This window comes from Elephas maximus, chromosome 11 (assembly GCF_024166365.1).
Source record: "Elephas maximus indicus isolate mEleMax1 chromosome 11, mEleMax1 primary haplotype, whole genome shotgun sequence".
Classification (NCBI taxonomy): domain Eukaryota; kingdom Metazoa; phylum Chordata; class Mammalia; order Proboscidea; family Elephantidae; genus Elephas; species Elephas maximus.
The window spans coordinates 17,069,926-17,214,104 of NC_064829.1; the positions used below are offsets into that span (position 1 = coordinate 17,069,926).

At 40.9% G+C, this 144,179-nt stretch overlaps 1 long non-coding RNA gene across 3 annotated transcripts; it reads left to right on the forward strand.

Moving 5' to 3' along the window:
• Positions 1-665: 665 nt before the first annotated feature.
• On the forward strand, positions 666-79,743 carry LOC126085845 (uncharacterized). 3 transcript variants are annotated; one of them, XR_007519356.1, is made up of 7 exons: positions 666-765; positions 5,197-5,329; positions 11,204-11,314; positions 60,028-60,126; positions 75,489-75,637; positions 78,653-78,769; positions 79,401-79,743. It is a non-coding gene; the product is annotated as an uncharacterized LOC126085845 (long non-coding RNA). The 3 variants fall into 3 exon arrangements; XR_007519355.1 differs by lacking the exon at positions 60,028-60,126 and having other exon boundaries at positions 666-898; XR_007519354.1 differs by lacking the exon at positions 60,028-60,126.
• The last annotated feature ends 64,436 nt before the right edge of the window (positions 79,744-144,179 follow it).

Genomic DNA, 144,179 nt, shown 5'->3' on the forward strand with positions numbered 1-144,179 from the left:
AGGAGCAGGCGGATTCCGCGGATAACCGCGGCTTTCCCGACGGGTGAACGGCGGTCCTCACGCGAAGCCTGCGCATGCCCAGGGCCCAGGGCCGGGGGCGGGGCCGGGCTGCGGTGGGCGTGTCTGGATGGGCGGATGTCCGGCTGTGGTTTGGGTCGGCCGCCGGCGGAGTGACGGGTCTCCCTCTGGCTCGGGGCAGGGAAGCACGTGTAGGGGGCGGGATCAACAGTGCAGGAGCGGGGAGGGGAGGAGGGGCAGGGGCTGGAGGGGGCGTGGCCGGCCTGCGGTGGGCATGTCTGGATGGGCGGGTGTCCGGCTGTGGTTTGGGTCGGCCGCCGGCGGAGTGACCGGTCTCCCTCTGGCTCGGGGCAGGGAAGCACGTGTAGGGGGCGGGATCAACAGTGCAGGAGCGGGGAGGGGAGGAGGGGCAGGGGCTGGAGGGGGCGTGGCCGGCCTGCGGTGGGCGTGTCTGGATGGGCGGGTGTCCGGCTGTGGTTTGGGTCGGCCTCCAGCGGAGGGACGGGTCTCCCTCTGGCTCGGGGCAGGGAAGCACGTGCAGGGGGCGGGATCAGCAGCCCAGGGGCGGGGCGGGGAGGAGGGGCAGGGGGCTGGTGGGGGCGGGGCCGGGCTGGCCTTAGGTGACACGGCGGCGGTTGGCGGCGGCGGTTGCGGTTGTTGGCGGCGGTCTAGCACGTGGGGCGAGTCGTTGGGTTAAGACTGTGTGCCGCGCGGTGCCAGCAGAAAGCCGCGGCCGCTCCGTGCCAGGTGAGCGTTATCCCGTAACGGAAGGGCCAGGTCAGTGCGGCGAAGGATGCTGTGGGTCACCTGGAGTGCTTGCTCGGCGCCGCGGGGAGGTATCCTGTGGCGATCTGTCTGAGCGAACGGGGACGTGGAGAAGGTAATCCTCCTTCTCCGGAGAGGGGTTTGGCGGCCGCGAAGGAGGAGGGAGGGACCAGGAGCGGGCCGCCCGGGAGTGGGCCGCACGTGGGCCGGGGCGCCGAGGAGCGGTGGGCGGCGAGGCCCCGGCGGGCGGCGAGGCCCCGGCGGGCCGGGAGCTGCGGGGCGACGGGGCTTTGCAGATGTCGCCTGCCGCTTCTGCTCTCTCGCCTCAGGGCGCATGGCTGGGCCCAGGGGACTGCACGTGAGGACTGAAGCTGGTAAAGTCCCCGTCACTGGGCCTGGGCGACCGTTTACCCAGGAGGCTGGGCCTTACAGGGAAAGGGATGGCTTTGGAAGAGACAGTGCTCTGGCCTAAGGTTTTGGGTTGGTTATTTAAATTCTCTAAACTGAAATGTCCTCATTTCCAAAATGTTGGTAAGCATATTACTGCCCCAGCTACCTCAGCAACAGTGGTGATAGTTTTCTGTGAAAATGCTTTGCACAGTGCCAATGACAGCCTGTTAAGGGGCTTCGCATATGCAGTCTCAATTCTCACACCAACAACTTGTGGTAGGTATTACTGTTCTCATTGTACAAAGGAAGAGACCGTGGCCCAGGGAAACTCATTCGCCCAAAGACCCACAGCTAGGTAGTTGCAGAGTGAAGACTTGAATGCAGGCAGGGGACTCCGGAGCACATTCACCGCACCATAGAACCTGAATCCAATGTTTCTTTTGTTATCCTCTGCGTTATAGAATCAACTCCTAATGTGGGTGAGATATTGAACTATATTTCTTCTAAGTTCAACAGTGAGATTTGCTGATCTAATTATCAACTCCACCAGCAGGCCTTTCATTATTATGGATTAAATTTTTGAGCCTTAAATAAGCATTCTAACTATAGGAGAATCCTGTCAACATGTAAAAACTCCTAGAGGTAGCCACAAAGGAACAAGAAGGTGCCTGGTAACAAAAATGCAGGTAAAAACTTGACCGGAATAAAAACACTGTGGAGGAGAGTTGCTTCTTGACTGGTACCATGTAAACTATCTGTGGTCAAGGACCAGTTTTTGTTTTATTTTTTTAATTTCCTATCCAAGTGGACTGATATTTTTATAAAGTACAATAAAAATGATTATTACTAGAAAAATGAGAAACACATGATGCAAATTCAGATTTTTATTATTAAAGACAATACAATGAAACTACATTTGAATAACTCATTAGAATAAATATTACATAGGGAAGAAAAGAAAATTTTAAAATCAGTACACATTCACTGGAAGTATATATAAATATGTGATGTAGAGAATCCCTATTATACTTGAAACATTTGTCATTTCACAAATGAGCTCACTTCTTGTTAATAAATTATATAATTTGGATTAATGACACTATTTGCATAGGATAATATAAATGGCTTCTATATTTTTGTTTTTAAAAACTCAGAGAAATTAGTCTCAGAGGTATGTTGGTGGAGATGTAAGAGGAGAGCAGCAAGTTAAAATTTTTTTTTCTTTGGCGGTTTTTAATGTATTCACTGTTGTGCTGCCATCGCCACAATCAATTTTAGAACATTTTTATCACCCCAGAAAGAAACCCTGCATCCCTTGACGATCACTCCTCATTTCATTCCAATCCCTGGAGCCCTAACCAACCACTGATGTACTTTCTGCCTCCATAGACTTGCCAATTCTGGACGTTGCCTACAAATGGAATCATATAATACGTCGCCTTTTGATCTGGCGTCTTTCACTTAGCATAAGGTTGGAAATTTGGGTTGTTTCCACATGTTGGGTATTATGAATAATAAATACTGCTGTGAATATTTGTGTACCGGTTTTTATGTGGACATACGCTTTCTTTTCTCTTGGGTGTATACCTAGGAGAAGAATTTAAATTATTTTTAACTTTGACCCAGATTGAAACCAATGATGTTGTAATTTCAAAGTTCATTTTCAATCAATAGCCAGTTCCAATAATTTATCCTGTAAAGTTGTAGTTTTATTTAAATTACCTTCTATCAAAATTACCTTTTGATGACAGACATGGCTTTCCTTCTATTAATGGAAAATAAAATTCAAAGCATTCTGTGAAATTCATGAGATGCGTATGACTTTCCACAGATTGGCAACGTGAAGACCATTACCTGCTTCACTGGTAGTCACTGTTGAATAATGGAACATGTCAAAAACCTGTCACAAAAATGTTCTAACTCTGGTTTTTGCCTTTTGAGCATATCTCTTCTGTAAACTATGTTGCCATGCTTCCTTGCATGGAAGTAGAAAAATCATTTAAAATATTAAGATTGTTCACTTTACACTTTACAAAGTTGGGACCAACTAGTTTTTTATTTTGTAGAAAGACTGAGAATTTGTAGTTCAGAATTCTTGACACAACTTTTCCATTCCATGAAAATCCAGACTCCACATGCAGTAGCAGTTGTTGATGATTCACTTCCGTATTATTGCATTATAAAAGGAATAATGTTAAACTTACACATTAGGCTTTTCTTTGTCACTAAGTATACTTTTTAGTTCAGCTGACATACTTTGTAGCAAGCCCCTTCTCGGTGAGGGAAATGGTGCACTAATTACATCCACTGTAATCTGAGTGTGAATCGGAAGCCTCTCAATCTAGGTAACGCTTCCAAAATGTTTTTCCCTCATTCCAGCTGTATCGTCAGTATATACATTTATTCAAAACATGCTTGTTGACAGTATAATCCTTCATGGTTTTATTCAGTTCAGTGCTAGTTGTGTTTGTTAGCAGTAAAGCTCGAAAAAAATTCTATCACGTCATCGTGTTCAAATTACATAAAACTAAATTGTCATTTTAGCAGTATCTGAGCATTTGTCAAGTTGAAATAAAAAACACTTAGCTGGCTTTATTTGTTCAGTTAGCTGGTTTTGTATCTCATTAGCTAGTTCCTGAACATATCAGATTGGAAAGTAGTACTTAAGGCCTGTTTTTCCTGTCAGTTAGCCCAGTGTTTCTAAGCATGTATCTCTGATGCAATCTTTTGCTAATCTCTCAACAATTAAGATCTTTTTTTTTTAAGTTTTAGTAGCCTGAAGAACAATTCTATACAAAGTCTCAAGAAGCTTTAGAATATTTACATTTTCTGAAACGTATATTCTTGAACTCTATATTAAAGAATTCAGTGCTCTTAAAGAATTATTTTTGTTTTGAATTTGGTGAGTAAATATCACTTAAACGTAGATGGCTTAATGGTGTCATTAGTCAGTACTTTTCTGTAAATAATAGCACTTTGCTATACAGATTAACTTGCCTAACATAGCTGACCATTTAGGAGCCCCAGTGGCGCAGTGTTTAAGCACTCGGCTGCTAACCAAAAGGTCAGCAGTTCGAATCCACCAGCTGCTCCGCTCTGGGAGAAAGATGTGGTAGTCTGCTCCTGCAAAGATTACAGCATTGGAAACCCTATGGGGCAGTTCTACTCTGTCCTGTAGTGTCACTATGAGTCAGAATCGACTTGATGGCAGTAGGTTTAGTTTTTTATTGGGAGGGATTAATATAGCTATAAAATATATGTATATAAATATATATATAACATATATAATTTAAAATCTGAAATTATATATGTAATATATGATTGTAAAAACGATCAAAAATGATTGCAAAAGCTAAATGAATCATAAAGGCATACAGATAATACAATATTGACAAAACTTAAAATACCACACATTGTAAAAAGGTCCTCTCAGGCTATACAGCTTAGGCTACCTGGCACTCACTCTGCCAATTTGACCACATCCAAACTACTCTATACCCTGTTTAATGAGACAAGTGTATAGATCGTGGGCTTGGACTTCAGGGAAATGTTAGATTGTTACATACATTTCTAAGTACTTCCCCCCTTGTTTCTGCTTATCTTGTCTTAGACTAGCAACAGTTTGCCAACTTGCATCAGCCCACAGATCACACTTTGAGTAACATTGTCATAGAACTCAAGATTGGCACAGCCTAAAATGCAGACCTGTGCAGGGTGCCACATGCCCGCCTGGCTATAAATGGAAGGATGCACCTGCTTCTCTCTATTCTGGCTTATCCTGTCGGATTGCATGTGGCAGGCAGTTTTTTAAAAGCATCACTTCATATTAACAGATGTGGAAGCTGAGACTCAGAGGATGGAAGCAACTTGCTTGTGGTAATGGATCTAGATCCAGAGGAATAGTTAGAGCCAGGTCTCCTGAGCCTCAGTCAGGAGCAGAAATGTGCAGACAACCGTCCAGCTCACAGCCTCCCTGCGAGTCTGAGCTCACCTCTTGCTCTGTGCTGTGTTTTTGTTTTTCAGTCAAAGAAGGCTACGAAGTCCAGTCAGAGTTAAATGTCACCTGGAGTTCTGTACCTCCTCAGTGAACAGCATCCTCCTGGGGATCAGCAACACCAAAGTGGATGACATTGGATTGGAGATTGTCAGTGGCAAGGTAGGTGCTTAATATCCAGGAATTTTTTTTTTCTTCCCCGGGGTCAGTAACAGAGTAGTTAAGAAATGCAAGAAGCCCCTAATAACTGACTCCCAGTTACCCACTCTAGTGAAGTGGGGGCAGAAGACTATCATCAGCAATGAAGACTGATACTTCCACTTCTGATAGTTGCTTTGACATGTATGGCAGTGCCCTTCCCCTACTCCTGTCTTGGCAATCCACACCCTGCCAGGGTCAAGGTAATCTCAGGTTACCCCCTTAGCAGAGCAGGCTGTCCAGAGTTAATATAGGTGAATAGCCTTTCAATGCATAAACTAATATTCAGCAAGGGAGAAAAGGGGGAAGTAGAAAGATGAGATGAGCCTGACCTCAGCCCATGTTAAAGACTCCAAACTCCTGGAAGGAAAAGAAACATTTCTCTGACTTGCTTTATAGCTTTGTATACAGTACCCTGCAAGATAAGTTATTCAGTCTATGAGGTCTCCAGTCAAAGACGTGATCTTCCCCTCCCCCCCGCCCCCCCCAAAACAGAAATTGTGTCTTTTTGAGTTTCAGAGGATTGACCTGTAAGGCCTGCCCTCCATCCGATATCATCTGGGGCTTTCCTTTCATCGCCCTCACAAGGTCTCCTGTGAAAAATCCTTTACAAATGAAAATTCCTTTCTCTGTCCTTTAACCTTTCACAAAACACAGGATAATTTTGTTTTTCAAAGATTATAAGCCTTTCCACTTTTTAAAAAATAAAACATCCATACAAAATAATAACAGATAGGAAAGTAATTTATCTGACTATTCCCTTTCTGGAAATAGAAAAATATGAATGGAACATTGTAACACTAAACAGATAAAACATTCACGGAAGAGATGATATAGCTAGTTCAGTGGTCCTCAGTCAAGAGCAGTTTTGTTCCCCAGGGGATATTTTGTAATGTCTAGAGATGTTTTTGATTGTCACAGTTGGAGGGAGAAGGATGTTGAGGTGCTACTGGCATAGCTAAGCATCCTATAATACACAGAACATCCCCCACAACAAATAATTATCTGGCTCAAAATGCCAATAGGGTCAAGATTGAGAAATCACTATTTAGTTACATCTTTAAGTTCTCTTCTTAGGTAAAATTTTTGTAGATTTGTATATAGAAATTGTCAGTCCCTGATGTTTTACCCTTTGGCATTGTCATGGATTGAATTGTGTCCCCCCAAAATATGTGTCAACTTGGTTAGGCTGTGATTCCCAGTATTGTGTGGTTGTCCTCCATTTTGTGATTGTAATTTTATGTTGAGAGGTTTAGGGTGGGATTGTAACACCACCCTTACGCAGGTCACCTCCCTGATCCAGTGTAAAGGGAGTTTCCCTGGGGTGTGGCTTGCACCACCTTTTATCTCTCAAGAGATGAAAGGGAAGACCCAGAGAGTTGGGGACCTCATACCACCAAGAGCAGCACAGGGAGCAGAGCGCATCCTTCGGACACAGGGTCCCTGCGCCTGAGAAGCTCCTCAGCTAGGGGAAGATTGAAGACAAAGACCTTTCTCCAGAGCTGACAGAAAAAGCCTTCCCCTGGAGCCAACACCCTGAATTTGGAGTTGTAACCTACTAGACTGTAAGAAGATAAATTGGTCTTTGTTAATACCATCCACTTGTGGTATTTCTGTTATAGCAGTACTAGATGACTAAGACAGGCATTTAGTTACTTTGTTCTATAAAGATTTACCCAAATCCTCATGAAGTATATTCCCATTTCCTGTATAAAGTATATTTGTAAACTGTACATTAAAAAAAAAATACTGCCAATTCAAGTATTTTAATACTCACACCTTAAGTAGTTTTTAAAGAAGTAGATTGTAATGCTATTCCTGCAGTTTTCGGGGGAACCTTCTGATGAAGGAAGGTTGTTTAGGGCCACAAGACACTTAAGAAGCAAGTGCAATCTGAACTTACATAACAGTTCTCAGCGATCGACAAGTCCTCTAACTGATGAACTAGCTTTAATACCGGCCTCCACTCCAGTCTCATCTCATTCTGATATCACTCGAGTCACAGCAGAACCTTCTATCAACTGCATGTCTCCTGAAGAGCTTTTCCAGTGGGACTGAAGTCCGAGCGTCTGCCTCTTTCACAGATTGTGTTACTTCATCAACAGACCAGAGTGGAAGTACTTGGTAGAACCTTGTGTTTAGTGCCTTGGAACCAAAGGCGTGAAAAACATTTGTTGCACTTGGAATTTCAATTTTGCTCTGCATTTGGACTTCAATGACTTCGAATAACTGTCCTTGGTGGAGATCAATGACGGTTTATTCAGAACTACTGATGAGCTTAATGTAGCTGACCTATAGTTGAGGTAAGAAGTTTATGGAATTTCTATAGGCAGGGTTTGGGTCAGTTTGCCGCGTGTAGTGTGGAGTCCTTGGGTTTTTAAGAAAGTCTGTGCTCTTCAGGCTTGTCATTTTCTCAAAAGATAATACTTCTGTGTCTGGTGCCTATGCCTATATTCTGGGTTGCTTAGAAGGGAAAGGAGTAGCATAAGGTGGAGGGTCCTGAGAACATTATTTGGCACTTCTCTTTCCTGATATGTCATACCAGCAAGAAAGCAGCCCCGGGAGTAGAGCGCGTCCTTTGGATCCAGGGCCCCTGCACCTAAGAAGCTTCTCGATCAGGGGAAGATTGAGGACAAGGACCTTCCTCCAGAGCCGACAAAGAGAGAAAGCCTTCCCCTGGAGCTGACACCCTGAATTTGGAGTTGTAACCTACTAGACTGTGAGAGAATAAATTTCTCTTTGTTAAAGCCATGTTTGGTATTTCTGTTATAGCAGTACTAGATGACTAAGACAGTGGGGTTAGCTGTTTTAGATTAATGGTCAGTAAAGGCTTATGGGAATAGGACACTTGAGATAATTGAGCTGTATCAAATAAGAGAATGGGGCTGCGTGAAGTTCTGGAGGAAGAATATTGCCAATAAAGGAAAGAGTTGTTTCTGAGGGCCTTAAATAACCCAGGTGTTTTGGCATGTTTGAGGAACCTCAGGAAATAAGTGAACTAGGGGAGACTGTTAGGAAACGAAGTTAGTGTGATGGGCAAGGCCCCCATCGTGAAGGACCATGGGAAGGATTTCCACATTTTTGCTAAGTGCTCTGAGAAGCCACTGAAGTGGTGCTGTTATGTAGACTGTAAGAGGGATGATCAGTGGCATGGAGTCTAATTTTAACTAAGAGATGGTGGTGGCTGTAAGGTGCAGGTAGTGAGAAGTGGGTAGGTTCAGGATTTATTTTAAGGTAGAGCCAAGAGTCCAGAATATGTGTTAATGGATTAGTTGCAAGATGTGTAGAAAGGAGAGAAATCAAGGATGCTTCCTAGGTTTTTGTCCTGAACGACCTAGAGGATAGTGAGAACATTTGCTGAGATAAGGAAGACTGGGAAGTGAGTAAGAAACTTGGATCAAGAGTTTTATTTGGACCACAGTAAGTTTGAGATGTCACGTAGACATTCAAGAGGAGATGTGAAGTCAGCCATTGGCGGAGGAACAGCAGGGCGGAATATGTAAATAAGGGTATGCTAGAGAGCACGGGTGGAATTGACTGCCCTGAATTGGCTGAGATAACCTAGGCAGTGAGAAGAGAAGAGGGATGTTTCTTAAACGTGGCATGGAAATCAATGAAAAAGCATGGGAGTGGCAGGGAGGTTAAGGTAGAGAAGCTTCTCTCTTCCTAAACATAATGGGCTGGATTTGAAGATATAAGTTCCCTTCAACTATATGAGAAAAATCCAACAAAGTACCAATTGATTTAATAAATTGATCCCAAAGTCCACCTTTCAGCCAAAGATTTTAAAAAAAAAACAAAAAACCAAACCCATTGCCATCCGGTGGATTCCGACTCATCCCTATAGAACAGAGTAGAACTGCCCCATGGGATTTCTAAAGGAGCGGCTGGTGAATTCGAGTAGCGGACCTTTTAGTTAGCTCTTAACTACTATGCCACCAGGGCTCAAAACTCACATGAGGAATGTGCTCCTTAGTTCAAGTATGAGACCAAATGGGCAATACCTGCTCAAAAGCAAAGAGGAAAAGGTAGGAAAGGACAGGAAACCTGGATGAATGGACACAGGGAACCTAGGATGGAAAGGGAAAGGGGGAGAGTGCTGACACAATGCAGGGATTGCAACCCATGTCACAAAACAATTTGTGTATAAATTTTTTGAATAAGAAACTGATTTGTGCTGTAAACTTCACCTAAAACACAATAAAATTAAAAAGAAAAACAATCGAACTCATTATTAAAAAAAATAGGCAAAGATAATTTTAATGGGAAAACAAACAAAAAAAGCCAAACCTGTTGTCCTCAAGTGATTCTGACTCATAGCTACCCTATAAAAAGTAGATTATAAAATAATGTGTATGACTAATATGTATTTGCATTGAAAGCAGATTAGGGTATGAGACATGGTTACCTCAGGTGCTGGGATTTAGCGTGGTTTTTTTTAATTCTTCTATTATTGGTAGTTTAAAACTTGTCTTCAGTTATCAAAATATCAAAAATAACCAAAAGAATACTTGTGTAGTCTGTTTTTTATATAAAGAAAATCCATTGAAATCGCTTCCAACTGGGCAGTTTCCCAGCTGAGTCATCAGCCAGGTGAGGAGCCTCAAGGTGAGCAGGGTGAGGATGGTCCAGACCAAAGGGAGAGGGACGAAGCCCTGCCCAAGAGTTAGGGCCGGGGTGGCCCAGAGGGTACCGCCCCTAATCACCAATGGCTGCCTCTGAGCCCACCTTAGGGATAGGGCGGGGTGCCTGGCTGGTGTCACCAGGTCAGTGGGCGTCGCCGGTGCCACATGACTCGGGCCTGTGGATGCACTCAGGGCTCTAAGGCTGTGGTGAGTCTGGAGCCCAGGCCGCCTGACCGTCTTGCCCTTCTCCGCCAGGGCAGGTCCTGGTGCTGCCCCCCTCAGGGCCTGGTAGGCGGTGCCAGGGTCCCCGGGAGCAGGGGAGCGGCCTGTGGAGCTTCGGGAGAGGGCTGGCGGCGCCTAGGGGCACCTGGAGCGTCCACCTGCCCTGGGGCAACAGCAACACAGGAGTCTATGCTGTTGGATGTCTGAGTCACAGCCGGGGGCCCACACCCAGTGGGCACCCTGATGGCGTGAAGCTGACCATTTGGCCCTGGCCAGCCTGAGAAGCCACCCAGGGAGGGTGTGGTTTAAAAAATAAATACATATATGACTATATTTGAATATATGCATTCATGTTTACACTCTGTGCCAGTCTGTATGCTTCTAGTCTTTTTTCTATGCAATCGTGAAGGTCATATAATACATAATATGCATTTCTTTAAAATTCATCAGACAGGCTTTTTAGCCTGTAGAAATTCAAAAGTGTCATTTTGGAGATTTCCACCTCTTTATGAAAATGGGCAGCATTAAGCTGGAGGATTTTCCCCAGTGCCCCATCCTCACTAAGGGATTTAATTAACCCATAGTTAAGACATTGTAAACATCTTAAGAAATTAAAAACCTTTAAGAAACTTGAGGGTGAGTAGGTATATCACCTGACGTGTATTAAACTCATTTTAAAAACCTGACTTGAAGACTCACCTGCCTTTTTGAATAGGTGCCAGCTTGAGTAGACAGGGTTTAGGGAATTGCCAATCAAAGGTATGGTTTCTCCAGAGGCCTCCAAAGAGTGTAAAAGAAGAGTGGAGCCAGACCCCTGCCTGGGGCACACCCTTGGTATGGAGTATTTGAGGGTGTGTGTGGGGGGGAGCAGCGGGGGTGGGGAGAAAGGGGTGGGTGGGTAATAGGGAAATGCCTGGTTTTAAGAAACAGTTTTACAATGAGTAATTTTTTTAAATGAGTCATTCAGTGGAGACATGTTCCTCATCTGCAGGGGTCAGTAGAAGTGCTGGTAGCTGAGAATGTGGAGTGCTCCCAAGTGCCAGCTGGCCTTTTGGAGAGAAAACTTGATGTTCGGAGCACTGGCTGGCCCTGCCTTTTCTAAGTAAGTAAGGGTGCTGGGGTGTTGGTAAGAGAAAGCAGATGGTCTGTGAACACTGACCCTGGAAAATTAACTCCCAAGTGTGTGGGTTGTGGGTAGTAAGAAAAGAACATCACTTGCAAATGACAGCAGTGCCTTTATTAATTTATTTTTTGTATGCTTTTTAATTCTGAGTTGTTTTTAAGGGACAAATTAATGCGGCCACCAAGAGTTTTCAGATTTTACAAAAATCTTAGTGTTTTAAATATTGCAGTGATTTACTTACACATGCTGTATATGAGAAAAGTCCTTAAAATTATAGTGAGGAGGTAGAAAGACTATGAGTTAAATTTTCACGGTTCTCTGAATTCTTCTGTTGTCCATTTTCCTTTTATTCTCTTTCATCCACCCCTTCCATGTTGACCCACCAAACCAAACCCGTTGCCGTCTCGTCGATTCAAACTCATAGTGACCCTTTAGGACAGAGTAGAACTACCCCATAGGGTTTCCAAGGAGTGGTTGGTGGATTCGAACTGCTGACCTTTTGGTTAGCGGCTGAGCTCTTAACCACTGTGCCACCAGGGCTCCTCTTGAATCCTCCCTAATTCACCATTATGTTAGAAATAGGTTTTGCTATTCTGAAATAAGAACATTTTACTGTACTTTTGTGCTAGTGGTTGCTTTTGGTGTGTCTTTAAGGGCTAAACAGTTAACTCAGGGAAGTATTTTACTTGATAAGATGATGCCTAGGCTCCAAGGGAGATATGGTAGATGGTATAGGAGAAGGGCACGCAGAGGCCACATGTATACCCCCCAGAACTCTATTGGAGATCATAACATAACCTCAGTGATCGCTTGAATCTAAACATACAACTTTAACAGTTGATGCAGATAACTTTGCACGTGAATTTTGGAACTCTACTTAACTATTTCTCAATGGAAATTTCTTCAATTAAGCCATTTGTTTGTATTGCCTTTATAATAGTGAAAGCTAGCGTTTATTGTGTACATTCTATGTGTAAGGCCTTTTTCTAAGTGTCTTGTGTGTTTTATTAAATCTGCAGAGCAACCTTATAATTAAGATCCATTTTAGAGATGAGGAAACTGAGGGTCAGAGATGTAAAGTAACTTACTCCGATCACCCAGCTGATAAATTGAGCTAGGATTTAAACCCAGGCAGTTTGTTTCAGAATTTATGTAATCACTGTGCATGACAGTAGGGAGCCCTGGTGGCTCAGTGGTTAAAGCACTGGGCTGCTAACTGAAAGGCTGGCGCTTCGAGCCCCCGAGCCTGTGGGCAGGAGGCAGATGTGGCGGTCTGCTTCAGTGAATATTTACAGCCTTGGCTGAAGGGCTGGCGCTTCGAGCCCCCGAGCCTGTGGGCAGGAGGCAGATGTGGCGGTCTGCCTCAGTGAATATTTACAGCCTTGGCTGAAGGGCTGGCGCTTCGAGCCCCCGAGCCTGTGGGCAGGAGGCAGATGTGGCGGTCTGCCTCAGTGAATATTTACAGCCTTGGCTGAAGGGCTGGCGCTTCGAGCCCCGGAGCCTGTGGGCAGGAGGCAGATGTGGCGGTCTGCTTCAGTGAATATTTACAGCCTTGGCTGAAGGGATGGCGCTTCGAGCCCCCGAGCCTGTGGGCAGGAGGCAGATGTGGCGGTCTGCTTCAGTGAATATTTACAGCCTTGGAAACCCTATAGGGCAGTTCTGCTCTGTCCTGTGGGGTCCCTATGAGTTGGGATCAACTGGACAGCAGTAGGTTTGGGTACATAACAGTAATGTACACTGTATTCTATATGTCATATATATGTTCAGAAACTAATTTTTCCAACATATACGCTATATATGCATTACCAATCCAGCTGCCATTGAGTAGATGTCCACTCTTGACGACCCCATGAGTTTTCAGAGTAGGACTGCCCTCCATAGGGTTTTCAATAGCTGTGACCATGTGGAGGTAGATTGCCAGGGCTTTCTTCCAAGGCACCTCTGGGTGGATTTAACCTGCCAACCTTTCAGTTAGTAGCTGAGCACCTAACTCATTGTGCCACCCAGAGGCTCTGAGTGTGTATGTGTGTGTGTGTATATATATATGGAAATTAGTTTTCCTCCTTATTTGGACTTTAATGTTTTTGGGGCTCTTATGAATATGTGTATTTTGTTGTTCCTGGGACTGAGCTAGATGCTACAGAACAGAGTAGGCATGCCTAGCCCTCTCTCGCCTTCTCCCGCCCCTCTTTTGCAGAGATGAAATGAAAAGGAATTAATGAAGACAGATTATTAGATCAGGGCTCATACTCGGGGTATAATAGCATTGGGAGTTTCTCCTGTCACTTCAGTTGTGTTCAGGAATTGACACCTGCTTTTTGTGAACCACAAAGACCAGTGCTTTATATCAAGCCATTTAGATTTGGGGTATGAAGCAGTGATTTAAAAAATAAAATTTTATTTTCAGAGATTTTTTTCTAATAATTGTTTACATTTATTTTAGTTGTATATTCTAAAACTGCTACAAAAAGGCATCAAATAATTGTTTAAATTTTAATTCATATGGGTCACAATGTATGTTAAACTACATATTACTTGTCATCAAGTTTTTAGTAGTGTATAATACTTTTTTTTTATATAATACTTTAGTTTGTAAGTCAGATATGTATATTTAAATATAAAGTAACATCATAGCATACAGTTTTCCCACATTAATTCATTGGAACTTTCCTCCTGTTTTGCTCTTTTCTCTGTTTTTGTCTATGGTTGGGACTTCTCAGAGGTATTGGGAAGAACAAGATGTGGGAAAACTTTACAATAAAATATTTAATTGTGGTTTTTCAGATTAAGATGATTTTCTTCACCTAAGGTTTATGCACAGTTTGGGTCTTTTCGCATCACATGGTGTAATTAAGAAGACTTAGATGATGAGACCTGTATTACTAGATCATTAAAAAAAAGAAGTTTCTTTGTATATTAGTTTTCCCACTCTTGAAAATATTGAAGTTCCTTTTGTCTGTACTGGGGTGGTAGTGGTAATTTTTGATAAGGGTAACAATAGCTCTCTTTCGTAGAGCCCTCTTCCTGGCCCATTTCTGTACTTACCTCTTCACGTTTATTTAATCCCTCCAAAATTGGCATGTGACTGGTATTATTATACCCGTTTAACAGACCCAGTTTAATTACACCAATTTCCCAAGATCACGTAGTTTCAGGGAAGCCTTCCTTATTTGATGACAAATTCCCGATTATTGTGGTGTCTGGTGACGTCCTACTGGATTTACTTGGCTCTCTTTCAGTGCAGACAACCAAAGCTGAGACGTGGATATGGCCGTGCTTTCACAGCTGCCTTCCCTGCCCCTGCACTCTCACTTTGTGCCCTACTCTACCCTGTGGAGTGTCTGCTTCAGCCACTGCCACTTCCAGCACTGGATGGAATGCTGGAAAGGCTAGGAAAGAGATGGGGCTGGAACAGGGAGGTCTAGGGAGGAAGAATGGGGACATCATTGGGAAAGTTGTTGTGGAGTCAGAATCAGGGCTCAAACCCAGGTTTTCCAGTTGTCAGTACTGCCCAATAATTGCGTGTTTCCATTGATTTGTCTGTTCTTTGATATTCTACCCAACAAATGTTTATTGCATGCTACTATGTACCAGGCACTGTTCTAGGCAATGGGTATCCAGCAGTGAATGAAACAGGCAAGCCTCTGCCCTAATGGGACATACATTCTGTTGTCAGGAAGACAGATAATAGACTAGTAAGACGGTAAAACGTGCTTTGGAGAATAAAAAATAAAGCTGAGTAAGAGGGAAAGGGAACTTGAGGACAGGGTGAGAAAGGAGATGAGGGAAGGAAAGATTGTTTTTAATGTAGGGTGGAAGGGAATGTGTCTCTGATAAGGTGACATTTGAGTAGAGCACAAGCCATGAGAATGCCTGAAGGAAAACCATTTCAGGAGACGGCACAAGTACAAAGGTCCTGACATAAGAACATGCCTGATGTGTTGGAGAAACAGTAAGGAAACCAGTGTGGCTGGAATGGAGCAAGGGGGGAACACGGTGGGAGGTATCACCAGAGTTGTAATGGAAGCCAGATCATGTAGGAATTGTAAGCCACTTAAAGGACTTTGACTTTTCCTTTGAGGGAAAAGGCAGGGTTTAAGTAGTAGAGTGGCATACTATGACTTCTATTTCATACAAGGATTCCCTCCCCCAACACCGTACCTCCACATGAACTTTTAACGGAACTTTACATCTGAAAGAATACCAGTTCCTTTTACCTGATACATCATCCTGGCTTTCAACAGAAAATCTCAAGGCATACTAAAGAGCAAAAAGCACAATCTGAAGAGAAAGGGCAGATACCACAACTAGACTCAGATAATGGCAGAGATGATAGAATTACCAGACTGATGATTTAAAATAAATATGATCAATGTGGAAATCCTGGTGGCATAGTGGTCAAGAACTACGGCCGCTAACGAAAAGATCAGCTGTTTGAATCCTCCAAGTGCTCCTTGGAAACTCTATAGGGCGGGTCTGCTTTGTCCTGTAGAGTGGCTATGAGTCAGAATTGACCTGATGGCAGCGGGTCTGGTTTTTGGTTTATGATTAATATGTTAAGGGGTCTAATAGAAAAAGTAGACAACATGCAAAACAGATGAGTAGCCTAAGCAAATAAATTGGGAACTGTAAGGAAATGTGGGAAATCTAAAACATCTCAACAGAAATGAATAATGCATTTGATGGGATTATTAGTAGATTAATCATAGCTGAGAGAAAAATTGTTGAATTTGAAGGTATTTCGGTAGAAACTTCTCAGACTGAAAAGCAGAGAGAGAAAAAAAATTGGAGAAAAAAAAGCAGAATATCCAAGAACTGTGGGGTAATTACAAAACCTGTAACATATGCATAATGCGAATACTAGGAGGAGAAGAAAGAGAAAGGAACAGAAGAAATATTTGAAGCAATAATGGCTGAAAATTTTCCAAAATTGTTGACACACCAAATTACAGATCCAGGAAGCCCAGAGAACACCTAGTAAGATATGTACTAAAAAATCTACACCCAGGCATATCATATTCAAATTGCAGAAAGCCAAAGAAAAAGAGACAGTAGCACCTCTTTCTTATTAATTGATAGAACGTGTAGACAAATCAGTATATAAAAGACTTGAACAGCATTATCCACCAACTTAACCTAATTGCCATTTATGGAAATAATACAGTTAACCATTGCAGAATCACATTCTTTACAAGTATACCTGCAGCATTCATCAAACTATGATCCGTTATCGTTGAGTCAATTCTGACTCATGGTGATCCCGTGTATTACGGTAGAACTGTTCTATAGGGTTTTCTTGGATGTAATCTTTTTGGAAGCAGATTGCCAGGCCTTTCTTCTGTGGTGCTACTGTGTGGGTTTGAACCACCAACTTTTAAGTTAGTAGTAGGAACAAACCATTTGCGCCACCTAAGGACTTTAGGTACCCATTGCAATTGAGTCAATTTCAACTCATAGCAACCCTAGGACGAGGTATAACTTATAACTGCCTCATAGGGATTTCAAGGCTGTAATCTTATGGAAGCAGACTGTCACCTCTTTCTCCTACAGAGTGGCTGGTGGGTTCGAACCTCTGACCTTTCAGATATCAGCCAAGTGCTTAACCACTGTGCCACCAGGGCTCCTTAGGTACCTTATACCATTGCTACAAAGTCGATTCCAATTCAGAGTGACCCTATAGGACAGAGGAGAACTGCTCTACAGAGTTTCCAAGGAGCAGCTGGTGGATTCAAACTGCTGATCTTTTGGTTAGCAACCGTAGCCCTTAAACACTATGCCACTACCCTAAAACAAGTTTCAATACATTTAAGAGGATCGGAATCATACAGTATGTTATCTGACCACCATGCTGTTAAATTAGAAACCCATGATATCTAGAAAATCTCCAAATGGTAGAAAATTAAGCAGTGTACTTCTAAATAATTCTTGTTTCAAAGAAGAAATCACAAGGGAAATTAGGAAATACTTTTTTTTTTAATGTAATATTTTGTTTTTGCTGAAGGCTTTACACAGCAGTTTAGGTTCTGATTCAAAAATTTCTACACATATTGTTCAATGACATTGGCTATGTTCTTCACAATTCATGAACATTTTCAATATTTCAGTTGTGGTTTTTCCACTTCCATTAATCTAGTTTCCCTGCCCCCTTGCATTCTTATCTTTGTTTTAAAGTAATTGTTGACCATTTGGTCTCATAAAGATGATTTTTTTTTTTTTTTAAACAGCACATTACTCATGGCTGATATTCTTTATTTTATGAGCCTGTTTATTATTCAGCTAAAACGTATCCTTCAGTTTAAGGTTTAAAGAGTATCTCAAAACAGTAGTCCTCTAGTCTCGACCAGTCCTGAAAGTCTGGTTTTTGTTTTGTTTTTTAGGAATTTGAGGTTCTGTTCCACCTTTTTCTTCCATTCTATTAGGTCCCATCTATTGTGGCCCTGATCAGAATGGTCGGTAATGTTAGCCAGGCACTATCTAGTTCTTTTAGTTTCAGGGTAGATGAGGCCGTGGTTCGTGTAGACTGTTAGTTCTGTAGACTAGTTTCTTCTTTGAACCTTTGGTTTCCTTCTTTCTTTTGTTCTGGATGAGTAGAGACCATTCGTTTTATCATAGATGGCAGTTTGCAAGCTTTTAAGACCCCAGACGCTACTCACCAAGCTAGGATGTACAACATAAAGTTTACAAAATATATTATGCCTTGACTGAGATGTCCCATGAGACTATGGTCCTAATAATTCAAACCCAAGAAACCAATCCTGTGAGGTGTTTGGTTATGTCTAAGAAGTATCTGCAACTATTCCCTCTATGTGTTTTATTATAGATATGCATATATGTGCATTCAGTCACATACATGCATACCTGTGGAGCCCTGGTGGCACAGTGATTAAGAGCTCTGCTGCTGCTAACCAAAAGGCTGCAGTTCAAATCCACCAGCTGTTCCTTGGAAACCCTATGGAGCAGTTCCTCTCTGTCCTGTAGGTTCACTATGACTCAATCTATTCAACACCAATGGATTATATGTACGCACATATATTCTCACATACACATCCCTATATAAATATGTGTGTACATACATACTTGCATGTATATTTTTGATTGTTGTTGCTGTTGTTTCAAAATTATATATGTCTTAGGAATTACCAAAAGGTCCTTTTTTCTTGTGTACCTTTTAGTAACATCATTTACCTTCGTCAGGCTGTGCATGCTTCACACTTGTTCAGTGTTACCTTTCACGTCACCAAAAATAACAAGTGCCTACTATCTTTTTTACTATCTAGGGAGTGAATCCTCCTCTGCCCCTCCTCATCCCTGGTCACCACGAATGAACATTAGTTTCTGTACATTTGCCTGTTCATGTCATTTCATAAAAGTGAGAACATACAGTATTTGTCTTTTTGCGATTGTGTCATTTCACTCAACACAATGTCCTCCGGGTTCATCCATGTTCCAAGATGTATTGGGAACTTATTCTTCTTTAATGCTGAGTAGTACTCCCTTGTATGTTGTTGTTAGGTGCCATCGAGTTGGTTCCAACTCATAGCAACAGTATGTACAACAGAACAAAACGCTGCCCGGTCCTGCGCCATCCTCGTTTCATTGTTATGCTTGAGCCCGTTGTTGTAGCCACTGTGTCAATTCATCTCATTGAGGGTCTTCCTCTTTCTCGCTGACCCTCCATTTTACCAGGCATGATGTCCTTCTCCAGAGACTGTCCCTCCTGATAACATGTCCAAAGTGTATGAGATGAAGTCTCACCATCCTCACTTCTAATGAGCATTCTGGCTGTACTTACTCCAAGACAGATTTGTTTATTCTTCTGGCAGTCTGTGGTGTATATCCAGTATTTTTTGCCGACGGAGTAATTCAAAGGCATCAATTCTTCTTCAGTCTTCCTTATTCATTGTTCAGCTTTCATATGCATATGAGGTGACTGAAGACACCATGACTTGGGTCAGGTGCACCATAAGTCCTTAAAGTGAAAGCTTTGCTTTTTAACGCTTTAAAAAGATCTTTTGGAGCAGATTTGCCCATTGCAGTGTGTCATTTGATTTCTTGACTGCCGCTTCCATGGGTGTTGATTGTGGATCCAGGTAAAATAAAATCCTTGACAACTTCAATCTTTTCTCCATTTATCGTGATGTTGCTTATTGGTTCAGTTGTGAGATTTTTTGTTTTCTTTAAGTTGAGGTGTAATTCATACTGAAGGCTGTGGTTTTTGCTCTTCATCAGTAAGCAAGGTTGTATCATCTGCATATCGCAGGTTGTTAATGAGTCTCCAATCCTGATGTCGTGTTCTTCATTTTGTCCATTGCACATATGTACCACATTTTACTTATCCATTCATCCATTGATGGGCGCTTAAGCTGTTTCCATCTTTTTTCTGTTGTGAGTAGTGCCGTGATGAACATAGGTGTGCATATGTCTGTTCATGTCACTTCTGTTAGATCCCTAGGGTATATACCTACCAGTGGAATTGCTGGGTCATATGGCAGCTCTATGTCTAGTTTTTTGAGGAGCCACCAGACTGCTTACCACAACAGCTGTATCATTTTGCATTCCTGCCAGCAGTGGATGAGGGTTCCAATTTCTCCACATCTCTTCCAATACTTGTTATTTCTGTTTTTTTTGTTTGTTTGTTTGTTATCTTAGCCATCCTAGTGGGAGTGAAATGGTATCTCATTGTGGTTTCGATTTGTGTTTCTCTGGTGACTAATGACATTGAACATCTTTTCATGTGTCTGGCCACACGTAGTGGATGGTTATGGAAGTACAACATATCAAAATTTGTGCAATGCTACCAAAGTATTGCTAGAGGAAAATTTATAGCTTTAAATGATATATTAGAAAAGAAGAAAGATGTAAAAACAGTCACCTAAGTTTCCATCTTAAAAATATAGAAAAAGTAGAACAAAGTAAACCTGAAGCAAATAGAAAAAAAAAAGTAATACAGGCAGGAAACAATGAAATAGCCAACAGACAGCCCATAGAGAAAATCAACAAATTCAAAAGCTGATTATTTGAAAAGATTAATAAAATAGATCAAGAAAAAAAGATAGAAAACATAAATAACCAACATCGGTAACGACAGGGACATCACCATAGATCAATGGAATAAAGGGATGTTATGAGCAACGTTAAAACCGTATGAGAGCTTAGATGAAATTGGTAAATTCCTTGAAAAATAATAATTTAAACAAAACTGACAGAACAAAAAATGGAAAATCTGAATATCCTGAATGAATATTCCATTATCTATTAAGTAGATTGAATTTGTATTTAAAAATCTTCCCATAAAGAAAATTCCAGATTAAGATGGCATCACTGGTGAATTCTATGAAACTTTTAAGGAAGAAATAATACTGGTTTTATACAAACTGCCAGAAAGTAGATGCATAGGGAATACTTTCCAGTTTGGTTTTGGAGTCCACTGTAACTTTCATACTGAACCTGACAAAATAAAATTAAAGACCAATATCCCTTATGAAAACAAAACAAAACCTTTGCCGTCCAGTTGATTCCGACTCATAGCGACCCTACAGAACAGAGTAGAACTGCCCCATAGGGTTTCCAAGGAATGGCTGGTGGATTCAAACCGCCCAGCTTTGGATTAGCAGCCAAGCACTTAACCACTGTGCCACTAGGGCTCCCTTATAAAAACAGATGTAAAAAATCTATAATAATAAAACATTAGCAAATCAAATCTGGCAACCTATAAAAAGGATAACATATCCTGACCACACGGGCTTTGCCTCAAAGATGCAAGTTTGATGTAATGTTTGAAAATCAGTCAGTGTAACTTACTGCATTAACATAATAAAGGAAAAAAATCAATGTTTTCCGGTGTCCTCAAGTCAGCTCCACCGCATAGCGTTCTTAGGTACAATAAAACGAAGCACTGCCTGGTCCTGAGCCATCGTCACACTCGTTGCTATGTCTGATCCCATTGCTGCAGCTGTTGTGGCAGCCCATCTCGTTGAGGATCACCCTCTTTTGTTTTGCTAACCTTCTACTTTACCAAAAAATTAATAGGTGCTGAAAAATCATTTGACAATATTCAACATCGATTCCTGATGAAACCTCTTGGCAAACTAGGAACAGAAGGGAATTTTCTCAGTAAAGGGCATCCATGAAAAACCAATAGCATCATACTGGTATACGCTGAATGTTTATCCCCTAAGATCAGGTGGAAGGTAAGAATGTTTTCTGTCTAGAATTGCATTGGACGTTATCCTCAGTGCAATAAAGCAAAAATAAGAAATAAAAGCATGAAGACTGGAAAGGAAGAAGTGAAACTGTTATCCTCCTCAGATGACATAATTGTGCACATAGAAATTCTGTGGGGAAAAAAACTAGAACTAGTAAGTGTATTAAGCAGAGTTATAGAATAAAAAGTCAATACTAAAAAGTCTATTGATTTTCTATTTACTAACAATGAATAATTTGAAAAATGAGATTAAAAATACCTTTTACAAAAAGCATAAAAAAGAACAATAAGAGTTTCAGGTGAGACAATGTGTGTGAAAGCACCCAGTGCTGTACTGTGTATAGGTATCATGATAGATGTTTATGATATAAGCAACAAAAGGAAGTACTCCGGAGGGATATTTTTTGACTGGACTTGTGAGCTTGATCATGTAGTCTGTGGAGAACCATTTTAGTTTCCTGAACTTGGGGATAATAATATTATAAGGTCGCTTTAGGAGAGCAGTACAGGAAGAAAGTTCTCCTCAGGAGTCTAGGTGATGGGGACCAGGCAGCACAGAATGTCAGCAGAGGGAATGGGGAAGAAGGGGAGATTCTAAACGTCAACCAAAAAGAAGTCTCAACATTACTCAGAGGTTCTCTCCCGACTGTTTAAAAATGTTGTCACTGTAGCTTTGCTTATGGTGATTCATCCACTTGGAATGAGGAGCTCGCTTGGCTTATATGAGTGGATCCGGCCTATCCTTTGAGACCTTTTTGTTGTTTTTATGAAAAGTTTCAGATACACAGAAAAGTAGAATGCTATAATGAACATTCATCATTTTACCCACCCCTTAGGTTGAATGGTTGAATACTTTTAAACATTTGTCATATTTGCCCCTGTCATGAATTGAATTGTGCCCCCCCTCCAATATGTGTCAACTTGGTTAGGCTATGATTCCCAGTATTGTGTGGTGGTCCTCCATCTTGTGATTGTAATTTTATGTTAAAGATGATTAGGGTAGGATGTAACACCCTTGCTCAAGTCACACCCCTGATACAGTGTAAAGGGAGTTTCCCTGGAGTGTTGCCTGCACCGCCTTTTATCTTACAAGCCATAAAAGGAAAGGGAAGCAAGCAGAGAGTGGGGACTACATACCACCAAGAAAGCAGTGCCGGGAGCACAGCACGTCCTTTGGACCTGGGGTTCCTACATGGAGAAGTTCCTAATCCAGGGGAAGATTGATGACAAGGGCCTTCCTCTAGAGCCCACACAGGAAGCCTTCCTGTGGAGCTGATGTCCTGAATTTGGACTTCTAGCCAACTAGACTGTGTGAGAATAAATTTCTCTTTGTTGAAGCTATCCACGTGTGGTATTTCTGTTATAGCAGCACTAGATAACTAAGACAGACCCTTTTTTTTCCCCTGAAGTTTTAAATCAATTACAGACATTAAGGCATTTTACCCCTAAATAGTTCAGTATTAGGTATTATGCATCTAGTAAAAATAGCAACTTTTTCCTGTATAACCACGAAACTACTGCTTTTTACAAAATTGATAGTTCCCTAATATCATCTAATACCCAGTTTGTATTCACATATTTCCAGTTGTCCTGAGGATACTTTCATAGCTGGTTTATTCCCCAGTATCCAGTCAGGGGCCATGTATGACATCTGATCGTTATGATTTGGTAAAGCCAGACTTAATTTCCACCTTCTTTGTGAAATTTTTCCTGTTCATTACACTAACCAACTCTTACGGTTTCTTTGAATTCATTGAATTTTTTTTTCTTACCACTTATTTGGCTTTTTGTCGTAAACCTACTTGTGAATTCTCTTGAATTGCTAAATCCTTTTATTTAATATTTGTAAGTCTTTTATTGAAAATAAGTGTAGTTTGGAAACTCTGGTGGCATAGTGGTTACGTGCTACAGCTGCTAACCAAGAGGTTGGCAGGACAAATCCACCATGCGTTCCTTCGAAACTCTGTGGGACAGTTCTACTCTGTCCTATAGGGTCGCTATGAGTCGGAATTAACTCAACGGGAGTGGGTTTTTTTTTTTTTTTTATTAACTTTTATTGAGCTTCAAGTGAATGTTTACAAATCCAGTCAAACTGTCACGTATAAGTTTATATACACCTTACTCCGTACTCCCACTTGCTTTCCCCCTAATGAGTCAGCCCTTCCAGTCTCTCCTTTCGTGACAATTTTGCCAGCTTCCAACTCTCTCTATCCTCCCATCCCCCCTCCAGACAGGAGATGCCAACACAGTCTCAAGTGTCCACCTGGTACAAATAGCTCACTCTTCATCAGCATCTCTCTCCTACCCACTGTCCAGTCCCTTCCATGTACGATGAGTTGTCTTTGGGAATGGTTCCTGTCCTGGGCCAACAGAAGGTTTGGGGACCATGACCGCCGGGATTCCTCTAGTCTCAGTCAGACCATTAAGTATGGTCTTTTTATGAGAATTTGGGGTCTGCATCCCACTGATCTCCTGCTCCCTCAGGGGTTCTCTGTTGTGCTCCCTGTCAGGGCAGTCATTGATTGTGGCCGGCCACCAACTAGTTCTTCTGGTCTCAGGATGATGTAGGTCTCTGGTTCATGTGGCCCTTTCTGTCTCTTGGGCTCTTAGTTATCCTATGACCTTGGTGTTCTTCATTCTCCTTTGATCCAGGTGGGTTGAGACCAATTCATGCATCTTAGATGGCCGCTTGTTAGCATTTAAGACCCCAGACGCCACACTTCAAAGTGGGATGCACAATGTTTTTATAACAGAATTATTTTCCCAATTGACTTAGAAGTCCCCTTAAACCATGGTCCCCAAACCCCCGCCCTTGCTCCGCTGACCTTTGAAGCATTCAGTTTATCCCGGAAACTTCTTTGCTTTTGGTCCAGTCCAGTTGAGCTGACCCCCCCCCTGTATTGAGTATTGTCCTTCCCTTCACCTAAAGCAGTTCTTATCTACTAAATAATCAGTAAAAAGCCTCTCCCACCCTCCCTCCCTCCCTCCCCCGCTCCTAACCACAAAAGTATGTGTTCTTCTCAGTTTATACTATTTCTCAAGATCTTATAATAGTGGTCTTATACAATATTTGTCCTTTTGCCTCTGACTAATTTCACTCAGCATAATGCCTTCCAGATTCCTCCATGTTATGAAATGTTTCACAGATTCGTCACTGTTCTTTATCGATGCGTAGTATTCCATTCTGTGAATATAACATAATTTATTTAACCATTCATCCGTTGATGGACACCTTGGTTGCTTCCAGCTTTTTGCTATTGTAAACAGAGCTGCAATAAACATGGGTATGCATATATCTGTTTGTGTGAAGGCTGTTATTTCTCTAGGGTATATTCCGAGGAGTGGGATTTCTGGGTTGTATGGTAGTTCTATTTCTAACTTTTTAAGAAAACGCCAGATAGATTTCCAAAGTTGTTGTACCATTTTACATTCCCACCAGCAGTGTATAAGAGTTCCAATCTCTCCGCAGCCTCTCCAACATTTATTATTTTGTGTTTTTTGGATTAATGCCAGCCTTGTTGGAGTGAGATGGAATCTCATTGTAGTTTTAATGTGCATTTCTCTAATGGCTAATGATCGAGAGCATTTTCTCATGTATCTGTTAGCTGCCGGAATATCTTCTTTAGTGAAGTGCGTCTTCATATCCTTTGCCCACTTCTTGATTGCGTTGTTTGTCTTTTTGTGGTTGAGTTTTAACAGAATCATATAGATTTTAGAGATCATGCGCTGGTCGGAGATGTCATAGCTGAAAATTCTTTCCCAATCTGTAGGTGGTCTTTTTACTCTTTTGGAGAAGTCTTTAGATGAGCATAGGTGTTTGATTTTTAGGAGCTCCCAGTTATCTGGTTTCTCTTCGTCATTTTTGGTAATGTTTTGTATTCTGTTTATGCCTTGTATTAGGGCTCCTAACGTTATCCCTATTTTTTCTTCCATGATCTTTATCGTTTTAGTATTTATGTTTAGGTCTTTGATCCACTTGGAGTTAGTTTTTGTGCATGGTGTGAGGTATGGGTCCTGTTTCATTTTTTTGCAAATGGATATCCAGTTATGCCAGCACCATTTGTTAAAAAGACTATCTTTTCCCCAATTAACTGACACTGGGCCTTTGTGAAATATCAGCTGCTCATATGTGGATGGTTTTATATCTGGATTCTCAATTCTGTGCCATTGGTCTGTGTGTCTGTTGTTGTACCAATACCAGGCTGTTTTGACTACTGTGGCTGTATAATAGGTTCTAAAATCAGGTAGAGTGAGGCCTCCCACTTTCTTCTTCTTTTTCAGTAATGCTTTGCTTATCTGAGGCTTCTTTCCCTTCCATATGAAGTTGGTGATTTGTTTCTCCATCACATTAAAAAATGTCATTGGAATTTGGATTGGAAGTGCATTGTATGTATAGATGGCTTTTGGTAGAATAGACATTTTTACTATGTTAAGTCTTCCTATCCATGAGTAAGGTATGTTTTTCCACTTAAGTAGGTCCTTTTTAGTTTCTTGGAGTAGTACTTTGTAGTTTTCTTTATATAGGTCTTTTACATCTTTGGTAAGATTTATTCCTAAGTATTTTATCTTCTTGGGGGCTACTGGGAATGGTATTGATTTGGTGATTTCCTCTTCAATGTTCTTTTTGTTGATGTAGAGGAATCCAAGTGATTTTTGTATGTTTATCTTATAACCTGAGACTCTGCCAAACTCTTCTATTAGTTTCAGTAGTTTTCTGTAGGATTCCTTAGGGTTTTCTGCAAATAGAGATAATTTTACTTCCTCCTTGCTAATCCGGATGCCCTTTATTTCTTTGTCTAGCCTAATTGCTCTGGCTAGGACCTCTAGCACAATGTTGAATAAGAGCAGTGATAAAGGGCATCCTCGTCTGGTTCCCGTTCTCAAGAGAAATGCTTTCAGGCTCTCTGCATTTAGAGTGGTGTTGGCTATTGGCTTTGTATAGATGCCCTTTATTATGTTGAGGAATTTTCCTTCAATTCCTATTTTGCTGAGAGTTTTTATCATAAATGGTTGTTGGACTTTGTCAAATGCCTCTTCTGCATCAATTGATAAGATCCTGTGGTTTTTGTCTTTTGTTTTATTTATATGGTGGATTAGATTAATGGTTTTTCTAATAATAAACCATCCTTGCATACCTGGTATAAATCCCACTTGGTCATGGTGGATTAATTTTTTGATATGTTGTTGAATTCCATTGCTTAGAAATTTGTTGAGGATATTTGCATCTATGTTCATGAGGGATATAGGTCTGTAATTTTCTTTTTTTGCGATGTCTTTACCTGGTTTTGGTATCAGGAATATGGTGCCTTCATAGAATGAGTTAGGTAGTATTCCGTCATTTTCTATGCTTTGAAATACCTTTAGTAATAGTGGTGTTAACTCTTCTCTGAAAGTTTGGTAGAACTCTGCAGTGAAGCCATCCGGGCCAGGGCTTTTTTTTGTTGGGAGTTTTTTGAGTACCGTTTCAATCTCTTTTTTTGTTATGGGTCTATTTAGTTGTTCTACTTCTGATTGTGTTAGTTTAGGTAGATAGTGTTTTTCCAGGAATTCATCCATTTCTTCTAGGTTTGCAAATTTGTTAGAGTACAATTTTTCATAATAATCTGATATGATTCTTTTAATTTCAGTTGGGTCTGCTGTGATGTGGCCCATCTCGTTTCTTATTCGAGTTATTTGTTTCCTTTCCTGTATTTCTTGAGTCAGTCTGGCCAATGGTTTATTAATTTTGTTAATTTTTTCAAAGAACCATCTTTTGACTTGTTAATTCTTTCAATTGTTTTTCTGTTCTCTAATTCATTTAATTCAGCTCTAATTTTTATTATTTGTTTTCTTCTGGTGCCTGATGGATTCTTTTGTTGCTCACTTTCTATTTGTTCAAGTTGTAGGGACAGTTCTCTGATTTTGGCTCTTTCTTTTTTTGTATGCGTGCATTTATGGATATAAATTGTCCTCTGAGCACTGCTTTTGCTGTGTCCCAGAGGTTTTGATAGGAAGTATTTTCATTCTTGTTGCATTCTATGAATTTCCTTATTCCCTCCTTAATGTCTTCTATAACCCAGTCTTTTTTCAGGAGGGTATTGTTCAGTTTCCAAGTATTTGATTTCTTTTCCCTAATTTTTCTGTTATTGATTTCCACTTTTATGGCCTTGTGGTCTGAGAAGATGCTTTGTAATAGTTCGATGTTTTGGATTCTGCAAAGGTTTGTTTTATGACCTAATCTGTGGTCTATTCTAGCGAATGTTTCATGTGCGCTAGAAAAAAAAGTATTCTTTGCAGCATTTGGGTGGAGTGTTCTGTATAAGTCAATGAGGTCAAGTTGGTTGATCGTTGTAATTAGGTCTTCCGTGTCTCTATTGAGCTTCTTACTGGATGTCCTGTCCTTCTCCGAAAGTGGTGTGTTGAAGTCTCCTACTATAATTGTGGAGGTGTCTATCTCACTTTTCAGTTCTGTTAAAATTTGATTTATGTATCTTGCAGCCCTGTCATTGGTTGCATAAATATTTAATATGGTTATATCTTCCTGGTCAATTGTCCCTTTTATCATTATGTAGTGTCCTTCTTTATCTTTTGTGGTGGATTTAAGTTTAAAGTCTATTTTGTCAGAAATTAATATTGCTACTCCTCTTCTTTTTTGCTTATTGTTTCCTTGATATGTTTTTTTCCATCCTTTGAGTTTTAGTTTGTTTGTGTCTCTAAGTCTAAGGTGTGTCTCTTGTAGGCAGCATATAGATGGATCATGTTTCTTTATCCAGTCCGAGACTCTCTGTCTCCTTATTGGTGCATTTAGTCCATTTACATTCAGCGTAATTATAGATAAGTATGTGTTTAGTGTTGTCATTTAGTTGCCTTTTTATGTGTGTTGTTGACAATTTCAATTTTCCACTTTTTTGTGTTGAGACGTTTTTCTTTGTAAATTGTGTGTTCTTCATTTTCATAGTATTTGACTTTATGTTTGCTGAGTCGTTACGTTTTTCTTGGTTTTTATTTTGACTTATGGAGTTGTTATACCTCTTTGTGGTTACCTTAATATTTACCCCTATTTTTCTAAGTAAAAACCTAACTTGTATTGTCCTATATCGCCTTGTATCCCTCTCCATATGGCAGTTCTATGCCACCTGTATTTAGTCCCTCTTTTTGATTGTTGTGATCTTTTACATATTGCCTTCAATGATTCCCTGTTTTGAGCATTTTTTTTTTTAATTAATCCTAATTTGTTTTTGTGATTTCCCTATTTGAGTTGATATCAGGATGTTCTGTTCTGTGACCTTGTGTTGTGCTGGTATCTGGTATTATTGGTATTTTGACCGAACAATTTCCTTTAGTATTTCTTGTAGCTTTGATTTGGTTTTTGCAAATTCTCTAAGCTTGTGTTTATCTGTAAATATCTTAATTTCGCCTTCATATTTCAGAGAGAGTTTTGCTGGATATATGATCCTTGGCTGGCAGTTTTTCTCCTTCAGTGCTCTGTATGTGTCATCCCATTGCCTTCTTGCCTGCATGGTTTCTGATGAGTAGTCTGAACTTATTGATTCTCCCTTGTAGGAGACCTTTCTTTTATTCCTGGCTGCTTTTAAAATTTTCTCTTTATCTTTGGTTTTGGCAAGTTTGATGATAATATGTCTTGGTGTTTTTCTTTTTGGATCAATCTTAAATGGGGTTCAATGAGCATCTTGGATAGATATCCGTTCATCTTTCATGATGTCAGGGAAGTTTTCTGTCAGCAGATCTTCAACTATTCTCTCTGTGTTTTCTGTCTTCCCTTCCTGTTCTGGGACTCCAATCACATGCAAGTTATCCTTCTTGATAGAGTCCCACATGATTCTTAGGGTTTCTTCCTTTTTTTAAATTCTTTTATCTGATTTTTTTTCAGCTATGTTGGTGTTAATTCCCTGGTCCTCCAGATTTCCCAGTCTGCATTCTAATTGCTCGAGTCTGCTCCTCTGACTTCCTATTGCATTTGTAATTCTGTAATTTTATTGTTAATCTTTTGTATTTCTGAATGCTGTCTCTCTATGGATTCTTGCAACTTATTAATTTTTCCACTATGTTCTTGAATAATCTTTTTGAGTTCTTCCACTGCTTTATCAGTGTGTTCCTTGGCTTTTTCTGTAGATTGTCTTATTTCATTTCTGAGGTCATCCCTGTTGTCCTGAAGCATTCTGTAAATTAGTTTTTTATATTCTGTATCTGATAATTCCAGGATTGTATCTTCATTTGGGAAAGATTTTGATTCTTTTGTTTGGGGGGTTGTGGAAGCAGTCATGGTCTGCTTCTTTATGTGGTTTGATATCGACTGCTGTCTCCGAGCCATCACTAAGATATTGTAGTGATTTACTCTATATTTGTTCACTGAGTCTTGTCTTGTTTTGTTTTCTTTCAATATACGTGGATGGGCTACTAGATTGTGCTGTCTTGATTGTTGTAGCCTTTGACTTAGTTATGACCTGTTACCAGCTGGTTTGGGCTGTTACCAGATATATATGCCTGAGTCCCTTCACTATTCTTGAGTAGAATCTGACTTTGGGTCATCAAGTGTGTGATGCACCCTATCACCTATCCACCTTGAGAAGTAATGGTGATAGTGGTGTGCACCAGATTCTAGTAGCAGCAGGGGTTCACACTCCGGGGGTGGCAGGATGCTGACAGGCTTCCCCCAAGTGTCAGTGAGGTAGGTGTGTCTCTATTCCTAAAGCACCTTGGTGGGTGGGCTCTGCAGCTGTACCTTAGGCCCCCAATGCAAGTACCTCTACAGATTGGTAGGTGTCACTGTCCTTAGACCTCTAAGGCAGGAGGCTAGGTGGTCTGGGGGGAGCTTCAGCCCTCAGTTCCCTGTTGTGGCTCAGTGAGGGCTCTGTTGAATATGCAGAGATATCAGACCTGGGAAACTTGTCTTTGCAGTAAGTCCGCTAAAAAAAATGCAGTCAGATCCCTATCAGGAATGCCTTTGCATTATAATAGCCACCTTGTTCCCTGTAGGGTTGAAAGCAGGAGACTGTGCATCACATATGCTTGGCTGGAGCTGGTTCTGTGTTTTTAGTCCAATTAGGGAAGGATTTTTGGTCCCTTGGTTTTTTGTTGTTGCTTCTCTCAGGCCGGAAGCATGGGTTAGGAAAAGACCAAAAAAAAAAAAAGAGAAAAGAAAAACCGTGGAGCAGTTCTACCTCTGGCTCAGGAAATTCCAATGTTAATGAAGCCGCCTGGGAAGGGGAGGGGAGGGTTCAGAAAAACAGGAGAGAGTGGAACTCCAGAATATAGACAAAGTTACTTATCTTGCTTGGGATGACTATTTTATATGAGATTGCCAAGGGGCGTGTCGCCTATGTGAGCTGGCTGGGTAGAGATTGCCCCCGAGGGTCAGGCCCGCAAAAGCCGCGGTCAGTTCCTCAGCTGCCAGTCCAAAGCTCAGCGTCAAGGTTCCCCTGCTGGGACGCTGCACTCCCGGCTCCAAAAACAGTTGCTGCCTCCCGGGGACTTCTCCCACCAGCCGCGTCGCCGCGCCGCCCTTGCGAACCAGTTGGGCCCCCTACCGGGGTCAGTTCAGGGGGGTATGGCTGCTCCCCTTGTTTGCACCTTCACAGGATGTCCTGCTCAGCTCCCCTGCACCCAGTCCAACACCCCGCGCTAAGGTTCCCCGGCTGGGACGCTGCACTCCTGGCTCCAAAACCAGTCGCTGCCTCCTGGGGACTTCTTGTCCTGCCAGCCGCGTCCCCGCGCCGCCCGCGCTACCAGCTGGGCCCCCTCCCGAGGTCAGTTCAGGGGGGTAGGGCTGCGCCCCGGGTTTGTGCCTTCACAGGATGTTGTGTTCAGCTCCCCTGCGCCCAGTCCTAAGCCTGGCGCCAAGGTTACGTGACTGGGACACTGGCTCCAGGCTCCGAAAACAATCTCTGCTTCCCCGTAGTTGTTCGTTCTCTGTCTCTGTCACTCAGGTCAACTCTTTAAATCTGTGTATGTTGGTCAGGGTTTGTAGATTGTCATGTATGTGATTGATTCACTTGTTTTTCTGAGTCTTTGTTGCAAGAGGGATCCGAGGTAGCGTCTACCTAGTCCGCCATCTTGGCCCTCCCCCGCCCCTTTTTTTTTTTTGAAGTGCAGTTTATTCTTCTCTTTAGAAATTTTCCTTTATTTTTTTTCTACAGAGTGCCAGAGTTTCCAAAAGAAAAAAAAAACCTGTTGCCATCTAGTCGTATCCTACTCATAGGATGGATGGATGGAAAGTAATTCTTAGAAGCATAAATTTAAGAGAGAAATTTTAGATTAAATACCAACATTTCTGACGTGGATAACTATGAAGTATGCAGGGCTATTGATGACTATGAGGCTTGGGAAGGAGCAACTGACTGAGGTAGAAAATAAGTCCTACGTTAGTAATGACGAATTTGAGAGGAATAAGGAGAGTTGTCTGGAGGTCAGCTAGGGTAGTGGAGCTGGATTGTGAGCTAAGGCATCTGTTTCCAGGCCTGCCCCTTCAGGGCTCAGTATTTACTATTGGGGAAAGGGCTGTAATAGAGAGATGTGTACAGAATGCCAGGGCAGAGAGAAAAGTAGGTATTTTGACTTGGGGGAAGAAGGGAAGGCTTCATAGAGAATGTGACCTTTGAACTTGGTACTTCCTATGAATACCCCTTTGCCTCTCTTAAGAAGCCCTGGTGGTGCAGTGGTTAAGCTTTCAGCTGCTCACCAAAAGGTCTGCAGCTCTAAGCCATCAACCACTCCTTGGAAACCCTATGGGGCAGTACTACTCTATCCTGTAGGGTCGCTATGAGTCAGAATCAGCTCCACAGCAATGGGTTTGGTTTTGGTTTTGGGGCTTTTAAGGAAGCCAGCACTTGGTGTAGGGGGAAGGCTATTCTGTGCAAAGGAACATCTCTGTATTTTGGGCACAGCTCTTGCTCAAGATTGCACAATGTGTGCTAGTTAAATGGTTACTGAGTGAGAGCAGTAAAAGGAGGACTAGAATAGTGTAGGATCACAGGAGGCCAGTTTAAAAAGAGTTGTCAAAGAGGAGAAGAAAAGTTGTCATGAGAGTCAAGTGCTGAAAACACATCAGAAGATCGAGGGCTGAAAATAGCTTCTGGACAAAATTCAAATAAGGTCTATAAACCTATTGCCATCGAGTCAATTCCAACTCATAACAACCCTATAGGACAGAGTAGAACTGCCCCATAGGGTTTCCAAGGAGCATCTGGTGCTAACTGCCGACCTTTGGGTTAGCAGCCGTAGCTCTTAACCACTACACCATGAGGGTTAAATCCTACTCATAGCGACCATAAAGGCCTATGGGATAGTTAATGGTATTGTATCAGTGTTGATTTCCTGTTTTCAATAATTGTATTACGGCTAAGTAAGATATTAACATTAGGGACAGTTGGGAGAAGGGTATACCAGGACTCCATACTGTTTCTGCACCTTTTCTGTAAGTCTAAAATGATTTTAAAATACAATTTTTTTTTTAAAATGGCCTTTGGCTTTGACATCAATTCCACAGAAACGACTCGGGGGCTTTATTTGACTGGTTAGGTGGTGAAGTATAAATGTTCAGATCAAGGTAGTTTATGATCTTGCCATACTTGTCTTTAAGTGATAACATTAAAATGGATTTTGACAACGCAGAGTAACTTTCTGAGGCTAGCCAAAATGGTGGGTGGGGCCTTTGGAAACTTGGTCATGGGACAAATGGTGTCAGGAAATGAGAATACTTCGTTTAGAGGAGAGAACTAGAGAAAGGTAAGAGGTGTTGTTGGGAGTGGTGGTGAATGACACTATGACAATCTTCACATACTTCAACAGTTGTTGGAAGGATGGGCTTATTATAATTAAAAAAAATTGTGTTTTAGATGAAAGTTTACAGTGCAAATCAGTTTCTCATTCAAAAATTTATACACAAATTGTTTTGTGACATTGCTTGCAATCCCTGCAATGTGTCAGCACTGTCCTTTCCCTTTCTACTCTGGGTTCCCGTGTCAGTTTATCCCATTTTCCTGTCCCTTCCTGCCTTCTGGTCTTTGCTTTTGGGCAAGTGTTGCCCATTTGGTCTTAAATATTTGAACTGAGAAACACGCTCCTCACATGTTGTTTTATACGCCTGTCTAATCTTTGGCTGAGAGGTGGACTTCGGGAGGGACTTCATTTCTGAGTTAGCAGGGTATCCGGGGGCCATATTCCTGGGGGTTCCTCCAGTCTCTGTCAGACCAGTAAATCTGTTCTTTTTTGGTGAAGTTGAATTTTGTTTTACATTTTTCCTCCTGCTTTGTCAGGGGCCTTTACTGTGATCCCTGTCAGAGAGGTTGGTGGTGGTAGCTGGGCGCCATCTAGTTTTTCTGGGCCCAGGCCGATGGAGGCTGTGCTTCATGTGGTCCATTAGTCCTTTGGACTAATGTTTTCCTTGCGTCTGTTTTTTTTCATTCTACTTTGCTCTGGACAGGATGAGACCCTAGATGCTACTCACCGAAGTGGGATGTAGAACATCTTTATAAACTATGTTAAGCCAGTTGACCTAAATGTCCCCCGAGACCATGGTCCTCAGCCCCAATAACTCAGTCCCTCAAAGTATTTGCATGTGTAGGAAACTTCTGTAACTTTGCCTTGGTCAAGTTGTGCTGACTTTCCAGATATTGTGTGTTGTCTTTCCCTTCACCAAAGTTAACACTTGTCTGCTCTGTAGTTAGTGATTTCCCCTCCCCTCCCCTCCCTCGTAACCATCCAAGATTGTTTTTTTCTGTGTGTAAATCTTTTCTTGGATTTTTGTAATTGTGGTCTCATACAGTTGTTTTTGTTAGGTGCTGTCAAATCGTTCATAGCCACCCTATGCACAACAGAACGAAACACTGCCAGGTTCTGTGCTGTCCTCACAATTGTTGCTATGCATGAGCTCATTGTTGCAGCCACTGTGTCAATCCATCTCATTGAGGGTTTTCCCCTTTTTCACTGACCCTCCACTTTACCAAGGATGATGTCCTTCTCCAGGCACTGATCCCTCCGATAACATGTCCAAAGTATGTGAGACGCAGTCTTGCCATCCTTGCTTCTAAGGAGCATTCTGGTTGTACTTCTTCCAAGACTGATTTGTTTGTTCTTTTGGCAGCCCGTGGTATATTCAATATTCTTCACCAACACCAAAATTCAAAAGCATCAGTTCTTCTTCGGTCTTCTGTATTCATTGTCCAGCTTTCACATGCATATGAGGCGATTGAAAATACCCTGGCTTGGGCCAGGTGCACCTTAGTCTTCAAGGTGACCTCTTTGCTCTTCAACACTTTAAAGAGACCTCTTGTAGCCGATTTTCCCAATGTAATGCGTCTTTTGATTTCTTGACTGCTGCTTCCATGGGTGGTGATTGTGGAACCACGTAAAATGAAGTCCTTGACAACTTCAGTCTTTTCTCCCTTTATCATGATGTTGCTTATTGGTCCAGTTGTGAGGATTTTTGTTTTCTTTATGTTGAGCTGTAATCCACACTGAAGGCTGTGGCCTTTGATCTTCATCAGTGCTTCAAGTCCTCTTCACTTTGAGCAAGCAAGGTTGTATCATCTGCATAACACAGGTTGTTAATGAGTCTTCCTGAAATCCTGATGCCCCATTCTTCTTCATGTAGTCCAGTTTCTTGGATTATTTGCTCAGCATACAAATTGAATAGGTACGGTGAGAGCATACAACCCTGATGCACACCTTTCCTGACTTTAAACCGTGCAGTATCCCCTTGTTCTGTTTGGATGACTGCCTCTTGATCCATGTACAGATTCCTTATGTTCTGGAATTTCCATTCTTCTCAATATTATCCATAATTTGTTATGATCCACAATTCAAATGACTTGTGCATAGTCAATGCATATTCACTAAAACACAGGTAAACATCTTTCTGGTATTCTCTGCTTTCAGGCAGGGTCCATCTGACATCAGCAGTGATATCCCTGGTTCCAGGTTCTCCTCTAAATCCATCTTGAATTTCTGGCAGTTCTCTGTTGATACACTGCTGCAGCCGCTTTTGAATGATACTCAGCAAAATTTTGCTTGCCTGTAATGTTAAGGGTATTGTTCAGTAATTTCTGCGTCCTTAGAAACGGGCATAAATATGGATCTCTTCCAGTCAGTTGGCCGGGTAGCCGTCTTCTAAATTTCTTGATATAGATGAGTGAGCACTTTTAGCGCTGCATCCTTTAGTTGAAACATCTCAATTGGTATTCATCAATTCCTGGAGCCTTGTTTTTGGCCAGTGCCTTCAGTGCAGCTCGGACTTCTTCCTTCATTACCATCAGCTCCTGATCATCTGTCATCTTCTGAAATGACTAAATGTCGACCAATTGTTTTTGGTATAGTCACTCTGTGTCTTTCTTCCATCTTCTTTTGATGCTTCTTGGGTCAGTTAGTATTTTCCCCATAGAATCCTTCAGTATTGTAGCTAGTGGCTTGAATTTTTTCTTTAGTTCTTTCAGCTTGAGAAATGCTGAGTGTGTTCTTCCCTTTTGGCTTTCTATCTCCTGGTCTTTGCATATATCATCATAATACTTTGTCTTCTCAAGCCACTGCTTAAAATCTTCTGTTCAGCTGTTTTACTTCATAATTTTTTTCCTTTTGCTTTAGCTACTTGACGGTCAAGAGCAAGTTTCAGAGTCTCTTCTAAATCCATTTAGGTCTTTTCTCTCTTGTGTTTTTAATGACCTCTTGCTTTCTTCCTTGATGTCCTCGCACAACTGGTCTTGTCTTCAGTGATTAGTGTTCAACACATCAAATCTATCCTTGAGATGGTCTCTAAATTCAAGTGGGATAAGTTCAAGCTCGTACTTTGGCTCTCGTCGACTTGTTCTAATTTTCTTCAGTTTCAGCTTAAACTTGCATATGAGTAATTGATGGTCTGATCCGCGGCCAGCCCCTGGCCTTTTTCTGACTGATGATATTGAGTTTTTCCATCATCTCTTTCCACAAATGTAGTCGATTTGATTCCTGTGTATTCCATCATGGTGATGTGCATGTGTATAGTCACCATTTATGTTGGTGACAAAAGGTATTTGCAATGAAGAAGTCATTGGTCTTGCAAAATTCAACCATAATCTCTGGCATCATTTCTGTCACCAAGGCCATGTTTTGCAACTACTGATCCTTCTTCTTTTTTTCCAACTTTTGCATTCCATTCACCAGTAAATTATCAGTGCATCCTGATTGCGTGTTCTGTCAATTTCAGACTGCAGAAGTTGGTAAAAATCTTCAGTTTCTTCATCTTTGGCCTAAGTGGTTGGTGTGTAAATTTGAATAACAGTAATATTAACTGGTCTTCCCTGTAGGCATATGGATATTATTCTGTCACTGACAGTGTTGCACTTGAGGATAGATCTTGAAATGTTCTTTTTGACGATGAATGCAATGCCATTCCTCTTCAAGTTTTCATTTTCAGCATAGTAGACCATATGATTGTCTGATTCAAAACGACCAATACCATTTCAGCTCACTAATGCCTAGGATATCGATGTTTATGTGTTCCATTTCATTTTTGACAATTTCCAATTTTCGTAGATTCGTTCTTCATACATTCCATGCTCTGATTATTAATGGATATTTGTAGCAGTTTCTTCTCATTTTGAGTTGTGCCACATCAGCAAATGAAGGTCCTGAAAGCTTGGCTCCATCCACGTCATTAAGGTCGAATCTACTTTGAGGAGGCTGCTCTTCCCCAGTCGTATTTTGAGTGCCTTCTAACCTGAGGGGTTCATCTTCTGGCAGTATATCAGACAGTGTTCCTCTGCTATTCATAAGGCTTTCACTGGCTAATTCTTATCAGAAGTAAACTGCCAGGTCCTTCTTCCTGGTCTCCCTTAGTCTGGAAGCTCAGCTGAAACCTGTCGGCCAAGGGTGACCCTGCTAGTATTTGACTACTGGTGTTATAGCGTCCAGCATCACAGCAATACATGAGGCCCTACACTATGACAAACTGACAGACGCATTTGTCATAGTGTAGGGCCTCATGTATTTGTCCTTTTATTTCACTCAGCATAAAGTCTTCCAGATTCATCCATGTTGTGAGATATTTCACAGATTCATAATTGTTCTTTATTGTTTTATAGTATTTCATTGTATGTATATACCGTAATTTGTTTATCCACTCATTTGGTGATGGGCACTTAGGTTGTTTCCATCTTTTTGCTAATGTGAATAATGCTGCAATGAACCTGGGTGTGCATTATGTTTATTTGTGTGATGGCTCTTATTTCTCTAGAATATATTCTAGGAGTGGGACTGCTGGATCATATGGTATTTCTAACTTTTTTAGGAGTCACCAGTCATTTTCCATAATGGTTGTATCATTTTACAATCCCACCAGCAGTTCATAAGAGTTCCAGCCTCCCTTCAACCCCTCCAGCACTTGTTATTTTCTTTTTTTTTTTAATGCTGGGGTGAGATGGTATGTTATTTAGTTTTGATTCGCATTTCTATAATGGCTAATGATGGCAAGCATTTCCTCATGTGTCTGTTAGCTGCCTGAATATCTTCTTTGATGAGGTGTGTCTGTTCATATTATTTCCCTGTTTTTTAATTGTGTTATTTGTCTTTTTGTTATTGAGGTGTTGAAGTATTCTATAGATTTTTAGAGATTAACCACTTGTTGGGTGGATTTACATCTAGGTTCCTGATTCTCTTCCCTTGTTCTATGTGTCTAGTGTACAGTACCGGCCTATTTAGACTACCTTGGCTATATAGTAGGTTCTGAGATTAGGTAGTGCGAGGCCTCCTACTTTGTTCTTTTTTTTCAATAATCCTTTGCTTATCCCAGGCGTCTTTCCTTATAAAGTTGGTATCATTAAATGATGCTGTTGGTATTTGAATTATATCTGTAGATTGCTTTGGGTGAAAATTGACATTTTCACAGTTTTGAGTCTTCCTATCCGTGAGCATAGTTTGTTTTTCCATTTATGTAGGTCTCTTTTGGTTTCTTGCAGTAGTGTCTTATAGTTTTCTTTGTATAGGTCTTTTACATCTCTGGTTAGATTTATTCCTAAATATTTTGTCTTCTTGGGGGCTATTGTAAGTGGGATTGATTTGGTGATTTCCTTTTTGAAGTTCTCTTTGTGCAGAGGAATCCAGCTGATTTTTGTGTGTTTACGTTGTATCCTGATACTTTGCTGAAATCTTCTGTTAGTTTCAGTAGTTTTCCTGTGGATTCTCTGTGGTTTTCTGTGTGTATGGGATATGGGATATTTGTACTTCTTCCTTACCAATTTGGATGCCTTTTATTTCTCCTTGGCTCCTTGTTCTGGTTAGGACCTCCAGCCCAGTGTTGAATAAGAGTGTTGATAAAGGGTATCCTTGTAGGGTTTCCATTCTCAAGGGGAATGTTTTCAAATTCTCCCTGTTTAGAATGACATAGGCTGTTGGCTTTGTATAAAAAGATGTCCTTTATTGTGTGGAGGAATTTCTCTTCTGTTCCTATTTTGCTGAGAGTTTTTATCAGGAATGAATGTCGAACTTTGTCAAATGCCTTTTTTGCATCAACTGATAAGATCCTGTAGTTCTTATCTTTTGTATTATTTATGTGCTGGATTACATTGATTGTTTTTCTAATGTCGAACCATCCCTGCATACCTGGTATGAATCCCACTTGGTAATGATGAATTATTTTTTTGATTTGCTGTTGAGTTCTTTTGGCTAGAATTTTGTTGAGGATGTTTACATCTATGTTCATGAGGGATATTGGTCTGTAATTTTCTATTTTTGAAAAAAAAAATAAGTTTTTTTCTTTACCTGGCTTTGGTATCACGGTTATGCAGTCTTCATAGAATGACTTTGGAAGTATTCCTTCCTTTTCTATGCTCTAAAATACCTTTAATATTAGTGGTGTTAACTCTTCTCTGAAAGTTTGGTAGGATTCTCCAGCAAAGCCATCGGGTGAGGGCTGTTTTTTTTTTGGTCAGGAGTTTTTTATTACTTCTTCGGTCTCTTGTTTGGGGTTTATTTAGTTTTTCTACCTCAGTTTGTGTTAGGTTAGGGTAGGTAGTGTGTTTCTAAAAGTTTGTCCATTTCCTCTAGGTTTTCAAATGTGTTAGAGTACAATTTTTCATAGTATTTTGTTATGGTTCCTTTTATTTCAGTTGGGTCTATTGTGCTATCGCCCATCTTATTTTTGATTCAGGTTATTTGCTTCCTCTACTCTTTTTCTTCTGTCAGTTTGGCCAGTTGTTTATCAGTTTTGTTGATCTTTTCCAAGAACCAACTTTTGGTCTTGTTGACTCTTTCCATTGTTTTTCTGTTCTCTTTTTCTGCTCTATTTCCTTTCTTCTGGTGCCTGGGGGCTTCTTTTGCTGCTCTCTTTCTAATTTATTCAAGTTGTAGGATTAATATTTTGATTTTGGCCCTTCTTTTTGGATGTGTCCATTTATTGCTATAAATTGGCAGCTAAGCACTGCTTTTGCTGTGTCCCAAAGGTTCTGGTTAGATGTGTTTTCATTATATGAATTTCTTTATTCCATCCTTGATTTTTTCTATAACCCAGTCATTTTTCAGCAAGATGTTGTTCAGTTTCCATATATTTGGTTTTTTTTCCTTGCTCTTTCTGTTAATTGATTTCTACTTTTATGGCTTTATGGTCAGAAGAGATGCTTTGAAATATTTTGGTGTTTTGGATTCTGTTAAGCCTTACTTTGTGGCCTAAAATGTGGTCTATTCTGGAGAATGTTCCGTGTGCCCTGGAAATGAATGTATACTTGGCTGATTTTGGGTGGAGTGTTATGTGTATGTCTATGAGGTCAAGTTGATTGATTGTGGCATTTAGATCTTCTGTATCTTGAGCTTCTTTCTAGATGTTCTGTCCTTCACTGAAAGTGGTGTGTTGAAGTCTCCTACTATTATTGTGGAGCTGCCTATTTCTCTTTCAATGCTATTAGTTTGTTTTATGTATTTTGAAGCACTGCCTTTGGGTGCATAAATATTTATTACGACTATGTTTTCCTGGTATAATGACCCTTCAATCATATATAATGCCGTTCCTTATCCTTTGTGGTGGATTTTGCTTTAAAGTTTATTTTGTCAGAGATTAATATTGCCATTCCTGCTCTTTTTGGGTTGTTGTTTGCTTGATATATATATTTTTTCCAACCTTTGAATTTTAGTTTGTTTCTGTCTTTGAGTATAAGGTGTGTCTCTTGTAGGCAGCATATAGACAGATCTTTTTTTTTTTTTAATCCATTCTGCCATTCTCTTTCTCTTTATTGGTGCATTTAGTCCATTGCATATAGTCTAATTATTGATAGGTATGAGTTTATGAGTTTAGTGCTGTCATTTTGATGTAATTTTTTTGTGGTGTTGACAGAGTCTTTTTCCACTAATACTCGGTGCTGAGTCTTCTTCCTTATGTATTTTCTTTTAATCTTTTTCATTATTGTTGATTTTGTGTTTGCTGAGTCTATGTGTTATTCTTATTCTTTATTTTGTCAGGTAGATTTGTTAGCTTCACTTGTGGTTGATTAAAATTTACCTTTATTTTCCTAAGGTTAAACCAATCTTTAATTTCTTGATATTGCCTTTATTTCCTCTCCGTATGGAAGTGCTCTGATAACATTATTTATTCCCTCTTTGTTGTTTTAATGTCATCATCATTTATATATTGACGTCTCTGTTTCCCTATTTCAGTCTTTTAGCTTTGACTTATTTTTGCGACTTCCCTATCTAGGTTAATATCTGGTTGTTCTGTACTGTGGTCTAGTCTTGGGTTGTTGTCTGATATTGTTGGTTTTCTAAATGATGGACTATCTTTAATATTTCTTGTAATTTTGGCTTGCTTTTTACAAATTCCTTTAATTTCTGGTTATCTGAGAATGTCGTAATTTTGCCATCATATTGAGAGACAGTTTTGCTGGATATATAATTCTTGGTGGGCCATTTTTTTCCTACAAGGCTTTATATATGTGATCCCATTGCCTTCTTGCCTGCATGGTTTCTGCTGAGTAGTCAGAGCTTTGTCTTATTGTTTCTCCTTTGTAGGTGACTTTCATGTATCCCTGGCCACTCTCAAGATTCTCTCTTTTTTTTTTTGGGTTAGGCAAGTTTGATTATAATATGATTATAATATGTGTGGTGTTCCTTGAGCTTCTTGGATAGATATCTTCTCATCTGTCAGGGTATCGGGGAAGTTTTCTGCCAGCAAATCTTCAACAATTCTCTCTGCATTTTCTGTTGCACTCCTCCCCCTTGTTCTGGTACCCCAATCACTCGTACGTTTTTCCTCTTGATAATGTCCCACATAATTCTTAGACTTTCTTCATTTTTTTCCTCAAATAAATTGGTGTCAAAGGATTTATCTTCAGTTTCACTAATTCTGACTTCCATTGCCTCAATTCTGCTCCTCTGACCTTCTATTGAGTTGTCTAATTCTGAAATTTTATTGTCAGTCTTACAGATTTCTAGTTGCTGTCTCTGTATGGTTTCTAGCAGTCTGTTAAATTTGTCATTCTCTTCTTGGATTGTTTTCCTGAATTTTCTTTATCGCTTTGTCTGTGTGTTCCTTGGCTTAATCTGAGTTTTGTCTGACCTCAGTTTTGTCTGACCTCCTTCCTGATCTCTCGAAGAGCTCTGTGTATTAATCTTTTGAATTCTAACTCCAGTAATACCAAGACCTTATCTTCCTCTGGACAGTTTCCTGGTTATTTTGGTCGCTTACTGGAGCCATTTTGACCTGTTTCTTTATGTGATTTCATATTGACTGTTGTCCCTGAGCCATCAATAAATTATTACATTATTGTATATTTGTTTACTGTGTCCTAGCTTTTTGTTTTGTTTTGATATGCCCAAGTAGGCTGGGCGTTTGAGCTACTTTGGTTATTGGTATCTTTGAAGCTGTCATATCCTGTCTCCAGGTGGTTAGAATAGCTACTAGGCATTAGAGCCCAGGAATCTGTCTACTTTTCTTGTGTGGATGCAGCTCAGGTGTCCAAGTCATCAGTCGCTGAGTGCATGGTGCAGACTCTAACCTACAGTCATAGATGGGCAGGGCTGCGTTAGGGGTGTTTGGAGCAAGCACAGGTATCTGGCTGCAGTAAGGTGTTATGTGCTGAGCAAGGGAGGGGCTGACGGCTGCCCCCCGAGTGCCTGGGTTGAGGGCATGACCCTTTCCCCTAGAGCACACAGGGGAGTTGGTTTTGTAGCTGGTCCTTGGGCACCCAATGCTGTTGGCTGTAGGGACTGGGAGGTTCCACATATTCTCAGACCTCTATCCTGGGTGGCTAGATGGAGTGGGTGATACCGCCAACCCTCAGGCCCCTGATGGGGGTGGGTGAGGTCCCTGCTTAATGGGGAGGGCAGTGTCAAATGTCATGAATCTATAACTCCCCCTTGGCTGCTGCAGTTGAAAATAGGCTTCAGGTGTATGCCTTGTTGTTTTATGCTAATAAGGGCATGCAGTGTTGAATTGGCCCACACAGGTCCCAGGCAGGGGTAAAGGGTGCTACACGTCCACGGACCCCATATGCCAGTGCCCAGGCAAAGGGGAAGTGCCAGGCCTGATTTCCTAACTTATGGGGCATGGCAATTTTTTAAAACTGTGAGACTAAATTGGGCATGGATAGCCCTGAGTTCCAGCTTAGTGGGTGTGGCAGTCGTTGAATACTACTGGACTAGTGTCAGAGTGGAGTGGGAAGGGGGTGTGCATGAGGGGAAAGAGGCACTGCTCCGCTGTGAAAGTCCCAGAGAGGAAGGGGTTATTTTGACCACCCTTACAGTAGGTTAGACACTTGCACTTAACTTTCACAGGTCCAGTACCATTTCCACCCCGCTCCAGAGGCTTGTGCAAACTCTCTGTCACCCAGCTTTTCCTGACATGGTGAAATGTGTCCTGAATGCTACCGCTCGCCTCGGCCTGCATGTGCCAGCTGACCCAGCCAGCAGGGTGCCAGCAACCTCACAACTGGCTCTTCTTTGCTACTTCTGAACCGTCTCTCCTTCACCCTGCTGCTCAATCCAACTCCTTTTCTTTGTCTCTGATGATGACGGCTCCTGTTGTTGTTGTTAGGTGCCATCGAGTCATTTCTGACTCACAGCAGCCCAGTGCACAACAGAACGAAACACTGCCCAGGCCTGCACCATCCTTACAATCGTTGTTATGCTTTAGCCTATTGTTGCAGCCACCGTGTCATTCCATCTTGTTGAGGGTCTTCCTCTTTCCACTGGCCCTGTACTTTACGAAGCATGGTGTTCTTCTCCAGGGACGATCCTTCCTGACAACATGTCCGAAGTATGTAAGACATAGTCTCACCATCCTTGCTTCTAAGGAGCATTCTGGCTGTACTTCTTCCCAGACAGATTTGTTTGTCCTTTTGGCAGTCCGTGGTATATTCAACATTCTTCACCAACACTGCAATTCAAAGGCATCAATTCTTCTTTGGTCTTCCTTACTCATTGTCCAGCTTTCCCATGCATATGATGCAATGAGAAATACCATGGCTAGGGTAAAGTGCACCTTAGTCTTCAAGGTGACATATTTGCTTTTCAACACTTTAAAGAGGCCCTTTGCAGCAGATTCTGCCCTATAGGCTTGCTATGAGCTGGAATCGACTGGACGGCACTGGGTTACTGGGTTGGCAGCAGATTTACCCAATGCAACGCGTCTTTTGATTTCCTGTCGCTTCCGTGGGTGTTAATTGTGCATCCAAGTAAAATGAAATCCTTGACAACTTCAGTATTTTCCCCATTTATCATGATGTGGCTTATTGGTCCAGTTATGAGGATTTTTGTTTTCTTTATATTAAAAAAAAAAAAAAAAAAAAATTTTTTTTTTTTTTTTTTTTTTATCTTAGATGTAATCCATACTGAAGGCTCTGGTCTTTGATCTTCATTAGTAAGTGCTTCAAGTCCTCTTCACTTTCAGCAAACAAGGTTGTGATCAGGGCTCCTAGATTGTCATTATATAATCGATTCACTTGTTTTTTCAGGTCTTTGTTTTAAGACAGGAAGCTTATGACTATTCTACCACTTTGGCCCTGCCTCCTCCTTTTTTCTGTTTAATACAATTAAGATGTGTTCTGATATATATATTTTTCATTAAAATAATTTTTCCCCTGGGGATCAAAGATCCTATTAGTATTTCTTCAGTCTAGATTCTACAATAACTTTAACATTCTCTTAAACTCAAATGTTACGCCAGGTTTAGCAAATAAAAAGCAGGACTCCAAGGATTCACCAAGTAATAATGGGGACATATTTACAATAATATTAGTCCTTGTTTTTCAGAAAATTAAAGTTAACAAGTGGCTTTTATTTTGTCTGGCAAAACTACCAAGAGGTATAAAACATTAAGCTGTTATGACTTACCCTCATAAAAACAGAACTGAATTTGCAGTCGGAAGGCCAGAGTTTGAATCTTAGTCTGTTGACATAAAACACAGCTCCCAAGCCAAACCAGCACACCAGTTTTATAAAATTGTTGCAGGTCATTTTGATTATCAGGGATATTGAATAGTCATCAAACACTCAAGCACCTCAGCTTAGTGGGCATGGGAGCAGATGTAAGAATGAAGGAGGAAGAAAATCTTTTTCTCTGAAGGAAAGGGGCTTACTATGCTACAGCCCTAGCCTCTTCAGGTGTTAGGTAGAGTCCCATGGCCCTGAAACGGATGAGTTTCTTGAGACCAAGGTAAAATTCTATTAATCAAAGTTAAATCCCTGTCCACACCCATTTGCTCCCATTTAAATCCTAGCTGACCAGTCTTAGCCATGAAGCCCTAGTTCTCAGCTTGGGCATCACCTGTCTCCATCACACACCCTTGCTCACTGAAATCCAGGCTTATCAAGGTATATGCTCATATCTTTGTGAGAATCATGGTAGTATCCTCTTTAAAGAAAGTATGTTTGACTTCTTTTTCATCATGAACATAGTTTTCAGTCTATTAAAGTCAAAATGAGTTGAAAGAGCATTAGTTTTGTTGTTGTTTCAAGAGAAGAGGCTTGGTAGAAAAATTTGTCATGGGAGATGAAGGTGCTGACACCAAGTGGTTGCAATAAGAAAAGAAATGTGAGACCAACTTTAATCCTGCTCTCACAGCAACAGTGATAGAAGGGTATAACGGAGGGAAACAGGTTGTAGGAGGAGGAAACAGAGGTTGAGGAGTTGCCAGCTTTAGTGGCATAGTAGTTAAGAGCTGTGGCTGTGGGGGGCCAAGATGGCTGACTAGGTAGAAGCTACCTCGGATCCCTCTTGCAACAAAGACTCAGAAAAACAAGTGAACAGATCATATACATGACAATCTACAAACCCTGACCATCAAACACAGATCTAAAGAGTTGGCCTGAGTGACAGAGACTGAGAACGAACAACCACGGGGAAGAAGCAACTGTTTTCAGAGCCTGGAGCCAGCGTCCCAGTCAGGAAACCTTGGCACCGGGCTTTGGACTGGACACAGGAGAGCTGAGCACAGCATCTTGAAATGGCGCAAACACGGGACACAGACCTAGGCCCCAGAAGTGACCTCGGGGGAAGCGCAGCCAGTGTACGCAGGCAGCGCAGCGAGGTGGCTGACAGGAGAAGTCACCGGGAGGCAGCAACTGGTTTTGGAGCCTGGACTGCGGCTTCCCAGCCAGGGAAACTTGGCCCTGGGCTTTGGACTGGGAGCGGAGGAACTGACCACAGCTTCTGAGACAGCACAAGCATGGGACACGGGCCTGACCCTCGGGGGCAATCTCTACCCAGCCAGCGCACACAGTGGATGCGCCCCTCGGGAATCTCAGATAAAACAGTCATCCCAAGCAAGATAAGAAACTTTGTCTATATTCTGGGGTGCTACTCTCTCCTATTTATCTGATCCCTCCCCTCCCCTTCCCAGGCGGCTTCGTTAACATTGGAATTTCCTGAGCCAGAGAGTGAAGTGCTCTGCAGTTTTTCTTTTCTTTTTCTTTTTGTCTTTTCCTAACCCATTCTCCTGGCCTGAGAGAAGCAGCTACAAAAAACCCAGGGACCAAAAATCCTTCACTAATTGGACTAAAAACACAGAACCAGCTCCAGCCAAACATATGTGATCCACAGTCTTGGGCTTTCATCCCTAAAGGGAACAAGGTGGATATTATAATGCAAAGGCATTTCTGATAGGGATCTGACTGTAATTGTTTTAGGGGATTACTGGAAAGACAAGTTTCCCAGGTCTCACATCTCTGCGTATTCAACAGAGCCCTCACTGACCCACAACAGGGAACTGAGGGCTGAAGCTCCCCCCAGACCACCTAGTCTCCTGCCTTAGGGGTCTAAGGATGGTGACACCTACCAATCTGTAGAGGTACTTGCATTGGGGGCCTAAGGTACAGCTGCAGAGCCCACCCACCAAGGTGCTTTAGGAATAGAGACACACCTACCTCACTGACACTTGGGGGGAAAGCCTGTCAGCATCCTGCCCCCCCGGAGTGTGAACCCCTGCTGCTACTAGAATCTGGTGCACACAACTATCACCACTACTCTAGGTGGATAGGTAACAGTCTGCACCACACACTTGATGACCCAAAATCAGATTCTACTCAAGAATAGTGAATGGACTTTTAGGCTTATATATCTGGTAACAGCCCAAACCAGCTGGTAATAGGACATAAGTGAGTCAAGGGCTACAACAATCAAGACAGCACAATCTAGTAGCCCATCTACGTATATTGAAAGAAAACAAAACAAGATAAGACTCAGTGAGCAAAATAGAATAAATCCCTACAATATCTTAGAGATGGCTCGGAGACAGCAGTCGATGTCAAACCACATAAAGAAGCAGACCACGATTGCTTCTACAACTCACCAAACTAAAGAATCAAAATCTTTCCCAAATGAAGATACAATCCTAGAATTGCCAGAAGCAGAATATAAAAAATTAATTTACAGAATGCTTCAAGACATCAGGGATGACCTCAGAAATGAAATAAGGCAATCTACAGAAAAAGCCAAGGAACACACTGATAAAGCAGTGGAAGAACTCAAAAAGATTATTCAAGAACATAGTGGAAAAATTAATAAGTTGCAAGAATCCATAGAGAGGCAGCATTCAGAAATCCAAAAGATTAATAATAACATTACAGAATTAGATAACGTAATAGGAAGTCAGAGGAGCAGACTCGAGCAATTGGAATGCAGGGTGGGGGATCTGGGGGACAAAGGGAATTGACACCAATATAGCTGAAAAAAAATCAGATAAAAGAATTAAAAAAAAGGAAGAAACCCTAAGAATCATGTGGGACTCTATCAAGAAGAATAACTTGCATGTGATTGGAGTCCCAGAACAGGAAGGGAGGACAGAAAACACAGAGAGAATAGTTGAAGATCTGCTGACAGAAAACTTCCCTGACATCATGAAAGACGAAAGGGTATCTATCCAAGATGCTCATTGAACCCCATTTAAGATTGATCCAAAAAGAAAATCACCAAGAGATATTATCATCAAACTTGCCAAAACCAAAGATAAAGAGAAAATTTTAAAAGCAGCCAGGGATAAAAGAAGGGTCTCCTACAAAGGAGAATCAATAAGAATAAGTTCAGACTACTCATCAGAAACCATGCAGGCAAGAATGCAATGGGATGACATATATAGAGCACTGAAGGAGAAAAACTGCCAGCTGAGGATCATATATCCAGCAAAACTCTCTCTTAAATATGAAGGTGAAATTAAAACATTTACAGATAAACACAAGCTTAGAGAATTTGCAAAAACCAAACCAAAGCTACAAGAAATACTAAAGGTAATTGTTTGGTCAGAAAACCAATAATGTTAGATACCAACACAACACAAGGTCACAGAACAGAACATCCTGATATCAACTCAAATAGGGAAATCAAAAAAAACGAATTAAGATTAATTTTAAAAAGAAAAAAACGCTCAAAACAGGGAATCATTGAAGTCAGTATTTAAAAGATCACAATAATAAAAAATTGGGACTAAATACAGGTGGCATAGAACTGCCATATGGAGAGGGATACAAGGCGATATAGGACAATACAAGTTAGGTTTTTACTTAGAAAAAATAGGGGTAAATATTAAGGTAACTACAAAGAGGTATAACAACTCCATAAAAAACTCCATAAGTCAAAATAAAAACCAAGAAAAACATAACAACTCAGCAAACATAAAGTCAAATACTATGAAAATGAGGAACACACAATTTACAAAGAAAAACATCTCAGCACAAAAAAGTAAGTGGAAAAATGAAATTGTCAACAACACACATAAAAAGGCATCAGAATGACAACACTAAACACATACTTATCTATCATTACACTGAATGTAAATGGACTGAATGCACCAATAAAGAGACAGAGAGTCACAGACTGCATAAAGAACCACGATCCGTCTATATGCTGCCTACAAGAGACACACCTTAGACTTAGAGAGACAAACTAAAACCAAAAGGATGGAAAAAAATATATCAAGGAAACAATAAGCAAAAAAGAAGAGGAGTAGCAATATTAATTTCTGACAAAGTAGACTTTAAATCCACCACAAAAGATAAAGAAGATCACTACATAATGATTAAAGGGACAATTGTCCAGGAAGATATAACCATATTAAATATATATGCACCCAATGACAGGGCTGCAAGATAGATAAAACAAAGTTTAACAGAACTGAAAAGTGAGATAGACACCTCCACAATTATAGTAGGAGACTTCAACACACCACTTTCGGAGAAGGACAGGACTGCCAGTAAGAAGCTCAATAGAGATACGGAAGACCTAATTGCTACAATCAAACAGCTTAACCTCATTGACTTATACAGAACACTCCACCCAACTGCTGCAAAGAATACTTTTTTTTCTAGTGCACATGGAACATTCTCTAGAATAGACCACATATTAGGTCATAAAACAAACCTTTGCAGAATCCAAAACATCGAAATATTACAAAGCATCTTCTCACACCATAAGGCCATAAAAGTGGAAATCAATAACAGAAAAATTAGGGGAAAGAAATCAAATACTTGGAAACTGAACACTACCCTGCTCAAAAAAGACTGGGTTATAGAAGACATTAAGGAGGGAATAAAGAAATTCATAGAATGCAACGAGAATGAAAACACTTCCTATCAAAACCTCTGGGACACAGCAAAAGCATTGCTCAGAGGACAATTTATATCCATAAATGCATGCATACAAAAAAAAGAAAGAGCCAAAATCAGAGAACTGTCCCTACAACTTGAACAAATAGAAAGTGAGCAACAAAAGAATCCATCAGGCACCAGAAGAAAACAAATGATAAAAATTAGAGCTGAACTAAATGAATTAGAGAACAGAAAAACAATTGAAAGAATGAACAAAGCCAAAAGCTGGTTCTTTGAAAAAATTAACAAAATTGATAAACCGCTGGCCAGACTGACTCAAGAAATACAGGAAAGGAAACAAATAACCCGAGTAAGAAACAAGATGGGCCACATCACAACAGACCCAACTGAAATTAAAAGAATCATATCAGATTATTACGAAAAATTGTACTCCAATAAATTTGCAAACCTAGAAGAAATGGATGAATTCCTGGAAAAACACTACCTACCTAAACTAACACAAACAGAAGTAGAACAACTAAATAGACCCATAACAAAAAAAGAGATTGAAACGGTACTCAAAAAACTCCCAACAAAAAAAAGCCCTGGCCCGGACCGCTTTACTGCAGAGTTCTACCAAACTTTCAGAGAAGAGTTAACACCACTACTACTGAAGGTATTTCAAAGCATAGAAAATGACAGAATACTACCTAACTCATTCTATGAAGCCACCATATCCCTGATACCAAAACCAGGTAAAGACATCACAAAAAAAGAAAATTACAGACCTGTATCCCTCATGAACATAGATGCAACAATCCTCAACAAAATTCTAGCCAATAGAATTCAACAGTGTATCAAAAAAATAATCCACCACGACCAAGTGGGATTTATACCAGGTATGCAAAAAAAAGTTTTTTTTTTATGCAAGGCTGGTTTAATATTAGAAAAACCATTAATGTAATCCACCATATAAATAAAACACAAGACAAAAACCACAGGATCTTATCAATTGATGCAGAAAAGGCATTTGACAAAGTCCAACACCCATTCATGATAAAAACTCTCAGCAAAATAGGAATTGAAGGAAAATTCCTCAACATAATAAAGGGCATCTATTTTTTTTATACAGCCAACATCACCCTAAATGGAGAGAGCCTGAAAGCATTCCCCTTGAGAACGGGAGCCAGACAAGGATGCCCTTTATCACCGCTCTCATTCCACATTGTGCTAGAGGTCCTAGCCAGAGCAATTAGGCTAGACAAAGAAATAAAGGGCATCCGGATTGGCAGGGAGGAAGTAAAATTATCTCTATTTGCAGATGACATGATCTTATACACAGAAAACCCTAAGGAATCCTCCAGAAAACTACTGAAACTAATAGAAGAGTTTGGCAGAGTCTCAGGTTATAAGATAAACATACAAAAATCACTTGGATTCCTCTACATCAACAAAAAGAACATCAAAGAGGAAATCACCAAATCAATACCATTCACAGTAGCCCCCAAGAAGATAAAATACTTAGGAATAAATCTTACCAAAGATGTAAAAGACCTATATAAAGAAAACTACAAAGTACTAGTGCAAGAAACTAAAAAGGACCTACTTAAGTGGAAAAACATACCTTACTCATGGATAGGAAGACTTAACATAGTAAAAATGTCTATTCTACCAAAAGCCATCTATACATACAATGCACTTCCAATCCAAATTCCAATGACATTTTTTAATGTGATGGAGAAACAAATCACCAACTTCATATGGAAGGGAAAGAAGCCTCGGATAAGTAAAGCATTCCTGAAAAAGAAGAAGAAAGTGGGAGGCCTCACTCTACCTGATTTTAGAACCTATTATACAGCCACAGTAGTCAAAACAGCCTGGTACTGGTACAACAACAGGCACATGGACCAAAGGAACAGAATTGAGAACCCAGATATAAATCCATCCACATATGAGCAGCTGATATTTGACAAAGGCCCAGTGTCAGTTAATTGGGGAAAAGATAGTCTTTTTAACAAATGGTGCTGGCATAACTGGATATCCATTTGCAAAAAAATGAAACAAGACCCATAGTTCACACCATGCACAAAAACTAACTCCAAGTGGATCAAAGACCTAAAACGATAAAGATCATGGAAGAAAAAATAGGGGTAACGTTAGGAGCCCTAATACAAGGCATAAACAGAATACAAAACATTATCAAAAATGACGAAGAGAAACCAGATAACTGGGAGCTCCTAAAAATCAAACGCCTATGCTCATCTAAAGACTTCACCAAAAGAGTAAAAAGACCACCTACAGATTGGGAAAGAATTTTCAGCTGTGACATCTCCGACCAGCGCCTGATCTCTAAAATCTATATGATTATGTTAAAACTCAGCCACAAAAAGACAAACAACCCAATCAAAAAGTGGGCAAAGGATATGAAGACGCACTTCACTGAAGAAGATATTCAGGCAGCTAACAGATACATGAGAAAATGCTCTCGATCCTTAGCCATTAGAGAAATGCAAATTAAAACTACGATGAGATTCCATCTCACTCCAACAAGGCTGGCATTAATCCAAAAAACACAAAAGAATAAATGTTGGAGAGGCTGCGGAGAGACTGGAACTCTTATACACTGCTGGTGGGAATGTAAAATGGTACAACCACTTTGGAAATGTATCTGGCATTTTCTTAAAAAGTTAGAACGACCATATAACCTAGAAATCCCACTCCTCGGAATATACATATTCCCTAGAGAAATAAGAGCCTTCACACAGAAAGATATATGCACACCCATGTTTATTGCAGCTCTGTTTACCATACCGAAAAGCTGGAAGCAACCAAGGTGTCCATAAATGGATGAATGGTTAAATAAATTGTGGTATATTCACACAATGGAATACTACGCATCAATAAAGAGCCGTGACGAATCTGTGAAACATTTCATAACGTGGAGGAAGCTGGAAGGCATTATGCTGAGTGAAATTAGTCAGAGGTAAAAGGACAAATATTGTATAAGACCACTATTATAAGATCTTGAGAAATAGTATAAACTGAGAAGAACACATACATTTGTGGTTCCGAGAGGGGAGAGGGAGGGAGGGTGGGAGACGGTTATTTACTGATTAATTAGTAGATAAGAACTACTTTAGGGGAAGCGAAGGACAATACTCAGTACATGGAAGGTTAGCTCAACTGGACTGGACCAAAAGCAAAGAAGTTTCCGGGATAAACTGAATGCTTCAAAAGTCAGCAGAGCAAGGGCGGGGGTTTGGGGACTATGGCTTAAGGGGACTTCTAGGTCAATTGGCAAAAAAATTCTGTTATGAAAACATTCTGCATCCCACTTTGAAATGTGGCGTCTGGGGTCTTAAATGCTAACAAGCGGCCATCTAAGATGCATCAATTGGTCTCAACCCACCTGGATCAAAGGAGAATGAAGAATACCAAGGTCACATGATAACTATGTGCTCAAGAGACAGAAAGGGCCCCATGAACCAGAGACTTACATCACCCCGAGACCAGAAGAACTAGATGGTGCCCAGCCACAGCCGATGACTGCTCTGACAGGGAGCACAACAGAGAACCCCTGAGGGAGGAGGAGAACAGTGGGATACAGACCCCAAATTCTCATAAGAAGACCAGACTTAATGGTCTGACCGAGACTAGAGGAATCCTGGCGGTCATGGTCCCCAAACCTTCTGTTGGCCCAGGACAGGAACCGTTCCCGAAGACAACTCATCAGACATGGAAGGGACTGGACAATGGGTAGGAGAGAGATGCTGATGAAGAGTGAGCTACTTGTATCAGGTGGGCACTTGAGACTGTGTTGGCATCTCCCGTCCGGAGGGGAGCTAGGAGGGTAGAGAGGGTTAGAAACTGGGAAAATTGTCATGAAAGGAGAGACTGGAAGGAGGGAGCAGACTGACTCATTAGGCGGGAGAGTAAGTGGGAGTATGGAGTAAGGTGTATATTAGCTTATATGTGACAGACTGACTTGATTTGTAAACGTTCACTTAAAGCTCAATAAAAATTATTGAAAAAAAAAAAGATGCTTATGGCATCACAAAAAAAAAAAAAAAGTGCTGTGGCTGCTAACCAAAAGATTGGCAGTTTGAATCCATCAGGTGCTCCTTGGAAACCCTTTGGGTCAATGGGTTTTGGCACTAACATAGTTTCTTGCCCCTGCAGGAAGATTTTTTTAAATTGTGCTTTAAATGAACGTTTACAAATCAAGTCGATCTCTGATACAAAAATTTATTAACACCTTGCTGTATACTCCTAATTGCTCTCCTTCTAATGAGACAGCACGCTCCTTCCCTCCAGTCTCCCTTTTCATGTGCATTCCGCCAGCTTCTAACCCCCTCTACCCTCTCATCTCCCCTCTAAATGGGAGATACGAACATAGTCTCGAGTGTCTACTTGATCCAAGAAGCTCATTCTTCACCAGCATCTTTTTCTATCCCATGGTCCAACCAATCCCTGTCTGAAGAGTTGGCTTTGGGAATGGTTCCTGTCCTGGGCTGACAGGAGGCCTGGGGGCCGTGACCACCAGGGTCCTTCTAGTCTCAGTCAGACCATTAAAAAAAAAAAAAATAGACCATTAAGTCCGGTCTTTTATGAGAATTTGGGGTCTGCATCCCACTGCTTTCCTGCTCAGTCAGGGGCTCTCTGTTGTGTTCCCTGTCAGGGTAGTCATCGGTTATAGCCGGGCACCATCTAGTTCTGGTCTGAGGCTGATGTAGTCTCTGGTTTATGTGCCCTTTTCTGTCTCTTGGGTTCATAATTACCTTGTGTCCTTGATGTTCAACAGGAAGATATTTTGACTCCAGAGGGAAATGTAGAAAAATGCAACAGCAGTCATATTGTAGTGGAAAAGCAGAGATTTCGTTCAGAGGAGACGAAGGTTCTTCTCCCCTCTTTGCTACAAATGTGTGAGAAAGTCATTTCTTAATGCAGTCCTCATGAACTGCCTCATGATTTCTGAGTTTTATCTGAGCTGTAAACCTGATAGGACCCGATGAATATTTCTATCTACAGCATCCACAGTGCTTGTCCATCCACTGTGAAAAGAATGCCTCCATGCAGCCTCTACTTCTCTGGAGATTGCCCACACCTTAATTCCCTGCAACCAGAAAGTAGCTTCTTGCATGCGCCTTTCTTTGTATTCTGTCTGACAGCTACAGTGTACAACTCTACTCACAGCTTAGCTTAGATGATGAAGTTAGAGGGTTTCAAGAAAATCACCCTAGTGTTTTTTTTTTTAAGCTACTCAATGTGATTGATAAAAGCAAAATCTTATTGACTTTTCTTAAAATTTGAATCATGGAGCAACCATAAATGATTTTCAATCCAGACCCTCCTATTATGGAAATGGTGAGGCAAATCACTGTATCCAGGCATTTAAGAAAAACAGGCTTGCTCCTTGATTCTTCTGCTCGTCAGTTAGTCCATCAGTTTTTTCCCCTGATGCACCCTATTGGATTTGAATGAGGAAGCTCAGGGCAAATGATTTAAACATTGCATTTTGGAGAAACAATTGTGTCCAAATTCTATAATTTCTTTTTCCACTTCATGAAAAACTTTGACCTTGGAAGTAATATGTGACTAAGTTAGCCCATATGAAATTTATTAAGATTGACCATGAAAGGGCGAGGCCAAAATCCTTTGGGCTGGGCTCCCTGACCATCCCTGTGGAAAAGTCTAAGGCAGGCATTGACCACTGATAAAAATTATCTCTGTTCTTGGGTCACAGGATGAAGAAGACAGATGATCTTCCACCCAATCTCAGAGCAGCAGAGGAAATGACAAGATGTGATGACTGAGTCTTATTCAGCTACCCTGTTTTCACTCTCAGCCTGTTCACTTGGAGGCTCCTTGTATTGGCTCTGCAGGGTCTTAAAAGTCACCCAAGGGAGTGAGAAATAATGCAATTCTTGCAATTTCCAGAAAAAAAACCTATCTGATTATTGAAATTTGTCAAAAAGAAAAAACCCTTAAGAACCAATACAGTGTCACAATTCTGATACTGATTATTTAAGGGACAACTGAAATTATGAATTTCTATTGCAAAATAAAAATAATTTTGTTCCCACATTACCTGCTATGTAGACAGGAAGGAAGTAACACTGGCTGAGATGTGTTCCTAATCGTAACACATGAGAAAAAGTAAACTGAAGTACACATATTGAGGGCCTTTTCCTTAGGAGATCTCTTAACATGCATTCCTAGAAGATTTGTAGAGCCAGGGGACAGTAAGAGTATTATGTAATATATGTAAAAACGCAAATACAATGTAGGAGGAAGTGCAAAGTCAGGTGATGTGAAAATCAAGCCTTTCTTATTGAAAGGCAGCCTGGGAGGTTTGTATGAACAGCAGGGCTGCCTGAGGCAAAAAATGACCCTTGGGTGATAGATTTCTTGCTTTCCAAGAGCAGCACCCCTGTGTGCCTTGTCTGGTAGGAAAGCTGGGAGGTTGAATCTGGAATCCAGCTTTACAAACAGCAAGCTTGAGAAGGTTCACGTTTCAGCTCTGTTCATCTCTCATTTTAACTGACTCTTCTTAAGCAGCAACCTCTGGATTTGGACTAAGTGTGCATTTCTTAAAAGGGAATGTATTTGCTTAGGTCTTATATATCAGAAAGTATAACGAATCCTGGAGTTTTATTCAATTCCATAAATATTTTTTTATTATTATTTTTATTGTGCTTTAAGTGAAAGTTTACAAATCAAGTCAGTCTCTCATACAAAAACCCATATACACCTTGCTACACACTCCCAATTACTCTCCCCCTAATGAGACAGCCCACTCTCTCCCTCCACTCTCTCTTTTCGTGTCCATTTCACCTGCTTCTAACACCCTCCACCCTCTCATCTCCCCTCCAGGCAGGAGATGCCAACATAGTCTCAAGTGTCCACTTGATCCAAGAAGCTCACTCCTCACTAGCATCCCTCTCCAACCCATTGTCCAGTCCAATCCATGTCTGAAGAGTTGGCTTCAGGAATGGTTCCTGTCCTGGGCAAACAGAAGGTCTGGGGGCCATAACCCACCAGGATCCTTCTAGTCTCAGTCAGGCCATTAAGTCTGGTCTTATGAGAATTTGGGGTCTGCATCCCACTGCTTCCGTGCTCCCTCAGGGGTTCTCTGTTGTGTTCCCCGTCGGGGCAGTCATGGGTTGTAGCTGGGCACCATCTAGTTCTTCTGGTCTCAGGATGATGTAGTCTCTGGTTCATGTGGCCCTTTCTGTTTCTTGGGCTCGTAACCACCTTGTGTCCTTGGTGTTCTTCATTCTCCTTTGATCCAGGTGGGTTGAGACCAATTGATGCATCTTAGATGCCCGCTTGCTAGCGTTTAAGACCCCAGACGCCACTCTTCAAAGTGAGATGCAGGATGTCTTCTTAATAGATTTTATTATGCCAGTTGACTTAGATGTCCCCTGAAACCGTGGTCCCCAGACCCCTGCCCCTGCTACGCTGGCCTTCGAAGCATTTAGTTTATTCAGGAAACTTCTTTGCTTTTGGTTTAGTCCAACTGTGCTGACCTCCCCTGTATTGAGTGCTGTCTTTCCCTTCACCTAAAGTAGTTCTTGTCTACTATCTAATTAGTGAATGCCCCTCTCCCACCCTCCCTCCCTCCCCCATCTCGTAACCACGAAAGAATGTTTTCTTCTCAGTTTAAACTATTTCTCAAGTTCTTATAATGGTGATCTTATACAATATTTGTCCTTTTGCAACTGACTAATTTCACTCAGCATAATGCCTTCCAGGTTCCTCCATGTTATGAAATGTTTCACAGATTCCTCACTGTTCTTTATCAATGTGTAGTATTCCATTGTGTGAATATACCATAATTTATTTTTCCGTTCATCCGTTGATGGGCACCTTGGTTCCTTCCATCTTTTTGCTATTGTAAACAGTGCTGCAAATAAACATGGGTGTGCATATATCTGTTCGTGTAAAGGCTCTTATTTCTCTAGGATATATTCCAAGGAGTGGGATTGCTGGATCGTTTGGTAGTTCTATTTCTAGCTTTTTAAGGAAGCGCCAAATTGATTTCCAAAGTGGTTGTATCATTTTACATTTCTACCAGCAGTGTATAAATGTTCCAATCTCTCCACAGCCTCTCCAACATTTATTCTTTTGTGTTTTTTGGATTAATGCCAGCCTTCTTGGCATGAGATGAAATCTCATTGTAGTTTTGATCTGCATTTCTCTAATGGCTAATGATCGTGAACATTTCCTCATATATCTGTTAGCTACCTGAATGTCTCCTTAGTGAAGTGTCTATTCATATCTTTTGCCCATTTTTTAATTGGGTTATTTGTCTTTTTGCAGTTGAGGTTTTGCAGTATCATGTAGATTTTAGAGATTAGGGGCTGATCAGAAATGTCGTAGCTAAAAACTTTTTCCCAGTCTGTAAGTAATCTTTTTACTCTTTTGGTGAAGTCTTTGGATGAGCATAGGTGTTTGATTTTTAGGAGCTCCCAGTTCTCTAGTTTTTCTTCTGCATTCTTTATAATGTTTTGTATACTGTTTATGCCATATATTAGGGCTCCTAATGTTGTCCCTATTTTTTCTTCCATAATCTTTATCACTTTAGATTTTATATTTAGGTCTTTGATCCATTTTGAGTTAGTTTTGTGCATGGAGTGAGGTGTGGGTCTTGTTTCATTTTTTTGCAGATGGATATCCAGGTATGCCAGCACCGTTTGTTAAAAAGATTGTCTTTTCCCCATTTAACTGTTTTGGGCCTTTGTCAAATATCAGCTGCTCATATGTGGATGGATTTATGTCTGGATTCTCAGTTCTGTTCCATTGGTCCACGTATCTGTTGTTGTACCAGTACCAGGCTGTTTTGACTACTATGGCGGTGTAATAGGCTCTAAAGTCAGGTAAAGTAAGGCCTCCCACTTTGTTCTTCTTTTTCAGTAATGCCTTATTTATCTGGGGCCTCTTTCCCTTCCATATGAAGTTGGTGATTTGTTTCTCCATCTCATTAAAGAATGTCATTGGGATTTGGATCGGAATTGCATTCAATGTATAGATCACTTTTGGTAGAATAGACATTTTTACAATGTTAAGTCTTCCTGTCCATGAATAAGGTATGTTTTTCCATTTATATAAGTCTCTTTTGGTTTCTTGCAGTAGTGTTTTGTAGTTTTCCTTGTATAAGTCTTTTACATATCTGGTAAGATTCATTCCTAAGTATTTTATCTTCTTGGGGGCTACTGTAAATGGCATTGATTTGGTGATTTCCTCTTCGATGTTCTTTTTGTTAGTGTAGAGGAATCCAACTGATTTTTGTATGTTTATCTTGTATCCTGATACTCTGCTGAACTCTTCTATTAGTTTCAGTAGTTTTCTGGAGGATTCCTTAGGGTTTTCTGTGTATAAGATCATGTCATCTGCAAATAGAGGTACTTTGATTTCTTCCTTGCCAATCTGGATGCCCTTTAGTTCTTTATCTAGCCTAATTGCTCTGGCTAGGACCTCCAGCACAATGTTGACTAAGAGTGGTGGTAAAGGGCATCCTTCCATAAATATTTTAAATTTTCTTTTTATTGTGGTAAATGTATGTGTTAACAACACACTTCTCATTCCCACCTTCTTCACACGCACAGTTCAGTGACATTGTATTCATCCTGTTGTGCAAGCGCCACCACTGTCTGTTTCTAAGCATATTGCTTTCTTAAAAATAATCTATTATTGTGTTTATGTTCCCATTCAACAGCTTCTACACAAATTGTTCAGTGACATTGGTTACATTCTTCACAATGTGTGAACATTCTCATTATTTCTGTTCTGGTTGTTCTGTTTCCAAAAATCTAATCTCCCTAACTCTTACTTTCTCATCTTTGTTTTAAAGTAATTGTTTACCATTTGGTCTCAACTAGATGATTTTTTACAGGAGCACAGTAGCTTTGAGTGATATTCATTATTTGTGAGCCAATCTGTTATTTACCTACAAGGTGACCCAAGGGGTTAGTTTCAGTTCAGAATTTGAAGAGTATTTCAGGGCAGTGCTTTCAGGGAGTCCTCAATTCTGAACCAGTCCAGTAAGCCTGCTTTTTTTAAATTAATTCGAGATTCTGTTCCATATTTTACTCCCATTCTATCAGAATCCATCTCTTGTGGCCCTGATCAGAACAGATAGTAGTGGCATTTGGGCCCCATGTAGTTCTTCTGGTCTCAGGACAGATGAGGCCATGGTTTCTGCAGACTATTTGTCTTGTAGACAAGTTTCTTCTTTGAGTCTTTGGTTTCCTACATTCTCTTTTGGTGCAGATGAGTAGGGACCAATGCTTGTATCTTAGAAGGCCACTCACTTTTAAAACCACAAGCATTACCCAACAAACTAGGACGTGAGACCTAACTTTATGAACGATATCATGCCAGTTGACCAAGATGTTCCATGAGACTATGGTCCTAATACTTAAAATCCAGAAGACTAATCCTGTGAGCCTCATCTCAGCATCCTGTTTTTCTGATAGGGTAACCTGACCTTTTTTATTTTCCCTCATGGCATGTGCAGCTTCAAACACACCAGAAGGTGTCAGGTGACCATGATGGACCCCAGTTGACTCCACACAGGCCTCCTACCTCGCTTGGACTCACCCAAGGACTTCTTATGGTGAGTCTCCTTCCTCATGGTGGATTCTACTGCCCCAAAGCGTACTGACACCTCTTTCTGGAATGATCCGGTAACTGCTTCTCTGTATTCCTTGTAGCCTGGCCAGCCTGCTGTATATGTTATTCCCAACATGATGATTGCACTTTGTAGTAATTATATACTCTTCCATTGGCAGAATGGTGGTTGGCCTGCTTTTACATTATAAAATATCACATATTTTAGGTACAATATTTAATAAGAAATGGCAGGATTTCATAGGTTTCTTTTCATGTGGTTTCGAACATTCTTTTGTTTGTTGTTGCTTTGTTTTTAGCCATCACTCCCCATGCTTTCTGCCTCCAGCCCTCCTAGCCATTAGTCTGTTCTACATCTTTGCATATTGTAGATTTTCATGTAAGTGGGATCATGCAATAATTGCTCTTGGAATTTCAGTTATTTCACTCAGAAGAATGTTTTGAGGGTTCATCCATTTATTGCAAGTAACGGAACTTCACTGCTCTTTATGGCTTTTTAAAATTGCATTTATCTCTTTGTCACATTTTGCTTATCCAATCATCTTTTGATGGACACTTGTATTGTTTCCACCTTTTTGATTCAGTGAATAATGCTACAATGAACATCAGTGTCCAAGTTGTGTTTTCTTCCTTTCATTCTTTTGTGTACATGCCTAGGAGTGGAATTTACAGGGTCATATGGTAATTTTATGTTAAATTATTGGAGGAGCCACCAGACTGTATTGTACATTGGCTACAGCACTTCATATTCCCAGTAGCAATATACAGAGCTTCCAGTTTGTCCACACCCTCACCAACTCTGTTTTGTTTGCTTGTTTTCGTTTTTTTCTGGCAATAGCCATCAGTGTGGGAAGGCATGATACCTCTCTGTAATTTTGATTTGCTTTTCCCTAATGACTGATAATGTTGAGCATCTTTTCATGTGCTTACTGATCAACTGTATATTTTCTTTGGAATAATGTCTATTGCCCATTTTTTAAGTTGGGTTGTTTGTATTTTTGTGTTTAGTTCTAGGCACTCTTTATTTCTCTGGATATGAAACCCTTAAGGAGAGTAGAGATTCCAAGTATGTTCTCACAATCTGTAGTTGTCTTCACTTTCTTGATAGTGCTCATTGATGCACGAAAGATTTAAATTTTCACCAAGAGAAATTTATCCGTTTGTTTCTGTGTCATATCTATGAAGATACAGGGGAAAAAAATCCTAAAAAATAACCCTGATGTTTACTTCTAAGGGTTTTATGGTTTTAGCTCTCATATTTAGGTCATCGATCCATTTAGAGTTAATTTTTGTATGTGATATAGAATATGTGTCCAACTTCATGCTTTCCATGTGGAGATCCAGTTGTCCCAGCATCTTTTGTTGAAGAGACTGTTCTTTGCCTGTTGAATGGACTTGGCATCATTGTTGAAACAAATTGGGCAAAGCTGTATGAATTCATTTCTGGACATTCAATTCTATTCCTTAGGTCTCTATGTCTATCCTTATGCCAGAACCAGACTGTTTTGTTTTCTGTATGTTTGTAGTGATATTTTAAATCTTGAAGTGTGAGCCCCATACTTTGTTCTTCTTTTCCAAGATTGTTTTGTGTATTCAGAGCGCTTTGTGTTTGCAATATATAAATGATAAGTACGTGGTAGATTTTCTCGGTTCTTGTGTGTTTGATTTTCTCTGCTTTATTTAATTTGTAAGTGGTAAGGCATGGATATTGAGATTTAGGAGCAAGGAATAGGAGAGTCTCAGCATCTTGACCCAGGAATGAAAATCCTACACCAAGATTGCATGAAGGAAATTGTTGGAAGGGCTGATGATATACAGAGCTGGGAGATATGAGGCCAGTTGTTTTTGAGGGGTATGTCATGGGATGGAGAGAGAACTTACTCTGAAGAATCAAGTCCTCCTGTGATAAAGAAAAGTGAAGTTTGCTGGGCTGTGCCCTGGCTACCATCAAGGGCACAAGGAGATTCAAGGAGGCAGAGTCCTGAGCATCATAGTTTTGGGAGACAGGCAGGGCAGGTGTGTTCTCTGGATGAAGCTACTTCTCCCAACATCACAGTATGTAGATACATACTATCATCAGTAGTGTATAGATTTGTTTTTATAATGAGAACTTCCCACATACCCGTTTAATGAGACCATGGTTAAAGAGGCCTCACCACAGAGGCAGGTGCCAGTCTCCTCCCTGTTCACAAATGAAAGAAGTCCTCAGGGGCTTCTCACCAGCTGCCATACCCTATGGCCTCCAGTGACTGCTGAAATGAGCAGAGTCTGCACCTATTCCTGGCTAAGTACCTGAAAGACAACAGTGGGGCGATGCAGAATCTGAATCCATGGTCTAGATGTTGATTGAGATAATGATTACATCACAATATTCAAAATTGCCAAAGCTCACTAAACTATAAATTGAAATGGGTGAGTTTCATTGCATGGAAATTGTACTTAAGAGAAACTGAGCTGTAATGGAAAGAATTCTTCCTTTTTTTTTTTTTTAACTGTATCAGTGCCTGATTTATAATAGTAGAAGACTATACGATTTCAGGCCCTGGCTCAAAGGATTAAGGATTTGGCTGGTGATGGAAAGGTTGGTAGTTTGAGTCCACGCAGAGGCTCCTAGGAACAAATGCCTGGTGATCTCCTTTGGAAGCTCAACCACGGAATACCCTCTGGAACACAGTTCTGTTGTGAAATGCATGGGATCACCATGAGTCAGAATTGACCCAACAGCACTGGTTTGGTTTTTCTTTTGGAACCAACCTGGCTTCCTCTTACTGACCCTGTGACCTTGTATGAATTGTGCCCCACAAGTACAATGGGAATGGCCTCTAAATATGAGATAGTTTTGACTTTTAACTGTATCTTTAACAATCACTGAGAAAAACTTCACATGAAGTATATTCAGCAAATGATAGCAGATACAGATATTACTTTTGTTTTATGTTAATGTCCTAGTTCAAGTGAAGACAAGGATACTCTTCCTGCCTTTAGAAAAGCACAGTCAACAGGATAAGAACACTGGAACAGTGATGTGCAGTAGACGGCAAGGGGTCTGTGAGAGGGTGAAGTGAGAGATGGTGACAGGGCTGTGAGAGGGTGAAGTGAGAGTAAAGCTGGGCACATTCTCTGGAATAGAAAGGCATAACCCCAGGAACTTCCTGGACCTCTCTCCTTGTCCAGACCTGAGCCTACTCCAATATCCTTACAGAACCTTCTCTCCTTGTCCAGACCTGAGCCTACTCCAATATCCTTACAGAACCTTCTCTCCTTGTCCAGACCTGAGCCTACTCCAATATCCTTACAGAACCTTCTCTCCTTGTCCAGACCTGAGCCTACTCCAATATCCTTACAGAACCTTCTTTTTTTTTTTTTAAGCATATTTATTTTTTTATTGAACTTTAGATGAAAGTTTACAGAACAAATTAGTTTCTCATCACACAATACATACATTGTTGTATGACATTGGTTAACAACCCCATGGCATGTCAACACACTTCTCAACTTTAGGTTCCCTATTACCAACTTTCCTCTTCCCTCCTATCTTCCAGTCCCTGCCCCAGGCCTGGTGTGCCTCTTTAGTCTTGTTTTGTTCCATGGGCCTGTTCAATCTTTGGCTGAAGGGTGAACCTCAGGAGTGACCTCATTACTGAGTTGAAATGGTGTCTGGGGGCCATACTCTCAGAGTTTCTCCAGTCTCTATCAGGTCTCCAAGTCTGGTCTTTCTTTTGGAATTACAGTTTTGTTCTACGTTTTTCTCCAGCTCTGTCCAGGACCCTCTATCGTGATCACTGTCAGAACAGTCAATGGTGGTAGCTGGACACCATCTAGTTGTACCGGTCTCAGTCTGGTGGAGGCCGTGGTAGATGTGGTCCTTAGTCCTTTGAACTAATCTTTCCTTTGTGTCTTTAGTTTTCTTCATTCTTCCTTGTTCCCGAAGGGGTGAGAACAGTGGAGTATGCTAGGTGGCCACTCACAGGCTTTTAAGACCCTAGACGCTACTCAGCAAAGTAGAATGTAGAACATTTTCTTTATAAACTATGTTATGCCAGTTGAGCTAGATGTTCCCTGAGACCATGGTTCCCACAGCCCTCAGCCCAGCAGTTCAGTCCCTCAGGGAGTTTGGATATGTTTATGGAGCTTCCATGACCTTGCTTTGTACAAGTTGTGCTGGCTTCCCCAGTATTGTGTACTGTCTTACCCTTCACCAAAGTTACCACTTCCTAGGCTGAAATCTTTATGGGAGCAGATTGCCAGATCTTTTCTCCCACAGAGCAGCTGGTAGGTTCAAATCACCGGCTTTTCAGGTAGCAGCCAAGGGTTTAACTACTAAGGGCTTCTTAATTCAGCCTTTAGAAGGCCCAAAACCAAACCAGATGCCATCGAGTTGACTCCAGCTCTTGGTGACTCCATGTATTTCAGAGTAAAACTGTACTCCACAGGTTTTCGATAGCTGTGATCATTTGGAAGCAGGTTGCCAGGCCTTTCTTGCCAGCTGCCTCTGGGTGGATTTAAATAGCCAAAGTTTCAGTTAGTAGCCAAGCACTTAACTGTTTATGCTACCCAGGGGCTCACAGCCCTTAAAAGTATTCAACAAAATAAATAGTTTAATGAAGTGTAAAGCTGATTACATTGTAAGAACAAAATTCAGTGTGATCCAAGCCATGGTCTTTTCAGTTGCCTTACATACTTGAGAAAGTTGAATAATTTAAAAGGAAGACAGAAGAAGAATCCATATGTTCAATCTGTGGTGTTGGCAAAGAACATTTAATATACTAGACTGCCGGAAGAACAAACAAATCGGTCTTAGAAGAAACACAACCAGAATGCTCCTTAGAAGCAAGGATGGTGAGACTTCAGCTTGCTTACTTTGGACACATCATCAGGAAAGACCAATAGCTAGAAAAGGACATCATGTCTGGTCAAGTGGAGGGTCAGCAAAGATGAGGGAGACCCTCAATGTGATGGATTCACACAATGGCCAATACAATGGGCTCAGACATACAATAATCATCAGTGGTGTTACTAGGGTTGGTGTCACGCAGTGTGGCAACTCATAATGTACCACACCCCCACCTGAGGTGGGCAGGGCCAGCCGGCAAACCCCCCACTGGAGGACGCAAACCCCACACAGCTCCCCACGACACCTCCCCTCTCCCATTGGCCAAGGCAAGACCCTCCTCCCTGCCCAACGGCAGGCCTCCCACATCCTAACTGGTGGGTCATGGTGTGGTGAGGGTGGCGACAAGTTACCTCACTGGGTGACAGGTGACCCCCAACCGTAGTGATGTCACTGCCTTGGTGGACCTTCCCCTGGTGGTGCTGGCCATCCAGCTGCCACCACCGCTGCAGAGTATCCTGGGGCCGTTTCGGTGTAACCCTCTCTGACAGCCTCAGGGCTTCACCCCCTAGTGATGCCATTGCAGGATGACCCAGGACTGGGCAACGTAAGGTCAGAGCCAACACCACAGCAGCTAACAACCAAATGTGACTGCCCTGGGCTGTGGGAGCTGCAGTACCCAAGGCTGTCCTCTGGGTGGGGCTGCTAGGAAAGCTGGGCGTGTATATCCTGCTTTCTGTGGACCCGCAAAAGATCAGTCTTTGGGTTGAGCATATTTGAGGGAATGACTCTAACTCTGCAAGTATATGAAAACTGCTTCCCAATATGTATGCATTGTTTGACAGATTGATGTCATGTTGCCATTTCACCTATAAAGGAATCAGAGTTATTTTCAGATAAATTATTTCACTTAAGGACCTTTCCCATGTAGAAAAGACTTATGTTTAATGGAAAAACAAAAACACAGGGATGTAGGCTTTATGATGGAGTTCCTGGGTGATACAAATGGATAATGCACTCAGTCACTACCTGAAAGTTCGGAGGTTCGAGTCCACCCAGAGGCACCTTGGAAGAAAAGACTGACAGTCCACTTCTGAAAAATTAGCCACTGAGAATGCTACGGAGTATAGTTTTACTCTGACGCACGTGGGGTCATCACCAGTCAGAATCAACTCAAAGGCAACTTTCTTTTTTTTTTTAAGCCTGATAGGCAGTCTGCTTCAAACTTGGTGAACAATGTTTCCTATGTGACTACTTCTGGACTTGCTAGGTTAGGAGGAGGAGTAGCTTAGGGATAAGAAACACTGTGCAGAAAATTCCATGCAAGTGGTTAGGCAAAGCAGTCTCCTTTTAGCCCCACACAGGATACGCTTTAAGCATTCTGACTTTGCTCGACATTGCACGGTCCTTTTTAAAAAACAATTAATGGCCAGGTGCAAAATCCCTTGTTCTTGAGATGGGAATGCTGATTTAAGGAGGCTGTTGGAATCTCCATTCCCTAACACCCCTACCTTAACTGTGTACACAGAAGATGTTTTTGAATTGCTTTAGAGGTTCCAAAAAACTGAAGAGAACAGGCCTTTGTCACTGGGAAACTGATAATTTGGCAGTGGTTGGAAAAGGCTAATATCTTCCAGTATTAGCATGATTAATATTTTGAGCTATTTAATTTATGACCCAGATACTTACTGTTGTTGTAAAACACATAACCCAGTCTCACAAAGCCCTGTCCATCTGCACTTCTTTCTATCTGAGCACTAACTACCCACCCTGAGCTACCCAGAGAAGGAAGGACTTCTAAATAACCCTCTCTGAAAGTGGGGTGATCTTGTTTCTGCCTGGAGAGAGGCACACTGAAATGGAAGTCCTGTGGCCTCAACGAGCAGAGGTTGGGTAAGTGTTGGAGGCAAACGGCCAGGCTGTCTATGTACCTCTGTATACATACAGCCCTTAGTGGAGACAGCTGGACAGCTAAAAAAGGGCTGATACATCATTTTCATTTTGTTCCAGTGCATGGAAAGGTATGTAGAAGTTGCATTAAAAAATTTAACTTGGAATATTAATCATCCCTCCTAGATATTTTTTTACTTCACCATGTAATTTATTGGGCAGTGTCTTAGTTATCTAGTGCTGCTAAAAAAAAAAAAAAAAAAAAACCCAGTGCCATCGAATCAATTCCGACTCATAGCGACCCCATAGGACAGGGTGGAACTGCCCCACAGAGTTTCCAAGGAGCGCCTGGCGGATTCGAACTGCCGACCCTTTGGTTAGCAGCCATAGCACTTAACCACTATGCCACCAGGTTGCTACAGCAGAAATATCGTAAGTGAATGGCTTTAACAAACAGAAATTTATTTTCTCATGGTTTAGGGGGAGGCTCAAAGTCCAAATTCAGGGTGCTGGCTCTAGGGGAAGGCTTTTTCTCTCTGTTGAATCTGGAGGAAAGTTCTTTCTCTTCTGAGCTTCTGCTCCTGGGCAGTCTTTGTGGCTTGGCATTATCTCTTGCCCCATCTCTGCTTCTAAAAAAAAAAAAAAGCCTTCATTTAATCTCTTTTGTATTTCAAGATACACCATACAATCCTGTCTCATTAACATAACAAAGACACTCATTCCAAAATGGGATTATAGCCACAGGCATAGAGGTTAGGATTTACAACATATATTTTTGGGAGTCTTAGAATCGACTTGATGGCAGTGGGTTTTTAATTCAGTCCGTAACAGGAAGTTATCAAGTTCTATCTTTATCTCGTATTTTTAATGAGACACTTATATTCAGCACTGCTGAGAATACAAAAAGTCACATTTAGCAAAGCTTATCCAGTACTTTGGATTCCCTGAAGCAGTGGAACAAAGAATCAGCGCAGGGGGGCCCTTGTGGGATCTGTGAATCATTGGGAGCAAGATGGTAAGACAAGGACCGAGACGTTTGGGCAGAAATAGAAGGGAACGTGCAGAAACATTCATTATATTTTCCTTCCTCTGTGCCTCCAGTATGCATTCGTCACGTCCCCCTTTCCCTATACCAGTACACATGTCTGCTGCTCCCACTTGATTTTAATTGAATCACAGGGAATAAATGACCCCCGGTTAATCTTTTCATCTGTATTTAATTCTGGATTTAGAGTAGAGGGTTCTTTGATCTCAAGCTTATCCACCAACCAGTTGCCATCTAGTTGACTGGGACTCATGGTGAACCCTTGTGTGTCCGAGTAGAACTGTGCTCCACAGCGTTTTCAATGACTGGTGTTTTAGATGAAGATCATCAGGCCTCTCTTCCTAGGTGCCTTTGAATGAACTGGAGCCGCCAAACTTTTGGTTAGCAGCTGAATGCTTAACAGTTTGTGCCTCCCAGGTACTTCATTCCCAGCTGTTGTTGTTAAAAAGTGCCATCAAGTCAGTTTGTTCCAACTCTTAGTGACCCCTGTGTACAACAGAACGAAACGCTGCCAGGTCCTGCACCGTCCTCGTGATCATTGTTATTCTTGAGCCCATTGTTGCAGCCACTGCGTCAGTCTATCTCATTGAGAGTCTTGCCCTTTTTTGCTGACCCTCTACCAAGCATGATGTCCTTCTCAGAGACTGGTACCTCCTGATAACATGTTCAAAGTATATGAGATGAAGTCTCACTATCCTCGCTTCTAATGAGCATTCTGGCTGAGCTTTTTCCAAGACACATTTGTTCGTTCTTTTGGCAGTCTGTGTTGTATCCAATATTCTTCACCAACAGCCAAATTCAAAGGCATTGATTCTTCTTCAGTCTTTCTTATTCATTGTCCAGCTTTCACATGCGTATGAGGAGATTGAAAACACCATGGTTTGGGTCAGGTACACCTTAGTCCTTAAAGTGACGTCTTTGCTTTTTAAAACTTTAAAGAGGACTTTTGCAGCAAATTTGCCCAGTTCAATGCATCTTTTGACCTTGATGCTGCATCCACGGACATTGATTTTGGATCTAAGAAAAATGAAATCCTTGACAACTTCAGTCATGTCAGTGCCCATGATGTTGCTTATTGGTCCAGTTGTGAGGATTTTTGTTTTCTTTATGTTGAGGTGTAATCTATACTGAAGGATGCGGTCTTCGATCTTTATCAATGAATGCTTCGATTCCTTTTCATCTAAAGCTAGTAACCGGTTATTTGCCAATTTACGTATTTAAAAATGAATTTATAGGAGTTCATCTCCTATTTAAGAAGGCAGAGAGGAAGGAATTCTGCTTTTTGAAATTAGAGCATTTCACTATGTGAAAATTTCATGTGTATATATTTATGTGTGTGTGTGTATATATATATATACACATATACATATATATAATTATTTCTTACCTAACCACATTAGGTGTTTCCCATTTTATTGATTCATTGGCCATACATCAGTAGCATTTAAGAATCTTAAAAAAATAAATAAGACTAGTCATGTATTTTAACTCTTCTGCTCTGAGCTCTGTGGATCGTGGGAAATGACACAGACACTGCACACGTATTCAAGTGCATCTCTGTCTCTCCTCTCCTCCCCTCCCTGAGCTCTCTTGGTTTCCTCCACTCAGTAGAAGAGAATCATAGGAGGTCAGGATGGTCTTTGTGTAGATCGAGATAGGATGCCAGGGAAGTCCTGTTTCCTTTTACAGAGTCCTCTCCCTTGTAGAGAAACTGACTGAAGTTGTCAAAAATGTCTTCCTAGTGGGATGTAGACCTCAAATTCCCGTAAAAAGACCAGACGTAATGATCTGACTGAGACTAGAAGGACCCCAGGGGTCGTGGTCCCCGGACCTTCTGTTAGCCCAAGACTGCAACCATTCCCAAAGCCAACTCTTCAGACAGGGATTGGACTGGACTATAAGATAGAAAATGATACTGGTGAGGAGTGAGCTTCTTAGTTCAAGTAGACACATGAGACTATGTGGGCAGCTCCTGTCTGGAGGAGAGATGCGAAGGCTAAGGGGGACAGAAGCTGGCTGAATGGACACAGAAACAGGGTGGAGAGAAGGAATATGCTGTCTCATTAGGGGGAGAGCAACTAGGAGTATATAGCAAGGTGTTTATAAATTATTGTATGGGAGACTGGATTTGTAAACTTTCACTTAGAGCAAGCACAATTAAAAAAAAAAAAGAACCTTAGAGACCATATTCACTGTATCCTTTACTGTACAGAATAGAAAACCAAGCTCTAGGCAAGGGAAGAGACTAATCCGAAGTCAAAGCAAACTGAACGAGAGGTCTCCATCTCCTGCCTCTGCTTTAGAGTCCATCCTCCTCCATCTGTGGCTTTTTCCCACTGCTTTGTGCTCTTTTGCCAACCTCTCCCCTCCTTTCACCAGGCATTTAGGAGAGCACTAGAGCCTGGGAAGAATGTTAGGAGTCAAATGACAGCAGCGTTAGAAAGTCTTGTCTTTAGTATACATAACTTAAGAAAGAGAAGGCTTTGGATTATTCTGAGCAACTCCTTCCTGCATAGGTGCCTTCCATGTGAACATTTGCACTTACCAGCTCTTAGAATTGTGATGAAGGATGTCATGGATTGAATTATGTCCCCCCAAAAATGTGTGTATCAGTTTGACTGGGCCATGATTCCCAGTATTGTGTGGTTGTCCTCCTTTTTTTTATTGTAATTTTATGTTAAAGAGGATTGGGGTGGGATTGTAACACCCTTACTAAAGTCACATCCCTGAGCCAATGTAAAGGGATTTTCCCTGGGGCATGGCCTGTACCACCTTTTATCTTACAAGAGATAAAAGGAAAGGGAAGCAAGCAGAGAGTGGGAACCTCATACCACCAACAAAGCAGTGCCAGGAGTAAAGCGTGTCCTTTTTACCTGGGGTCCCTGCGTGGAGAAGGGCCTAGTCCGAGGGAAGATTGATGAGAAGGCTGGCAGAGAGAGAAAGCCTTCCCCTGGAGCTGATGCCCTGAATTTGGACTTTTAGCCTACTTTACTGTGAAGAAATAAATTTCTCTTTGTTAAGCCAAAAAAAAAAAAGTCTTCCTAGTGGTTCTTGAGCTTATGTCTAACTGCAGTATCTGTTCATTTCCTAGCATGAATTAATACACAGCAGTTCATGTGAATGTTGCTACAGTGAAGATGTAGAATATTCTTTATTTCTCCCTATGCTTGGGAGGACATTAACTACAGTGGAATGCTAGGATTTATTGAGCCATTTTATTCCTGCTTATAGGCTAGCAATTGGAATAAGCCTGTAAAATGCTGGTTACTTTCAGCTTTAAACTTCTGCTTTCAAGTCGGAGCTGAAGCAGACATGAGGGGAGAGGAAGAGAGAATTGGGCAGAGAGAGAAAAGGAAAGGAGGCTTTAGTGAGAAGGAACAGCTTTACAAAGGAGACTTTTTTGAGGTTTATATTGTAATTTACATTTGTGCTCACAGTTTATAACAATCACAGCATTTTCCTTTTGATGTCGTTGTGTGTTGTTGACAGTTTCTTTTTCCCACTTAGTTTTTTGTGCTCAGTAGTTTATCCTTATATATTGTCTTTTCTTCTTTTTCGTTGTTGTTGATTTTGTTTTTACAGAGTCTTTATGTTTTTCTTGTATTTTATTTTGATGTGTAGGATTGTTAGTCTCCTTTGTGGTTACCTTAATATTTACCCCTATTTTTCTAAGTTTAAGCTGAACTTTTATTTCTTTATGTTGCCTTGACTTCCTCTCCATATGAAAGATCTATGACTACATTTTTTAGTCCCTCTTTATTGTTTTAATGTTGTCATCTTTTACATAATGACATTGCTGTTTTCCTATTTTGAGCATTTTTTTATCTTGATTTATTTTTGTGATTTCCCCATCTGGGCTGATATCTGGTTGCTCCATCCTATGTTCTAGTTTTGGGTTGATATCTGATATTATTGATTTCCTAACCAGAGAACTCCCTTCAGTATTTCTTATAGTTTTGGTTTGGTTTTTAAAAATTCCATAAACTTCTGTCTATCTAGAAATGTCCTAATTTCACCTTCATATTTGAGAGACAGTTTTGCTGGATATATGATTCTTGGCTGGCAATATTTCCTTCAGTGCTTTATATAAGTCATTCTATTGCCTTCTTGCCTGCATGGTTTCTGCAGAGTAGTCTGAGTTTATTCTTATTGACTCTCCTTTGCAGGTGACTTCGTTTATCCCCAGCAGCTCTAAAAATTCTCTCTTTATCTTTAGTTTTGGCAAGTTTGATTATAATATGTTTTGGTGACTTTCTTTTGAGATCTACCTTATGTGGAGTTTGATAAGCATTTTGGATAGCTATCTTTCATGATATCATCTTTCATAATATCAGGGAAGTTTTCTGCCAACAAATCTTCAACAATTCTCTCTGTATTTTCTGTTCTCTCTCCCTATTTTCTTACTGCAATCACTCATAGGTTTTTTTCTCTTGATAGAGTCCAACATGATTCTTAGGATTTCTTCATTTTTTTAAATTCTTTAAGCTGATTTTTGTTCAAATATATTGGTGCCAAGTGTTTTATCTGCAGTCTCACTAATTCTGCCTTCCATTTCCTCAATTCTGCTCCTCTGACTTTCTATTGAGTTGTCTGATTCTGTAATTTGATTTTTAATCTTCTGAATTTCTGATTTCTGCCTCTCTCTGGATTCTTGCAGCTTATTAAATTTTTCATTATGTTCTTGAATAACCTTTTTAATTTCTCCAACTTCTTTATCTCTGTGTTCCTTGGCTTGTTCTGCATTTTGCCTGATCTCCTTCCTGATCTCTTGAAGAATTCTGTATGTTAAATTTTGTATTCTATATCTGGTAATTCCAGGAATACATCTTCCTCTTGAAGATTCCTTGGTTCTGTGTTTTGAGAGCTTGTTGAAGTGATCATGGTCTGCTTCTTTATGTGATTTGATACTAACGGTTGTCTCCGAGCCATCTATAAGTTATTGTATTTATTTACTTTATGTTTGCTTACCGTATGCTAGCTTCTTGCTTTCTTTTATTTTGATCTGCTCAAATAGGCTGCTTGAGTGAGCTAGCTTGATTATTTTCACATTTGAAGCTCTAACATCCTGTCATCAGATGGCTAGATCTTTTACCAGGTATATGAGCCTAGGAGTCCATTCACTTTTCTTATATGGATTCAACTCAGGTATCCAGGTAGTTGGTCATCAAGTGTGTGGTTCAGGCTCTGTCCTACAGTATTAGAGGGCCAGGGGTGATTGGTGTAGGCACAGGTATCTGGTTGCATGAGGGGGTCACACTCTGAACAAGGTAGAGGGCTGACAACCATCCCCTGAGTGTCTGTGACGAAAGTGTATCCCTGTTCCATAAAGCTCACAGGTGGGTGGATTCTGCAGCTGGACCATGGGCACCCAGTGCTTTTGGTTGTAAGGACTGGGAGGTACCACTTATCCTTAGAGCCTTGTCACAGGTGGGTAGGTGATGTGGGTGGAGCCACCAGTCCTCAGGCCCCTGATGTGGGTAGGTGAGGACCCTGTTTAATAGGCAGAGCAGTGTCAGATGTCAAAAAACCGCCTCTCCATTGCACAGCTGAAACAGTTGAAGTCATATCTCAAGCACATACACGATTGCAGCCTGCTAACAAGGGCCAAATCTCCTGAAATGGGCCCATACAGGGCCATGCAGGGGTGAAAGGTATTCAAAGTCCACGGACTGCTTGTGCCTGGACAGGAGCCACTTCTGTCCTGAGCTCCCCAATTGTGAATTTATTCCTCGGAAAGGTTGTGGAGAGACTGGAACACTGATACACTGCTGGTGGAAATGTAAAATGTACAACCACTTTGGAAATTGATTTGGTGGTTCCTTAAGAAGGTAGAACTAGAACTACCATATAATCCAGCAATCTCACTCCTTAGAATATATCCTAGAGAAATAAGAGCTTTTACACAAATAGATTTATGCACACCCATGTTCATTGCAGCACTGTTTACAATAGCAAAAAGATGGAAGCAAGGAACCAAGGTGCCCATCAAGGAATGAATGGATAAATAAATTGTGGTATATTAACACAGTGGAATACTACTCATCAACAAAGAACAACGATGAATTCGTGAAACATTTTATAACATGGAGGAACCTGGAAGGCATTATGCTGAGTGAAATTAGTCAATTGCAAAAGGAGAAATATTGTATGAGACCATTATTATAAGAACTTGAGAAATAGTTTAAACAGAGAAGGAAATATTCTTTGATGGTTACGAGAGTGGGGAGGGAAGGAGGGAGAGGGGTATTTACTAATTAGATAGTAGATAAGAACTATTTTAGGTGAAGAGAAAGATAACACACAATACAGGAGAGGTCAGCAGAACTGGACTAAACCAAAAGCAAAGAAGTTATCCAAATAAACTGAATGCTTCGAAGACCAGCGTAGCAGGGGTAGGGGTTTGGGGACCATGGTTTCAGGTCAATTGGCATAATTAAATCTATTAAGAAAACATTCTGCATCCCACTTTGGAGAGTGGCATCTGGGATCTTAAAGGCTAGCAAGTGGCCATCTAATATGCATCGATTGGTCTCAACCCACCAGGAATAAAGGAGAATGAAGAACACCAAAGACACAAGGTAATTATGAGCCCAAGAGACAGAAAGGGCCACATAAACCAGAGACTGTATCAGCCTAAGACTGGAAGAACTAGATGGCGCCCAGCTATAACCCATGACTGCCCTGTCAGGGAACATAACAGAGAACCCCTGAGAGAACAGGAGAGCAGTGGCGATACAGACCTCAAATTCTGGTAAAAAGACCAGACCTTCTGTTAGCCCAAGACAGGAAACATTCCCAAAACCAACTCTTCAGACAGGGATCGGACTGGACAGTAGGATAGAAAATGATACTGGTGAGGAGTGAGCTTGTTGGATCAAGTAGGCACATGAGACTATGTGGATAGCTCCTGTCTGGAGCGGAGATGAGAAAGCAGAGGGGTCAGAAGCTGACTGAATGGACACAAAAACAGAAGTAGAGAGAAGGAGTGCGCTGTCTTATTAGGGCGAGAGCAACTAGGAGTATACAGCGAAGAGTGTATAAATTTTTGTATGAGAGACTGACTTGATTTGTAAACTTTCACTTAAACTAAAATAAAAATTAAAAAAAAAAAAAAAAAGGGACCGGGCACTAAAAAAAAGAAAGGTTATGTGTTTATCTGAATATACTATGGCTAATGAAGAATGTTTCTCCTACTTGGTATTGCAAAACAGACCTAAAAGTATGATGGAAATGAATGTTGAGTATTGTAAAAAAACAGAGAGTGTGTAACCCCACCCTTCAGGCAATACTGATTGCTTATGCTAAAAGGGAAACGAAGATTTGCCCAAAAAGAAACACAGGCTGTTCATGTCAATGCAGTAGCCCTGTGTATAGAATATTGGGGGGTTAGGTAGAAAACCTGAACCCCATCCAGAAACTTTGGAGCAGGAAATTTGCATTTAAAAGACATGCAGACATGGAACTGCTGGGAGAGCAGGGGATTTGCCTTTGAAGGGCAATTACCTACAGAGAAAAAAAAAGACTATTACGCTTTTTGAATTGAGGGCAAATGGTATGTCATTTTTATGTTTATTTTTTTAAGATTGTACCTGTGACCGGTTGTTGCCTAAGGTGAAATAAGCAACGAGTTAATGCCTATGTGGGGCACAGTCCTGTGAAAATTGGAGGGATGCATCAAGGGATGAAATGTCAGAGCCCATCAGAAGAACCCCCTTCAAGACCTGGGAGATGGTGAGTAGATAGACTGGTATGTTCATCTTAGGTGATCAGCTGCATCCATGAGATGAATGGAAGTGGGGGAGGTACAGCAATGAAGAGGTCAGCTGAGTTTGTACATGTTCCTTTGGCAGCTGGTAACCTAGCCCTGGGTGGCTAGGGATGAGAGAGAGAGAAGGGGGCAGCTGATCTGAAGAGCAAGGAGTTTCACGGACTACATCTGAAGTGCAGAGAGTTGTGTGGACTCCTGAGTCTACCACTGGTGCTCGTTAACCTAGCCCAGGGTGGGTGGGGATGAGTTGACCTCAACTGAATGAGGCATAACTGACAAAACCCCCAAATGAATGGGATGAAGATGACCTGGCCCAGGTATAGAGGAAAGATAGAAAGGATTTTTATTTATTTATTTATTGTGTTTTAAATGAAAGTTTACAAATCAAGTCAGTCTCTCATACAAAAAGTTACACACGCCTTGCTGCGTACTCCTAGCTGCTCTCTCCCTAATGAGACGGCACATTCCTCCTCTCCACCCTGTATTCCCCATGTGCATTCAACCAGCTCCTGTCCCCCTCTTCCTTTTCATCTCGCCTTCGGACAGGAGTTGCCCAATAGTCTTATGTATCTGCATGAGCCAAGAAGCTCACTCCTGACAAGTACCATTTTCTGTCTTATAGTTCAATCCCTGTTTGAAGAGTCGGCTTTGGGAATGGTAGAGAGAGATCTCTGATGCCGCAAAGTTGGCATAAACAGCGCAATTCACTCCAATTTGATGGCTTGCTTTGGACTGGGCTTTGGTTATGGATACAGATGCTCAAAATTCCAACTGGAGCAGGAAATTCTTGAGACCAAGAAACATGCTTATCTCCTCAGAGTACTGTTTTGATAGAGATGGACAGTTTAAGCACTGGCTATCTAAAATGGGCAATAAAGGCCTGAAGTGTCTGACTTAGATGCTTTCATGAGTGTGCTTACACTCAAAATGAAGGGGACAAGGGAGAGTCCTCACTGAATGTATTCCTCTTTTCCTGATGGGTCTGGTGAAGAGAGTGTGGAGGAAGATGCTAATATGACTTAGGATTCAGCTGTGAGTAATAATAGTTAACCAGGGGCAGTCGTGATTGTAAAAAGTATAATTGTAGAAGCTGTAACTGAAAGAGTGGACAAAGAGGGAAGCCTGTGCTAGACTAGAGTGTAGTGGCTGAACAGAAAATCCTTTAAATGTTTTGCTATGCTGATATCTCTAGATGTTCAGAGCAAGGGAATAATACTCTCTGAGTTTAAATTTTCAGAGAGACCAGAAAGCATGAAGCCAGGGCAGCCTTTTGGAGAACCTGACCAAATCAGATGTTCACCTGAAGCAGACATGAGTGGCTGGTACCTGAGTGACCTCACTCTGAGTAGTTTTTGCCCTACTGAAGGACTAATTATTAAGGACTGATTCGGACTAGCAAAATGTACAGTGGAGGGAAGTAACCCTCCAAATGTTATGTATAAGAACCCATGGCCAGAAAAGGCCACGGTGTGGTCTACAGGACACTGGGTTTCTCATATTTATGGCCTTTCTGGCCTTGGGTTTATAATTCTGGCAAAAATAATTGGTTGGTCCATAGCCTGCCTTGTGATTGGTCTATTATATACATACCTTGCAGGCATTGTGTATAAAACCACATGATAGAATTAAGTGACCTTGAGGGAATTGGTTGATTACTATGCAAATTAAGTGACTATGGCTTGCCAAGAAGACTGGTCAATTTTTGGTCTGGTGGGAGGACCATGCCTTGTAGTTACAGAGAGTAGGCTTACTTAAGGGCAAATCACACAGAGGTTCAGGAAATCTCACTATCAAGAAGAGCCTAGAGCATTTGGACTTGGGGTCCCTGCACTGAGAACCTCCTAGACCCAGGATAGAGAGCTGTAATGCTGGAGACAGTGAAAGACAGCAAGATACTGTTTGAGATGGTATAGCAGTATGAGTGGCAGCAGTGCAAACAAGAGGCAATAAATGGTGGCAGCAGTATGTGTGGCGGGAACCAAGACACACGTGCAAGATGGCTGCTGTGGACTTGCTGACCCATGGAGAGAGAAGGATCTGAGTGCCTTCAGGCAGGAGGCTTGCTGCCACAGTGGGGTGCCTCCAGGTATTTGTCAGCAGAGCTAAAGAGCTGTAATACTTGCCAGAGAAGGGCACAGCCAAGGCTGGCACCAGGCACAGCTGAGAGAAGGCCTGATGGCAGAGATGGCCCAGGGAAGGCCTGCCTGCAGTCACCGTCAAGAAGGAGCTGAGAGCTGACTTGGTTGGAAGTTGTCAAACTATATCCTGTCTCCTAGTTGTATCCTGTTACTTCCAAGTTGATCCTGGTCCTGAGTTGTAACCTGGTACCACTCCAATAATCATGAGAGTGGTCTGTGAGTCCTGTGTCCTCATTGCACTGAATTATAGAACCCAGCAGGGAAGTCATGACGGGGGAACAGCTGGTGTTAGAAATGGTGAAAAAATTGGAGAGTGGGTGTATGCCTGACTTCCACTTCATAGCAATCAGGCTTATACTGATCTTGATTCTCTTTCCTCCTTGTGGATGTAGACAAGGTCTGACACTAGTAGATTACACACATGCACACTATATATACACACACATCTTCTCCTCACTTATCGGCTGTCTTGTTATTTAACATTTCACATTACAACAATAGCAAAAAATCTACTATGCAACTCTTTTGCACATAAATGACATAAGTCTGGCAGTAACGAACACCAAGGTGCGAGGCAAGAGTAACACCGGCTGTGATGGTTAAGGTTTTGTGTCACCTTGGCTGGGCCATGATTCTCAGTGGTTTGGCAGTTATGTAATGATGTAATTTGGCAGTTATATAATTGAGTATAATGATACAGTCACCCTCCATTTGGAGATCTAATGAGGTCATCCTCCATTTTCACATAATGCCGATTTTGCATAACAACCTGGTCTGTGGGACCTAACCATGTTTATATTAATATTATTTCACCTGCACACTATGATTTTTCCCTCTTAGGTATAGCACAGGATCCTGAGACACACAGACACTTGTCTGAGTACCCAAAGAAAAGACATTGGCTTTCATGTCTGGCTGAAATGATTTGAATCATGGATGTACCAGCATCTAACTTTGGTAAGTTATTACACATCTGTTAGTCTTAGTTTTATCATCACTGAAATAAAGATATTATTCTCAACCTATTAGGGTTACAGCAAGGATTATATAAGAAATTACATGTAAAATTATCTAGTGTTAATGTCTGGCACAATATAGGTGCTCACTAAATGATAGCTTTATTATCATTGTTACTTTCTACTAATACTAGGTCAGCATGAAAGTAAAGTAATTCTGTTCTTTTCCCCAACACGTAAATGTAGGCAAGGATACTAGAGTGTGCTTACCCACAATTTTATTGAGCTCTTTTACCCCTATCAGCTAGAGAACATAGGCTATTAGTTTTTCATAAAGCATTTCAAATTCTGCAGTCAATCTCCAAAGTGGTCCAGTAACTAAAAAATGATTAATAAATTCTCGGAATCTGTTTTCTTGGTTGGTAAGCATTTCTTCTTGTAAGATGCTAAGTAAGGATGAAAGTCACTACTCTAGGGAAGACAAAGTCATATCTTTTTTTTTTTCTATGGTTGCTCAATCTTTGAAACTCAAGTATTTTAGAGTAGTTACTAAGATTTACCACTGACATACTGCAGTGGCTTGCATTTTGCTATGATGCTGAAAGCTATACCACTGGTATTTTAAATGCCAGCAGGGTCATCCATGGTGGACAGGTTTCAGCAGAGAATCCAGACTAAGACAGACAAGGAAGAAAGCCTGGTGATCTACTTACAGAAATCAGCCAATGTTCTATGGATCACAAGAGAACATTACTTCATATAGTGCTAGAAGATAAGACCTTCAGGTTGAACAGTACTCAAAATACACAAACATACCAATGATGATAAAGATGACACAGGACTGGCAATATTTTTTTCTGTTATACATAAGGTTACCATGAGTCAGAGCCAACTCAACGGCAACTAAAAACTAACACCAACGACTAAGATTTAACATATTGAACCATATTTATACATGGCCCTTTCATATATATACTGGCACCAATATAACTTTTTTTCATATTTTCCAAAATAATTCGTTAAATAGTTCTTATAAAAATATGCATACATTTATTTATATTGCTATAACATCAATGCTAATAATCCTGAAGAAAATGCTAAATTTAAAAAATATTTTCCTTTTAAACCAACTGCACTTTTAAACATAATTTAGTTTATTGAATTGAGAATATATTTCTACATCGGCATAAAAAATTCTATTAGTTATCTATTGCTGTGTAAAAAAATTAATTCAAAACTTGGCATCTAAAAAACAAAAAACAAATGCCACATGTTTTGCTACATATATCTTACTGCAATAAAATAAATAAAGTTTTGAAAAACCCAACAACAACAAACCTTTATTACCTCATACTTTATGGTGGGGCAGGAATCCAGGCACAGTTTATCTGGCTGCATTTCAGTCAAGGTCTCTCATGAGGTAGCAGAGGTTGTCAAGTTGTGAGCTGGGCTGCATTCTCATCTGAAGGCTCAACTAGGGGAGGGAGAGGGATCCACTTCCAACTCACTCATGTGGTTGTTGGCCATCTTTGGCCCTCACCATGTGGACTTCTCTACAGTGCTGCCTCAGTGCAGCAGCCTTCTCTCCCCAGGTTGAGTGATCTGAACAAGAGATCACCCAACACAGAAAGAAGGCACAGCCTTTTTTTTATAACCTAATCCAAAAGTGAGCCCCTGGCTGGCACAAACAGTTAAGCACTTGACTACTGACCAAAAGATTGATGGTTTGAAGCCATCCATAGGCACCTTGGGAGGCAGGCTTGGAGATTTGCTTCTGAAAGGTCACAGCCTTGAAAAACCTATGGAACACGGTTCTACTCTGCACACATGGGATCACTATGAGTTGGAATCGACTTGGCATTAACAACAAAAACAATCTCAAAAGCAGCGTCCCATCGCTTGCGCTGCATTCTAGCAATTAGGAGCAGCCCACAATCCAGGGGAGGGAATTACATAAGAGCATGAATAGCAGGAGCTGAGGATCATTGGTAATCATCTTAGAGTCTTCCTACCACAACCAGAATATGCATAACTCTTGAGTCCTATTTCCACGGGTGTGGTTAACATAGACTCACCAAGCAAAAGGCTGTGGTTAAACTGAATAATTGATGATGATCACTGGCCGTTTTAGTTTTGGGATAGATAACAGAGTTTACATTATTCATGGCATCAAATATATGAGGTGCACTTTTCAGAAATAAAGAAAATCTATAGTCGGGAAATGCCTTGTACTTCACATAACATTAATACCTTTGTAGCATGTTCCAAGGTGAATTTTATTTCACTAATTTATCAGATCCTGGTTTCCCAGGCTCCAGGGATAAACCAAACTACTCTTACTGTCCTTTAAGAGTGTACAATGTAGTTATATAGACATCATATTGGTTCTTTTACAATTATAAATACATGTTTTAAGGCTAAAGGTGGGAGACCAAGTGTTGTTACATGAATTTCATCAGACTTTTCTAATATTCTCATTGCTTCTTATCCATAGCATTTTTCCTTTCTTGCCTCCTGGATTTGACCCCAATCCCATCCTCTTACCTCATCTACCTTTCCTTTACTGCTACTTCTGCATTACTTTTTCACGCATTCATTAATCAACTGTTATCAGGTGCCTACTGTGTTAGGCATAAGGGATGCTATGGTAAATGTGACCCAGTCCCTGTCCACCGAACTTACAGTTGGTGGGAAAAGTAAGCTGTGTAAATAGATGGCTTACCCAAAAGCAGATATTTTCTACAGCATAAGATGAGAGGAGGACCCCTGGCAGTGCAGTGGTTAAGGGATAGAACTGCTAACCAAAAGGTCGGTAGTTCAAATCCACCAGCTGCTCCTTGGAAACCCTATGGAGCAGTTGTACTGTGTCTTACAGGGTCACTATGAATCAGATTCGACATGATGGCAACAGGTTAATATGACGAGAAAGACCTTTCCAGTGCAAAGACCATTCTGAGACAATGATTTGTTGACTTAAAAAAAAAAAACCTTAACCCCATTAGTCCCATTGCTTGCTGCCCGTACATTTATGGCGTGATATCTGGATTTAATGCAGTTTACCTTTTTAGTGGAAAAGAAGCCTGCCTTTCCAGTTCCATCACACCTCCACATCCAAAAAGTCGTGCCAAATTGACAAATAATGTGAAATGGAGAGAAAAATCTAATTATTTCAGAAACCACTTCGGAAATTGCAGGTGAAATAATTTAAATATTACATGGTTTTCATCAAAAGGAATTGCCAGTTGGCAATACTGTTCAAGTTAAAAACTATATCACTAATTGTTTATTACTATACCCAGAGGGGCAATAAGCAGTCTTTATTTTACAAAGAGTAAGCCTCTGTGAAAAGGAGTGGAATTCAGTATTTGATTCAATTCTGAAAGTATGTACATACATATGTACATACATTCATACATATATATACATAAAGATGTTGATTACATAGTCCCAGTCTGGGGAATGTAGCTTGTCTAGAAGCTATTTTAACCCTATGGTATTCCGAGTCATAATTACATTGATTCAAATGGTTCCAAAGAACTTTAAGACTTTTTTGACCAAAAAGAAAAAAAGAAATACATGTAAAATGTGCCCAAAGCTTTTACTCTTCCTGTTGTTTAATGCTTCATGCAATATTCAGTATTTTTTGTGGCTTTCATTCCTAGAGGTACACAGGTACACAGTTTACCCTTCACGGGTTAGGTTTGTTCTTAAGTATTTTATCTTCTTGGGGGCTACTGTAAATGGTATTGATCTGGTGACTTCCTCTTCAAAGTTCTCTTCGTTGATATAGAGGAATCCACCTGATTTTTGTATGTTTATCTTGTATCCTGATACTTTGCTGAAATCTTCTATTAGTTCCAGTAGTTTTCTTGTAGATTCTTTCTGGTTTTCTGTATATAAGATCATATCATCTGCAAATAGGGATACTTTTACTTCTTCCTTACCAATTTGGATGCCCTTTATTGTTTTTCTAACCTAATTGTTCTAGCTCAGACCTCCAGCACAATGTTGTTGTCTTTTTTTTAAATCATGTTTACATCTCATTTTTTAAAATCATGATGAGTTCACATTACGCAATAAAAAAGAAGCTAATTCTCCAAAAACATAACAACTCTAAATAAGTATACACCTAACAAGAGAGTTTCAATATACATAAAACAAAATGGTAGATCTAAAAGAAGAAATGGACAAATCCACAATTACCATAGGGGACTGTAGTAATTTTTACCCAATAATTGATAGAATGAGTAGCCAGAAAATCAGTAAGTACAGGTAATCCCTGATTTACAAGAGGGTTCTGTTCCAACGACTCCATTGTAGGTCAGTTCTGAAGTAAGTTGAACTCTCCCTTTTTTTTTTTTTTTTCAGTTTTCATTATTGCCTGCTTTATGGCAGTGTTTTGAACAGTAAATCAAAACACTGAACACGAGCAAGTGAACGTCTGAGAATGATAACATAAAATTACATGCTGCAATATTGTATGTAGTATATATTACTACCAATAAGATGCACAAAAAAAAAGTGGTTGTAAGTGCAGTCCATGGTAGCTCAAATACATCAAAAGTCGGAGACTACTTTTATACGGATGATTTGAATAACAATAAATTTGACCTAATTGACATATCTAGAATACTCTACCCAGCAGAACACATTATTGTCAAGTGAACATGGACATTTGTCAAGAAGATAGACCGTATGTTGGGCCACTAAACAAACCATTAGAAATCTGAAGGAGGAGGCAGGCCAAGATAGAGAAGTAGTCTGATGCTTCATGCCATTTGTCTTAGAACAAAAACCTGAAAAAACAAGTAAATCATATATACATGACAATCTAGGAACCCTAAGCATCAAAAATATGACTGAAGAATTGGAAAGAGAGACAATTCAAAAACAGCAGAAATGGAGAATTACGGATCGCTGGAGCTCTGCTACCTGAACCAGCACAGCACAAGACATATTGAGACAAACAGCAGCACAGCCAAAACCCACCCCACCTGGTACAGCTAAGGAGTGATGACTCTGCATGGAAGTTCAGAGTCAGCCAGGAGTGATTTCAGCCCTGAAAAAGTTAAGTGCACACACCCAACCCACCATATGCACCCCAGCCCCCTATACCAGTGCTCCACAGGCCAAGGAGCACTCCCTCCCCTCACCCATACTCCTCCCTGCTCCAGCACCAGTCTGGCAACATTCAATACCACCATGCCCCCTAAGCAGGGAACTCATGACCCCAGTCTGGGGGCACCTATCCCTTAGCCCAGCCACTAGCACTGGGGGTCCATGGATTTGCAGCACCTTTGACCCTCCCTTGATCATCTGCACCAGCCCCTAGCTGGCCAAGCCAGCACAGTATGGCTAAATTGGGGCAAGGCAGGCAGCATTCTCAGCTGAATCCCACCTTACCTACAGCCGCTAAGTGAGAGCCACAGGCCTGTGACATTTGACACTGTTCCACCCCCTAAGCTGGTAGCTCTAGGCCCAGCCTAAGATGCCTGCCCCATCACCCAGCTACTGGCACAGGGGGTACATGGACTTGCAGTGCCCCCCACCACCTTCAGTTACCTGCACCAGCACCTTTCTGAAGGTGAGATCTTCAATGCAGCCAGGTTATCAGAGTAGCACACATACCCAGCCTACTCAAATATATCAAAGCAAAACAAAAATTCAGGATGTAATAAACAAACATATAATAAATAAATAAATGTAATAACTTCTTGATGCCTTGGAGACAACAGACAATATCAAATCACATAAAGGAGCAGGACAAGATGGCTCCAGCAAGTGACTAAAACAAAAAACCAGAAAGCCTTCTGGAGGAAGATAAGGCAATGGAATTACCTGATGGAGAATTCAAAAGACTAATATACAGAGCTTTCCAAGAGATAAAGAAAGAGATCAGGGAGACCACAGACAAAACCAAGGAAAACACAGATAAAGCAATAGAAGAATTCAGGAAAACTGTACAACAACAAAATGATAGAATAAATAGACTACTAGAAACCATAAAAAACAGCAACTAGAAATCCAAAAGGTTAACAATAAAATTCAGAACTAGGTAACTAAAAAGAAGGACACAGGAGCGGAATTGAGACAATGGAAAATAGAATCGGTAAGACTGAAGACAAATCCCTTGATACCCATTTATTTGAGGAAAAATCAGAAAAAAATGACGAAAAATGAAGAAAGCCTATGTGGAACATTTTCAAGGTGAAAAACCTAAAAATAATTGGAATTTCAGAATGGGGCAGGGAGATAATGGAAAATACAGAGAGAATTGTTGAATAGTTGCTTCATACAGAATCATATAGAATCCGCCAGGCACTCCTTGGAGACTCTATGGGGCAGTTCTACTCTGTCCTGTAGGGTCGCTATGAGTCAGAATTGACGGCACCGGAACTGGGTAATATCATAAAAGACAAGAAGATATCCATAGAAGAAGCTCAATGAACCCCATATGGAATAGATCCCAAAAGAAAGTCCCCAAGACGTATAGTCAAACTTGCCAAAACCAAAGATAAAGAATCCGAGAGTGGCTAAGGAAAAACAAAATTAACCTACAAAGGAAAACCGGTAAGACTAAGCTCTGATTACTCAGCAGAAACTATACAAGCAAGAAGGCAATGGGGCTGACGTATATAAAGCCTTAAAGGAAAAAAAAAAAAAACAAAACACTGTTAGCCAAGAATTGTATATCCAGCAAAATTGTCTCTCAAATATGATGATGAAATTAGGACATTTCCAGATAAACAGAAATTAAGGGTATATGTAAAAACCAGACCAGAATTACAACAAATATTAAAGGGATTCCTCCAGTTAGACCAAAAACATCAGGCAACAATTCAAGATTATGACACAAGATGGATCAACCTGATACCAACCCAGAGAGGGAATTCCTAAAAACCTAAAAGATTGAAAATAGGGAAACAGAGACATCAGTATGTAAACTATGAAAATTCAGAACAAAATAAATGGTGTAGTTATAGAACTTCTGTATGGAGACGAAGTCAGGGTGGTATCAAAGACTGATTTAAGCATAGGAAAATAAAGGTGAATTTCAAGGTAACCACAAAGGAGGCTAGCAAACCTACCCATCAAAATTAAACAGAAGAAAAACATAAACATTGAATAAATACAAAATGAACAACAAAAAAATGAAAAGAAACTTCATAAACAAAAAGAACTTAGCACAGAAAATTAAGTGGAGCCAAGAAACTGTCAACACCACAAAAAAATAAAAATAATACAAAATAACAGCAGTAAACTCATAAAAAAGAATTTTTTCTTTTTAACCTATCAATAATTACACTAAATGTGTAAATGGCTTAAATGTACCAGTAAAGAGACAGAGAGTGGCAGAATGAATTAAAAAAAAAAAAAATGTAATCCATCTATATTCTGTCTACAAGAGACACACCTTAAAGGCAAAGACATAAACTAAAACTCAAAGGATGGAAAATAATATATGAAGAAAACAACAACCAAAAAAGAGTGGGAATGGCAACATTAATCTCTGATAAAATAGACTTTAAAGCAAATCCACATAAAGGATAAGGAAGGACACTATATAATGATTAAAGGGTCAGTACACCAGGAGGACATAACCATAACAGATATACATGCATCCAGTGACAGGGCTCCAAAATACATAAAATAAACTATGACAGCATTGAAAAGAGAAATAGTTCCACAACAATAGTAGGAGACTTCAACATACCACTTTTGGTGAAGGACAGAACATCTAGAAAGAAACTCAATAAAGACCTAAATGCCACAGTCAACCAACTTGACCTCATAGACATATATAGAACACTCCACCCAACAGCAGCAAAGTATACATTCTTGTCCAACGCACGTGGAACATTCTTCAGAAATAGAACACATTTTAGGCCACAAAGCAAGCCTCAACAAAATCCAAAACATCGAAGTCATACAAAACATCGAACTCATACAAAACATCTTCTCTGACCACAACATCATAAAAGTAGAAATCAATAACAAGAATTGCAAGGGAAGAAAGTCAAATACATGGAAACTGAACACCACTTTTCTTAAAAACTATTGGGTAATAGAAAAAATCAAGGATGGAATAAAAAAAATTCATCGAATCAAATAAGGATGAAAACATGCCTTACCAACAACTTTGGGACACAGCAAAAGCAGTACTTAGGGGTAAATCTGTAGCAATAAAAGCACACATGAAAAAAGAAGAAAGGGCCAAAATAAAAACATTAACCCTACATCTTGAACAAATAGAAAGACAGCAGAAGAAGAAACCACAGTTGCCAGGAGACAGGAAATAATAAAGATTAGAACAGAAATAAATGAAATAGAGAATAGGAAAACAATAGAATCAACACGACCAGAAGTTGGTTCTTTGAAAAGATCAACAAAGTCAACAAACCACTGGCTAAATTGATGAAAGAAAAAGAGAAGAGGATGCAAATAATGAAAACAAGAAATGAGTTGGGTGATATCACAACAGTATCAACAAATAAAAAGAATCATAACAGAATACTAGGAACAATTGTACTCTAACAAACTTGAAAACCTAGAGGAAATGGATAAATCTCTAGAAACACACTACATACCTAAACTAACACATACTGAGGTAGAAAAACTAAATAGACTCATAACAAGAGAAGAGATTGAAGAGATACTAAAACAAAAAACAAACTCCCAACAAATAAAAGCCCTCGCCGTCTACTTACTATCCAAGTAAGAGGGGAGAAGACAGTCTCTTCGACAAATGGTGCTGCCATTACTGGATGTTCTCCTGTAAAAAAAAATGAAACAGGATCTGTACCTCACACCATACACAAAACCTAACTCAAAATGGATCAAAGACCTAAATATAAAACCTAAAAAATAAAGATCATGGAAGAAAATATAGGGACAATGCCAGGGGCCCTAATATGTGGCATAAATAGTATACAAACCATAACTAACTATACACAAACACCAGAAAAGAAACTAGATAACTGGGAGTTCCTAAAAATTAAACACTTATGCTCATTAAAAGACTTCACCAAAAGAGTAAAAAGAACCTACAGACTGAAAAAAATTTTGGCTACAACATATCTGACAAGGATCTCATCTCTAAAATCTACAAAATACTTCAAAACCTCAACAAGAAAAGACAATCCATTTAAAAAAAAAATGGCAAAGGATATGAACAGACACTGCACCAAAGAAGACATTCAGGTGGCTAGCAGACACATGAAATGCTCACGATCATTAGCCATTAGAGAAACGCAAATCAAAGCTACAATGAGATACCATCTCACCCCAACAAGGCTGGTACTAATCCAAAAAAACAGAAAATATTAAATGTTGGCGAGGTTCAGGGAGATTGGAGCTCCTATGCAGTGCTGGTGGGAATATAAAATGGTACAGCCACTGTTGAAAATGATGGGGCATTTCCTTAAAAAACTAGAAATAGAAATGCTATGTGATCCAGCAATCTCACTCTTAGGAATATACCCAAGAAAAATAATGGGCATCACAGGAATAGACATATGCACACCCATGTTCATTGTAGCACTATTCACGATAGCAAAAAGATGGAAACAACCTAAGTGCTCATCAACAGATGAATGGATAAATAATGGTACGTACAGACAATGGAATACTATGCATTATAGAGAATGATGATGAATCCATGAAGCATCTCATAACATGGATGAATCTGGAGGGCATCATGCTGAGTAAAATAAGTTGATCACAAAAGAAAAAGTACTATATGAGACCACTATTATAAAAACTCAAGAAAAGGTTTGCACACAGAAAAAAACATTCTTTGATGGTTACGTAGGTGGGGAGGAATGAGGAGGGCAAATCACTAACTAGATAGTAGACAAGTGTCAACTCTGGTGAAGGGAAAGACAACATACAATATAGGGGAAGTCAGCACAGCTTGACCAAGGCCAAGTCATAGAAGTTTTCTAGACACATCCAAACACCTTGAGGGACTGAATTGCTGGAGTTGAGGGCTGGGGCCCATAGTCTCAGGGACATCTAGGTTAATTGACATAACATTGTTCATAAAGAAAATGTTCTACATCCTACTTTGTGAGTAGTGTCTGGGATCTTAAAAGCTTGTGAGCAGGATCCAGTGGAGAATTCTACTAAACATTCAGAGAAGAGCTTATGCCAGTACTACTCAAACTATTTCAGAGCATAGAAAAGGAAGCGATACTGCCAAAATTCATAACCCTGAAACCAAAACCAGGCAAAGACATCACAAAAGAAAATTACAAACCAATATCTCTCATGAATAAAGATGCAAAAATTCTCAACAAAAATTCTAGCCAATAGAATTCAGCATCGTATCAAAAAAAAAAAAAAAACACGACCAAGTAGGATTCATACCAGGTATGCAAGGATGCTTCAATATTAGAAAATCAGTCAGCATAATCCACCACAAAAATAAAAGGAAAGAAAAGAATCACATGATCACCTCAATCGGCACAGAAAAGGCATTCAACAAAGTCAAAACCCATTCCTGATAAAAACTCTCAATAAAATAGGTATAGAAGGGAAATTTCTCAGCATAATAAAGGGCATCTGTGCAAAACCAACAGCCAACATTATTCTTCCTGGACAGAGGCTGAAAACATTCCCCTTGAGAACAGGAACAAGATAAAAGTTGGACAGGATATAAAACAACAGGAATCCTCATTTATTCCTAGTGGGAGTGCAAACTGGTAGGGCCACTTTGAAAGGCAGTCTGGTAGTTTCTTAAAAAGTTAAACACACACCTACCATAAGATCCAGTCATTCCATTCCTAGGCATATTACATGTTCTGCAAATGTTTATAGGAGCTTTATTCATATCTAACAAAAGCTGGAAAAGATCAAGCTGTCTTTTAGCAGGTGAATGGTTAAGCAAACTGTCGTACATATGTACAAAGAAACACTCCTCAGCAATATCAAGGAACACAAACTGTTGACTCACAGCATGGATGGGTTTTAAATGCATTTTGCTAAGCAAAACAGTTCAGACCCAAAAGGGCTGTGATTCCATTTATGTGACACCCTGGGAAAGGCAAAATTACAGGGACAGAAAACAGACCAGAGGTTGGCAAACGTTGAGGGGAAGAAAGGTTGACTATAAAGGGGTCATGCAAGAGAAGTTTCAGGACATATGTCCTGGGGAATGGATACATGGCTTTGTAGATATTTGGCAAAACCCACAGAATGATACACCACGAAGAGTTATCTTTATGCAAATTAAAAATGTATCAACCAATTCTTAGTTATGTAATGCTGCTATGACAATTTTATTTTCTCACAGTTTAGGATGCTAGAATTCCAAATTCAGGGTGCTAGCTCTAGGGGAAGGCTTTCTGTCTGTCAGGTCTGAAGGAAGGGCCTTGTCTCTTTGAGCTTCTGCTCCTGGGCAATCTTTATGTGCCCTGGCATCTCTCTTCCCCCGTCTCTGCTTTCTCACTTGCTTGTTTAATCTCTTTTATATCTCAAAAGAGATTGACTCAAGACACACCCTACACTAACCTGCCTCATTAATGTGACAAAAACAATCCATTCCCAAATGGGATTATAACCACAGGCATAAAACCAAAACCAAACCCAGTGCCGTCAAGTCGATTCCGACTCACAGAGGTTAGGAATTACAATACATATTTTGGGGGAACACAATTCAATATATAGCAGCCACAATGCCAGAAAACCTCAGAAGGAAAAAGAAGCTAACCAAAGTAACTTCAGAAAATGGTATTGTGACTGAATAAGGCAAAGACAAAAGAGCTGTACAAAAACACTGTACTGTAGTTGGTGAAAAATTTGTTTATCACAGGGGTAAGAGTTAACTTATTCTGCATGTATACTAGGCTGGATGAATAAGTAAATAAGTTGTATCTAATGTCAGCTAGATTTTTCACTGTTACAGAATGATGCCATAAATAAGCAAGAGTAGAAGACTAAATTATGTGGCAATGGATTAGAGTTGAAGACATTGTATAAACTCATTTTTTATATAGATACAGAAATAGGTTAGCTAGAGATATTGGTATATACATGTGTTAGTATACACACCTGGCTCTGTCTGCTAAGAAACCAAGGTATTTCAGAAGTAATGAACACATAGAGTACAAATACTGGTTTCTAAATACTGTTATCTAATATAAGGAAAGTGGGGCTCCTTGGAGAAGTGGCTACTTTAGGGCTGGGCAGTGAAGATGTAAGACAATCCTGGAGCATCTTGTAGTGCCAGAAAGCAAGGAAGTGTTCAAAAATTTACAGGATTATTTGCTCAGCAAACAGATTGAATAAGTATGGTGAAATGGTACAACCCCAATGCACCTGTTTCCTGATTTTAAACCACACGGTATCTCCTTGTTTTGACTGAACAACTGCCTGTTTGTCTATGTACAAATTCTGCATGAGCACAATGAAGTTTTCTGGAATCCCCATTCTTCGAAATGTTATTCATAATTTCTTATGATCTACACAGTCAAATGCCTTTGCATAGACAGCAAAACACAGGTAGGCATCTTTCTGGTGTTCTCTGCCTTCAGCAAAGACCCATCTAACATCAGTAATGATATCTCTCGTTTCACATCCTCTTCTGAATCCAGCTTAAATTTCTGGCAGTTCTTTGCTGATGTACTCCTGCAACTGCTTTTGAATGGTCTTCAGCAAAATTTTACTTGTGTGTGATATTAATGATATTGTTCAATAATTTCTGCATTCTGTTGGATCACCTTTTTTTGGAGTGGGCATGTACGCCTTAGTTATCTAGTGCTGCTATAACAGAACTACCACAAGTGGATGGCTTTAACAAACAAAAATTTATACTCTCACAGTTTAGGAGATTAGAAGTCCAAATTCAGGGTGTCAACTCCAGGAGAAGGCTTTCTCTTTCAATCAGGTCTGGGGGAAGGGTCTTGTCATCAGTCTTCCCCTGGGTCTAGGAGTTTCTTGGTGAAGAACTCCAGGTTGAAAGGACGTACTCTGCACCCAGCTTTTCTTTTTTGGTAGTATGAGGTCCCTCTCCTCTCTGCTCAATTCTCTCTTTTAAATTTTAAAAGAGATTGACTCAAGGTACAACCTAATCCTGTAGATTGAGTTCTTCCTCGTTAACATAACTGCCTCTAATCCTGCCTCATTAACATCATAGAGCTTAGGATTTACTACACTTAGGATAATCATATCAGACCACGAAATGGTGGACAACCACACAATACTAGGAATCATGGCCTAGCCAAATTGACATACCTTTTTGTGTGACACAGTTCAACCCATAACATGGCACAAATATGGATCTCTTCAGTCAGTTGCCTAGGTAGCCGTCTTCCAAATTTCTTGGCATAGATAAATAAGCACTTCCAGCGCTGCTTCTGTTTGCTGAAACATCTCAATTGGTTTTCACAGAAGTTAATAAAGTCAAGATTCCTTAATAAAGTCATCCTTTTCCTTTAAACTGTGCCACAATTAAAAATAAGACTGCTATCAAGAAGAGTACTTTGGTGAGTAGCACCTAGGGTCTTAAAAGCTTGTGAGCAGCCATCTAAGATAATCCGCTGGTCCCACCCCATCTGGAGCAAGGGAGAATGAAGAAAACCAAAAACGCAAGGGAAAGATGAGTCCAAAGGACTAATGGACCACAGCTACCACAGCCTCCACCAGACTGAGTCCAGCATAAGTAGATGGTGCCTGGCTACATCACCGACTGCTCTGACAGAGATCACGACAGAGGGTCCCAGACAGAGCTGAAGAGAATGTAGAACGAAATTCTAACTCACGAAAAAAGACCAGATTTACTGGTCTGACAGAGACTGGAGAAATTCGAGAGTGTGGCCCCTGGACACCCTTTTAACCCAGGTTCACGCTTCAGCCAAACATTAGACAGGCCCATAAAACAAGCAATAATACACGTAGCTCAACCATGTGTAAGAGACTAAATGGGCACACCAGCAATGAGGCAAGGACAAGAAGGCAGGAGGGGATAGGAAAGCTGGAGAAATGGAAATGAGGAATTCAGGGTCAAGAAGGGGAAAGTGTTGACACGTCACAGGGTTGGCAACCAATGCCACAAGACAATATGTGTATTAATTGTTTAGTGAAAAATTAATTTGTTCCGTAAACCTTCATCTAAAAAAACAAAACAAACCCATTGCCAAGAGTCAATTGACTCATAAAGCACAATTTAAAAAAAAAAAAAAAAGGTTCTCATACTCTGAAATATGTGTTTTCTAAAAAGCATTATTATTTGTTTTTGCTTGAAATAGTAATATGTACAGTAACCTGGTGATGTTGGAAATAACTTCCTGTAGGGAGACTCCCTGGCTGAACTACGAAAGGGTTTTTTTTTTCAAAGAAATTGCATAGTGTAGTAGTAGAAGGAGCATTTGGCCTGAGTCAGAAGATATGGAAGTTGGGTAGATGTATGGTTGGGGAATATCTCTGTGTCTTAGTGTCCCTCTTTGTTAATTAGGTGACTGGGCTATAGAAAAGGGCCATGATCATTTTTTGGTAATGACGCTTTTTCCTTCCTCTTCCTCTTCCTTTCCGACTTCCTCTTCTCCTCCTCCTCCCCCCTCTACTTCAGCTAAAGTCACCAGAAATTCACTAGGCAATTAGAAATGGTTATGGGATGTGTCTTAGTCATCTAGTGCTGCTATAACAGAAATGCCACAAGTGGATGGCTTTAACAAAGAGAAATTTATTTTCTCACAATCTAGTAGGCCAGAAGTCCAAATTAAGGGCATCAGCTCCAAGGGAAGGCTTTCTTTCTCAGTGGGCTCTGGAGGAAGGTCCTTGTTCTCAATATTCCCCTGGACTAGGAGCTTCTCCGTGCAGGAACCCCAGGTCCCAAGGACACGCTGTGCTCCCGGTGCTGCTTTCTTGGTAGTATGAGGTCCCAGTTTCTCTGCTTGCTTCCTTTTCCTTTTATCTCTTGTAAGGTGAAAGGTGGTGCAGCCATGTCCCAGGGAAACTCCCTTTACTTTGGCTCAGGGATATGGCCGTAGTAAAAAAAAAAAATGACCTTAGTAAGGGTGTTAAAATCCCACCCTAATCCTCTTTAACATAGAATTACAATAAAAAAATGGAGAACAACCACACAATACTGGGAATCATGGCCCAGCCAAATTGATACACACTTTTTTGGGGGAGAGGGGTTGGGGGCATAATTCAATCCATGACAGGGTGAGACAGTGGTGAAGGGTGGTATCATTCTGAGTAAAACGGGTTACAGTTGGTGGTGAGGAAGGTGTAGAATGCAGTACTCAGTGCTCTTTTGGCCAAGCTCTTTTTCCTACTTCTATTTTTCAGAAACCTTTTAAATAGAGTCTTGGCCATGGCAAACAGACCCTAGGCCTGCCTGTCCTTCTTTATCTACGATCTTCAAATCCTTCTATCAAACGGCATCCTTGGAGCCCTCCCTGCTCTCATAGCTATAAAATATGAATTTATTAGTGGAGCAAGGATATCCCAGCTCCCTACCTGAAGTCTTCCTCTTTTCTTCTACTGGGACAAGTTCAAGGAAAGGTAATCATGTTTTCAGAAAATGTTTCTGCTGGCCCTCATGCTCTATTCCAAGGGGGATAAGAATGACTATAGACCTAGCTTACAAGGCACTTCTGTAAAAATTGGCCTACAATAAAAAAAAAAAAAAAAAAATTAATGTGTTCAGTCCAGAGGCCCAGCTAAATCATAAAAATGCTTAGACCAAAATACTATGTCATCCACACTCTCGAGTTTTCCTGTGAACAATGCTAGCATTTCCTGAATCCTCATTTATTTTGCTATGTATTGCATTATTTTTTATTTTTATTTTTAATTGTGCTTTAAGTGAAAGTTTACAAATCAAGCCAGTCTCTCATAAAAAAAAAAACAAAAAACTTATATATACCTTGCTATATACTCCTATTTGCTTTCACCCTAATAAGACAACACACTCCTTCACTCTCTATTTCTGTGTCCATTCAGCCAGCTTCTCACCCGCTCTGCCCACGTAGTCTCATGTATCTATTTGATCCAAGAAGCTCACTTCTCACCAGTATCATTTTCTATTCCATAGTCCAGTCCTATCCCAGTCTGAAGAGTTGGCTTTGGGAATGGTTCCGGTCTTGGGCTAACAGAAGGTCTAGGGACCATGACCTCTGGGGTCCTTCTAGTCTCAGACCATTAAGTTGGGTCTTTTTATGAGAATTCGTGGTCTGCATGCCACTGCTCTCCTGCTCCCTCAGGGATTCTCTGTTGTGTTCTCTGTCAGGGCAGTCCTTGGTTGTAGCCAGGCACCATCTAGTTCTTCCAGTCTCAGGCTGATTTAGTCTCTGGTTTATGTGGCCCATTCTGTCTCTTGGGTTCATAATTACCTTGTGTCTTTGGTGTTCTTCATTCTGCTTTGCTCCAGGTGGGTTGACACCCATTGATGCATCTTAGATGGCCTCTTCCTAGCATTTAAGACTCAAGATGCCACTATCCAAAGTGGGATGCAGAATGTTTTCTTTAGAGATTTTATTATGCTAATTGACCTACATGTGGCCTTCGAAGTGTTCAGTTTATTCAGGAAACTTCTATGCTTTTGGTTTAGTCCAGTTGTACTGACCTCCCTTGTATTGTGTGTTGTCTTTCCCTTTACCAAAAATAGTTCTTGTCTACTATCTAATTAGTGAATACCCCCTCCCTCCCTCCTTCCCCACTCTCATAACCATCAAAGAATATATTCTTCTCTGTTTAAACTATTTCCCGAGTTCTTATAATCCTGACCTCATACAATATTTGTCCTTTTGCAACTGAGTAATTTCACTCAGCATAATGCCTTCCAGATTCCTCCATGTTATGAAATATTTCACAGATTCATCATTGTTCTTTATTGATACGTAGTATTCGATTGTGTGAATATACCATAATTTATTTATCCATTCGTTCATTGATGGGCACCTTGGTTGCTGCCATCTTTTTACTATTGTACATAGTGCTGCAATGAACATGTGTGCGCATATATCTGTTTGTGTAAAGGCTCTTATTTCTCTCTAAGGAGTGGAATTGCTGGATTGTATGGTAGTTCTATTTCTAACTTTTTAAAGAAGCACCAAATCGATTTCCAAAGTAGTTGTACCATTTTACATTCCCACCAGCAGTGTATGTGTTCCACAGCCTCCCCAACATTTATTATTTTGTGTTTTTTGGATTAATGCCAGCCTTGTTGGAGTGAGATGGAATCTCATTGTAGTTTTGATTTGCACTTCTCTAATTGCTAATGATGGTGAGCATTTCCTCATGTATCTGTTAGCTACCTGAATGTCTCCTTTAGTGAAGTGTCTGTTCATATCCTTTGCCCATTTTTTGATTGGGTTATTTGTCTTTTTGTAGTTGAGTTTTTGCAGCATCATGTAGATTTTAGAGATCAGGTGCTGAGCAGAAATGTCATAGCTAAAAACTTTTTGCCAGTCTGTAGGTAATCTTTTTACTCTTTTGATAAAGTCTTTGGATAAGCATAGGTGTTCAATTTTTAGGAGCTCCCAGTTACCTAGTTCCTCTTCTGGTGTTTGTGCATTGTTAGTAATATTCTGTATACTGTTTATGCCATGTATTAGGGCTCCTAACATTGTCCCTATTTTTTCTCCCATGACCTTTATCATTTTAGATTTTATATTTAGCTCTTTGATCCATTTTGTTTTTGTGCATGGTATGAGGTATGGGTCTTGTTTCGATTTTTTGCATATGGATATCCAGTTATGCCAGCACCATTTGTTAAAGAGACTGTCTTCCCCCATTTAACTGACTTTGGGTCTTCGCCAAATATCAGCTGCTCATATGTGGTTGGATTTATGTCTGGATTCTCAATTCTGTTCCATTGGTCTATGTATCTGTTGTTGTACCAGTACCAGGCTGTTTTGACTACTGTGGCGGTATAATAGGTTCTAAAATCGGGTAGTGTGAGGCCTCCCACTTTGTTCTTCTTTTTCAGTAATGCTTTACTTATCTGGCGCCTCTTTCTCTTCCATGTGAAGTTGGTGATTTGTTTCTCCATCTCCTTAGAAAATGTCATTGGAGTTTGGATCAGAATTGCATTGTATCTATAGATCGCTTTTGGTAAAATAGACATTTTTACAATCTTAACTCTTTCTGTGCATGAGCAAGGTGTGTTTTTTCACTTGTGTAGGTCTCTTTTGGTTTCTTGAAGTAGCGTTTTGTAGTTTTCTTTGTATAGGTCTTTTACGTCTCTGCTGAGATTTATTCCTAAGTCTTTTATCTCCTTGGGGGCTATTGTAAATGGTATTGATTTGGTGATTTCCTCTTCAATGTTCTTTTTGTTGTGGAGGAATCTAATTGATTTTTGTATGTTTATCTTGTATCCTGATACTCTGCTGAACTCTTCTATGAGTTTCAGTAGTTTTCTTGAGGATTCTTAAGGGTTTTTTGTGTATAAGATCATGTCACCTGCAAATAGAGATACTTTTACTTCTTCCTTACCATCTGGATGCCCTTTATTTCTTTATGTAGCTTACTTCATCTAGCTAGGAACTCCAGCACAATGTTGAATAAGAGTGCTAATAAAAGGGCATCCTCGTCTGGTTCCAGATCACAAGGGGAATGCTTTCAGACTCTCTCCATTTAGGTTGACACTGGCTGTTGACTTTGTATAAATGCCCTTTCTTATGTTGAGGAATTTTCCTTCTCTTCCTATTTTGCTGAGAGTTTTTATCATGGATGGGTGTTGAACTTTGTCAAATGCCTTTTCTGCATAAAGTGATAAGATCATGTGGTTCTTATCTTTTGTTTTATTTATATGATGGATTACATTAATTGTTTTTCTAATGTTGAACCATACCTGGTATAAATCCCACTTGCTCAGGGTGAATTATTTTTTTGATAAGTTGTTGAATTCTATTGGCGAGAATTTTGTTGAGGATTTTTGCATCGACATTCATGAGGGATAAACCCAGTGCCATCAAGTCGATTCTGACTCATAGCGACCCTATAGGACAGAGTAGAACTGCCCCATAGAGTTTCCAAGGAGCACCTGGTGGATTCAAACTGCCGATCCTTTGGTTAGCAGCCGTAGCACTTAACCACTACGTCATGAGGGATATAGGTCTGTAATTTTTTTTTTTTTTTTTTTGGTGTCTTTACCTGGTTTTGGTATCAGGCATATGCTGGCTTCATAGAATGAGTTTGGGAGTATTCTGTCCTTTTCTATGCTCTGAAATACCTTTAGTAGTAGTGGTGTTAACTCTTCTCTGAAAGTTTGGTCGAACTCTCCAGTGAAGCTATCTGGGCCAGGGCTTTTGTTTCTTGGGAGTTTTTAAATTACATTTTCAATTTCTTCTTTTGTTATGAGTTTATTTAGTTGTTTTACCTCTGTTTGTGTTAGTTTAGGTAGGTAGTGTGTTTCTAGAAATTCATCCCTTCTAGGTTTTCAAATCTATTAGAGTACACTTTTTCATAGTAATCTGATATGATTCTTTTAATTTCAGTTGGGTTCGCCCATCTCATTTCATATTTGGGTTGTTTGCTTCCTCACCTGTTTTTCTTTTGTCAGTTTGGCCAGTGGTTTATCAATTTTGTTAATTTGTTCAAAGAACCAACTTTTGGTCGTGTTAACTCTTTCAATTGTTTTTTCGATCTCTATTTTGTTTAATTCTACTCTAATTTTTATTTTTTTCTGTCTGCTAGTGCTTGAGGGTTTCCTTTGTTGCTCTCCTTCTATTTGTTCAAATTATAGGGATAATTATTTCATTTCGGCCCTTTTTTCTTTTCGTATGTGTGCATTTATTGATATAAATTGACCTTGGAGCACTGCTTTAGCTGTGTCCCAAAGTTTCTGATAGGAAATGTTTTCATTCTCATTGGATTCTGTGAATATTTTTATTCCCTCCTTAATATCTTCTATAACCCAGTTGTTTTTGAGCAGGGTATTGTTCAGTTTCCAGGTGTTTGATTTCCTTTCCCATTACTAATTTCTACTTTTATGGCCTTATGGTCAGAGAAAATGCTTTGTAATATATCAATGTTTTGGAATCTGCTAAAGCTTGCTTTATGACCTAATATGTGGTCTATTCTAGAGAATGTTCTATGTGCACTAGAAAAGAAAGTATACTTGGCTGCTGTTGGGTGGAGTGTTCTATATATGTCTATGAAGTCAAGTTGGTTGATTGTGGCATTTAGATCTTCCGTGTCTTTATTGAGCTTCTTTCTGGCTGTTCTGTCCTTCACCAAAAGTGGTGTGTTCAATTCTCCTACTATAATTGTGGAGCGGTCTATCTCACTTTTCAATGCTTTTAGAGTTTGTTTTATGTATTTTTTAGCCCTGTAATTGGGTGCATAAATATTTAATATGGTTATGTCCTCCTGGTATATTGTCCCTTTAATCATTATATATGTCCTTTCTTATCCTTTGTGGTCAATTTAACTTTAAAGTCTATTTTGTCAGAAATTAATATTGCGACTTCTGCTCTTTTGTGATGTTGTTTGCTTGGTATATTTTTTTCCATCCTTTGAGTTTTAGTTTGTTTGTGTCTCTAAGTCTAAGGTGTGTCTCTTGTAGGCAGCATATAGATGGATTGTGTTTTTTTATCCTTCTGCCACTCGATGTCTCTTTATTGGTGCATTTAGTCCATTTACATTCAGTGTAATTATGGATAGGCATGAATTTAGTGCTGTCATTTTGATGTCCTTTTTTGTGTGTTGTTGACAGTTTCTTTTTCCCACTTAATTTTTTGTGTTGAGTAGTTTATATATTATCTTTTCCTCTTATTCATTGTTGTTGATTTTCTTTCTGCTGAGTCTTTTTTTTTTTCCTTGTATTTTATTTTGATGAGTAGGATTCTTCGTCTCCTTTGTGGTTACCTTAATATATACCCCTATTTTTCTAAGTTTAAACCTAATTTTTATTTCTTTATACTGCCTTGTGTTCCTCTCCATACAAAAGATCCATGACTACACTTTTTAATCCCCTCTTTATTGTTTTAATGTTTTCTTCTTTTACATAATGACACCATTGTTTCCCTGTTTTGAGCGTTTTTTTTAATCTTTGTGATTTCACTATGTGGATTGATATCTGGTTGTTCTGTCCTGTGTTCTAAGTCTTGGGCTTATATCTGATGTGATTGATTTTCTAACCAGAGAGCTCCCTTTAGTATTTCTTGTTGTTTTGGTTTGTTTTTTACAAATTCCCTAAACTTCTGATTATCTGGAAATGTCCTAATTTCACCTTCATATTTGAGAGACAGTTTTGCTGATATATGATTATTCGCTGGCAATTTTTTTCGTTCAGTGCTTTATATAAGTCATCCCATTGCCTCCTTGGCTGCATGGTTTCTGCAGAGCAGTCCGAGCTTATTCTTATTGACTCTCCTTTGTTGATTGCTTTTCGTTTATCCCTAGCTGCTCTTAAAATTCTCTTTACCTTTGGTTTTGGCAAGTTTATTTATATGTTTTGGTGACTCTCTTTTGAGATCTACCTTATGTGGAGTTCAGTGAGCATTTTGGATAGATATCTTCTCATCTTTCACAATATCAGGCAAGTTTTCTGTCAACATCTTCAACAATTCTCTCTGTATTTGCTGTTTTCCCTCCTTGTTCTGGTACTCCAATCACTCGTAGGTTATTTCTCTTGTTAATGTCCCACATGATTCTTAGGGTTTCTTCATTTTTTTTTAAATCTTTTGTCTGATTTTTCTTCAAATATATTGGTGCCAAGTGTTTTATCTACAGTCTCACTAATTCTGCCTTTCGCTTCCACAATTCTGCTACTCTGACTTTCTCTTGAGTTGTCTAATTCTGTAATTTGATTGTTAATCTTCTGAATTTCTGATTGCTGTCTCTCTGTGGATTCTTGCAGCTTATTAAATTTTTCATTATGTTCTTGAAAACCTTTTTAATTTCTTCAATTGCTTTATCTGTGTGTTCCTTGGCTTGTTCTGTGTATTGCTGTATCTCCTTCCTGATCTTGTTCCTGATGTTTCGAAGAGTTCTGTATATTAATCTTTTGTATTCTGCATCTGGTAATTCCAGGAAGGGACCTTCATCCAGAAGATCTCTTGATTCTTTGTTTTGAGAGCTTGTTGAAGCGATCGTGATCTGCTTCTTTATGTGATTTGATACTGACTGTTTTCTCCAAGCCTTCTATATAAGTCATTTTATTAGTTTATTTTATGTTTGCTTACTGTATTCTAGCTTCTTGCTTTGTTTTGTTTTGAGATGCCCAAATAGGTTGCTTGAGTGAGCTCGCTTGATTTTTTTCACCTTTGAAGCTCTAATGTCCTGTCACCAGATGGCTAGAGCTGTTATCGGGTATATCAACCTAGGAGTCCATTCACTTTTCTTACATGGATTCAGCTCAGGTGTCCAGGTAGTTGGTCATCAAGTGTGTGGTACAGGCCCTGTCCTACAGTCTTAGAGGGGAACGGGTGTTTGGTGTAGCTACAGGTATCTGGTTGCAGCAGGGGGTCATGCTCTGAACAAGGCAGGGGGCCAACAACCTTCCCCCAAGTGTCTGAGGAAAGCACATCCCTGTTCCCTAGAACTCACAGGTGGGTGGTTTCTGCAGATGGACTATGGCCACCCAATGCTTTTGATTCTAAGGATTGGGAGGCACCAGTTATCCTTGGACCCTTGTCACGGGTGGCCTGGTGATGTGGGTGGAGCCACCAGTCCTTAGGTCCCTGATGTGGGTAGGTGAGGACCCTGTTTAATAGGCAAAGTGGTGTCAAACATCAAATACCCACCTCTCCACAGCACAGCTGAAACAGTTGCAGTCTGCCAACAAGAACCTGTTCTCCTGAAATAGGCCCACAGAGGTCCATGCAGTGGTGAAAGGTATTCAAAGTCTATGGACCATTTATGCCTGGACAGGAGCCACTCCTGTCCCCAGGTTAGTGGAGTTGGCAGATTATCTTTTCTCCCAGTTGTGAATTCATTCCTTCCACAAGGCTGAGAGGATGGCTCAGGGTACTCAGGAGGACCTATGTCAGGCCCAAGAAAATCGACAGCCACTGAAGCTGGCTTGGGGGCTGGTGGCGTTGTAAAATATATGCAAGTACTCAGCTTTTGCTGAGAGTGCTGTTTTCTCTGGTTCTGGAGGTGTGAGTAAGTGTGCGGCTGGCTATTTCTTCTTGAGGAAACTGCATCTGGAACCCTGCCACTGTTGCTCCAGGGAATGGTTCCTGAGGGTTCCCGGCAGTTCAGGTCCAGCAGCTCCTCTCCGCTTCTGAACTCTCTCTCTCTCCCCCTGCCACTGAGTCCGTTTTCTAACTTTGCCTTTGATGTTCAGGGCTCCTAGCTTGTCTTAAATAAAATTGTTTCACTTTTGGGGGGGAGTCTTTGTTGTAAGAGGGATCACTGGAAGCGTCTGACTACTCTGTCATCTTAGCCCCATCTCCGTGTTGCATTATTTTATAGCTGTTTCTAGGTATTAGTTTCTTCTTAAAGAGATGATTTATGAATATGGTTTTATACTTCCAAAAAGAAAGTGTCTTTTTCATGATTATGGGATGATATGGATGTGAAAAGCATGGAATAGTATCCATAGAGGAAAAAATGAGCAATTCTGGTTAAAATACTATTAATAGGACCTCACAGTACATCCATGGCTACTTTCCATAATTCTCTGATTCAATAACAGATAATAAACCTGACAAATCTCAAAAAATTTACAGCTATGATTTTGTAAAATATTTTACTTCCTGAGTATGTTTTATTCTTTATTCTTTGGGTATATATTTATTTTTTAATTCCCTTTTCAGATCATTCTGTTCTTTTTAGAGAAGGAAGGATTAGACTGTCATCCCATGGGTAATCTGAGTGACTTCTCTAGTGAAACACATTTGACAGCTGTTATTGAAATTGATTTTACCAGGAAAAGGAAACACGCTTCTTATGAATAGTATTAACTAAGTGCACAATTTAGAAAGTGTTAGGAGGTGTATAGTAAGTGAGACTTTTGATTATTAATTATTGTAATAGAATAGTTTCCTGGGTGGTGCAAGCAGGTTGCTCTTAGCTACTAACCTAAAGGTTGTCGGTTTGAACACACCTAGGCACGCCATGGAAGGGTCTGGTGATCTGCTTTTGTAAAGATTATAGCCACGAAAACCCTCCATGTATGTGAGAGCTCAGTCCTGCTCTAACACACGTGGAGTAGCCCTGAGTTGAAATACACTGAATGACAATGGTTTGGGTTTTTTTAAAAAAAATAGAATACAGATTAATTGTACACTTTCTTTAATTGATATGTCAAAATATCACTTCCCCAATAATTTTACTGGGGCAATGTATATCTCAAGTACATATTAAATGATTCTTTATGATTTCAAAACTATTTTAAGCCATTTGTCCTTGTAATAAATTTATAACATAGCCAGACTTGCCCAAGTTTTGGAGACTGTGCATTTCTTTTAATTATTTTTAAAAAACGAATCCTTCTAAATAGTCCAGCATTTTTGGCATTGCTAGCAGAACATTAGGATTTTTTAGTATCTTTGGAAATGTGTAATATTATTTGAAGCCATAACCACATTTTAAGGGGCAAAATAATGTAATTTTAGCTTTTAAATTATCCCTTTGGGATGGCACAGGACTGGGCATCGTTCTGCTCCATCGTGCATGGGGTGGCCATGAGTTGGAGACCGACTCCATGCTAGCTAACAACAACAAAGATGGTAAAGATCTGGATGAAACAATACCCACCACTGCCCCCCAGCTACTCAGTTCCCTTCCCCAAAGGCACCAACGTTTTCCATTTCTTATGTATCGTATAATTTTATTTATAATTATAACATAATTTTATGTTATAATTGTAAATAAAATTTTATGCATCTGCAAATAAATATATACACATGTATATTCTTTTCTCTCCTTTATTTGTATACCTTTAAATACTCAAACTGTTTGAATATATTTTCTAACTGAAATAAACCAAAACCAAACCCATTGCCATCAAGTCGATTCCAACTCATAGTGACTCTATGGGACAGTTCTACTCTGTCCCATAGGGTTTCTAAGGAGCAGTTGGTGGATTCAAACTGCTGACCTTTTGGTTAGCATCTGTGTTATTTATCTGGTGCTGCTGTAACAGAAGTACCTCAAGTGGATGGCTTTAACAAAGAGAAGTTTATTCTCTCAGAGTCCGGTAAGCTAGAAGTCCAAATTCAGGGCATCGGCTCCAGGGGAAAGCTTTCTGTCTCTGTCAGTTCTGGAGGAAGGTCCTTGTGATGCATCAGTCTTCTCTTGGTCTGGCGGCATCTCAGCACAGGAACCTCAGGTTCAAAGAATGCGCTGTGTTCCCAACTCTGTTTTCTTGGCAGCACTAGGTCCACCTGTCTCTCTGCTCTCTTCTCTCTTTTATATCTCAAAGAGGTTGGCTTAAGACACTGTCTAAAAAATCTTGTATATCTTATCAATATAACTGCCACTAATGCATCTCATTTCATCATAGTGATAGGATTTACAACACACAGGGAAATCACATAAAATGGTGGACAGTCACACAATACTGGGACTCATGGCCCAGCTAAGTTGAAAGATATTTTGGGGGGACACAATTCAATCCATGACAGCAGCTGAGTTCTTAACCACTGTGCCACCAGTGCTCCAAATAAGAGCTCCTGAAAAACCAAGATTTAATTATAACTCAAGACATTCCTAAATTCCATAGGGAATCATGAAAAGAGGTGCAGTCCTTAATCAATAGAGGGTGATGGGGTCCTTCCTGAAATGTTTGCTCGTGGGCTCCCACCCCACACCCAGTCCTTGGGGTAGGCAGAATAACGGCTCTCCAAAGAGATCCTTGTGTCTGACCCAAGCCATGATATTTTCAATCACCTCATATGCATATGAAAGCTGGACAATGAATAAGGAAGATGGAAGAACTGATGCCTTTGAATTATGGTGTTGTCAAAGAATAGGGACTATACCATAGATTGCCAAGTCTATCTTGGAAGAAGTACAGCCAGAATGCTCCTTCAAAGCAAGCGAGACTTTGCCTCACTTACTTTGGACACGTTGTCAGGAGGACCAGTTCCTGGCAGGAGGACCAGTTCCTGGAAAAGGACGTTATGCTTGGTAAAGTGGAAGGTCAGCAAAAAAAAGGAAGACCCTCAACAAGATGGATTGACACAGTGGCTACAACAATGGGCTCAAGTGTAAGAATGATTATGAAGATGGCGTAGGACTGGGCAATGTTTCATTCTGTTGTACATAAGGTTGCTATGAGTGAGAACTGACTCAACGGTACCTAACAAGAACACAGTAATCTTTTGATATTATTTTTAAGCCATAAATATAAATTTACAAGAGGATGTAATAAGGATATTGCTAGAAATCTGTCTCATTTGTAAAAAATACTCAGATATTTGATAATATAGCCTGTTTCATTTAAAAATAAGCCCTACAAACATGACACAAGCTGTTATATGCAAAATAATGTATGAGTTTTGCAGCTCCCCGGGGAGTGAGCGTGAGTCAGATGCATCTTTGCTGGTTCTTTTCACTTCTGAAGTCCATTTGCTGTAGTATTTCCTTCGTCATATATCCAAGGCGGGGGTGGGGGGGACCAGTCATTTCGAGCAGAGGAAGTGGTGCCCAGAAAAATAAGAAATGTGACCCTGGTGTCATTCAACTGAATGATAACAAAAATTGGACAAAGATATTTTCCCTCCTTAGAAGCTGAGGGAGATTTACTTGCTTTAAAAGATTATGATTTTTTCACCTGTGGGTCAGAGCGCAAGCTAACAAAAACCTGTGGAGGAGAGGTTTGTGCAGGTTTACATGTGGAATTTAATTCTTTTGCTCAGAAGTAAAAACATAAGAGACAAAAATACACAAACATGTCCTCTGGCAGGCACAGCTGCTGATGTTCCTCCTGCACTGCCAGTTTGATAAGTAGTTTCATAGCTACTCAAAAGAACCTGTCAGTGGGTGTCTGCTTAGGCTCCTTAGAATGGCTGTCTCTTTAGGAGGTCTCTGTGGGAGTCTTTGCAAGAGGTCTGAATGTGTGAACTCTGTCAGATCTTTGTGAAAGGTCCCTGTAGGAAGTCCCTGTGGGAGATCTCTGTCTGAGGTCTTTGTGGGACATCTCTGTGTGGGTTTCTGTGCGGTGTCTCTGTGAGGGATCTCTGAGGAGTTTCTGAGAGGTCCCTGTGGGAGGTATGTCTGTGGAAGTCTTTATGGGAGGTCTCTGTCTGAGGTTTCTGTGTGAGATCTCTGTGTGGTGCCTGTGGGTGTTCTCTGTGGGAGGTATATCTTTGAGAGGTCTCTATGGTGTCTGTGGTTAGTCTCTGTGGAAGGTCTCTGTGGAAGGTCTCTGTGAGGTCTATGTGTGGGTCTCCCTGTGAAGTCCCTTTTTAGAGTTCTCTGGGGGAGATCTTTGTACATGCTGTCTATGTGAGGATTCTGTGTTGGCCTCTGTGGGAGATCTCTCTGTGAGAGGTATCTGTGGGAAGGCTGTATCTGAGGTCTGTGTGAAGATCTCTGTGTTATATCTGTATGCAAGGCCTCTTTGGAATGTCTCTCTGAGAGGTCTCTATAGACGTCCCTATGGGACATCTTTCTGTGAAAGGTCTGTCTGAGATCTCTGTGGGAGGCTTCTGTAGGAGGCTTCTCAGCAAGACTCTCTAAAAGCTGTGTGAGGTCTGTCTGTGAGAGGTCACCATGTAAGGTCTCTATGAGAGGTCTCTGTAGAAAATCTCTGTAGGAGGTCTCTCTGAGGTCTGTCTGTGAGAGGTCTTTGTGGGAGGACTGAGATCTCTGTGGGAGATCTCTGTGTGGGACCTCTGAAAACTCTTGGTTGGAGGTCTCTGACATGTGAGAGGTCTCTGTGGGAGGTCTCTGTATGGGGTCTCTTGATTCTCTGTGGGGTTTGTGTGGGAGGTGTCTGTGGGATGTCTGTCTGTGAGGAGGTCTGTGTCTCGTGTCTGTGAGGTCACCAAAGGTCTCTGTACTGGGTGTTTTTGGAAGGTCTGTGTGTGAGGTCCCTGTGGGAGAGTTCTAGGAGAGTTCTCTGTGGGAAGTCTCTCTGTGAGGTCTCTTTGTAGTCAGTATGGCTCTCTATGTGAGGTCTGTCTGTGAGAGGTCACTATGGGAGATTTACAAGAGGTCTGAGTTTATGGTGAGAGGTCTCCGAGTGAGTTTTCTGATTGGGGTCTCTCTGTGAGGTCTCTCTTTGAGGTTTCTGGGTGGGCCATTGTGAGGTCTCTGTGGAGGTCTCTGTGTTCAGTCTTTCTGTGAGGTCTCCATATGAATCTCTTCATTTCTGACCTTACTGCGCCTGATGGGAAGATCAGGGGACAGGAGAAAGGGAGTTGCTCCTTTCACTCTTCTTTCTGTTCTGTTAGTCACCCCATCTGTGAGCTTCTCTGGCAGGAACAGTGGGGATCAGCAGTAGTTGGTCCAGAACTCACCTCAGTGGCAGCCAGGCACACCCTCGACTTTCTTCTCACTCCTGAGGGCCCAGGTGGCTCTCTGCTCAGAGGCCCTCAGCCCCTCCTGCAGGTCCAGGCTCTGCTCTCACTGTGACACCCAGTCCAGAGGCTACCTCACAATCAGGGCCCAGGGGCAGCACCTGGCTGCAGGGTGAACTTGGTGGTACCAGCAGTTGGGCTTTGGGGCTCTGGTGTCCTGAGATGTGGAGGACAGGACTTGGTGTTGTGTAACCCCAGGAAGCCCTCCACTGTCATCTATATTATGGCACCTCCTGAAGCATGAACCTCCACCATGGGAATTGTGTACCTGGAGTTGGGTCACGCTGAGAGAAATTGTTCTTCACCTCCCTACTTTTTTGGGGGGCTCTCTTGCTTTCCCATTTGGGCCAGGGCCAGGGGAAGAGGAAACCTGTGCTAGAAGCAGAGGCCTCTCCTGAACTGGGCTAACCCATTTGATCAGAGATGGTAAGAGCTAATCCAGGCCAGAGGTCAATTTTTATGCCCCTGTTTTGAATCTAGGAAACCCTGGTGGTGTAGTGGTTAAGAGTTCGGCTGCTAACCAAAAGGCTGGCAGTTCAAATCTACCAGCTGCTCCTTGGAAACCCTATGGGGCAGTTCTGCTTTGTCCTGTAGAGTCGCTCTAAGTCCGAACTGATTCAGCACCTAACAACAACAGCAGCTTGAATCCAGTTCCCACTAAAGAGATGGAAAATTACCTGAGTGCTACTTGAAGATTTGTACATATTCCTTGTTCAAACCTGTAAATTCCATGTTGCCCTTTCCCTCCCAGCTTTCCTCAGTACTCCCTTCCCTTCAGCTCATCCTGTTGGAAAAATGATACTACTTTTCTCTTCCACCCAACCCTAGGTCCACAGTGCCCAGTAGTCAGTGGTTACTACACACACTCACCCTGTACCACCTGCCCCAAGCTGTCTGCTCCCTCTCTGGGCTGAGACAGAGGGGAAGATCGGTAACTTGTGAATAGGGCCACTGAGAGGGCACACTTTTCATTTGGGGCAGGGGTGAACACGGCCCTTGGCAGCCTCCCTGGCAGCTCCCTAACCACACACCACAGGCCTGGAAGTTCTGTCCTCCTGCTACTCTAGAGCATGAGACATGTGTTGCATTATATCTCTTTATGGGTAGGCTAAGAGGGGGTGTTGCAGGGCCCATCTCCTCAGTCTTCATCAGGAGAGAAGAGGCTACCAGGGCAGCCCCCCCAAATGTCCTGTGTGCACTCTGTGACGGTGAAGCTATGTGGGAAATTTCTGCCCATCATCCCCTGTAGCTGCATAAAGTTCAAGAACAACAGGCCCTGAATGTATTATTTCATTTCATAATACTCCAGTATTATGAAAACATAAGGTGCAACCTAAGGAACCTGGGGTGGAAGGGGTTTGCATGCCACCCTCCATGCCTCTTTCCTTCTAGAAGCCAAAGCAGGCGCTCAGGAAGAGTGAACACTGACCCCTCCCATACACCCCAGCATGGCACTGACAGAAGCCACAATCCTCTCATGAGTAAAAGCATATGTATTAGAGAACAGTAACTATATTGGCTGGGAGAAGCGTTAGCACATAGGGAGTGTGCTAACGTGAGATTAAATGGGTTTTCTCGGCATGGACAGAATATTCCTACAAAAAAAATGCTGGTTGACTATAAGAGACACCTTCCTGATGGCAGAATGTTGAATGGTGAGGGCATCCTGAGGCAGCCTACATTCTTGGTCTATGCTGGCAAGGACTGACTGGGGACACAGGCCCCCTGGAAGGCAATGCCCGATCACTGGTCTTGAATTTCACCATTATATAGGGATTTCTGTGCCCCTCATGGGTCCATTTGTTCCTGACCATATCACTCATTTCTCTCCTGTGCTCTGGGTAAGAGGAAGCCTTGTGGTAAGATGGATACCCACTTTCCTGGGTTTTCTCTGTTTGCTGTTTTAACTTTGAGGCATAAGATGCTTGCTGAAGCCTAAGTTTCTCTACTAAAATCTGGCCAGTAGCTGTTATAAGTGTCTGAACCTCAGGGGCCTCCCTGTCCATAAACACTAATTTGCCTTTGACTGGTCCATGGCTCTGGCAGAGGCTGAAGTTCGCTTTCCTTTTTGCAGGGGATCACCCTGCCCTTTGTCTTTTTTATTAGGGCAACTGTGTTCTGGAGGAGCATGTCCTTTCTGTGTTGGGAGCTAGGGGAACTTGATGTCAAGGGTCTTCACCGACCTCTTATCCTGGGCAGGCTGGCTCATTCCTCTGGCTCGGGAGGCCCCCAATCCTGCCAGCCCTTCTTCATGCTCCTTTGGTTTGCACCTCCTAAAAACTTTCCCCTCATCAGTAGGGGCAGAAATCTTCCTTTGGTTCTTCCATGGATCCTGAAGTTTTGGGATCTTGGGGTCCTGCTGCCCTAGGCTACTCCCTCTGTACTCACTTAGCACTTTCCAAGCTGCCATGTCCCTACTGGACACATTTCATAATACTCCAGTATTATGAAAACATAAGGTGCAAACTAAGGAACCTGGGGTGGAAGGGGTTTGCACCTCGGATGGGAGGCCAAGATACCTGTGGCACAGCCTTGGAGAATCATTTCAGTGGCACAGTCCTAAAGGAGCGTGTCAGTGGGACAGCCTTGAGACTGGTTCGCTGTCTCTAACTCCATTTTGAGCTCTTCCTCATTAAGCACCTGTGCTTTAAGGTGTGTCTTTCTTGGATCTTGAACAGGCATTCCAGGAGGTGAGGGGCTTTTACTAGTCAGATCCACATCGATGTTCTGGGATTTTGCTAGCACACTAGTTCTCAAGATGTCTCTACCTTGTAGCTGTGGTGCAGAGGACCCCTTGGCCACTACTGCCTCCCTGGTCTCTTGGTCTCTTGAAGACTGGAATTCATAGCTCATCTCCAACCTTGCTACACTAGGGCTGGGGCCTCCTAGGGCACAACTTGCACTCTCCTCCACTGGTCCCCTCCTGGTGACTGACTGACTTGGAGTCAGCTCTAGGCTGCCTCTCTGGGCCCCCAGGACAGTCCTGCTTACCGAGGCTCTGACCATGATGCTGGGTGTGAGGGGCTGAAAAGGCTGCCTGCCTTCCTGCCTACTCTGAGCAGGCTCTGAGGGCCTAGGGTCATTATCCAGGGGAGTCTGTCTCAGAGCCCCCTGGATCTGCTCACCTACAGGTGAGGGGGCAGGGAGAAGACTCTCCAGGGTAGGGCCTGACTTTTTCGCTGTTGTCTTCTCTCCCCAGCCTGCCTGCGGGTTTTCTCCCCAGAACTTGGTAGCCTCAGCTCCTGAGCTGGCCCAAGATTCATGAGTGGCTGAGGAGGGAAATTCATACTGGGAAAGGGGTGATGATTGAGTCTCACTCAAATTGAGATTCATGGGCTTACCTGCCTGAACGGATAGGTCCCACTTGTGCCTCACACAAAATCTTTTAGTATGTGCCTCCAGGGCCTGCCCTGTGCCCGGAGTGAGGAATGAAAACTCATGAGCGGTGTTCCTGTGTTGTCCCTGACACTCCAAGGATACCGGATTTCCAGTTTCTTTTTTTTATGTGAGTGTCAGACTTGGGCAAAGTATGGCTGGCAGTAAGCCAGGAACAGCGAACACTCACAGGAATCCAGCCCTTGGTAATGTGCTCCAACTCTCTGCCCAAATGGATGTTCAGGGGATTTTCTAGCTGTTTCTTATCCAGGTTTCTTAGTATGTAGTTTCCTGTGTTACTCCCTGAGTAGCTCATTGAATCACTTTTTAACTCCTTCTCAGAGCCTGCCTGCAGAACCTTCACTGGGGATTTTTCTGAGCCCTGGGATATATCATATTTTGGGACCTGCCCCAGCCCCTTGCCCAGGTCCTTCCCTAACTGGAAGTTTCCTGGGGCCCTCGTGCAGCAGCCTTCTTGATGTCTGCATTCCATCTTCTTTACATCCTTGCTGCTTTCACCTAGCAACACAGAAGGCCATGAAGGTCCATGCTGGTCCGTTGCCTGATCTGTCCCTGGTAATCTTCCCCAAGGCTGTGTCAGTTCCAGAGACTCTCGGATCCTGCTGGGCAGACTCCACTTGTGTTGGGTGATCCTCTTTCGAATGTGCTGTTCCAGTTGTTTCTGGAGCTCAGTTCTGCTAGGAATATTCCCAGAAAGGATGGAGTCTGACTTGTGGGCCTCGGAAGCCTGGATGTCCTGAGGAAGGTTGGGACTGAGAGGCCACAGAGGGTAAAGCTCCCCATCTTTTCAGTTGCTTTTGCAACAAGGGTGATTCTAGGTGTTGCACTTCAGTTGAGATGAAAGTTTGTGTTTCATTTTGAGCACTAGGGCAAGGTATTCTGTAGGCCCTAATCTGAGCTGTAGAAGGAGGTAGTGGTGGGATTGGTGAAGAGGATTGGAGAGGGATCTGGTTGAGGACTGGGACCAGAGGTGGGGCCTGGGGTTGGGCCTCAGTGTGGGGCAAGGGCTGGGGCTGGGAGCACTGAGAGGATACTTTAACTGGACAAGCATTAGAAATTCTATTGAACAAAACAGGAGACTGTACTGGGGAAGAGCTCCCAGACCCAGGCAGTAGCCCCCAGGGACTCGCTGTGCAGAGAGGGGCAGCCCCAGAAGAGCTGGTTAGGTTTCTGGAGTAAATGTTCCCCCAAGGCCTTGGGATATATGAGCTGCTGAGGACTGGACAGCTGCTCTGGTTTGCTCCCCTATGGCTAGGGAACTGTGGTAGCCTGCTCATGACTGAGTGATTTTAACATCCGGGAAGAATTCAGGTGGTAGTCTGGGCTCACATGCTTTTTAAACGATCTGTCCTTTTCTTTTTCTTTCCAAATCTTCGATTCCACTCTCTTTGCAATCGCTCTTTCCAGGGGCTTCTGGACGTCAGGGTTAAGCAAAGAGGGGCTCCCAGGCTCTATGCTCCCATCTATGCGACCTCCCCAGAAAGAGGCCTTTGATGGGTGGTGGCAAGTATGCTCTTGTTGGGATTCGCAGTGTTTCCAGGGGAGAAAGGCGTTGGCAGCCGCCCACCACCAGGAGCGGGCCGAAACAGGACAACTTGAGCCATCATGGCCTGTGACTGTTGGGACAGAAGATGCCGAATAATGAGTTACCTGAAAAACTCTCTGGGGTGGTCTTCCTGTCAGAAGAGTCGTCAGTCGTCCAGTCTTCAGTCATCCAGTCAGAAGGGCCCTCGGTCTCCAAGTCAGATGGATGTTCTGGAGGTCGTGCTGAAGCGGTGGGGGCCAGATGGTGCGGGGGCTGGGTTGGAGGCGCCGTGGCAGTGGAGGGGGACGCCCCGGCGCAGCACCTGCCGCGGGCTCTGCACGCTGCTCCTCACGCCGCCGTGGCCGCCGCCCGGCTTCCGCAGGCGCTCTTCTTCCAGCCGCACCGGAGGGTTCTCCACCTCTCCGCTGATGACGGCGGCCCTTGTCAGGTGGCTCTCCCAGGAGGCTGCAGGGGACAGGAGGGTCAAGCCTTAGCCAGGGGCAAACTGCCGGGAGGCCTGCAGCGCACACTCCGCCCCTCCCCACCCCCTGACGTCACCGGCCCCACTCCGCGACATCACCTTCCTCTCCCTGTCACCGTGCTCCCTCAGCGTGCTCCCGCTCTCCCTGTCCCAAGGGCTTCTCTCACGTTCCCTGCCCGCAGGCACTCTCCAGCTTAGCCCCATCTGCTCTGGGGCCCTGGGGCCACTCAGGAGCCCTTGGTAGGAAGACAGACACAGGAGAGAAGGGGAAGCGAAATCAGGCTCTGAACTGTGTAATTCTTTCAGGCAACTTCTGCTAGCTGGAAATCAGGAAAAAGGTTATGGTGGTAAAGCTCAGGGCCTAGGAACCGTACAGGAAGCTGAGTGGGATGTCCCTCAGGGGACACCATCCGGAGGTTAGACTCTGAGAGCCCGAGGTCGTATGATCACTGACCCTCAGAGCAAGGCTCAGGTGTGTGAGGTGCTTTGTCATTTACAAAGCTTTTCCACGCCCATAATCCTCTGTGACATCTCAGTGAGGAATATGAGCCTTGGCAAAGTTAAACAGCCCGCTGCTAGGCAGCACTACCACGAGGCCCATCATGGCTTCATCCCCCCCGACCTCCACCCGCCCCACAAGGCCCAGCAAGGAGTCTGAGAAGTAGCCAGTTCTGATTCCCTTCCCAGACGCCTCCCTCTCAGGGCTGTTTCCTGAGAAAGGTAACGTGCTCCAGCAACTGGCACCCTCCGAAACCAGGAAACAGCCCTCAGGGACAGGAGAGGTTAGGGTTAACGCATGGGCCTGGGTTGAGTGGGCAGAGCCTTACCTTTCACAGTGTCATTTCTGTTCGTCTTCCTTCTCCCCTTCTTTGTCTCTGCTTGAGGCTGAGATACACGAAAAGAATGAGGGGCTGGGACCCAATTCTCTCTCTGCTCCTTTGGATAAGATGCTAACATTAGGCATCTATGAATAAAATGACTTTCTACAGTTAATGGAGTTCTGTGTTTTTACCTTGTATTCATTCTTATAGTGGATGAAAATATTTTGCTTTCTTTCTTTGCACACCTCAATGAAGGATTTTCCATGTGAGATCTAGCCTGGATTTCTTTAGTCACCATTCCTTTGCTCAAGAAGGCACAGACTCTCAGACCTACAGATGCCTCTGTGCCCTGTGAGGTAGGATTCAGCTTCTGGAGGCCAGAGCTTGGCTGTGGCCCCTGATCAGGGCTCTCAGGTGCTCAGCACCACTCTACAGATCAGTCCAGACACAAAAGGAGGACTTTGCCCAGGGACACCGGCCATGGAAGGCAACTGATGAACCAGTGCTGAAGGCTCTGTCCTCCCACAGGAATCCCAAGCTCACAGTAATCCAGACCTCAGCCACTGAGTCACTATGTTTGGGATTTTGCCCTGGAGCCTTCTATTACACCCGGGCATATGGTCCGAGATCTTCGGATAGAAATCCTGATGCCCACTCTAGCCCCTGCCCTGCCCAGCGTGTCCCTAGAAGGCTGATGTTTTATTTTTCTGAGATTTCCCATCTCAGGACTCTCTCTACTTGATTTAGAAAATGGAAATAGGAATAGAAAGGAAAAAAGGAGAGAGATAGTCTGTACTGGGGCTAGGCTGAGAGTTCCTTACCTTCTGGATGTTTATATTTTTCTTAGGTGGTGGTAAGGGTGGTTTACACTGGACAAGATAGGGGAGTAACAGGAGGAAGAGTCCTACTGCACACAGGATGGTCAAGAAGGTATCAGTGGCCCAGGAAGTAGAGTGGGAGCTCAGCACTCTAGGACCAGTGCTTTTCAGAGGACAGAGATAATTCTCCATTATCTGAAACGCACTGTTGCTCTTAGGCAACTGAGCACCTGGAGCACACTCTGGCTTATAAATCCCGGCCTGTCACAGAGCTGTGGCCTCGTCACAAAGGGCTCCTGAGGGTGGGGATGGGGACAGTAAAAGGAGGCCGACCCGAGCCCCTCCCATCACCATCCAGCCCAGCATATCTCTCTACCCTTTTGGACCTTCTAGAACTTTCTACCTTCCTCTGGACCTTTCAACTCCACCTTCTCATCCTGTCTTAGTAGATGTGTTCAGTGTGATTTTCTATTCATTACACCTGTGACCCTATAGCCTGGTCTCCTTCATCCCTTAGAGATTTAGACTAGAGCACCCCCGCCACCCCCCCCCCCCCACCCCGCCACCACCCCGATCTCATAGCTTTTCTAAGTCTGATGTTCTCCCAGGAATCTTGGCTGTTTTGCAGAGATTTTTACTCTCAGGGACTCCTCTGTCCCCAACTCCAGTTTTCCCACATATTTTTTTTCTTTCATCAACCCAGAAGTAGAACTTAACTTTCTTTTATAAATACTTAATGTTGTAAATTGTGAATATTACGTTTTATTACTTTTTCTTTGACAAATAATTTGAATCTTCTGCAACCATAAGTTTCCTGTTAATTCAAGGGGCCAACAGGCCATCCAGTTCAGTCAGATAGATGTTCCCCATAGGAATGGATATCTTTATAATGTTCTCTTGAGAGGAAGATGAAAAGAGCTTTTTACACTTTCCATGTCATTGGTCTCCTATCAAAAATACATTTTTATAGCCTGTAGTCATAGGAGATGGCACATTTTCATACTGCTTTCTCAACATCTATCCATGGTGCAGTAGGCCATGGATTTCTTTCTCCAGGTAATTGCTTGAATCTATGATATGGCATTATGTTTACTCTGCCCAAATACCCCTGGCCCTGTTTCTTTTAACCCTGAAACCTCTTCAAGTCCCAAATGTGTGTTGCATTTCTTTCTGAGAACCTGGAAGGAATGCCCATTAAAACAAACAAAAATAAAAACAAAAAAAAAAACCCTCCACTTTTCATTACCATTGATTTTTACCGTTACACCTCTGTGTGAGGTCTGTTCGATGGTGCTGTAGCATGAACACTCCCCTGCTTGTTTGCTATGTTTGTGGGAATGATGTGAGCTTTCTGTTTTAGGCAATATACTGTGTTCTCTACTGAGGACAGAACATGGGGTAAACATATTGCTGTAAGGCAACAAGGCATGATAAATGGAGCAGATTTAAAACAAGCAAGGAGCTGTGGTCCCCCTGTTTTATAGGTTCTGACAGATGAGGGAAAAATGGAGGCGATGCAAAGAGAAAATGGAATCGACATGAAGAAATAACTTCTCTGCTCCTATTTTCTTTAGTGGTGCCAGGATGGATTGAAAAACTCAAGGCATGTAGAACTAATGAGTTAGAAATTATATTGTAATTAAAACATCTGTTATCTCATGCGGCACCCTGGTGGCCAGTGGTTAAGAGCTTGGCTGCTAAGCAAAAGGTTGGCAGTTCGAATCCACCTTGGAAACCCCCTGGGGCAGCTCTGCTTTGTCCTATAGGGGTACTATGAATCTGAATTGAGTTAATGGCAAGGGGTTTGGTTTGGTTTTTATTATCTCATATGAGCTCTTGGATCATGCTTTAACTAGGGGCTTTTTCTGAGGGATATTTTTGTGGCTGTATGAAAGGATGCTTTTGACAGTTACCAGAACTTTAACAATTGAGTTCAGAGAAGGAGAGAAGATTACTGCAAATTAATGACTTTTCTTGAATCCACCAGAGAACCAATGTCACAGGACAAATCACGAACCCCAAATCTACGGAAGAAAAAACGTATTCAGGGAAAAACAGGAGCTCAACATTTGTTTATCTAGGATAGATGCAGACTGAGTGACATATAAGCCCAAACAAAGATTAAACTAGAAAATGTTAACAAATTTGAACAAAACAAATTACCTTCTACTAGATTATAACCCAAAGAATAAAATAAATATCCAGGAGTCCATACTAATATAAATAAGTGGTAACCATAAAAATAAATAGGGGGTGGAAGACAAATCTCCCTTACAGAAGAATTGCTACTAATATATACAGACAGTTCTCCCTCTGGGAGTTGGCATTTAATTTCCCTCCCCTTGAGCGTGGACTGGACTTAGTGACTGGCTTTTCACTAGTAGAGACTGTACAAGGAAAAAAACTCTTACAGTGGAGAAATCTGCCTGCCATCAAGTCGACTCTAACTGATAGAGGCCTTAGGTAGGACAGAATGAAACATTGTCTGGTCCAGCATCATCCTCATGATCGCCAGCACATTCAAGCACATCATCGTGGGTATTGTGACGACCCATCTCACTGAGGGCCTCCCTCACCCTCACTGGCCCACTTCTTCACCAAACATGATGCCCTCCTCTAGTGATTGATCTATCCTGATGATGTGTCCAAAGCAAGTGAGCTGGGACAATGTTCTGTTGTCATACAAAAGGTTTTCACTGGCTAATTTTTGGAAGTTGGGTGCCAGACTTTTTCTTAGTCTGACTTAGTCTGGAAGCTCCACTGAAACCTGTCCACCATGGGTGACCCTGCTGGTATTTGAAATAACAGTGGCATAGCCTTCATCTTCACAGCAACACACAAGCCACCATAGTGCAACAAACTGACACACACAGTTCATCCTAAATTTACCTGGTAATTGAGATGGCCATTTGTGTTTGCTAATTGCCTTTATTCAAAAGAAAAATAAATTTATGGTGTCTTTATGACAGCATATGGGTTTGCAGCTTGCAGCCAGGTGCCAGCTCAAGTTAGGCTCCTACGGCCCCACAGAAACAGGGAGATAGAGTATGATCTTCCTAGATGACTACATTTCAAAGATCTGAATCCCAAGTCCTTGAGGAAACATTTGTGGGTTGTAAAACTCTCATGGGGCTTGTTTAGCTTTTAAAATATTCACATACATCTCAAAGAGGCAGAGAATAAAATGATAATTAGAAGTTTTCTAAAGAAAAGGGGGGGGTATTTCCCTTGTTGCACCAGGGAAAATTATTTCATTTTCATTTTATGTTTACACATGCAATAGTAATTCAGTTCTTTTCAGGACCCCAGTCCAGCTTTCACTATTGTTATGCATACTCCACTAATATAAATAACAGCGTATGCCCATACGAGTTTACTGAATAAACATTCCTTTATCCATGTTGTCAAAGATTAAACTTGAAAAACCAAGGAGATTGATTTTATTCACGTTATTGCCATAAGAAGAGCGCCACAGATCAGAGTGTCAGCAGTCAGTAGGCTTTTTATAGGGAGGAGTGGACAAGTTACAGCTGGTATTGTCTTGTAATCAGAAGTCTGTTAGATTAGGAAATGTTTATTTCTGTATCTAGCTAGTTTCAGGTGGACAAAGGGTTCTAATCTCAGCTAATCATTTAGGAGACAAGGAACAGAAAGTTGGAGGGTCTGTGTTTGGCCTTGTCAACAGGTTCAGTCAAAGGTCCCTTCTCCCAAGGACTTTTCTCCAAAGGTCTGTGTTTTTGCCACAGGAAAGCAAGGAAGTCATCTGTGGGTCTGATGGGAGTCATGAGAAAGACTGGACAATGAGTCTTATGGAAATCTTATGGGGAAGGATGGTTCTTCAGAGTAAGCTGTTTCCGGGGACAAAAAGGGGTGGGAGGATTTTGGAAAACAAAGGTAGTGGTATTTCTTAATTTTTTCTGTTTTCTGGGAGTCCCAGGCCCAGTTAAAGTCAACAATATCATTCCCTACTTTTGTTAAAGATGAATGAATATCATTGTTTGATGAGCAACACAGAGGGACAAAGCAAGAACTAAGAAATAGTCTCTTGGGGATGCTTGTTGGCCTTACTCCTGCAAAATTCATTTGAACCATCTGCTGAAAGGTGGTAGCAAAGCTCAGCTAGTTGTTTCAGGATCCTAGACATCTTAAAAGAGGGATGCCTGAGTGAAAAAGAGAAATATTAATGTAAAATATTCTCTTAAAGTTATGTGACAATAATTGAACCCCTAGTCAAGTGGAATCTAAGAGATTGGCGGTCCTTGAACTCCTTGCTGCTGAAGAGGAGGTCGATGCTCTTGATGATGATATCCACAGTCTTAAGGGTATGGATCACACACAACAGTATGCATCACCCAAACATGTCACTGGACTTCCTTAGTGGCCCATGCAGTAGGTTGTCCAGGGAAAAATCCATCCCATGCATGATCTTCCTCAGTAATGAGTCCTCCCAGGTATATATCAAGTCCTCTGGCCTTAGCTTCCAGTGCTTTCTTTTAGCCTGGGGGGAAAAGGCCAGCTACAAGGCAACATAAAGTCCCAGTAGGGATCTGGGCAGTCAGTTTTAGTTCTCTGTGATGCCAAGTCAGGAGAGAGGGAGAAAAGTTGAAAATGTTAGTTTTTCAGGGTTGAAGCCAAATACTAAAGCAACTCAGAGTAGTCGAAAATTTGTAAGAGTTGACAATCTGTGCAAGCTAACAGGGTCCCATCCAATCTACAGATTGGTACTCAAATGATTTGTCCACAGTTGGAGAGGAAGTCAATTAAATCTAGGGCAGACAAGACAGAGAATGCATATCCATGAGTTACCTGCAATTTACAAGGAAGTGCTGAGTAGCTCAAAGACAAAGACCAGGGCGAGCATCTGATTAGCTGTGCTTTAATTAACATTTGAAATGCAAAATTTCTCTGCATACTACCGCTCTGTTTTGGTCAAACATAATCTCAAAGAAAGTTTATTGATCATAAACCTGTCCTCATTAGATTTGGCTTAATTACTTACATAAGTGTAACAAAAATAGTAATTTACCCATTTAGGCATTGTTACATTTTCTTTGCTGCAAGTTTACCTAAGAAACTCTAATTGGACTTTTTAAAAGTTTCTTGAAGTTAGAAAAGCCAAGCCAAGAAATCACCATCAGATTTCACCTGCAACACAGTAAATATGGGTGAATCCCTCTCTTCTCGAGGTTTTCAGAATATCCAAAGCTTGCTGGGCCTGCCGAGAAGTGACCTTCCTTAATCACCTTTACGGCTGGGAACACTATAAGTCATAAGGCCAGTTTTCTCAAGAGGACTTTGTAAGCATTCGCTCCATAAAGACCACCTTAGTTTCTTAAAAGCGTTGATTCATATCTGATTCTATGAACATCATTCTCAAACATAAGTTTTAGTCAAAGCCTTGATTTGATAACCAATATTTTCAATGATGTCCTGTTGACAAGAAAGACAGATTCTTATTAAACCTACACAAATAATTATGCACTGCCTTCACGTCGAATTCCAGCTCATAGTGATTCTGTAGGACAAAGTAGAAGTGCCCCATAGGGTTTCCAAGGCTGTAAATCTTTATGGAAGCAGATTGCTGCACCCAGGAGAATCCTGGGGAGCAGCTGGTGGGTTCCAACCAATGACCTTTTGGTTATCAGATGAGTGCTTAACCACTGTACCACCAGGGCTTCTTTGCAAATAATTACATTGCTATAAAAATAAGAATACTCAATAAGAATTTTCAAATTCTGGAGGGATAATGCAGGACGAGAAAGATAAATGTTTCATTTTTGTTTACAAAAGCATAGTCTACTAAATTGTTATGACTTACAGACAGCATAACAGAAAATAGGAGGGCATTCATATATCCAGAAAATAGAATATTAAAACATTGACAATGCAGATCGGAAATAATGATAATGTTCACACATTGTAAAGAATGGAACCAATGTCACTGAACAACTTGTGTAAAAATGGAAACCTAAACTGTCATGTAAACCTTCATCACAAACAATAAAATGTTATTTAAAAAAAAAAAAAAAACCAACCATGTTGTGTTGTATGCTTATAATGTAGTGATCCCAAGTCACATAAGTTTGGAACATGTAATGTGTGACTTGGACATTTAAGCTAAGTTGTAAACAATCTACAACTGACAATCAACTTCTTAGGCATAAACAATTTCTAATCTTATAAGGCAACTACTTTGTTGTAGACAACGGTTTTGCTGTGATGTGATGTGACATAGCCCTTAGTTCATCTATGTTAGACACCCTGAATGTGCATCACTGATCATGAACCTATGACATAAGTTACCATAATGCAGTGTGAGTTGGATATCCCATGAGAAAGACCCTTATCAGGTAAGATCAGGGGGACTAAATCACATAAAACCCCCAGGTTTTTGCTCTTCCAAGGAGAGCTAGGTAGAGGCAGAATGACTCTCCATCAATCAAGTCTCTGACTCTCTCCAAAGACTGAGATTTTGGGGCGCTCTGTTGGAGACTCTGCTGTCTACCACCAACCTTTGACCCCAGCTATAAGGAACCTCCACTGAGGACAAGCTTTCCTCCTGCGACCATGCCTGAAAGCTGAAGATTTGGACTTTCATTATTGGACTAACTTTACCCCATCCTGATTCTCCAGGCCTAAATGAATGTCTTGGGGTCTTACCTGTGTGCTGTGCCCTAAGCATTTCTGTATTTATTTCAAAATAAGATCCCCATGAGACAAATACTCTGTAAAAAACCACAATCATCAGCTTAGTCAGTTCTAAGTAATTAATTCTCATTCTGCTTAATGTTAGGTTAGCAGTCTCATGAACCCATCTGCTTCTCGACTAGAGTTAGAGAAATCCTACCTCAGTCAATCGGCATGGTCTCAAAGTTGTTTAAGTGAGGCCAGAGAAGCCTGTGCCTAAGAGTACCTGGCATAGTACTTTCCCAAAGGGCTCAGAGACAGTCTTTTTTTGAATAGGAAGCACTCTGGCCTATAGTTGATTGCAAATGCTTTTAGGGGAACATCAGAGTAAAACAAACAAAATATCTGTAGTTGACAAAAGGCTTAAAATGTCTGTGGTTGACTTTATTACTGATAATTTTCAAAAGTAAAAGAACTAATCAGAGTTCATTACAAGAATGCTACAACTGACCAGAGAATTTGGTTGTTTCTGTGGTATGCAAAATGAAATGAAGTCAATCCAAAAAGTTTTAGACAAAATGTAAATATGTATAGATATAATGGTGGAAACCCTGGTGGTGTAGTGATTTAGAGCTACAGCTGCTAACTAAAAGGTCAGCAGTTCAAATCCACCAGCTGCTCCTTGGAAACCCAATGGGGCAGTTCTACTCTGTCCGTTAGGGTTGCAATGAGTCCAAATCGACTCGACAGCAACGGGTTTGGCTTTTTTAAATAGATACAATGATTAACTGTATGTTTCAAAAGAGTGGATGTTGCATCTAATTTGGCAAAAAACACATTCATTGATAGACCCAAATATATGTAGCACCTTTGTACCATTTAAAAATTAAATGCAAAAAGTATGTAAACTTAAATTTATGCTTAGTAATTAATGCTTTGGTATTCTGTATTACTTAGAAATGATCTATGTATCTAATAAATAGCCATTAATTCAGTTTAGCACAACTCCAAGGTTTTAAGTTACCTAAAAGATCTTGGAAACTGCCTTCATACTACAAATCATGATTACTGTTGAAATAAAATTGGTAAGAATAATAATTCAGTTTGGTTAAGCATACTGTCATACCACTAAGAAAGCAGTGCTGGGAATAGAGCACATCCTTTGGAGCTGAGATTCCTGTGCTGAGATGCTCCCAGGCCGAGGGAAGACTGATGCATCACAAGGACCTTCCTCCAGAGCCGACAGAGAGAGAAGGGCTGCCCCTGGAGCCAGCGCCCTGAATTCGGACTTCTCGCCTACTGGACTGTGAGAAAATAAACTCTGTTAAAGCCATTCACTTCTGGTATTTCTGTTATAGCAGCACTAGATGATCAAGACATATATATACATTTTTCATAATCTTAAACATTTAATACATGTAATGCTAGCTTATTTGGTCACAAAATCCATGTAAGTTTAGAAAAAACATACCCAAGGGGAGTAAAAATATATACCTATATTACCATTGACACTGATAACTCAGAAGACATAGCTGTTTTTATTAAACCAACAATATTAAACTAGTCTAATTTGCCAGATGTTTACCTAAGTTACATGAAATTGAAGTTTTTAAAAGTTTGGATTATTTTCTATAAGTATACTTTTTTAAATACATAATGAGAGTATTGGAAGTTTAATTTCCTTAATGTCTGGAAATTTTAGGAATGTTCTATTTGTATAAGTATTTATTTCTAAGCCAAGAAGAATAGAGACCTTTTAAGGAATTTTGTAATCTAATTTGGTAATACCATCTGGTGATAACGAAATATTGTACACTCGAAAACATATAGACATACCTACAGACACAAATAGAAAGCTTATAGCTTCTGTCAAAAGAAACTGAGTCAATAATAAAATTTATCTATTAGATGAAGTTAATTCAGGCTGAAGAGTCTCAAATTGGGTAGTACTAAACAGAATATGGAAAGGTACCCTGTATCAGCAGTGACTGGCTTTTTATTGACAAAACATGGAAGCAAAATAAGGTTATTTCTGATTAGCTTGTACAACTTACTATTAAAATGCTGTCAGAATTTCACTGGTCAATGAAAGTGGAAATGATTTCGATGATTTGGTCAATGAGGGTGGCTAGATCTACAGGAAAGCTAGGCTTCAGTTGCAGTAAATACAAGTCTTAGGGGTGTTGTCCACTTGGATACCGATGTCATTTTGTCAACCACAGGACTCCATTTTTATTTCATTTAACAGTTCGCTCTTCTGTCAAGACCTTCAAAGCAGGTCTTTGATTCAGTTACTGGCCTCTCATTTTCCCTTCTCATGGGTCTTCTTCTGCATGGGCTTTCACTGACCAGAGTCTGAAGACGGCCTTTTATTGTCAGGTCTTCACCAGGCCGTAGTTAAGGCTCTGGGCAGTGTTAACTAGAGGCAGAGGAGGTGATTGATTTATTAATGGTGTAACACAGTGTGTTGGAGAAATGTCATCAGCTGGATTGAGTTCGTAAAGGCTCCGTGGCTCGATTATTTTTACTGTCAGAGACTAAAACAGTTTTGTCTCTGACAGTAAACATAATGTCGAGAAGCATTATTCTGTGGAGGGAATGAATACTGGTAGATTGGCTGCAAACACCTTGAAAAAAAATTGTAATGCATGTGATCATTCCACAGTAAATAATAATCATAATTAAAAATTATAATTTCCATTTGGATTAAAGAACAAATCCAAGACACTACATTAGTAGAGAGCCAGCTAAACAGGCTACATCCCTAGTTGGAATGAGATTTTACTTGGTGAACCCAGTGTGCTTGTTTTTGGATTTTGGTTACAGCTTATTCAACTTCTCCAGTGGAATTTATCCACATGGAATAAGAAGTGTTGGCTATTGCACTGATGCCACCTTGTTGGACCAGAAGGAAATCTAAAGTAATTTTATTATCTAGCACTACCCTAGGTAAAGAGTTGAGAGACTTCGATTGAGTTTGTATAGCCTCAGCTGTGGAATCAGCTATCACTACAATAGTTCAAAACAGGTTACAAATCATGACTGCATTTGTACTGAGTCCCAGACAGGGAAGTAAGTACATAACAAAGGAAGCAAAGGCTATGGGGATAACACTTGCTGGCAAGATACCTCATTTGTTTCTAATTCTTTAAAAACAAAAATTTAGGGTGCTAGTCCAATGTGTATTTTCTTTGTGTGAGTGGAGTTCTAGTAGTATCTCAAGGGTTTCAAGACTGCAGCTCTTGATATTCTCCAGCCATCCAGGCATTTTAGGGCCCATCCTTCACCTGAGTTCTGAAGAGTTTCATAATTTTTACACCAGTTAGATCTTCCACAAAGAAAAACATGGTCTTTGGGTGCACAGGGGACACCTGCTCTGGTAACATTAACAGATTCATTATAGAGAATATTATTTTCCTGAATTAATCAATTTTCAGGAAGAGAATGGTTGTAAATACACAGTCTTCCCCAGTAACGGGGATTGAGGAACTCCTCACAGACTAAGGTGTCCCTTTTATAAAGCTTAGAATTTTTCCCTGAAGGACAGTTTTCAACTAGGAAATCAAAGCTCCTGGTTCTGTAGGGACAGAACCCAAATCTGGCAAAGTCTTAATGGTTGACGGTTCCATTAGAATACCTACGTTCCTAGGGGGCCCAATCGTTATACTTGGTCCCTGTTGCTTTAATCACTCCATTCAATTCTGATTATTCAGAACAGCTATTGGTTATGTTTTTCATGTTAGTGAGATTAAAGAAAGGGGCAGTTAAATCATACTGGGCATTCGGAGGATGCCAGAGTCTAACTCAAATTCCATGAGTTACTTGGATGGTTGAGTTGACAGTGGTGTTCACTATTCCAATGTAATTGAGGACGGATAAAGCTAAAGGGGAAACCCTGGTGGCGCAGTGGTTAAGTGCTACAGTTGCCAACCAAAAGATCAGCAGTTCAAAACCACCAGGCGCTCTTTGGAAAACTCTATGAGGTAGTTTTACTCTGTCCTATAGGGTCACTATGAGTCAGAATGGACACGACAGCAAGAGGTTTGGGTTGGGTTTAAAGATAAAAGGTCTGAATTAAAATGTACTGAATGGGGATAAGTGTGGCAAATACAACAATCTGTCAAAATTTCTGCTGAAGCTACTGCCTGGGCTAATCTAACAAAAACGTTGTCTTTCTATGTCTGGGCTTTAAATACAAGTGGGGATAAGCAAACAAGGACAATTAACTTATTCATTATCAAAAGAATGTTTAAAAAGCCTATTGGGTTACTTGTTCCATTGGTCTTGGAAAAGCTGTCTATATCTGAAGACCATCTTCTTCTGAGTGGCCTTGAGAAAGTTTTATTTCAAGGTCATCTGTCAGAGTTGTGGTCCAGGTAGATGGAGGGTCTTGCTTGAGTTGAAAGATGTTGACCCAAGGCTTGACTCCCTCTAGTTTAGCTGTACAGTGGGTGATCAACAATTCATGGTAGGGTCTTTTCCATAAGTTTCTGATATCATCTGTTTTTTGGGGTTTTTTTTTTAATATTCCAGGAGTAAGCAAAATAAAAACTATCTACAGGTGACAAGACTTAAAAATGGTGATGATTAACTTATTGCCAATAATGAAAAAAGCCTGATAAGAATTCATTACAAAGTAATGCAAAGCAAAATAAAGTCAATTTAAAAAATCCTTAGACAAAATATGTCTAAACGTAATGATTAGCCCTATTTTCAAAGAACTTCAGATATAATGTATAATAATCCTGAGGCATGATAGCACACCAAGAGTTACCAAGATCAAGTCTCTAAACACCCAAATATTAGTAAAACTTCGTAGGTAAACTCTGTGAATTCTCAGTTAAAGATGAAACCAAGGTAGTAATTTAAAAATCTTGTCTAACATCAGGCAAAACATAAAGACATTGACACTCACAAATTTTTAACCCAAAGAAAATTAGACATTTCTCTTGATTTGACAACACATTTCATGAGACTCAAAACACATTAAATAAGCACTATTATTTCTATCACTTTTCTCATATAAAGCTGGAAGCAAATCTTTTTCATGATGTTTCAAAGTTATCACGTCACTGAGAAACAATACTTAGATAGCTATTTAATGAAGGTGACAAAGATTTTATAAATAAAAACCTTAGGTTTCTCAATAGCCACTAGGTTTGGTTTTCTTAGTCAAGGACATAAAAGTCAACATGAGTTAGTTCATTCTAATGAGACACAGAATCTTTGCCTTCCAGGTAGATTACACAGGAAAAAAAAAAAAAAAACACAGAAGATAAAATTAAATCTTCAATCCAGTAATTAAAGAAAATGCTGTCATTTTAACAGCAAGAAACCCAATTTTTTACACTTGGATACTAAAACCCAAAAATATCAAACCCAGTGCTGTTGAGTCAATTCCGACTCATAGCAACCCTATAGGACAGAGTAGAACTGCCCCATAGAGTTTCCAAGGAGTGCCTGGCGGATTCGAACTGCCGACCCTTTGGTTAGCAGCCGTAGCACTTAACCACTACGCCACCAGGGTTTCCCTTTGATACTAAAGCTCTTTAAAATATCATAAATGAATCCATCAGACTTTAGCCACGACAGGTTAAAAACTTTGACCACATGAAATAAATTTTCTTTTTCATAGACCTTTGAAACTTTCTGTCTTCATCACCTATCTCTTATAGTAACACCTATTAGGTGGCAAAAAATGAATACATTCATTAGCAGACCCAAATATATATCCTCTCTGTGGCTATGTTTTTCATGGTTTTTATTCGTTATGTTTTTCATGTTAGTGAGATTAAAGAAAGGAGCAGTTAAGTAATATTGGGCATTTGGAGGATGCCAGAGTCTGACTCAAATTCCATGAGTTACTTGGATGGTTGACAGTGAACTGAAATTATAATGAATATCCATCAACTCAATTTAATATCAGTAAATGACCTAAAGATCTTGAAATTATTTTTATTAAGCCTATATGCCACAGAACATAATTACTGTTGAAATAAAGTTTGTTTAAATGTTCTAAGTCTTTATTCAAACTTTTACCATTTCCCATATTTTTTCCAATCTAACCTTTAACCTTAACCCATTTAAAATTTTATCAGCTGTGTTTGGAGTAAAAAATGTCTCTAATCCATTTGACCGTTGTATTCACTGATATAGACATGAACCTAGTTTTCTGGCTGGGAGGGGAACCCTTCCTATTTTGGGGTTTTTATTATGATTTTTATCTTTTGGTTTTTTAAAATTCCTCTACAATAGAGAGGGCTTGTTTATTGGCATGTTGGGGATCCACCCAATTTCTGATAACTGTATTAAGACTGGAAACCCTGGTGGTGTAGTGGTTAAGTGCTACAGGTGCTAACCAAAAGATCAGCAGTTGAATCCACTAGGCGCTCCTTAGAAACTACGGGGCAGTTCTACTCTGTCCTATAGGGTTGCTATGAGTCAGAATTGACTCGACGGAAACAGGTTTGGTTTTTTTGGTTTGGTATTAAGACTACATTTTTCTTGCTTTAAACTCAATGTCCACCTTACTTATCCTGTTTTTTTAGTATCCGTAAAAGATCTCTACCCTGTCGGGAGAGATCCCTTGACTCATTATTATTTTCTTTGTAAGTAGTTTAGTCTTTCCTTCTTTAACATAACCTCTCTTTATCACTAAACTCATCAAATCTCTGCTAACTTTTTTCCATCTAGGTTTGTCCTTTGCTTCCCTTTTTCTCATTCCGGAACTACCAGTGTTTTTTTTTTTTTTTACTTTTATGTTACAAAATTACCCTGTATTCCCTTAACAAAACACATCCCGTATACTCAATGTAACCTAAGTAACTTAAAAAGATGCTGGAAACTGCTTTTAAGTAGACATACTACAAAACATAAAAATTTTATTTATTTATTTGTTTTTATTGTACTTTGGTTTACAGAACAAACTAGTTTCTCATTAAACAGTATACATATTGCTCTATGACATTAGTTGACAACCCTACAACATATCAACTCTCTCCCTTTCAACCTTGGGTTTCCTGCTACCAGTTTTCCTGTTCCCTCCTGCCTTCTAGTCCTTGTCCCTGGGCTGGTATGCCCCTTTAGTCTCATTTTGTTTCATGGGCCTGTCCAATCTTTGGCTGAAGGGTGAGCCTCAGGAGTGACTTCATTACTGAGCTGAGAGAGTGTCCAGGGACCATACTCTCAGGATTTCTCCAGTCTCTGTCAGCCCAGCAAGTCTAGTCTTTCTTTTTCAGTTAGAATTTTGTTCTGCATGTTTCTCCAGCTCTGTCCAGGACCCTCTATTGTTTTCCCTGTCAGAGCAGTCAGTGGTTGTAGCCAGGCACCATGTAGTTAGTTATCCTGGACTCAGTCTGGTGGAGGCTGTGGTAGATGTGGTCCATTAGTCCTTTGGACTAATCTTTCCCTTGTGTCTTTGGTTTTCTTCATTCTTCCTTGCTCCCAAAGGGGTGAGACCAGTGGAGTATCCTAGATGGCTGCTCACAGGCTTTTAAGACCCCAGAAGCTACTCACCAAAGTAGAATGTAGAACATTTTCTTTATAAACTATATTATGCCAGTTGAGCTAGATTTTCCCCAAGACCATGGTCCCCACAGCCCTCAGCCCAGTAATTTGGTCCCTCAGGGAGTTTGGATGTGTCTATGGAGCTTCCATGATCTTGGCTTGTACAGTCGTACAGGCTTCCCCAGTATTTTGCACTGTCTTACCCATCACTGAAGTTACCATTTATCTATTGTCTGTTTAGTAAAACGTAAAAATTTTTGACAAAATAAATTCAGTTTCATTGATTCTTGACAATATTAGGACTACTGAATGCACCTAAGCATTTATCATAAACCAATCATAATAAATCTCTTTGAAGGAATATATAATCTAGTTTGATAGTACTGTCCAGAGGTAGGAAAATATCACATTTTCATAACCTGATCTTCTCCCTGATTTTTAAAGAATCTTTTAGAGAATCATTTTAGGATAAGTTTTGTCTTTTCAAAGCCTTGTTTTATCAGCCAAAATAAACAATCTATCCTTTTACCAGTATACTTTTCAAATGAATCAATTTTTATTCAAAGAGATTCTAAAAGTATCTAGTAAAATTTCAAATCAACTCTAATACGTTCAGTCAATTTTTTTTAAAACAAACTAGTCTGTGAAATAAACTTGCTGTGCTGCTCAAGAGCAATTACCCCACCAATACTTGATCATAATCTGAATCATTTTATCAACTCTGTGATGGGTAAGATGATGTAAATTTTCCAACACTGGAAATCTGAAGACCTCTGGTAGAACTAGGCAAATGTCTCAGCCCTTCCAGAGTCTCGTTTTTAGGCTTAAATGACAGTCTTGCAACTTCCAAGACTGTCCCTCTGAGGGAGCCTGTTCTTGTCTTAAAAGAGTGGTGTTCCACAGTGGGTCCTAGTTGGGCCTGAATGCATTCAGACTTTTGGACATCTTGAATCTGTTTAAATACCCCAACAATTTGTAATCTGTGTTGACTCTGGGAAAGAATCTGGTTTAATAAAGTGAGGTTTAATGCTGACATGGTGACTCCAATGTTGATCAAAAACTGTCAAATCTCCCCGTTAACTTTGAGATCTGTTTCCCCATTTTGGTCTAGCTGGAGCAATGCCTGCAGCGTGCAAAGATTTTCCCCAAAGCCCTGTCAGTTTTGAATGGTTGGGAACATGTAAGTACTAGGGGAACAGCCTCCTTCATAACTGGGGTTTTTCCCCTTTTGAATCTATTCTGTCTAATTTTTAGAAATTTTTTTACAATCTTTTCCCAATGCCCTGATTGCTTCCAATTAGGATCCTAAATTGCTTAGTGATTTTTTTTTTCTTTTTCTTTTTTTAGGGTCCTCTCTCTGGGTTTGGGAAATACTTTTACAATACTTTGTAAGTTTTCTCTTGATCAGGAGGCGTAAAAATCTGATAAGGTTTCTGGGTCCTATCAGGAGTAGCTGGTTTAACTTTGAAAGGCACTTTCAAGATGGGATGGGGTCAAAGGAAGAGGGGCTTCAGAGATGGATGAAAAAGGAATTTCAGCCAAAAGAGACTTGGAATCAGGTGAGCAAGGCAAAAAGAAAGTGGGTAAGGTAAGCTAAAGAGGCAGAGGGGCAGTCAGTGTCACATCCATCAGTTCTACCAGGCATTCTTTGAGAAGCAACCAATCAGTCCCCTGAGCGATTGAAGGCTTTGAAGTATCAATCAAAGAATGCCACCTTTCTTGAGGGGTCATCTGTGATGCTTTAACTTATCTATCCAAAAATTTCCCCATAATGGCCACAGCAGTTCTAAATTGTCCCCAGTCAGTTTCATCCATATTTAACCATAAAATTTGCCAGAGTTCCTTGAATCCCCAGGATCCCATGTCTTACCTAGAAATAACAAAAAGATCCAAATGAAACTAGCACTTCTAGAGGGCCACACCCAGTCTGCCCTAGTCCCAAATAAAGCTCAGAGAACTCAAAATGGAACAAAAGCAGACTGCATCTAAGAGGAAATTTCTAGACAACATCCATGAACAGCAAAGAGACAGAAAGCTCAAATGGCCTTGCGGATACCAACCGTGCTTCCATGGTATCCTTGGGGATCACTGGGGTCTCCTTCAGAATCCCACTTCTGATGCCAAAACATTCCAAAGAAACTGAGTCAATAAAAAAATTAATCTAGGAGGCAGAGCCAAGATGGTGGAATAGACACTTCCGGAGAGACTTCTTTACGACAAAGACCCAAAAAAACAAGTGAAACAAGTGTATTTGTGACAAGCATGGGAGCCCTGAGCATCAAAGGCAAGCTTAGACAACGAATGGAGGGGCAGGGGGAGGTAGAGACTGTTCAGAACTGGAGAGGAGTTACCGGACCTGAATCGCAGGGAGCCCTCAGGCACCATTCCTGGAGCCGTGGCGGTGCCGGTGGTGGGCTGGTACTAGCATTCGGCCGCAGTTTCCCCAGGAAGAAGCAGCCAGCCACACAGCCTACTCACACCTCTGGAACCTGAGGAGAACGGAGCTTTCGGCAAAAGCTAAGTACTTGCATATGTTTTACCGCCCTATCCCCAAGCCAGCGTCAGTGGCTGAATCTCTGGCCTGAGATAGACCCTGGTTAGCACCTAGAGCCATCCTCCCAGCCTTGGGGAAGGAAAAAACTTGCAATTGGGGGGAAAAGATAATTTGCTAGCTCCATTAACTGGGGGAGCTCAGGACAGAAGTGGCTCCTGTCCAGGCATAAACTGTCCATGGCCCTTGAGCACCTTTCCCTTCTGCATGGACCTGTGAGGGCCTATTTCGGGAGAATAGGCCCTTGTTGGCAAACTCCAACCGTTTCAGCAGTGCAGTGGAGAGGTGGGTGTTTGACGTTGGACATTGCTTTGCCTATTACACAAGGTCTTCAACTACCCACATCAGGGACCTAAGGACTGGTAGCTCCACTCAGGTTACCCAGCCACCCGCGATAGGTGTCCAAAGATAACTGTATCTCCCAGTCCTTACAACCAAAAACTTTGGGTGCCCATGGTCCCTCTGCAGAACCCACCCACCAGCACACTCTAGAGAACAGATATGCTTTTTCCTCAGAGACAATTGGGGGTCAGTTCTCAGCCCCCTACCTTGTTCAGAGCATGACCCCCTGCTGCAATCAGATACCGGTATATATACCAATCACCCCTGCCCCTCTAAGTCTGTAGGACAGAGCCTATACCACACACTTGATGATCAGATACCTGGAAACTTCAGCTGAATTCATACAAGAAAACTGAATGGACTCCTAGGCTGATATACCTGATAACAGCTCTAGCCAGCTGGGGACAGGATGCCAGAGCTCCAAAGGCGAAAATATCAAGCTAGCTCACTCAAGCAACCCATAGGGGTATACCAAAACAAAACAAAGCAAGCAGCTATGACACAGTAAGCAAGCATAAACTAATGCAATAACTTATAGATGGCTTGGAGACAACAGTCAATATCAAGTCACATAAAGAAACAGACCATGATCACCTCAACAGGCTCTCAGAACAAAGAATCCAGGGATCTTCTAGGTGAAAGTGCATTCCTGGAATTACCAGATGCAGAATACAAAAGTTTAATATACAGAACCCTTCAAGACATCAGGAAGGAAATCAGGCAACATGCAGAACAAGCCAAGGAACACACAGATAAAGCAACTGAAGAAATTAGATTATTCAGGAACATAATGAAAAGTTTAATAAACTGGAAAAATCCATAGACAGACAGCAATCAGAAATTCAGAAGATTAACAATAAAATTACAGAATTAGACAACTCAATAGAAAGTCAGAGAGCAGAACTGAGCAAGTAGGAGCTAGAATTTCTGAACTCGAAGATGAATCACTTGGCACTAATATATTTGAAGAAAAATCTGATAAAAGAATTTTAAAAAATGAAGAAAACTTAAGAATCATGTGGGACTCTATTAAGAGAAATAACCTATGAGTGATTGGAGTACCAGAACAGGGGGGATAACAGAAAATACAGAGAGAATTGTTGAAGATTTGTTGGCAGAAAATGTCCCTGATATTGTGAAAGATGAGAAGATATCTATCCAAGATCTCATCGAACTCCACATAAGGTAGATCTTAAAAGAAAGCCACCAAGACATATTATAATCAAGCTTGCCAAAACCAAAGATAAAGAGAGAATTATAAGAGCAGCGAGGGATAAACGAAAAGTCACCTACAAAGGAGAGCCAATAAGAATAAGTTCGGACAACTCAGCAGAAACCATGCAGGCAAGAAGGCAATGGGATGACATATTTAAAAAATTGAAGGAAAAAAATTGCCTGCCAAGAATCATATATCCAGCAAAACTGTCTCTTAAATTAAAAAAATAAATAAATTAAGACATTTCCAGATAAACACAAGTTTAGGGAATTCATAAAAACCAAAACTACAAGAAATACTAAAGAGAGTTCTTTGGTTAGAAAATCAATAATATCAGGTATCAACCCAAGATGAACACTGGGCAGAGCAACCCAGACAGGGAAATCCAAAAAAACAAAGCAAGATTATAAAAAAAAAAAAAGCCCAAAATAGGGTGACAGTGATGTTATTATATAAAAGAAGACAAAATTAAAATAATAAAGAGGGACTAAGAAATGTCATCATACACCTTCCATATGGAGAGGAGGATACGGTGATACAAAGAAATAAAATTAGTTTCAAATTTAGAAAAATAGGGGTAAATAATAAGGTAACCACAAAGGAGACAAACTATCCTACTCATCAAAATAAAATACACAGGAAAAATACAAACTCAGCAGGAACAAAATCAACAACAACAAATATGAGGAAAGGACAATATATAAAGAAAATCTCAGCACATAAAATCAAGTGGGAAAAAGAAACTGTCAACACACAAAAAAAGACATCAAAATGATAGCACTAAATTCTTACCTATCTATAATTACCCTAAATGTAAATGAACTAAATGCACCAATAAACAGACAGAAAGTGGCAGAATGGATTAAAAAACAAGATCCATCTATATGCTGCCTACAAGAGACACACCTTAGACTTAGAGACACAAACAAACTAACACTCGAAGGATGGAAAAAAATACATCAAGCAAACAGCCAAAAAAGAGCAGGAGTGGCAATATTAATTTCTGACGAAATAGACTTTAAAGTTCAATCCATCATAAAGGATAAGGAAGGACACTATATAGTGATTAAAGGGACAATACACCAAGAAGATATAGCCGTATTAAACATTTATGCACCCAATGACAGGGCTGCAAGATACATAAAACAAACTTTAACAGAACTGAAAAGTGAGATAGACACCTCTACAATTATAGTAGGAGACTTCAACACACCACTTTCGGTGAAGGACAGGACATCCAGAAAGAAGCTCAATAAAGACACAGAAGATCTAAATGCTGCAGTCAACCAACTTGACCTCATAGACATATACAGAACCCTCCACCCAACAGCAACCAAGTATACTTTCTTTTCTAGTGCACATGGAACATTGTCTAGAATAGACCACATATTAGGTCATAAAGCAAGCCTTAGCAGAATCCAAAACATTGAAATATTACAAAGCATCTTCTCTGACCATAAGGCCATAAAAGTGGAAATTAATAATAGGAAAAGCAGGAAAAAGAAATCAAACACTTGGAAACTGAACAATACCCTGCTCAAAAAAGACTGGATTATAGAAGACATTAAGGATGGAATAAAGAAATTCACAGAATCCAATGAGAATGAAAACACTTCTTATCAGAACCTTTGGGACACAGCAAAAGCAGTGCTCAAAGGCCAATTTATATCAATAAATGCACACATCCAAAAAGAAGAAAGGGCCAAAATCAAAGAATTATCCCTACAACTTGAACAAATAGAAAGTGAGCAAGAAAAGAAACCCACAGTCACCAGAAGAAAACAAATAATAAAAATTACAGCTGAACGAAATGAAATAGAAAACAGAAAAACATTTGAAAGAATTAACAAACCAAAAGCTGTTTTTTTTTAAAAACTCAACAAAATTGATAAACCACTGGCCAAACTGACAAAAGAAAAACAGGAGAGGAAGCAAATAACCCGAATAAGAAATGAGATGGGCGATATTACCACAGACCCAACTGAAATTAAAAGAATCATATCAGATTACTATGAAAAACTGTACTCAAACAAATTTGAACACCTGGAAGAAATGGATGAATTCCTGGAAACACACTACCTACCTACACTAACACAAACAGAGGTAGAACAATTAAATAGACCCATAACAAAAGATGAGATTGAAAAGGTAATCAAAAAACTCCCATCAAAAAAAAGCCCTGGTCCGGACAGCTTCACTGCAGAGTTTAACACCACTACTACTAACCTTGCTCATGGATAGGAAGACTTAACATTATAAAAATGTCTATTCTACCAAAAGCGATCTATACATTTAATGCAATTCCGATCCAAATCCCAACGACATTCTTTAATGAGATGGAGAAACAAATCACCAACTTCATACGGAAGGGAAAGAGGCCCTGTATAAATAAGGCATTACTGAAAAAGAAGAACAAAGTGGGAGGCCTTACTTTACCTAATTTTAGAACCTATTATACTGCCTCAGTAGTCAAAACAGCCTGGCAATGGAACAGAGTTGACAATCCAGACATAAATGCATCCATATATGAGCAGTTGATATTTGACAAAGGCCCCCAAACAGTTAAATGGGGAAAAGACAGTCTTTTTTAATAAACGGTGCTGGCATAATGGGATATCCATCTGCAAAAAAATGAAACAAGACCCATACCTCACTCCATGCACAAAAACTGACTCAAAATAGATCAAAGACCTAAATACAAAATCTAAAATAATAAAGATAATGGAAGAAAAAATAGGGACAACGTTAGGAGCCCTAATACATGGCATAAACAGTATACAAAACATTATAAAGAATGCAAAAGAAAAACTAGGTAACGGGGAGCTCCTAAAAATCAAACACCTATGTTCATCCAAAGACTTCACCAAAAGAGTAAAAAGACTACCTACAGACTGGGAAAAAGGTTTTAGCTATGACATTCTGATCAGCGCCTGATCTCTAAAATCTGCATGATACTGGAAAACCTCAACTGCAAAAAGACAAATAACCCAATTAAAAAATGGGCAAAAGATATGAATAAACACTTCACTAAAGAAGACATTCAGGTAGCTAACAGATACACGATATGAGGAAATGTTCATGATCATTAGCCATTAGAGAAATACAGATCAAAACTACAATGAGATTTCATCTCACTCCAACAAGGCTGGCATTAATCCAAAAAACACAAAAGAATAAATGTTGGAGAGGCTGTGGAGAGATTGGAACACTTCTGCACTGCTGGTGGGAATGTAAAATGGTGCAACCACTTTGGAATCAATTTGGCGCTTCCTTAAAAGGTTAGAAATAGAACTACCATACGATCCAGCAATCCCACTCCTTGAAATATAACCTAGGGAAATAAGAGACTTTACACAAACAGATGTTTGTTGCAGCACTGTTTACAATAGCAAAAAGATGGAAGCAACCAAGGTGCCCATCAATGGATGAATGGATAAATAAATTATGGGATATTCACACAATGGAATACTGCGCATCGGTAAAGAACAGTGATGAATCTGTGAAACATTTCATAACATGGAGGAACCTGGAAGGCATTATGCTGAGTGAAATTAGTTGCAAAAGGACAAATATTGTATAAGACCACTATTATAAAAAAAAAAATTATAAGAACTTGAGAAATAGTTTAAACTGAGAAAACATTCTTTTGTGGTTACGAGAGGGGGTAGGGAGGGAGAGTGGGAGAGGGGCATTCACTAATTAGACAGTAGATAAGAACTACTTTAGGTGAAGGGAAAGACAGCACACAATACAGGGGAGGTCAGCACAACTGAATTAAACCAAAAGCAAAGAAGTTTCCTGAATAAACTGGACGCATTGAAGGCCAGCGTAGCAGGGGCAGGGGTCTGGGGACCATGGTTTTAGGGCATCTAAGTCAATTGGCATGATAAAATCTATTAAGAAAACATTCTGCATCCCACTTTGAAGAGTGGCGTCTGGGGCCTTAAATGCTAGCAAGTGGCCATCTAAGATGCATCAATTGGTCTCAACCCACCTGGATCAAAGGAGAATGAAGAACACCAAGGACACAAGGCGATTACGAGCCCAAGAAACAGAAAGGGCCACGTGAACCAGAGACTACATCATCCTGAGACCAGAAGAACTAGTTGGTGCCCGGCTACAACCGATGACTGCCCTGACAGGGAACACAACAGAGAACCCCTGAGGGAGCACGGAAGCAGTGGGATGCAGACCCCAAATTCTCATAAGACCAGACTTAATGGCCTGACTGAGACTAGAAGGATCCTGGTGGGTCATGGCCCCCAGACCTTCTGTTGGCCAGGACAGGAACCATTCCTGAAGCCAACTCTTCAGACATGGATTGGACTGGACAATGGGTTGGAGAGGGATGCTGGTGAGGAGTGAGCTTCTTGGATTAGGTGGACACTTGAGACTATGTTGGTATCTCCTGCCTAGGGGGGAGATGAGAGGGAGGGTGTTAAAAGCTGGCGAAATGGACACGAAACGAGAGATTGGAGGGAGAGAGTGGGCTGTCTCATTAGGGGGAGAGTAATTTGGAGTGTGTAGCAAGGTGTATATGGGTTTTTGTGTGAGAGATTGACTTGATTTGTAAGCTTTCACTTAAAGCACAATAAAAATTATTTTAAAAAATTAATAGATGAAGTTTATTCGGGCTGAAGATCTGCAAATTGATCTTTGCATTCTGCCAAGTGTCAGCAGTGACTGGCTTATTCTTGACAAAACACAGAAGCAAAAGAACCTTATTTCTGATGGGCTTATACAATTTACTGTTGAAATATTATCAGAATTTCATTGGTCAACGATGCTAACCTGATTTATATAAGGAAATTTTTTTTTTTTTTTTTAAGCTAGGCTTAAATTTCAGTAAAACAAGTCTTAGGGACATTGTCCATTCTATTGCCTAGCATTTCATCAACCACGTGACTCCATTTTTACTTAATTTAACACTTTGATTCTAAAATTTCAGCCATGGCTCACGCATAAACACAGAATTGTCCAACCAATATTTGTGGAGAGGACTTTTAAGGTTTCCTTTGTCATAATGTGTAATCTTATGGAGATTGTGCCCTGAATTTCGGTTGAGAAACTGAGGAGAGATCAAAAGACCATTGGGTGTCTCCAAAGGTCATCTTAGTGGGTAAAGCATCCAGCTTGTTTCCAATTAGCTAGCAGCTGTGCTTTAAGTTCCTCAAGAGAATTCTGTCTGTAAAGGAGACTAAGCAACGGGAAGTTACGTGGAAAGGGGCTATCTTAACATATTTGTCAGTCATAGAGATTTTTGGCTTTCGGGGGTCTGGCTACTAGTTTAAGCTTCAATTTTGAGAATAGCTAATTCCTCTGGTAGTAGTAGAGCTTCTAATAAGTTAGTGACTTGGGTTCCATTTTTGGAGGGCTTCCCTGCAGCTGTCATGAACCCTCTTTGATCCCATTAAAGGAGTGTTATAGACTGGATAGAGGAGCCCTCGTGGCACAGTAATTAAGTATTCGGCTACTAACCGCAAGGTCTGCAGCTGCACCAACTGCTCCAGGGAAGAAAGATATGGCAATTGGCTTCTGTGAAGATTTACAGCCTTAGAAACCCTATGAGGCAGTTCTACTCTGTCCTATAGGGTCACTATGAGTCAAAATCAACTGGGCGGAAATGGGTTTGGTTCGATTTTTATAGATTGGATTGTTTTCCCCAAAATATGTTGAACTCCTGACCCCTGGTACCTGTGAATATGACCTAGTTTGGAAATAGGATCTTTGAAGATGTTATCAGTTAACATGAGGTCATGCTGGATGGAGTGTAGTGGATCCTAATCCACTGCTTGTAAAAGAGAAGAGGCACAGAAAGATAAGCTAAGGAGCACGTGATGTTACCAAAAGCTAGGAGGGAAACATGGGAAGTCTCCCTCAAAGCCTCAGAAATAATCAACACAGTTGACACCTTGATTTGTAATCCCGTCTTCAGAACTGTTAGGTTTATTGCCTAACTTTATTGGTTCTGTTCTTATAAGCCACCCAATTTGAGGGTTTTTTTTTTTTTTTTACAGCAGCCCTAGGAAATTAAGACAGAGGGTTCCTGGATTTTGACAGGAGCAAGAGAAGTCTGATGATCAATGAGAGCCATTAAAGGGCAAAGGCACACTGTGTAGGCACAGAGTCAGGGACCTCTAGGGTGAGTTCCTCTGGAAAGCAAAGAATATGGATAGTTAAATTGCAAAGCCACTCTCCTCCCTGAAGTTTTACTGGTGTAGTGGAACAAAGCAGATAGTTATGCTAGGTAGCAAGAAGTCCTAGGGAGACAGAAAGAGGTTCAGATAAAGGCAAATCACATGGTAGGTTACCCAACCCACCATGGATACATGCCATGTGTGTGTCCTTTCACTTCTAGAGTTCTCTGCACCTTCTTAGATGGCATGGCCTCTGTGAGAGAAACCTCCTGTCTTAATTTCTTCAGTTTTTTTTTACTGTAACAGAAAGACCAGAAGTAGGTGGTTTTAAAGAACAAATTTATTTTCTCACATTTTAGGAGGCTAGAAGTGAGAATTCAGGGCACTGGCTCTAGGGGAAGGCTCTTTCTCTGTCTGCTCTGGGGGAAAGTCCTTGTCTCTTTCAGCTTCTGTTGCTCAGTTCCTTGGCGATCTTCATGTGTTACCTGTCTTTCCCCTTTTGTGCTTACTTGCTTCTCTGTGTGTCTCATTGGCTCTTTATATTTCAAAAATCATTACATTTAAGACACACCCTACACTGATAGGGCCTCATCAACATAATGAAAAAAACTCTATTTCCAAATAGGATTGTTTCCACAGGTATAGGGGTTTGGTTTCCAACACATTTTTGGGAGGAGGGATACAACTCAATCCTTGACTCCTCTTGTGGGGATTTATCTTCCTTATTCTCTCACACAGGTGGCCAAGCCTACTCCTAGACATTGTGACTTTGCTCTAATTAACTGATTAATCTTTCTTCCCTACTTACTTGTGCTCTTAGTTAATGAGTCATTTTATCCCCTCCCTCATTGTAAGTTAGACAAACTTAATATTAAACAAAGGGATGGATAAACATCCCCTGTCTCCTGGCTAAACTTAGGTCTTTTATCTGGACCCAATTACAGTGCTTTCTGCTTTAATAGAATATGCCATTAACAGGAACAAAAGTCAACAAGGCAAACAAATCTGAGAAGTCTGAAATTTACATATTCATTTCTTTTCAATATCATTAGGAAAACCAGTGAGATATTCAAATATACCATGGCTGAAATGTCTGCTAATTGATTGGAAGCCCAGATATATGCATCATATTCTATTGTTATGCAGACATTGAAAACTGTAAGCATCTGGAAATGGCAAGTTTGATAGATTTATATTTCTAAGTGAGGCAGCTATGGAGCTCCTTGTTCAGCTCTCCCTTCCAAAGAACCTACTGTGAGGGTGTGGGAAACTGACAGCCCAGCACCTTTGGGACCCTCTGCAGTGTCCACACTGAACACATGCTCTCTCACGCTGCTGCCAGCCAATAGCTGGGCATGGCAGGGGTGATAGAGCAGGACCCTGTCTGCCCACTGTGGGACCCCTGTAGCTGGCAGCCTTTGCTCTGGCGTGCTCATCAGCCTGGCTGAGACATTCTCAGAGCTGCACTTCAGTCTGAGGCTTTTCTTCCCCAAGCCTCCCTCTTTCTCTGTCTCCTTTCTCAGGTGTCATACCTGTGTCTCAGTATAAATGCTTTCTCTTCCTATTCCTGCTCCGCCTCTTCTTCATACTCCACAGGCATTTTCCCAACAAATCATTTGCATGTATTATGGTGTCATGGCATCTACTCCTTGGACAACCCAAACCAACCCACTAAGATAATCAAGAAAGCTCCACCTTTGACTCTTCTAAACTCCATTGTTCCATAGCAAGTGGATCATTTTTCCAGAATGGATGGTAGCACTCAACTCAGCTTAACACTCAAGGTAAGAAAGCAAAGGTTGTTTTTTCACTCCAGAGAATGAATGATTTATTTGAGTTACATATGAGAAAAGCTTGGAGAATAATAAAAAGCAACTTCAAAAGGCTGGAAATACTTCCTCTGGATTTAAAATAGAAAAGCCATTTTCTTACAAAACCACACAGATCTTAAGTTCAATAGATCTGTTTCTTTTTAAACTTCCACAAATTTAGAAAGATCTTAATTGCTCTTTTAAGCTTGAAATATTTGCAGGATTTATGTCATGTTTACTCTTCTTAAGGAGCTCCTGTGGCCCAGTGGATAAGAACTCGGCTGCTAACAAAAAGGTCGGCAGTTTGAATCCACCAGCCACCCCTTGGAAACACTATGGGGCAGTTCTACTCCGTGCAACAGGGTTGCTATGAGATGGAATTGGCTCAGTGGCAATGGGTTTTGGTTTTTACTCTTCTTAAGGACATTTTCTTTATTTTTAGACACAATTTTACATTTCTTATAATACAAAGTGTATGCTGAGCAAATAAGCCAAGAAGCTGGACTACATGAAAAAGAACACAGCATCAGGATTTCAGGAAGGCTCATTAACAAGCTACGTTATGCAGATGACACAACCTTGCTTGCTGAAAGTGAAGAGGGCTTGAAGCACTTACTGATGAAGATCAAAGACCACTGCCTTCAGTATGGATTACACCTCAACATCAAGAAAACAAAAGTCCTCACAACTGGACCAATAATCAACATCATGATAAATGGAGAAAAGATTGAAGTCAAAAATTTCATTTTACTTGGATCCACAATCAACACCCATGGAAGCAGCAGTCAAGATATCAAAAGACGCACTGCATTGGGCAAATCTGCTGCAAAGGACCTCTTTAAAGCGTTGAAAAGCAAAGATGTCATCTTGAAAGCTAAGGTGTGCCTGACCCAAGCCATGGTATTTTCAATCACATCATATGCATGCTAAAGCTGGACAATGAACAAGGAAGAACTAAGAATAATTGACACCTTTGAATTGTGGTATTGGAGAAGAATATTGACTATCCCATGGACTGCCAAAAGAACAAATAAATCTGTCTTGGAAGAAGTACAACCAGAATGAGCCTTAAAAGCAAGAATGGCGAGACTGCGTCTTACATACTTTGGGCGTGTTGTCAGGAGGGATCAGTCCGTGGAGAAGGACATCATACTTGGTAAAGTACAGGGTCAGTGGAAAAGAGGAAGACCCTCAATGAGATGGATTGACACAGTGGCTGCAACAATGGACTCAAGCATAGCAACAATTGTGAGCATGGCGCAGGATGGGCAGTGTTTCGCTCTGTGGTACGTGGAGTCACTATGAGTCAGAACTGACTCAATAGCACCTACCAACAACAACATAATACAAAGTAATTAAGAACGAATTAAGAGGATAACTGTTGCGTTCCTTTGAGTAGATGCCAACTCATAGTGACACTGTAGGACAGAGTAGAACTGCTGCATAGGGTTTCCTAGGCTGTAATCTTTATGGGAGCAGATTTCCAGGCCTGTTCTCTCACAGAGCCACTGGTGGGTTCAAACCACTGACCTTTTGGTTAGTAGCCAAGCACATAACAATTGCCCTACCAGGGCTCCTAAAGGATGACTGTTGTTGTGTGCCATTGAGTTGATTATGACTCTAGATCCTATGAATTGGCTCCTTACACATTCCCGTTTCAAATTCAATGCACTGTTCCCTATTCATCTGTTTAACTCCCCCAATCTGGCTAAGAAATTTCTTGCTTGATTTCTTACTCATCAGGTAAGATTTAAGTATTTAAAAGGAAACAATGTTTTGCCTCTTTGTGGAGTCAGAGACTAGTCCTGCCTGCGGCCCTTTCTCAGTCTTCTGCCTGGCTCACCCCATCCTGTCACTTACATCTCAATGCAAATGACCCTCCACATGGAGGTCTTCCCTGACCATGGGTCCGAAGTAGACCCTTCCCACTCTTTACCACCTTGGCTTGTTTATTTTTTATGGTGTTTATTACTAACTAAAATTATTCTTTTCTGTTTACTGCCTTAGTAATTAAAGGAATGCATATTTAAACACGATGGGATCCCATTTCGCAACCACCAAATGCGACATTTTAAAAGGGTTGACACTATTAAGTATAAGAGATAATGTGGGGCTCCTGGACCTTTTAACTGGTAGTGGGGTGCAAACTAATACAAGCATTTTGGAAAACACTTTATCATAACCTAGTAGATTTGAAAAGGAGCCATGGGGCACAGTGGTTAAGCTCTCAGCTGCTTAACAAAAGACCAGTGGTTTGAACTCAGCAGCAGCTCCATGGGAGAAAGATGTGGTAGCCTGCTTCCTTAAAGATTATAGCCTTGGAAACGCTACGGAGGAGCTCTATTCTGTCCTATAGGGTTGTTATGATTTGGAATTGATGATGACATGTTTTAGAAAATTTGAAGTGTGTCAAACTTTTGTCACAGTAAACAAACAAACAAAAAAAACCCAAACCCATTGCTGTGAAGTCAATTCTGACTCATAGCAACCCTATAGGACAGAGTAGAGCTGTCCCAGAGGGTTTCCAAGGAGTAGCTGGTGGATTCAAACTACCAACCTTTTAGTTAGCAGCTGAGCTGTTTACCACTGCGCCATCAGGGCTCCTTTGGTCACAGCCATTCCACAGTACATGCCCTAAAGAAGCATAATATTGAGCAAAGAAAGCAAGTTGCAAAAGAAAACACAGACTATGATTCCATCTATTTAAGTTCAAAAATATGCAAATCAAAGCAAGATCTTATTTAGCAGTAGATTCATGTTGATGAAACTACAAAGAAAAACAACAGGAGTAATAAACAGGATGGGATTGGAGAAGGACCAAGGGAGGTCTTCAGAGATATGGGTAAGTTTTCATTTCTTAGTCAGACTGGCTGTAAATGAGTGTTCACTTATTATTTCTTACATCTTCCACATAACCCATATATATTATTTTGCAAATTTTAAAAGATAAAGCACATTTATAATTCCAACAAATGACTGGGGGAAAAAGCGAATGTAGCGATAACTACAACAACAAACAAGCCCTGTCTGTTAGAAAGTATAATGCAGGATACAGAAAAACACTTTCTAATGACTGCTTTGTGCTCCAGAGCCAAACCTTTGTTCCAGAGCATTTTAAAGATTTCACTGAGGTTTCCAGTGTCTGGAGCAGTGCGTCTCTGTTGCCTCCCGCTGCACTGTTTACAGCAAGCTGGATCACGTCGTGTACCGGTGAGATTCTAAGCCTAAAACACAAGTGGAGTTGGAGTTCTCCTTTGACAGATGTCACTTACACTTGTGTTTTTGGAGTCAGACTGTGGTTGTTTTCATAGATACGGGCCTAACACCATGAAGTTGCCGCACCTGGTCCCTTACCGTGTCACCACAGAGCCTCTTTGAATCAGGTGACTCTACGGGAAACCGAAATCCATAAGAGCTGAAAAGTGATGGCAAGGGCGAACATGTGTACAAATTCAGGTGAAGATAAAATATACGCTACTGAGAATGGTGAAAATTAAAATGCAGAACTGGCTTCATGCCCAAACCCACAGAAATTTAAATATGATTTTTACACATTTAGGTTATTTTTCTTGTGTAGCTGTAATACAATAATCCTGAACACCTATATGTATAATATGTTCATTTTTATAAGACAAATACGAAGAGCATAGGTATTTATATTGAATAGTCAGAATTACAGCACGCTAGATGAATAAACTGATATTCGGTGAGATTAGGTAATTTCTCTCCAGTCAGGGACTAATCTGGGCCAGA